This window comes from Cryptomeria japonica, chromosome 1 (genome assembly GCF_030272615.1).
Source record: "Cryptomeria japonica chromosome 1, Sugi_1.0, whole genome shotgun sequence".
Classification (NCBI taxonomy): domain Eukaryota; kingdom Viridiplantae; phylum Streptophyta; class Pinopsida; order Cupressales; family Cupressaceae; genus Cryptomeria; species Cryptomeria japonica.
This window is the reverse complement of record NC_081405.1, coordinates 702815436-702959614: the sequence shown is the minus strand read 5'-3', so window position 1 is coordinate 702959614 and position 144179 is coordinate 702815436. Positions and strand designations below refer to the sequence as shown.

The window sequence follows — 144179 nt, the reverse complement described above, 5'->3', positions numbered from 1 at the left end:
TGTTTTATTCAATGCAGTATGATTAACGGTCAGGATTGAACCAATTGAATTGCTAAACCTAAATGTTTAGGGTTTAGGGTTTATGCTATCGACCTATCTATTTCCTATAAGGTCGATGATTTTTTTCATTATGAGGTGGTTGGCAAATGCTACGTGTGTATCCAAGTGAAGAGATACTTGATTCTTGCCAGACCGGAGAAGTGTATTGATACCTACAGAGTGTGATTGCAGAAGCAAAGGAGCTAAAGTGGATCTGCCTTGGCATTGAGTGTTGTTATCAGATCAGTGTATTACCTGTTGACTTCTAACCATTTCAGCAATTGGAAAATCCCTTAACCAGGTAGCTTTAACAGGATTTTGTGTAAATCCTTTAACAGGGTGTCTCAATTCAATGAGCTCTTCAAATCCTCTTGCGAAGTAACTTCTAATAGGGTTCTAACCTTTAACCAAGTATTTAGCCATCCCTTAACTAGGTGATCCCTAGCAGGATCGATTCCTAGTAGAACCTATTGTAAAAGTCTTTAACCAGACTAGGCTCCTAACAAAATGGACTTCAAAAGAGTTCAAAGAACAGCTTGTGGGTATTCATCCCCACCATGGTTTTTTCCAATTGGGTTTCCACATGAAAAATCAGTGTGTCATGTGTGATGCTTTTCATGTGATGCTTTAATATTTTTTGTCAAGTGTTGAAGCATGTTAAACCGACAGTCATTATATTTCTAATGATATATTACTTGTTTATGCATACAGGTGAAGTGGAAATAAGATATTAGATTGTGTAGAGATCTAAATGTTTACCAATTTATGTCATTCATACTCTCACTGTGTGTAACCGGTAGTGCCCTGATTTAGACTGGTGTTACAGTTTACTAGTTATGTGTAGTCTTTGCAGTCAAACTGCTTAAGGGAAAGTTTTTGTCTGTACTGATTCACCCCCCTCTCAGTACCGGTTTGGTACTAACTGTTCATCATTATTCATCATACCCCGCTCACCGTCGTGATCCCTGTGAACTTCCAGTGCCTCCCATTTCTCTGCGTTATCTCTGATTTCTTCTATTCTTTCACCATTATTGCTAAATTCTTCTCTTCTACCTCCTCGCCAATTCTCGTTCTTTTTCGAGAGATCGCCCGATTTTTCAAAAAAAAACTACCCATCTCTCGAGAGGGCATCACACCCATTAAATTAACATTTATGGGGCATATTTCTTCATGCCCATTTTTTTTTCTTTGAAACAACGCGATAAACCGCACCATCTCAAAGAGGGGCAATGTAGTCACATAAATTTGTCCATTTTAATTAAATGAATATATACTATTTATTTAATTAATAAATCCACTAGCCAACAGTTAATTAAATTAACATTTAATTAATTCTTCTTCAATCATTCTCCTATTAATTAAATAAATTATTCAATTTATTTTAATTCATTCATTACACCAAATTCACAATCAATTAAATGAACAAATCCTATTTATTTAATTTAACCCCCTTTCCTCTTTTAAATAAATAAATAAAACATTTATTTAAATCATTAAATCCCCCCACTTGCATTCTCCAACAAATGCAAGTTGCAACCACAAGTTGAAATAAATTAATTTTATTTTAATTTAAATCCTATTTTCTTTCACCCACCAAATCCACTTGCAATCCTAAATCCCCTTCTAGACCCTTCTAACCACTTTCTAATCATTCATAATTAGCCTAATCCATCTCCTAAATATTGTCACATTCCTAAGCAACTTGAAGTCACTTCTCAAAGCCTCCAAAGTCTTTCAAAAACATTTAATGTTTTATGTGTTCAACAAGCTAACCCCTAAAAGTCTTCCAAACCACTAATGGCTCTTACATGACCACTAATGGCTCTTACATAACCATTTATGGTTAAATCCACTTGCTCTCATGGTTAGAGACTTTACCTCTAACTCAACCCTCATTTAACCCATGGGTCTCTTCAAGCATTTATTGCTTTGACCATGGTTATCCTCACTAACTCTTGCACAAGAGTTTATCCATTGAATAAAGACATTACTTATTGGATAATGGCTTTATTCTTTCAACTCAACATTAACCTTGCCTCCCAAGTTAACCCTCAAGTCATGTCAAGCATTTAATGCTTATTCCTTCTCCTCTCAACCCATCTCTTGTTGACATTTGTCATCCTGGGATTGGGTTGAAGGCCCTCACATGGATCTTAAGCCCTTCAATCCTGACCCTTGTTGAGAATACTCAATCTCAACCCTCCATTGCTCCATTTTACCTATAAATAGAGCTCATTTCAATCCAGATCCTGAAAACTTGTATGCATTTAACCTATAGTGATATTTAGAGAGCATTTAGCATAAGCATTTATATTTACTCTTTTGGACTAAAATCAACACTAGATTAGATAATATCTCATTTTAGCTTGTTCATGTTTGCATTTTCATGAGCTTTTATTCACAATCTTGAACCTCCATAAGACATCCAAAAAACATAGTGCAAAAAGCTACTAAGAGCTACACTCATTCGGGAACTTAGAGAGGAGAGGAATAAGGGAGGAGCCACTATGAATGTTTTGGTCAGCATTTGGAGGAGTTTAGTTTACCTATTTTGTCTTTGCATGATTTCCATTTCTTATTTAGTATCTCTCTTGATATGCTTGATTAGGCTATTGTTTAAATTGTGATTTCTAACACTAACAATTGGTTTCTTGCTTGTTGCTTGTGTTTGTCATCCTAACAATCTCCTTTTTGTAGAGCATCACATGCTATGGATGATTTGCTTTCTATATGTACATTTATGATGATATTATTTCTATATGCATGCTATGGATGACTTTGCGAATCATGTGGATGTAGGTAGAAGATGGATGATGCTTGTGTGATGATATAAATGTGATGCAATGATGATGATGTATGCTAAATGATGAGATGAGATAAAATGATATTTGTGATAGATAATACTTGCTTATGTTGATGATATGATTTGATGATGATATGAGTTTTTGATGCATGTTTTTAAGATGAATCTAAGTGAATCTAAGTGGATCAAATGTTTATGCAAATGTTTATGTATGCAACTAGATGAATGCACTTAAATGGATGAACAAATGTTATGTATGAATACCCTTAAATGGGTATATCTAAATGATGTGATGTTGTTGAGATGAATCTAAAATGAATCTAAATGACTAAAAATGATTTAAAATATAACTAAGTGATAAATGAGATTGAAATGATAATGCAAACAAATGCAACTAAGTGATAATGAATAATTGCACCTTAATGCAATTAGAGGATAATGAATAACTGCACCTTAATGCAATTTAAAGGATGATGAATAACTGCACCTTATAAATCTTGAGGAAACTAAAAATACACTACTAAATGAATTCTAAATGACATTAAAGGATAATGGAAGGAATGCATATTTAATGTTTTAAATTAAAGTACTAAATGGATGAATGAATGTTCGTGATAATGGAGAAACAAATGTACTTAAATGAAATGCAAGTAAATGATAATAAATGTCCATGATGTGTTAAATGCCCTAATGCCCTTTAATGAATATCTAAATGAATCGAAGTGTAACTAAACAATAATGAACTGAATGTAGTTTATGCAACTAACATGAGAATTCCATGCCTCCATGATATATGAATGCAAGTTGGTGAGAATTTATAGATGTGGAATGCAGATGTGAGATGATGTATCTGAGAACTTCGTCATGAGTTTGTACCCAAGACAAATTATATTAGGTGCTTTCTCATATAAGCCTGAATGACTTGCATGCAAACAATAGATATGAATAATGAATGAGAAAATGAATGGGTGATACGCAACGGAATGCAATATATATAGATGAGATGAAATGATGATCCATAGAGTATTCATAGTGCCTTATTTTCCTCATCGAGCATGGTAGTATCATTCTTGGTCGAGGTAGCAGGACCAAGTTTGAGCATTTCAACTGTAAGCAAGCATTTATAGACAAGGAAAAGTTACCCTCCATTATGGTTCATGCGCAAATGGTCAAGGTATACGTTGTAGTCGGTAATTCATAGTGATCCATGACTGTATTTTTGCATATGATCATGTATCTTAGTGAACTTCCCACGTAGACACCATTAGTACATGCCCCAAAACTTCATTGGAACAATCCGTAGACAACAAACAAAGAAAAAGATATCAAGATCTACCTTGAATACTCTAATCACTTGTGGATATCTTGGAGTAGCATAGGAACCTAATATGAATAAATAAATAAATAACAAACCGACCAAGTACTTATAAGCTTAAATAGAATTTTCTTGTCAAAAAAAATGTTACCATGTCTTGTCTGTAAGGAAAGATGCGTCCTTGTGAAGACAATTGTGTGTAGATGGTTTGATTGGTTAGTTGATTTGATAAGTGATCATTGATAGAGTAGCTCAAAATGTTTGTTTGGTGTCTAGTGTGATGTGTATGTACAAGGAATAATATGCGTTGCCATGTTTTTGATTGATTTTTTATGTTTTATCATGTTTTTGGATTTTGTGAGTGTTTTTTAATGTTTTTGGTATTATTTCCAGCCAATTTTGAATAAGGAACTCAATGAATCACAAGTAATGTATAATCCACTTCCATCAGTAAGTTAAGAGCATTTCCCCCAGTTTAGACATCGCTATGAAAGCGGTATGTAGGACACATGAAGTACTAACCCTGATTGCATATCAATGACAAGACATGGTTTGAATAACAGATGAATGGATGTAATGGATGTGATCTCAACAAGTCTAAAAGATAATGGAGCCATAGCCTTTACGAATGGTGCTTGTTTGCCAGGTTTTCACCATTGTACTTACCCAAGGTGCCACCATAGTGGTTTTCACCATTTGGATGAATGATTTTTCTTTACTGTTTTCTTGATTTTTTTGTATTTTCTTCAAGACATTTTCAGAATGTTTCTGGTATTTTCTGATATAGTGGAGGAGTCTGATGCTTTGTATAGCTTATCTATGAAATCATTTGAGGTGCATGTTGTTGATCGGATCTACTAGCAGTTCTCCTTCTGAAGTGGCCAACTGATATGCCCCAGACCCAAAGATAGCAGTGATAACATATGGACCCAGCTAGTTGGATTCAAACTTGCCCTGATGTTCCCTATTTGGTTGGTTTCAAGGATTATCCCTAAGAACAAGATCACCTACCTCAAATGTACGAGGTTTAACCTAATGATTGTAGCTTCTGCTCATGCACTGCTGATAGGATTTGAGGTGGTTGTATGCAGCTTGTCATCTTTCATCAAGCAGTTCCAAGTCCTGAAGATGGGAGACCCAGTATGATTCATCATCTATCAGATTATGCAAAGAAACCTAGAGAGATGGTATTTCAACCTCGATAGGTAGGATGGCTTCTGATCCATAGACCAGTGAGTAGTGAGTTGCACCTGTAGGGGTTCGAATGCTAGTTCGATATGCCCATAGTGCTGGATTTAATCGAATGTGCCAATCACGACCAACATCATTGACTGTCTTTTTAAGGATCCTCAATATGTTTTTGTTTAATGCTTCGGCCTGGCCATTTCCTTGTGGGTAATAGGGAGTGGAAAAATAGTGTTGGATGTGAAACTTCTCACAAAGTTCACAGACATCCTGATTTTTAAAAGGAAGCTCGTTATCTGTGATGATGGATATGGGTACACCATACTAGAAGATGATGTAATTAAGGATGAATGAGGCGATCTTCTTGTCGGTGACTTGGGTAACTGGAACGACTTCGATCCACTTTGTGAAGTATTCAGTGGTGGTAATGATAAATTTATGGTCATTGGATAAAGATGGATGAATTTTGCCCACAAGGTCAAGTCCCCATTGACAAAAGGGCCATGGTGTTGTGATTGGTTGTAATTCCTATGCCGGTGCATGTATCAAGTCTCCGTGAACTTGGCACTTCTTGCATTTTCTAACAAAATAGTAGGAGTATTTTTCCATGGATAGCCAATAGTATCTAGTGTGCATGATCTTCTTTGCTAGCGAAGGACCACTTGAGTGAGCCCCACAAATTCCTTCATGTACCTCTTCCAAGGCCTTTGTTATCTCATCTTGTTCCAGACATCGAAGGAGAGTACCATCAAGACTTTGCCTGTATAGGGTTTCGACAATGATGGTGTATCGAGCAGTTTAACGGATGAAGGTTTTTCATTGGTTATTGGATTGGTTAGGAGGATGTGTGTGATCGCGGAGGTAAGTCAAGAACTCACCGTACGATGGGGATTTGGAACCGACTAGGCGACATATCATTTTAGTTTCGAGGATATCATACGTGGGGATCCAAAGGTGTTCTACCAAGAACTCGTAGCATGTTGAATTTTGTGGAAGATCCAGGAGAGATGCATTTATAGCCATTGTGTCGGTAGCTCGATTATAATCTCTAGGTACTTGCTCAAATGTGATAGTTGTAAATGATTCTTTGTGACTATCCACCATCCTTTTATATGGCATGAGCTTAATGTCCTTAGTTTGATACTCATCGGTGACTTGTCGGATGACTAGCTGAGAATCTCCATATACCTATAGCTCTTTTAGATGCCATTGTTTAACCAATCTGAGCCCTGTGATCAATGCCTCATATTCTTCTATATTATTGGTGCATGGGAAAGTGAGCATGTATGACTTCAGGATGTTGTCACCTTGAGGTGTAATGAAAAGAATACCTACCTCAGAGCCATGTCTGTTATATGAGCCATCAAAATAGAGCTTCCAAGGTTGTGTAGCTATGATCATGAAGATCTCTTCATCTGTAAAGTTGGAAACAAGAGGATGGTCACCTGCGAGGGGTGCATTGGCCAACTGATCTGCAATAGATTGCCCCTTGATAGCCTTTCGGTCCACATACTCTATATCAAACTCACTCAAGATCATAACCCATTTGGCCAAGAAGCCTATTAATGCTACCCTACTGAGTAGGTATTTGACTGGATCGAATTTGGCGATGAGTTGTACCTTGTGTGTTAACATGTAGTGCCTCAATTTGGTGGGTGCTAAGATAACTACTAGGCAAGCTTGCTCAATATGTGTGCAATTGAGTTCATAGCTTACCAATTTGTGAGAGATATAGTATATGGTACATTCTTTTTCTTTTGCATTGTGTTGTGCCAGCAGTACTCCTAATGTCATATTTGTAGCTGAAATATATAGCAATAGAGGTTTACTTGGATCTGGTGGGATTAGAAATGATGTATTCATGAGGTAGTCTTTAAGCATTTGGAATGCTTGCTAGCACTTTGTATCCCATTGAAAGTGGATATTTTTGTGTAATAGATGTGTGAAGGGATGACACTTATTAGCCAATTGCGCAATGAATCTCCGAATTGATTGTAGTCACCCTTGTAGTGTCCTTAACTAACTGATGTTCTTAGGAGGTGGCATGTCCATGATTGATTTGACTTTCGTTGGATCTACTTCAATGTCTTTGCTTGAGATAATATATCATAAGAGCTTCCCTGAGGTTACTCCAAAGACACACTTCTTTGGATTAAGACATACATGATATTGCTCTACTATGTCAAAGATTTGACCCAGCATTTTCCAAATGTCCCTCTCTTGTTAATGATTTAGCTAGTAAATCATCGACATATGTTCCATTATGGTGTGCATCATATCATGAAAGATGGCAGTCACAACTCTTTTATAGGTCGCCCCTGCATTCTTCAGACCAAATGGCATCACACTCCAACAGTAGGTTCCCCATGGGCATGTGAAGGTAGTTTTATGTTGATTGTCTGGAGCAATCTTGATATGGTTGTACCCTGAAAAGCCATCCATAAGAGAAAGCATTGCATGACCCGTTGTTAAATCAACAATCATGTTGATGTTTGGTAAGGGGAATCCATCTTTAGGGCATGCTTTGTTCAAATCTCTAGAGTCTTTACAGATACAGATGCCCCCATTAGGCTTGCCAACAAGTACAATATTGGAGATCCAATCTGCATAATCGATTGGTCGGATGAAACCAACATCTAAGAGCTTTTGAGTTCTACCTTGACAAGAACAACAATCTATGGGTGCGTCTTTCTGAGCTTTTGTTTTACCGGTTTAGCTCCTTCTACCACGGTGAGGTGATGCATGACCAAATTAGGATCTAAGTCAGGCTTGTCTACATAAGACCATGCAAAGTTGATTTGATGCTTTTGGAACAATTCCACAAATTTTGGATGTTCCTCTGGAGTTAACAGAGATGCCAAATGTATTTGGTGAGGAGTCTCAGGGGTTCCCACATTGAATTCTTGTGTTTCTTCGATTAGGATCATTGATCTCTGTTGATTTGTATTAGAGGGGAGGATGTCAAACCTTTCATCCACAAGTACCTCAGAGAGGTTTTCACCTTTGGATATGCTCTTTATTTTTACTTTTTTGGGATCAAACAGTGCCACAGTGTGGTTTTCATTGGAAGATCCATGTTTTATTGTGATGTTTTTGTAGCTGAAAGGTTTGGCATCTGCCCCAAAGTACGTTGTGCTATTGAGTTCGATGGAAAATCCAACTTTATGATCCTCACTTGGTATGCTATCCTATATTTCTAAAAAGTCTACGAGCGCCTCATCATTTTGGAAGTGATCAAGACATGGGGGATTTGGTTGGTTCCAGTTGATGAGTTCGGGGTGGGAGTTTAGAGGAGGTGTCAATGAGGGTTAATATAGAGGGGTGAAGTTCATCGATGGTACTCTCCTTTTCAGGTTCTTGTGTCAGATTGGATGTAGGGTCTGTGGGAGTTGCTTCTTGCGCACGAACCCAAAAGGTTTTGATCCATGCCTCTCCATAAACTGGGATATCTTTACAAGGTGGTGGAGGCAATGTGTCTTCCTCGTCTGAAGTATTTATATTTACTTAATCAAATTCCCACTCATACGAGTCGGTCTCTAAATCACTCTCTAACATCCCATTACTATACCAGGTTGGGATGTCTTTTGAATTGAAGAGTGTATTGGTTGCGGGTTTGTGCTCTTTTGGAGTTGGGATTGTCGGCAGGATTATCGATGATGTTGATGTTGCTATTGGGAGTATCGGTGTTGTTGGTACAGTCGGTGCTACTGCTGCTATTGATGGGATTAGTGGTGTTGTTGATGTTGTTGCTGGGATTATTGGTGTTGTTGGTATAGTTGGTGCTATTGTTGCTATTGATGGGATTATCAGTGTTGTTGATGTTGCAAATGACTTTGATGCTACTGATGGGATTATCAATTTTGTTGGTGTAGTGGGTTTTGTTGTTGTTGCAAAGATAATCAAGGATGGCCTCCTTGGAGCAACTGTTTGATACATGGGTTTGTTGGGTTTACCTTTGAATATGAGCTTAGGAAGACATTATTTTTGAAAACCTACTCCAGTTTTATCTTTGGGTTTCAACTCAGGTTGTAAGGGCTCGTGTCGTCCTTGTGTTGCAATGTCCCAAAGTACTCTAGCCATCATAGCCCATTCTTTTCATGATAGTGAGGCCTTTGCCATATTTATCAGTGGGAAGCTTAGCTTGTAGGATTTTTGTGTTGATAGGGTCTTTGTAGATCCATTCTTTCAAGTCCTCATCTCTGGTTTCCTCTTCCTGACTTTTACCAGGGATGAACTGTGCCAAAGTGCATGCTTGCTTAGCCAATGGTGGTTGAAGCAACTTTTGTGGCTTGCCATGAGTTCTAGGGGAGATGGGTAATTGCCCAACACAAAAGTGTTGGCTAAGATTATATTCCCCGGGACCTTCCTCGGTCATTTTCATTTTCAAATTTTCTTGCTTTGGTAGAGGGGTGATTGAACTGGAAAGAGAGGATGGATTAACATATGATGTGGAAGGGATAACTTCTATGTTGTTAGGTATGGTAATCTCTGGCTGATGGTTAATATTGTTACAATATGCAAATAGATTTGCATCACCAAGGATTGTGATTTCTACACCGTTATGGAGAAACTTGATACATTGATGATAGGTAGATGGAACGATTTACATGTCGTGTATCCGAGGTCTTCCTAACAAAAGATCATATGGCAAAGGAAGGTCTAGAACTTGGCAGACAATATGCTTCACCACTAGCCCCACTCTCATAGGTAATATAATAGCTCCTTTGGAAGAACGCTCTGCATCATCATAGGCCTTAATGGTTTTATTGGGATCCACTGATTCTACCACATATCTCAATGTTGTGACCAACTGCAAGGTGCATATGTTCAAGTCAGCTTCGTTGTCAATCAAGGCTCACTTGATTATGTGTTGGTTTACAAATCCTTCAATGTGAAGGGATGCGTTATGTGGTTGTTGGAATGAAGCGTTATCACTTTCAAAAAAAGTGAGGCATGGTGATGACCTGAGGCTGCCAACCATGGCTTGAAATTGATATGTGTTGAGGTTGGCAGGGACTGACACTTCTTGGAGAGCTTGATCCAAGATTTTTTGTGTGAAGGGGATAAGCGCAAAAGCTCTAATATGGATATGAGTGTGGTTGTTTTATCCAATTGTTCCACAAGATTATATTGCTTGGGCAGGGGTGTCGTTCCTTGTGGTGTTGCTTGAATGGTAATTTTTCTACAACGCGTAACAACATTGCATGCAGGATTTGGATCTTTGATGGTGAGGGTTGCAACTTGTTCATCAACATCATAGAGGTGATTCATAGTATAATTATAGGCAGCTTGTGTATAATTAGTTGTAGTATCTGTGTTTCACCTAGAGGTGGAAGGACCCCTTTGATCATGTGATGGAAGTGGATTTTTTAACATTAGATGACCGTCATTGGATGTTTTAGGGTCATGTCCTTCGATTTCAATTTCTCCTCTATCAATAAGATCTTAAACAAGATCTTTCAATCAATGGCAATTGCTCATCTTATGTCCTTTTCCCTAGTGGAATTTACAATGTTCATTATCTCTCCACCATGGAGGTTTGACCTAAGGTTCATAGTTAGATGTTTTCGGTAAGGTCACAAGATTAGAAGAGACCAATTGATGCAATATTGTTTTGATGGGTTCACCTAAGGGTGTGTATGTGCGTTTTGGTTTATAGTTATGTTGTTGTTGTCTTGGTTCCTCTTGTGGCGCATTGCGACCTTGGTTTTGTGGATGAGTGATGGTGTTATTTTTAGGAGGGAGATTTTGTCTTGCAAACCTGACCACAGGTTGTGCAATTTTTACAGTCCTTGCATCTATTATCCCATCATTGACAATGTTCTTGTTCTTGTTCCAGAAATTGGGTTTATCACTATTATAATGTGAACGAGGACCATCTTTGGGTTTATTGTATATTTTGATGTCCCTTTTTGATAATGGCCCGTTCACATTTTAATCCTTGAGTGATCATCTCTTCAAAGGATTATGTACTCTTCATGTCCAAATGGAATTCCATCTCGTCATTCAAGTTGGAAATGAATATTTCCACTAGTTCTTGTTCAAGCAAATAAAGAGAATGTCTACTAGACAGTTGCCTCCACCGTTGTAGGAAAGCTAAGAACAAATCCCCTGGTTTTTGTTTGGTGTTGCATAGATCTTCCATGGTAACATCTTGTTCTATGTTATGTGCATAATGAGTGATGAATTTTTGAACTAGTTCCTCAAATGTCTAATTCCACTAGGTAATCAGGAAAACCATTGCGTGGTTGTGCCTCCCAAACTCTGAGGAAAATGGTGCATTAGATAGCTATCCTCATAGGCCACCTCTAAACAAGTTGAGTGAAATTCTCATACACGATCTCTAGGGTCTCCTTTGCCTTTGTAATTTTCAAATAGGTATTTCAAACCCTCGCAGAAAAGGTGGCATATGCATGTTCCTATCAAAAGGATAGGGATAAATATCATTAATTAAAAACTGAGTAGTCTTCACACTGCTATTGATTTATGGAGCGAGATTTTCTACACGTTGTCTTAACATGTCTATTTCTATAGGAGGAGGAGATGGGCGATTCCCTTGATGGTTAAGGTCGTATCAGAAGTAATCTCTACCTCTTCCACCATCATTACGACTATGTTGTTCTAATGTCTTCCGTATCTATGCAGTATCAAAGTTAGAGGGTAGTTTGGCACCCTCTTGAGGAAGTCTCATTAAATGAGTGTCTACGTTGTTTCTAAGGATTTTATCAAAGAGTCTATTGAACTTGGGATTGTGTTGTGCTCTTTCTATATCTTCGGGAGTTGGAGTGCTAGGATCTTCATCATTTGTGCCTCCTCCAAGGGCTTCTTGGAAATCATTGAGGTTTTCTTCTTCCTCGTCTTCGATCTTTGGTTGTCGGTTTCTCATTGATCTTGTTTGAGCCATTTTGTTTGAAAGTTTTGAGGTTGGTGAAAGTGATTATGAGTTCGTGATGAAATGTTTGATGGAAGATAAGTGTTTTGTGAAATGTTTTAGAAGATGGATCTCTAACACTGAAGGTTGGATGTTTACCAAAGTTCTTTGTGAATTGCTCTTTGTGTTTTCAACAATTTTGATGTGATAAGGTATAGCAAGGTTTGAGATGTGTTACAAACCAAACTACCTAGCAATGAGAGGATGCACTCATAAACTAGTTTTAACCTATGTAGAAATACCTCTTAAGATGATGGATCCTAGATGTAGAAACACTCTAAAAGTGATTTGTTGGTCCGATTTAAGTAATATTTAAAAGAACTTAGGACAAGACCTTTTTGTGTTTTGAGAGTTGATTGGTTTTGTGATGTGTGAAGGTGAAGGCGGATAGAATATGAACCTCAATAAAAAATTTATGTCACGAAGGGGGTTTCTACTTCTTCCTCTCCCTCTCTCTCAGGGGTTGGTGGTTCCCCTCGAGCTACGTTGTAGGTGATACAGATTTTTGGAAAGAAAGAAGGGTTGATCTTGCCCCCTTTGTTTTTGTGATAATTCAAGGTTCTATACTGAGTAAAGGCTCTATTTTTCAAAGGCTCTTTGTTGAATTCGTTAGATTTTCTTTGAAGATACAAGTGCATATGGAACAAGAAGGCTCTATGTGAGAGAAAAATTTGTCTATTGATATAGAAAAAATTCCTTCTTTTGATAAGAGCTTTTGAACTCAATTGACTCTTTTTCAATGTGGTTTTTGATGAAGACTCCTTTTTCTCAAGATGTGAGTGATGGTCATACAATCTTGATACTTGTTCCACTTATTTGAGGTTTGTTTTCTTTATCAATGTTGATGTCAAATTGTGTTGGATGAATACTTGGTTTAAACTTTGTTTGGAATTTATTTGACAAGAAAAAGCAACAAACACACAAGCACAATAACCTTGCCCCTTTTCAACAAAAGGCAAAAATAGGTGTGGGTCTAAATCAACCCAATCATGAACTTTTTGACCCTTTTCAAATGTTTTGTATGTTTTTTTCCAAAAGCCTGAAGTCGGCTCACATTGTTATTGGTCTAACATGTTGGTCTCAAAAAAGACACCCAAGTTCACCTGCAATCTATCTATGAAATAACCAATCTCAATCAATGAAAAGCTTCAGGGCTTGGACAACATAACATAGGATCCCAATGATCCTCCTACACTTCAGGTTCTGCAAGACCTAGGGGGGACACTCTTTGATGCATAGAATACAACTAGTTAGAGACATATGGGATCAACAAAAGCAGATAAATCTCACAGGGCTCAACAACAAGGAGGTTACTGCAGATGGGCTAGATCTACATTGACATCTCAACAAGATTGGAGCATGAGATAGATGGAACATATAAAACTACAAACATAAAAGTAAATGTATATTTGATATATTAAAATATCTGAGAATCCCCAGAATCTGCAAGACCAGTGCCTTATCCAAGGGCATGGCATCATACATCAAACTGAAAACTGAAAACCTCTATTGCAAATCCAATTTATTAAGAAAGATATCCCTATATCAATGGCTGACATTAATACATTCTAAAATCAAATGAAGGATCATACATATCCACACATTATCTTGAGTCCAAAATGATTATTCATAGAATTTAAACTCTTCCTTGAAGAGTACCTAAGAACACTCATTACACTCCCACTTTGAGAGGACAAACCCAAACTCCCTTGAAGACTAAATTCATTGAAAACAAGAGAAGGCCTAGAGACAATCCAATAAACTGTATATATGCCTTACATATATGTGACCTGCAATAGAAAACATCTACAATAAGAAGGTACTCTATTACTTGAAAAGGGACGTTGTATTACAAATTTGGAAAAAGGCTTAGAATTCGAAATCGAGATTATGGAGCCTTGCTCACAAAAATCTGGAACCTCTACAAAATGAGAAGACTCTCGAATAAGAAGGAAGGGAGGACAAAATCAGATTTCATTCTCTGACAATGGCAACTACCCTATCTTTCAGCATTAACTATTTCGCACAACTTGGCCTGCAGAAAACCTTTCTGACAAACTGAAAAAATCCAATCTGAGATCTTGAGGTAATTGCCCCAAAAATATTTTTCGTGGGCTGCACTTGACTACAAGAATGGATTCCTCGAATCGAGAGCTTTCTAATGATATATAACACATATATCGGGCAAAAAATGAATCCCTCAACCATTTCACTCGGATGCACAATAGTCATTTAAATTTTTGAATTTTTCACTATAGCCTGAACTATATTAATTAACTTTGATTTTTTACTCCATTTTTCATCTATATTCCACCACATGGCACCTTGTGATTGACTCCAGGGTCCCTGTCCTACCACCTTAGCATGGCCTGGACTCACCGCCGGAATGGAGCTCTTCTTTGTCGCGGGGTCGCGAGGGATATGCCAGCTAGTAGTTTCTCATAGCGAACACCATTGGATCACTTTAGATCTGCCCGCTCGCGAGGTCTCTGGTCTTTTGGGTGTTAGCATTTTATGCTAGCAAGCTAGAGACTGGGTTTAAGTCATGAGGTCTCGAATTGGTCTTTGTCGCTCACCCGTTCTACCGAGCTTGCCATGCATCATCCTCTGGTTCGTCACCTGACCCACCACGTGGCACACTTTGATTGGCTCCAGAGTTCACAACTGGGTGCCACTTGTCATGAGGGTATTCATTCCAGACTCTCCACTCTGACACCTTAGCATGACCTCCACTAACCGCAGGAATGAACCACTTGCCTTAACCGCTTGCATTAACTGTCGGCTATGGTTCATTGCTAGTGGTTTGTCGCCAAGTCGCAAGCGATAATAGTCGACCATCTTCATGTTGCGATAAAGCGATGGTCGTCAGATCTGTTGCACCATTGTATGATCTTCTTAGACTTGCACATTGGTTAATCTCCCCCTTTTGCTGCAAAATTAGGCCACTATGAGATGCACGCGCACAAGGGGGGCCCACTGGACTGAGCTTCCACCTTGCCAAAAGCCCATAAGCTTTGACACTTAATATGTATGGGGATTTGCCTTTAAATACTGAAATGCTCCTCCTCGTGGCCAATGTGGGATAAATGGTCTATGCTTGGCCCTTTGCTTGAAAACCCTCTGGGTCCTTTCCTCTATGATGGGATGGGGTTAGGGATAGACTAGCCTAGTCTATGCTCTTGGATCCTTTCCTTGGATCCCTTGGTGTTCTCCACACACCCTAGGGTCTCTAGGACTTCCTTTTCTTGAGGAGTCCCCTGACCTTGCCCAATTCCACCCACCAATGAGTTGCAATGCTTCTCCTAAGGTCTCACCTACTCATGAGACTCAAAACCCCTTACTATGGCTAATAAGGGCTAGGCTTGTTCTACACCTTCCAAGGTCTTAGCAAGGTTATATCAGGTCTAATTCATGGTCTTTCCACCCATTCATGTTCCCCCGAGAGGTTTCAAGCCTTCAACCCCTTACCGATTTCACTATTTTGTGTTTTGACTACAAAATAGGGCTACAAGGATTAGGACCAATTAGGCCTCCTACCCGGTCCTTTAGGGCTTCCTCTCACAAACGATGCACAAACTACCCAAACTCCCAAAATGGACTACCATTCATTTGGCAAGGGCTCAAGGATTTCTCTATTTTTGGGCCTCCAAGTGGTCGTACAGTGCCTCAGGGGAATTTTGGGGTTTTTAAGGGTTTTGTGAGGGTTTTTTTATGGTCTGCCTGGGTCACAATGGATGTTTTGTGTTTTAGCCACCTTTTTTGGATTGGTGGGGGCTCCTCCTTCACACTAGTGTTGCTTCACACACTCCTCTACACCTCCTCCAAAGGGTGCACTCTCCTCTGACCAACCTTGCTCTCCAAGACCTCTGCACCAACAACCATTCCTAACCGAGCACTGTCTAGTCTCGCCTAGGAATGGGTCTCCAAATGGCTACCTTGCATTTTCAAGGGCCTTGCTTGCATATAACTATGGTACAAGGTCTCTACTCTCATTCCCCATGGTTTCATGGTGATTCCACAATGGGGAATGGAGTTATGATTCCATTTGCACAAATCAGTCCTAAACTGGACAGTGAAAAGACAGTTTTCAAAATATTTACAATCACACACAACCTGCAAATAAAAACCTAATATAATTGATCACAATGAAATTATTTACACCATATAAGACACTCCACACAACTTTACCTACAAATCAATCCATTAACCTGCTCGGTTGCTTCATTCAAACTGACTAATAACCAAAAAAATAGTCACAGTCAAGCTTTTCTTCCTTGGGCCATACAATGTCTAACATCCAACCCATTAACTTAGGGTTTGCAAATACTTATACTACCCTCTCCTTGATCGATGTGCCAAAATTAGGGCTCTCCATGCTCAATAAGAATCTTTGACCTTTTGGGTGGAAAAGTTGCTTGACAACTTTTAAAAGTTGTCATGCAACTTTTGCATCTTTTGAGCAACTTTGCCATTTTTGCTTTTCATGACTCCTAGGCCTATTTTGGGCTATCCTGAGGACATCAACCTACCATTAAGGCCTAACACACATCCAAGGCACACTCAACCTCTCCTACACAAGAAATCACAACAAAAACACTAAGGACCTAAAACTAGGACCTAGTCAAACACAAATGAGCTCATGGCTCTTATTACATATACAACGGCTTCAAGAGAAGCACAACCCCAACAAAACAAAGAAGGAGGAAGAGCTTGGAAGGGTGCTCCTACACCATACTCCCCCTTTGCACACAACTAAGAAATAGAAGAAGAGATGAGAGCCGGGTCTATGCCAAGTGTCTTGAACTTGCTCTCTTCAACCTAGGTAGCTTCAGACTCAGGCTGACCTGCCCACTTCACCAAGTGTTCCATGTAGACCTGGTGTCTGGTGGACTTCTTTACTCTAGATTCCAAGATCTCCTCTACTATTGGCTTCTTCACCTGTGGTAAGACATTAGCATCTAGGTCCTGCAACACCTTGGCTTGGTTCTCCTCTTGCCTTGCTATTTCACCCTTGTACATGATCAGGTCAGCTACATTAAAGACTGGTGATATAGCCAAATCTGAAGGTAGGTCAACCTTGTAAGCATTCTCCCCATACTTTGACAGAACTCTACAAGGTCCTACCCTCTTCATTTTCAGTTTGGTAGGCTTACCACTTTGCATCCTAGCTTTGCTCAAATGGACCATCACAAAGTCACCCACCTTGAACTAAACCTCTCTTCTTTTCTCATCCATTTTGGCCTTCAGTTTTTGAGTGGATTCAAGGATGGATTTCTTAACTTGCTCTTGGACTTCCTTGGTAGTTTGAGTGAACTCCTCTGCTTGCCCACTCTTCATTTCCAAGGTACCAAGGTCTCTCAACTCGCATACTCCTCTTGGATGTCTACCATAGACAACCTCAAAAGGACTTCTACTAGTGGTCCTATTCACACTATCATTATATGCATACTCTTCTTGAGGAATGATCAGGTCCCATGTCTACCCATACTCCTTAGTTAAACAACTCAACAAGTTGCCTAACACCCTATTGATGACTTCAGTCTGACCATCTATTTGTGGATGGTAAGCTGAGCTAAATGAGAGATTAGTTCCAAGTCTCCTCCATAATGTCTACCAAAAATGACCCATGAACTTGTTGTCCCTGTCTAAAACAATGCTTAAAGGGAGTCCATGAATCCTAACAATCTCCTTAAAGAAAAGATGTGCAACATAGCTAGCATCATGTGTAGTTTTGCATGGAACGAAATGGCTCATCTTGGAAAATCTATCTTCTACCACATAGATGTTGTCCATACCTATCTTTGTCTTGGGAAGTCCTACTACAAAGTCCATGCTTATACATTCCCAAGGCCTATTAGGGACCGGCAATGGTTGATAGAGACCAGCATTGCTTGATCCCCCTTTTGCTCTTTGGCACACACCACATTGTTCTACATATCTTTTCACATCCCTTGGCAACTTTGGCCAATAGTAGTACCTCTGTACTAAATCCAAGGTTTTGTTGACCCCAAAGTGTCCACTTAAACTGCCATTGTGTTTCTCTTGGATGAGGTTCTCCCTCATGGATCCTCTTGGTACACACAACTAATTACCCTTGAACAAGAGACCATTTTGGAGAGTGTGATCTGCATACTCACCATGGAAACGGTTCTCAAACTCCTTGCAAACCCTGTAAGCTGATGAGAAGCCTTCATCTCCTTCATAGAGGTCCTTGAAACCTTCCATTCCTATGCTCTGCAATTGCAGTTCTTGAACTGTCAACAACTTCCTGCTTAATGCATATGCCACCTTGTTAAGTTGCCCCTTCTTATGCTTGATGGTGAAGGTGAAGGATTGGAGGTATTCCATCCATTTCAAATGCCTATTGCTAAGCTTCTCTTGAGTGTTAATGTAACTCAATGCCTGGTTGTCTCTGAACACCACAAATTCTTTTGGAAGTAAGTAATGCCTCCATTTTTTAAGAGACTGCACTAATGCATACAACTCTAGGTCATAGGCCGAGTACTTCTTCTTTGCTTCATTAAGCTTCTCACTGAAAAATGCAACAGGTCTTCCCTCTTGACTCAATACACCACCTACTGCAATTCCACTTGCATCATAGTCCAATGTGAACAGCTTATCAAAGGTAGGTAGGAGAAGGATAGGTTTTGTGGCTACTTCTTGCTTCAACAATTGAAATGCTTTGTCAGCCTGCTCAGTCCATTTAAACTTAGTTTTAAGGCCTCCCTTAATGGTGTCAAGGACTAGTGCACATATGCCACTGAAGTTCCTCACAAACTTCCTATAAAATTGAGCTAATCCATGGAAACTCCTAACTTCACTCCCTGTTCTAGGTGCAGGCCAATTCAAGATTGCCTCCACTTTGCTTGGATCCATCTTCAAGGTTCCTTTAGACACCACAAATCCTAAGTAGACCAGCTCTTGCTTTAAGAAGTCACACTTCTCTAGGTTGATGGATAACTTCTCCTCATGCAACCTTTCTAGGACTAACCTCAAATGCTCAAGGTGCTCCCCTTTGGTTCTGCTATAGATGAGAATGTCATCTAGGTACACCACCACAAACCTACCTGTGAAGTCTTTTAACACCTCATTCATCAACCTCATGAAGGTTCTTGGGGCATTGGTGAGTCCAAATGGCATCACAAGCCATTCATACAATCCTTCTGTGGTCTTGAAAGCAGTCTTCCACTCATCACCCTCCTTGATTCTAATATGGTGATAACCACTTTTAAGGTCCAATTTGGTGAAATACATAGCACCTCCTAGACAGTCCATCAAATCCTCTATTCTAGGAATAGGAAACCTATACCTTATGGTGATCCTATTTATCGCCCTTGAGTCAGTGCATAGTCTCCACTTACCTCCCTTCTTTGATGCTAGCACTACCGGGACTGCACATGGGCTGATGCTCTTCTTAATCAATCCTTGTTCCAATAACTCCTGCACTTGCATGCATCTTGTTTAGGTAGGGATGCTCTAGGAACAAAGTCTATTTGATGGCTTATAGACCTTCTAGGTAGGAGTGTTGCAGGTGCTCCATCACTCACTATGTCTTTATACTCTTGTAGCATTTGCTTCACCTCCTTGGGTACTTCTGCCTGTAGCTTGTCTTCTTCCTCCTTTGGTTTTACAAAGATGGCACACTTCACTATCTCCTCCTCATGAAGCAAGTTTAAGAACTCTTTACCAGTAGCCAATAAGACACTAGGGGTTCTTGAAGTTCCTTCTTCATCCTCTATCAAGGACTGAATCTTGAAGGTCTTGCTATCCTTCTTGAATGATATGGAGTTCTCCTCTCCATCATAGATCACCTTCCTATCAAATTGCCAGGGTCTTCCTAGCAGCAGATGACAAGCATCCATAGGCAACACATCACAAAGGATCTTATCCTTATATCCTCCTATAGAAAACTCTACCCAAGTTTGTTCATTGACAAGCACACTTTGTCCTTTGTTCAACCAAGTCACCTTGTAAGGGTTTGTGTGGGGTATTCTTGTGAGTTTCAACTTCCTAACTACCTCTTCTGATATGATGTTGTTAGTTGAGCCTGAATCAACTATCACCTTGCACACCTTACCAAGAACTTTGCATCTCACCCTAAACAATGCTCTCCTATGTTTGGGTTCCTCCTTAACCAGCTGTCTGATCAAAATCCTATTGAACATCAGATTTTCTCCAATTTCTGATTCAATCTGGTCCACATCCGGTGTCTTGCTGCTTGAAGAGTCTTCATGAGCATAAGCAACCCTCTTTCCACTATTTGATGAGGTAGGCTTGTCAAGGCATCTATATGTCGAGTGTCCCAATTGTCCATAGTTGTAACACTTCATAGTTGCAAAGTAGGAGTTACCTCTGTTGGTACCTCTACCCCTACTTGGACCACCTTGTGCACCTCTTCCTCTAGAATGGCCTCCTCTAAGATTGGTTTCACTGCCATGTTCAGTCAACTTGGCTTCTCCTTGGTTTCTCTGCTCATTTGACTTGCTTTGGTAACCACCTCGGTGGTTCATCTGGTCTCTACCTCTGCCTCTACCCCTGTTATTGGAGTCTCCTTTCCTTTTGTTCCTCTCTTCCACTTTGACAACAAGTTGATGACATTTTTGAACAGTAGTAGGAGTCCATAGGCTTATCTCCTCTTGAATGTTCCACTTTAGGCCGCTTAGATACCTAGCCACCTTAATAGATTAATCTTCTTGGACTTTGGATCTAAGACAAAGTTTTTGAAATTCTTTAGTGTAGGAGGTCACATCAAGGTCTTTTTGTTTCAAACCCTGTCTCTTCTTATGAAGTTGGACTTCATAATCCTTTGGTAAGTAGTTCTCTTTGATCTTGCTCACCATGGCCTCCCAATTGGCAATAGGTAGCTTCCCCATGCTAACTCTCTCTTCTTGCAAGGACTTCCACCATGTTAAAGTTGCTCCCCTTAATCTTGATTTGGCAACCTTAACCTTTTGAGCCTCTATCACTCCCTCACACTCAAAGTGGTTTTCCATGCCCTCAATCCATTCCATGATAGTGTCAATGTCCATCCTTCCACTGAAATGTGGCAATCCTTCAAAAGCTTTGGTATTCAAAGCCTTAATAGCCTTCACAAAAGGTTCTTCATTAAACAAGGGATTTGGTTCAGGAATAATGTCATCTAAGTCATTGGTTTTCTTGCCTCTATATTTGGTGTCTTCACCCCAAGGTTCATGTGTCCTCTGATCCACCACTTCCTGCAGCTTATCCCTTATCTCACTCATAGCTACTTCAAGGAGTTTGTTCTTCTCCTTCTGCTCTTCTACCTCTCTAGCCAACTCTGCATTAGTAACCATTTTTCTCTCCCCTACTGATTCACCAGTATATAGAGACATACACAGTCCAACAAATCTTTAACTTGCTCTGATACCAATCTGATGGGATGGGGTTAGGGATAGACTAGCCTAGTCTATGCTCTTGGATCCTTTCCTTGGATCCCCTGGTGTTCTCCACACACCCTAGGGTCTCTAGGAATTCCTTTTCTTGAGGAGTCCCCTAATCTTGCCCAATTCCACCCACCAATGAGTTGCAATGCTTCTCCTAAGGTCTCACCTACTCATGAGACTCAAAACCCCTTACTATGGCTAATAAGGGCTAGGCTTGTTCTACACCTTCCAAGGTCTTAGCAAGGTTATATCAGGTCTAATTCATGGTCTTTCCACCCATTCATGTGCCCCCAAGAGGTTTCAAGCCTTCAACCCCTTATCGATTTCACTATTTTGTGTTTTGACTACAAAATAGGGCTACAAGGATTAGGACCAATTAGGCCTCCTACCCGGTCCTTTAGGGCTTCCTCTCACAAACGATGCACAAACCACCCAAACTCCCAAAATGGACTACCATTCATTTGGAAAGGGCTCAAGGATTTCTCTAGTTTTGGGCCTCCAAGTGGCCGTACAATGCCTAGGGTGAATTTTGGGGTTTTTAAGGGTTTTGTGAGGGTTTTTTTATGGTCTGCCTGGGTCACAATGGATGTTTTGTGTTTTAGCCACCTTGTTTGGATTGGTGGGGGATCCTCCTTCACACTAGTGGTACTTCATACACTCCTCTACACCTCCTCCAAAGGGTGCACTCTCCTCTGACCAACCTTGCTCTCCAAGACCTCTGCACCAACAACCATTCCTAACCGGGCACTGTCTAGTCTCGCCTAGGAATGGGTCTCCAAATGGCTGCCTTGCATTTTCAAGGGCCCTGCTTGCATATAACTATGGTACAAGGTCTCTACTCTCATTCCCCATGGTTTCATGGTGATTCCACAATGGGGAATGGAGTTATGATTCCATTTGCACAAATCAGTCCTAAACTAGACAGTGAAAAGACAATTTTCAAAATATTTACAATCACACACAACCTGCAAATAAAAACCTAATCTAATTGCTCACAATGAAAGAATTTACACCATAGAAGACACTCCACATAGTTTTACATGCAAATCAATCCATTAACCTGCTCGTTTGCTTCATTCAAACTGATTGATAACCAAAAAAACAGTCACAGTCAAGCTTTTCTTCCTTGGGCCGTACAATGTCTGACATCCAACCCATTAACTTAGGGTTTGGAAATACTTATACTACCCTCTCCTTGATCAATGTGCCAAAATTAGGGCTCTCCATGCTCAATAAGAGTCTTTGACCTTTTGGGTGGAAAAGTTGCTTGACAACTTTTAAAAGTTGTCATGCAACTTTTGCATCTTTTGAGCAACTTTGCCATTGTTGCTTTTCATGACTCCTAGGCCTATTTTGGGCTATCCTAAGGACATCAAATACCATTAAGGCCTAACACACATCCAAGGCACACTCAACCTCTCTTGCACAAGAAATCACAACAAAAACACTAAGGACCTAAAACTAGGACCTAGTCAAACACAAATGAGCTCATGGCTCTTATTACATATACAATGGCTTCAAGAGAAGCACAACCCCAACAAAACAAAGAAGGAGGAAGAGCTGGAAGGGTGCTCCTGCACCACTCTGTCATGTGATTCCTGCCATTTTCTTTTTCCTGAAGGTTTCTGAACCTCTTCAAGAATCACGCAGGGGCACTGGCATTACACCAACCAATTGTATTTACTTGGAATTTTTGTGTGAGGGGAGGATGCAAACTGGGTTTGTTTTGTCCTTCCTTAAAATGAATCCTTATCGATCTGACCCATTAGGTAGTCCTTTGATAGTAGATGCAAAATTAGAAATGGGCCTCCCAAATTCATCAAATTTTTATAGGTCCCAACATGACACAAGACGAATACAACTCAAACACACTTTATCCCTAAGGTCAATGGCCAGTTGCAATATTTTCAGCCCACATCTTGATATTTCTTCAACTTTGGTACTACATACCTTATGAATCCTGTCGTGGGAGGTAAGGATGTGATATATTAAGTCTTGTGTGAGCATAACAAATAGATGATCCCTATGATGGGGGAGTCAACACTTTTATCAAGCTACAAGTAGCCTTTCAAAAATCCCTACTTCTACTCAAGGAAATATGTATGGTGAGTATCTTGGGAGAAAAACCATCTATGCTCTTGCACTAAACTTTTCACAAATATCCCCAATCAATAGAATGGGTGGGATTCTATAATAAAAGGTGTCTAGTAATGTTCGATGTTTTTGGACATAAGTTCATTCTGCAGTGACTCACTTAAGAGCCTTGTAACTTGTGGTGGGGCCCATATGTCATTTCGGCAAGTTACACTATAGGAACAACTATACCCAAGGCTACAACTTTCACTCTCACCTGATTTCTATAGTGGCTTGAAGGATTTACCACGCAAGTTCGTTCCCAAGAGTGATGTGTCTCTTGGTAGGCCTCTCTTAAAAATAAAAATTTCGAGCATTACTAAAACTTTTCTCTTGCACCTAGGACCACGAGAGCCAAGGGAGAGGATAGTGTGTGTTAGATGTAGGACCACTCTACAGATTTTTGCACAAGTGTGTCAAACACTAAAAGCACTTGTTCTTTTTAACTAGTTTATTGCAATGTGATTTAAATGCTATTTGGAGATGTTGGTCCAACAAAGATGGTGTTGTTTTTAATCCCTCAAAGCAATATGTTGTCTAACTAGGAAAGTGAAAATCCTGATCAACCAAATTGAAGCACGTTTTTGCTTGAAGTAAAATCATTTTTTGTAAACAAAAATTGACAAGTTGTTTGTTCTTTTTAACTTGCAAAATAAAATGTTGATTGTGATTTTTAGACTTGCAAGAAATGAAATTTGTTTGTTCGTTTTAAGCCCAAAATGATAATTTGTTCCTAACTTGCAATAAAACAAAGTTGTTTGTTTGATTTTGTGGTTCTTTTTATCTTTGCAAAATGAAGTTCTTTTTAAGCCTTAAACTAAAAAATTGTGTTGATTTTGTAACCCAAGATGAAAAGTGAAGTTTGTTTTTAGTCCAAAAGGGAAAGTGAATTCTTTTTAATCCAACTTTAAAAATAAGTTAGAAAGCAAAAGAAAATAAAAATCCCTAATTTTTAACTCCTTGAATCCTGCAAAACAAGAAGTTAGCAAAAACTTGCACAAAAAGAGAACAAGTTAGTGAAATGAAAGTTTTTGGTGGACTTCTACAAGCCTAAAATTTTAATTTTTCGGTTACATATTTTTTTTCAACTCTCAGTTACAAAAGCGCTACTCTGTGTAAACACAAAAGCGCTACTTAATACAGATGCACTAAAAGATCACCAAAAGCGCTACTATAGGAACAAACGTGCTAATTAAAACTATTAAACCAAATGAATTTTCTGTCAAACAAAGAGCACAAAAGCGCTAAAATGGTGACAAAGGTGCTATTTAAACAACAATAGTGCTAGAGCGTAGACAAAAGCGCTACTTCTCTGACAAAAGCGCCATAACTCAGACAAGAGTGCTAACTCCTCAGTTGTCGAAAGCGCTAAAAGGTGTACAATAGCGCTAAAGCGCAACCTATGTGTCAATTTTAATAATTTTTAAAAAGGTTAGTAGTTTCAATCAAAAGGTTATGTGTTCGATTCACGTCGGGTTCACCAAATGATGTCATGCAAAAAGGATGGTAGGAACACACAAGACAAACAAGTCAAAATGTTAGTGTTAGTAGTATCAATCATAAACGAAATACAAAAGAAGCTACAATCCTAAGCATGCATATCAAGAGAGATATCAAACATATTAAAGAAAGCATACAAAAATGGAGAAAAGACATAAAACATTCCCAAATGCTCTCAAACATGCTCATAGCTACTCCCCCCTTGTTCCTATCCTCTCCAAGTTCCACATGAGTGTAGCCTCAGCTTTTTGATCTACTATGGAAGTCTTATGGAGATTCAAGATTATGAAAATGATTGTAAGAGACTATGCAAATGCACACAAACTAGATATGAGAAAATACCTAATTAATCTATATTAATTTTAGCTAAAATAATAATTTAGATATGATTTGCTCCTAAAATGCTCTCTCAATTTTAGCATAGGTTAGATGCATACAAGATTTCTGGATCTAGATATGAAGAAAATGGTCTCTATTTATAGAGAAAATAGAGAAATGGATGGTTGAGATTGAGTAATCTCAATAAGGGTTAAGATTGATGGGTTTATGATCCATGTGAGGGTTTTCAACCCAATTGGGATGACAAATGTCATCATGAGATGGCTTGAGAGGAAAGGGAAGAAGCATTAAATGCTTGAGATGACATGAAGGTTGGCTTGGGAGGTAATGTTAGGCTTGAGTTGAATGAATAAAACCTTTATCCAATGAATAATGCCTTATCCAATGGACAAACTCTTGTGCAAGAGTTAGTGGGGATAACCATGGTCAAAGCAATAAATGCTTGAAGAGACCCAAGAGTTAACTGTAGGTTGAGTCAGAGGGAAAGTCTCTATTGGCATATGTGCAGAATATGTTGACATGATGATATTGTGTTGTCAGTAATGTCAATATGCTGAAAGAATGAACCGGTAATATGCTGAAGAGTGAACCGGTATATGTACAAAAGGTGAAGCGGTACATTTGTCCAAGTGAACCGGTATATGGAATGTTTTCTATCAATTTTTAATATGGTATGACTACCGATTGGTAGTCTCAGCTTCACGGTTTCTGGTTGAAGTGTTTCGAGCCTGTGTGATTCAACCGATGGAATTGTGTGATGAGTTAGCATTGTAATGGAGATCAGATCATGTTGCCACGTCAGTCTTGTGCACATGAAGGAGATTGATCCTATCTACCTCGGGAATGAGCGAAGTCTCTACAAACGGTGGAGAACGCATAATGGGTTATCACCTCCAAGAAGCGGTGAAGAACGAACGATGGAGAATGTCTTGAGATCTATTCAAGACCGTTGTATTCAAATGCAAATTGTTCAATGGTCAGGATTGAACCAACTGAATTGCTCAACCAAAATGTTTAGGGTTTAGGGTTTATGTTACCAACCTATATGTTTCCTATAAGGTCGATGTTGTGTTTCATGTTGAAGTTGTTGGCAAATGTTGTGTGTGTATCTAAGTGCAAAGATACGTGATTCTTGCCAGACTAGATAAGAGGGTTGATACCTGCAGAGTGTGTATGTAGAAGAAAGGAACTAAAGCGGGTCTGCATTGGCATTGAGTGCTATTACTAGATCATTGTAATACCTGTTGATCTCTAATCACTTCAACAATTGGAAAATCCCTTAACATGGTAGCTTTAACCAGCTTGTTGTAAATCCTTTAACATGGTGACTCAAAGCCATTGAGTTCATAAAATCCTCTAACAAGGTAACCCTTAACAGGGTTTAACCCTTAACCGGGTATTCTAGCCATCCCTTAACCGGGTGATCCCTAGCAGGATTGGTTCCTAACAGAACTTGTTGTAACAGTCTTTAACCGGACTAGGCTCCTAACAGAGCGGACTTCTAAAGAGTTCAAAAACAACTTGTGGGTAGTCATCCCCACAGTGGTTTTTCCCAGTTGGGTTTCCAAGTGAAAAATATGTGTGTCACATGTGATGTCTTTTTCATGTGATTCTATGTTGTTTTCTGTCAAGCGGTGAATCATGATGATCTAGCAAGTTATTATATTTCTGATGATAGATTACCTGTTTATGCACAAGGATAAAGTGGAAATGAGGGTGTAGGTTGTGAGGTAAGATAAGTGTTTCCAGTTTATATCTTTCACAGTCTCATTGTGCTTAACTGATAGTATTTTGGTTTATGATCAGTGTTAGTGATTGCCAGTCAAGTTCATTGTTTGTAGCCAAACCAGTCAAGGAAAAGTTTTTGTACTTGTACTGATTCACCCCCCCCTCTCAGTACCGGTTTGGTACTCACTGTTCATCATTGTGTTATCAGTTGGTATCAGAGCGTCCTCCAGGTCCTCTATGTTGTAAGCTTAACCACTTGAGGGAAATATCCTATTGTAATGATGAAGAGGGAAGGTACAAAGTTCAACAGAGATAACTTTAAAATATGGAAGGACATAATGAAGATTTACATCATAAGCATGGGTGTTCAACATTGGAGCTATGTTGAGAATGTTTATGTTATCCCTACTAGTACTCTCATTGATGACCAAAAGAGAGAGATTCAGGAGAATGGGCAAGTCATGGAAGCCCTAATTAGTAGTTTATCTGACATTGAGTTTATTGATGTCTAGGATAAAGAAAATCCCAAAGAAATATGGGATACTCTTGAGAATATCTATGGCGGTGATGAACATGTGAAACAAGCTAAGGAAGAAAGCCTTAGAGGAAAGTTTGAAGACATGCAGATGGTTGAAGGAGAGACCATTCAACAATATGGAATAAGAATCAAAATTGTTGTTGGAGATATCAAGAGTGCATGTGGTAAAATGGAAGATTCCACTATTGTTAGCAAAGTTTTGAGATCCTTATTACCAGTCTATGCAATAAGGGTTGCTGCTATTTAGGAGTTGAGGTCAATAGACAAGACTAAGGTGTCCCTAGACTCCATCATCACAAAGTTGACAGCCTATGAACTAAATAGCTTTGATGGCAGTGTTCAGAAGACTGAATCAACCTTTAGAGCATCTGCTACACCATCTAGAAAAGACAAAGAAGCTAGTACCAGTGGTGAACCAAGACAGAGCAGAGAAATGGATGATGAGGAGATCCTGATGGAATTTGAAGCTCTTCTTACCAAAAGACTTCCTAAGGGAACTAGTAAATATAGAGGTAAGCTTCCTTTGAAATGCTTCTCTTGTAACCGGATAAGACACATTTCTATAAAATGTCCTAATGGTGATATCAAGGACAAACTAGAAAAGTTCAAGAAGTTCAAAGGAGGAAACTAGAGAAACTGTTTTGTAGCAGTTGATGAAGGTGTCACTGATGAGGAATCAGAAGATGAAGAAAATGAGGATATTGTGTTTGTAGCAGTCAAGGAAGATGTGTCAAACAAGAAGGCCCTTGTCTCCTGCTTTGATAATTCGAATGAGTGGATTATTGATAGTGGTTGTTCTCACCATATGATTGGTGACCAGAGTAAGTTTCTTTCTCTGGAAGAGTATGATGGTGGTGTGGTTCATTTTGGTAATGATGCACCATGTATGGTCAAAGGCAGATGGTCCATCTCTCTGAATGGAAAGAGCAGTGCTGACAATGTCTATTGGGTAGAAGGTCTAAGGCACAACCTTTTGAGTGTTGCTCAACTGAATAATAATGGACTCACTCTAGAATTCAAAAATGGAGTGTGCAAAATCAAAGGAAAGAGTGGTGAACTGATGGCTACCGGTATGCAGACCAAAGGTAACCTATTTCAGTTGAATGCTAATGTTAGTACATGTCTTATGGCTAAGTTTGAAGACAACTGGATATGGCATAGGAGACTCTGCCATGTAAACTTTGACAATATTATGAAGGCCAGCAAGATCAAGGTAGTTAGAGGATTGTCGGTGCTGAGAAAATCAGAAAATCCTTTGTGCAGAGATTGTCAACTGGGAAAATGTCTTCCTCAACCTTCAAAGGTAAATCTTTCACTGCAGACAATTTACTCGATCTTGTGCATACTGATTTGTGTGGTCCTATGAAAACTAGGAGTGTGCAGGGAGATAGGTATTTTATGATTCTTACATATAATTGCTCAAGAATGATGTGGGTCACATTCCTAAAGGACAAGCCTGAAGCCTTTGGAAATTTCAAAGCTTTTAGAGCACTAGTAGAGAAGGAAAGTGGTAGAAGAATCAAATGTCTTAGAACTGATCAAGGAGGAGAATTCACTTCCGGTGAATTCAACAAATATTGTGAAGAGAATGGCATCAAAAGGCAACTGCCTGCCCCCCGGACTCCAAAATAGAATGGCTTAGCTGAGAGGAACAACCAGACTGTGGTTCAAGCGGCTAGAACTATGTTGATCCAAGGAAAGGTTGCTCACACATTTTGGAGAGAAGCGGTGAGCACTACAGTCTACACAATGAACCGGGTACTCATCAAGAAAGGAAAGGATAAGACTCCTTATGAGTACTGGACTGGTAAGACACTAGTGGTAAGCTACTTTAGAGTGTTCGGTAGCAAATGTTATATCAAGAGGAATGAACATCAGAGCAAGTTTGATGCTAAATGTGATGAGGGAATATTCCTAAGGTATTCCACAAAGAGCAAAGCTCTTAAATGTTTCAACAATAAGACTTAGAGAATTGTTGAAAGCATCAATGTTAGGGTTGATAAAAACTCTAAGAAACCTGAGGAAACTGGCAGAGAGCATGTAGGAGATGAACCGGTAGTAACCTTTTGAGAACTGGTTGCAAATCAGCCAAGTACCAGTAATTGTGCTCCTACAATGGTGGATGTTGATGCTGATGAAGATGAGGATGAAGAAGAAAAGCAAGAGGAATCTATTAAGAATATACCTAGGTATGTAAAAATCAATCATGATCCAAAGCAGATCATAGGAGACAAAGATGCAGGAATTCTTACAAGAAGAAAGGTCAGAGAAAATTAATGTATGATCTTTGAATTTGAGCCTAATCATTCAAAGAGGCACATAAAGATGAAGACTGGATCAAGGTAATAGAAGAGGAACTTGATCAGATAGAGAAGAATGGTACATGGTCTTTGGTACCCAGACCGAAGCATAAAAATGTCATTGGAACCAAATGGGTCTTCAGAAATAAACTGAATGAGGATGGAACAGTGGTAAGGAACAAAGCCAGACTAGTATGTAAATGATATGCCCAAGAAGAAGGAGAAGACTATGGAGAAACCTTTGCTCCAGTGGAAAGATTGGAAGGAGTTTGTATGCTTCTTGCATATGCAGCTTTTAAAGGATTCAAGGTATACCAAATGGATGTAAAATATGCATTTCTAAATGGAATACTTGAAGAGGAGGTGTATATAGAGCAACCAGATGGGTTTGCCCTATCAAAAGATAGTGACATGGTGTGTAGGCTACATAAAGCCTTGTATGGTCTAAAGCAGGTACCTAGATCATGGTATGAATGCTTGCACTCCCATCTTGTGAAGATTGGATTTGAAAGAACAAGTGAAGATAGCAATATCTACTTGAAATCAGAAGGAGATCATATTCTAATCTATGAAGTATTTGTTGATGACATAATCTTTGGTGGAGATGACAAGATGAGTCATGACTTTGCAGATGAGATGAAAAAGGAGTTTGAGATGTCACTCATAGGGGAGATTAAGTTCTTTATTGGCCTACAAATTCAGCAAATGAAAATGGAATCTTTATTACTCAGTCCAAGTATGTCAAAGAGGTGTTGACGACCTTTGGTATGGAAGACAACAAACCAGTTGGTACACCAATGGTGACTGGCTGTAAACTATCAAAAGAGGACAACTCGGCATTGGTAAATGAGAAGGAATACCGATCAATGATTGGTAAGTTGCATTATGTAGTGCATAGCAGACTGGACATTGCACATGCAGTGGGTATTACCGCTCGGTTTTAGCAAAGCCCAAGAGAATCCCACTTGGTAGCAGTCAAGCGCATTCTTAGATATCTAAAGGGAACTATTGACTATAGATTATGGTATCCATACAATGATGATTTCAATCTGAAAGTGTTCACAGATGCTGATTGGGCTGGTAATGTGGATGACCGAAAGAGCACAACTAGTGGTGCATTCTTTCTCGGTGGTAGACTGGTCTCATGGATGAGTAAAAATAAGAGTTGTATCTCTCTGTCTACAGCAGAAGTGGAGTATGTTGCAGCTTTTATGAACTGCACCCAGACTATTTGGATGAAGCATGTATTGAATGGCTTCAAAGTTCCTGTATCTGAACTGGTAAGTATATTTTGTGACAATACAAGTGCGATTAACATTTCCAAGAATCCAGTTTTACATGCTAGAACCAAGCACTTTGAACTCAAGTATCATTTCTTGAGGGAAAAGGTTCAGAACAAAGAGGTGGTATTGGAACACGTTTCCAGTAAGGAGCAGTTAACAAACATATTCACCAAGCCTCTACCAAAGGCTACTTTTACCTATCTGAGAAGTGAATTAGGGGTGCTCCACATTAGTCAGATCTTACTTTGCTATATGTTTTCAGGATTGATGTGTTGAAGGATGCTACTCCTCAGGGGGAGCAGCATAGTAGAACAGGGAAGCTTGTGCCTCCACTTTGGCATTGTTGTCAAAGGGGGAGAAGATGTGAAGTGGAAAAGATATCTGCAGTATTAAGGGGAAGATGTGATGTGGAAAGAGAGATATCTTTGTATATTGCCATCAATGCCAAAGGGGGATATTGTTGGCATATGTGCAGAATATGTTGACATGATGATATTGTGTTGTCATTGATGTCAATATGCTGAAAGAATGAACCGGTAATATGCTCAAGAGAGAACCGGTAATATGCTAAAAGAGAACCAGTAATATGCTGAAGAGTGAACCGGTATATGTGCAAAAGGTGAAGCGGTACGTTTGTCCAAGTGAACTGGTATGTGGAATGTTTTCTATCAAGGTTTAATATGGTATGACTACCAGTTGGTAGTCTTAGCTTTAGGGTTTTCGGTTCAAGTGTTTGGAGCCTATGTGATTCAACCGATGGCATTGTGTGATGAGTTAGCATTGTAATGGGATCAGATTGTGTTGCCACATCAGCCTTGTGCACATGAAGGATCTTGCATGAAGGAGATTGATCCTATCTACCTTAGGAATGAGTGATTTCTCTGCAAACGGTGGAGAACGCATGATGGGTTATCACCCCAAGAAGCAGTGAAGAACGAATGATGGAGAATGTCTTGAGATCTGTTCAAGACCGTTGTATTCAAATGCAAAGTGTTTAATGGCCAGGATTGAACCGATTGAATTGCTCAACCTAAATATTTAGGGTTTAGGGTTTATGTTACCGACCTATCTGTTTCCTATAAGGTCGATGTTGTGTTTCATGTTGAAGTTGTTGGCAAATGTTGTGTGTGTATTTAAGTGCAAATATATGTGATTCTTGCCACACTAGATATGAGGGTTGATACCTGGAGAGTCTGTATGCAGAAGAAAGGAACTAAAGTGGGTCTGCATTAGCATTGAGTGCTATTACCAGATCATTGTAATACCTGTTGATCTCTAATCACTTCAACAGTTGGAAAATCCCTTAACAGGGTAGCTTTAACCAACTTGTTGTAAATCCTTTAACAGGGTGACTCAAAGCCATTGAGTTCATAAAATCCTCTAACAAGGTAACCCTTACCAGGGTTTAACCCTTAACCAGGTATTCTAGCCATCCCTTAACCAGGTGATCCCTAGCAGGATCGGTTCCTAACAAAACTTGTTGTAACAGTCTTTAACCAGACTAGGCTCCTAACAGAGCGAACTTCTAAAGAGTTCAAAAATAGCTTGTGGGTAGTCATCCCCACTGTAGTTTTTCCCAGTTGGGTTTCCACGTGAAAAATATGTGTGTCATACGTGATGTCTTTTTTATGTGATGTTATGTTGTTTTCTATCAACCAATGAATCATGATGATCTAGCAAGTTATTATATTTTTGATGATAGATTACCTGTTTATGCACAAGGATAATGTGGAAATGAGGGTGTAGGTTGTGTGGTAAGATAAGTGTTTCTGGTTTATATCTTTCACAATCTCATTGTGCTTAACTGGTAGTATTTTGGTATATGACCGGTGTTAGTGATTGCCAGTCAAGTTCATTGTTTGGAGTCAAACCGGTTGAGGAAAAGTTTTTGTACCTGTACTGATTCAACCCCCCCCCTCCCCCCCTCTCAGTACCAATTTGGTACTCACTGTTCATCATTGTGTTATCAGTTTCTAACCATGTGGGTGAGTCAAGTTAACCATTAATGGTCATGTAAGAGCCATAAATGGTCATGTAAGAACCATTAATGGTTTGGAAGACTTTAGGGGTTAACTTGTTAGAGACATTAAACATTAAATGCTTTTCAAAAACTTTGGAGGCTTTGAGAAGTGCCTTCAAGTTTCTTAGGAATGTGACAATAATTATGAGGGTGATTAGGCTAATTAGGGAATGGTTTAGAAGAATCTAGAATGGGTTTATGATGCAAGTGGGTTTGGTGGTTGAGGGAAAATATGATTTTAATTAAAATAAAATTACTTTATTTCAACAAAATAGGTGCAACTTGCATTTGTAGGAGAATGCAAGTGGGGGGGAGTTTAGGGATTTAAATAAATGTTTTATTATTTATTTAAAAGAGGAAAGGGGGTTAAATTAACTAAATGTGTTTTGTTCATTTAATTGATTTTGAGTGTGGCTTAATGAATTAATTTAAATAAATTGAATAATTTATTTAATTAATAGGAGAAGAGTTTGAGGATGAATTAATTAAATATTAATTTAATTAACTAATGACTAATGGTTAAATAATCAAATAAATAGTAAATATTCATTTAATTAAGTGGACAGATTTAAGTGACTACAAGACCTATTCCTTGTTTGAAACGGTACGCCTTTTATGAATGATCTCTCCTTAGAGAATTTTTGTGATCTTACTTTCTTTCTCTCTCTTTCTCGATGGAAATTATCTCTTCTTTTGCATTGCATTATTCATAACGTGATGTCCTTTCTTGCATAGAGTTATCCTTCATGCACGTACATGTGTGTCCCTTGTTAGGACCCATTCTTTGTTTGAAATGGCATGCCTCTTATCAATAATCTCTCTTTGGAGGTTGTGTAATTCTTCTCATTGTCCTCACATTTGGGGGGCAATGATTACTTTCTCTTTCTCTCTCCTTTCTAAGGATCCACCTTTCTTTTGTTGAGTGGTGTTTGTTTCATTAATTTGTGTCATTCCTTGTGTGAAGTTGTTGTTTTCTCAAGGATTCTCTCTTATACAAGAGGTGTAAGTCCTTGGCTACAACCTCTTCTTCACTTGGAAATGTACATCTACCATAAACTTACCCCTCAAATTGGGTCAAAAGTGTGTCATCCTTCATCAAGAATCCCTTTCACCTAACAATAGGAGGAAGGTAGGAATTCTTGTTCTCTAGCCTTTCTTTTGGTAGAAGATGTTATGTTTGTTCAAGATAGCTCCTCTTGGAGGTAGATGTCATTTGAGAAAATATATCTTCTCCTCCAAGGATCCCCTTTACACTTGTTGCAAGATATCTTCTTTTCAACCATCTTATCCTTGTTTGAAGAATATTCCCTCTTTAGCTTGGATTTATAACATTTTTGCCTAAAGGATATCTCCTTGGTGTTGAAGGTAAGGTATCCTTGTCTCTAGTTTCCTTAAGACATCAACATATTGTTATGTCAACATCTTAAGCGAGGGGGGCACCCATATCACTCCCTTTGTACTATATTGTACTCTTGCATATCATTTTTGCATATCTTAAACATGGTGTTCATTCTCGAAACCAGAGTATAAACTCTTAGAGTGAGATGCTTCACACTTGAAACCAAATGCAACATTTGATATGTGTCTTAAAGGGGATGGCCTTGAAACCAAACATTCTGTCATTCGCCACTTGGCATTCACATTTATATTATATGTCTAAAACAGGTCTAAGCACACTAAAAAATAGAGCAAAGACTCTTACACAAAGTGCTATACACTTGAAACCAGACATCATTTGCACACATGCACAAGGATGGGTGGAACTAGCTAGAAATAGCTAGACTATTCTTTCTCTCCTCACCACATGGATCACCTAGATAAAAACATCTAGGGGTGAGTTGTCCATGTCCTTTCCCACCATGGATCACCTAGATAAAAACATCTAGGGGGCGAGTATTCCATGCCCTCTCTCATCATTCTTCTCATGGATCACTTGGATAAACACCTCAAGAGTGTATTCATGTTCTCTCTTCTTCCTCTCACAGACTCATAGTTTTTCTATTGATAGTGTAGTCACATAAATATGTCCAATTTAATTATATAAATATTTTCTATTTATTTGATTAAAAACCCACTAACCAACAGTTAATTAAATTAACATTTAATTAATTCATCCTCAAACATTCTCCTATTAATTAAATCAATTATTCAATTTATTTTAATTAATTCATTAAACCAAATTCACAATCAATTAAATGAATAAATCCTATTTGTTTAATTTAATCTCCTTTCCTCTTTTAAATTAAATAAATAAAACATTTATTTAAATCATTAAATCCCCCCCCCCCCCCCACTTGCATTCTCCTAAAAATGCAACTTGCACCTATTTGTTGAAATAAATGAATTTTATTTTAATAAAAAACTTATTTTTCCTCACCCACCAAACCCACTTGCAATCCTAATCCCCTTCTAGATTCTTCTAAACCCCTTCCTAATTAGCTAATCCATCCCCTAATTATTGTCATATTCCTAGACAACTTGGAGTCACTTCTCAAAGACTTTGGAGTCTTTGAAAAGCATTTAATGCTTTATGTGTCCAACAAGCTAACCTCTAAAGTCTTCCAAACCACTAATGGCTCTTACATGACCATTAATGGCTCTTACATGACCATTTATGATTAAATCCACTTGCACCCATGGTTAGGGACTTTGACCCCTAACTCAACCCTCACGTAACCCATGCGTCTCCTCAAGCATTTATTGCTTTGACCATGGTTATCCTCACTAACTCTTGCACAAGAGTTTATCCATTGGATAAAAGCATTATTCTTTGAATAAGGAATTTATTCACTCAACTCAACATTAACCTTACCTCTCAAGTTAACCCTTAGGTCATGTTAAGCATTTAATGCTTATTCCCTCTCCTCTTAACCCATCTCATGTTGACATTTGTCATCCTAGGATTGGATTGAAGGTCCTCACATAGATCATAAACCATTCAATCATGACCCTTGTTGAGTTTACTTAATCTCAACCATCTGTTGCTCCATTTTTCCTATAAATAGAGCTCATTTCTTCATAATTCAGATCCTGAAAACTTGTATGCATTTACCGTATATTCATTTTCAGAGAGCATTTAGCATAAATCATTCATATTCACTCTTTTGGCTTAAAATCAACACTAGCTAATTAGATAATCTCTCGTTTTAGCTTTTGTTCACACTTGCATAGCATAGATTAATCATTTTTCAATCTTGAACCTCCATAAGGCATCCATAGTGCAAAAAGATGTTGAGAGCTACACTTATTTGGAACTTGGAGAGGAGAGGAACAAGGGAGGAGGAGCTACAAGTATGGTGGAATGCATTTGGAGATGTCTTCTTGCATTTATTTTCATAGTTAAATGTTTCAATATGTTTTTAGTGTCTCTCTTGGTATGCCTGCTTAGATTAGTCTTTGGTTGATTAACACCAACATTTCTCTTTGTTTCGTGTGCTTCTTATGTGTTATACGACCACAGGTTTTGTCTAACAATCTCCCATTTTGTAGAGCATCAGATAGTTCATGGATGATGCTTTCTTTTCTCTTTTATGTGATCATTTGTGTTCGTGAGATGGCATTTTTTTCAAGAATGATATTAGTTGTTAAGACATTTTGATATCGAGGTCTCTTCGGCTAGTTGACTTAAGGTCTTGTTTGTTTTTGGTTTTTAGCTTTTGTTGTGTGTCTTTTTGTATCCTTTGCCTTTGTTTTGTTTTTGTCTTGTTTTGTGTGCCCTTGCATATGTTTTGAGCAAGTTGGGGGCTTAGTTCCTCTAAATTAGTGATATCCTATACTCCTTGTGATTTTGCTCCACATTCCTCATCTTCTTCATCTCTCTTTCTTCTACTTTATTGTGAGTATTTGCGTAAGCTCATACTCCTGTTAAAGTGGGGGCTAAATGTAGCGTCCTAAAATTGCACCCCTTGCAATTTTGACCGTATTTGGGGTCCTTACCTTAGTGATCTCATCTCCATGCTTGATTAGGACCTATTTGTGCCTCCCCCATGCAACCAAGATTCATTTTTTCATCTTGCACCTTGCATAGCCCCTTTTTCCTAACCTAATTTTGGGTAGGACCATGGTGGCACCCTGGTCCTCCCTAATTGGGGCCCATTTTGGCCCCTAGGCCCTATCTTAAATTTGAGCGGGAAAATAATTCCTCATGTTGATCCATGTCAAAAAATTAGAATGTTTGATGACAGGCAAGTATATAAGGAGGTCTTCCCCTCTCATTTTGATATAGCAAGATAACATCATAACAAGCATAAGGAGCATATAGGCGAGCAAGGTGGAGAAGGCAAGGGGAATACATCAAGCATTCAAGCATTCTTCAAGGCTGCGTATTCTCCATTGGAGCAACATTACATCATTCATTTGATGTGTGTGTTAGGGTTTTGTCATGTTCATGCCATTTCAAACAACATACGTGATTACATTCAAGAAGCAAATCATCATTGTCAATCATTGCAGATCTAAGGTATACCTTTCCATTATTTACTTTAGTATTTGCAACATTTCATTCAAGGTTGATTCCTCAATCGGGTTTGACTTAGACAAACCCCTATTCCCAACACATTTCCCTTTCCTTTTGTGTGTAGAAAACATGTGTGTGGCTGTACTTTTGAAATAAGCTTCATACACAGAGACGTAAAAACCCTTTTCGATGATCGAAAATTTTGGAGGACCAAGAGGGGACATTTTGGTCCCTCCACTCGATCCCTGCTATTTTTGGCAATTTTCGTAGGGCAGTTCTGAATCGACTCATATTACTTAGATCCAGGTGCACGACGAAATCTCGAAGTTGTAGCTCACTGTTTCCGCATATTTTGTCTCTAATTTCAACATTCTACTTACAAAAGAGGAGAACTCAAATCAATCCAATCCACTTAGTATTCAATCCTTGCCTCATTTAGGATTGGATCTAGTGGATTCCCTTCCCTCTTTTGAATGTAAAGGTTTTCCAAGCGAAATTGATTTGGTGATTTCTCTCTCCTATGTTGCAAATTACCAAATCAAATTTTCCCCTTTACAGTTTCATACCATTATATTGTTGTCTCAATGTAAAACACCTCTCACATAAAAACAAATTAAAAGTAAATACTAACCATAAATCAACTACTATTTTTAAATAATTTAAATTAATTAACCACCACAATATTGTACCTTTTATATTTTTCTATTCTAACTACTATTTAAAAGAAAAACCTCTCTCTCTCTCTCTCTCTCTCTCTCTCTCTCTCTCTCTCTCTCTCTATATATATATATATATATATATATATATATATATATAGATACTTTAAAAGAAACATTTTTTAAAGAAAAACTTCGCAAAAAATATTATTGTTTTTTTTATATTTTTCCGTTCTTAAAAAAAATTACTATTTTAAAACTCATTAAACTATCTAAAAGTAATGCATAACACCTCTCAACAAAATAATAAATTAATAATAACAATTATAATTATGAAATAATACTTATTTTAAAATAATTTGCATTATTATTTTTATTCATAGAGGTGTTTTTGATATTTATTGATAAAAAGCAAGTACTCCAAGCACACCCTTGATCCAAGGGTTGCAATAGAAAAACAACACAAAATTGAGGTGTCAACATATCCTTCTACAATAGTTACATCAATCATTAAATTACTTGTTCTCATTATGCCCCTTCTTTGAGAGGCTTCCACTTTGCCTGCATATTCCCCTTTTCATCGCAAATCTAAGCAACATCTAGTACTTACCAAGAGGAGATTTATTCCTCTTGACCTTTGTCCATCCATGTTTAGTGTGAGAAGAGAACAAAGTGTTTTAGTCTACTTCTATAAGGGGATTCTTTCCCTCTAACAAGACTCTAGAAATTTGTTTTGTTGCACCCAAGGGGGATTCACTAGCTAGGCAATATTATATCACGTGCATTCATATTGGGGGGTTTAATATCTCAAAAAATGAGCTCAATATATTGCCTATCTGGTGAAAATAGGGATTTTTTAAATTCAGGCTATGAAAAAATATAATATTTGGTGATAGTAGGGGGGTTTTAATTCGAGCTATGTATTGGGAGGGGGTGACAAAATAGGAGTTTAGGGCAATATTTTTTGAAAAGAGGGGATTCTTTAGTATGTCATGAACACATGCGATATAACCTAGGTTCACTAAGTGAAGCCCCTGTGGTTGCACCACATTTGATAGCAACAACAACCCTTGTGCAAGCATTCACAAGAGGAGTTAGGGGACTAGCAGAATCAGATATGTTGTCAAACTTTCTAGAATGGGTGCCAATATGTGGAGATTTTGAAGATGTTGAAATCTTTGAAGGAAAAACCTTTGATAATGAATGCATATTGCACTCATCTTGTGTTAGGGTTTAGGCAGATCCAGAGCAAATACAAATTAACAATTATATGCAGATACAATCACAAAAGATGAAGAAAAATGAATAACACAGATAACATAAAGATTTAACGTGGTTCACCCAAGATGGGCTACATCCATATAACACAATCGTCCAATCTTTTCTTATTATCTAGTAAATTAGTACAACACCATTACATTGCTTTTTTACATTCCAGCTGCTTATAACAAGCAATTTTTAGGGCAACACTCAAAGTCGGTTTAGGGTTTTTTTCAATAAAAAATGATAATTTTTTTTTCCTCGAGGGACTGCACCCCCAAACCCCGACAAGGATACATAACGAGTGTACAGTACTTGCATGATTAGTCACCACTTGGAGATCTCTTGCGATATCCATGTCCACAAGGATGTGGGCAAATGTAGTGCGAGTGAAAATAGAGGTGTCTATGCCAATAGCCAAGAAATTGCCCAAAAAATTAGGTGCCAATAGTTTCGAAGCAATCGTCAAACCAAAATTGTAGTGGGAGGTTTGAGAGGCTAACCCAAATAGGTTTCACTAAAAAAGATCCGTAAGAGGGTTGAAATTTGTGTACCAAGGTTTAAAAAGGAGAAGATTTTGCCCCTAGCACGATCGTTCTTGGAGGATGGCATCTCGATCCTGTTTAGAACAAATAACCGCAATAAAAAAACTTGACACATAGAGGTATACTTCCACCTTACCTCTAAGTAGAGATTGCCATACCCCATTATCCATTTCTGCAAATCTGCAAGCTTTGGCCATAACTGATTGAACTAGCCAATCAAACCATTGGAGATGTATAATTGCCCTCCTTTGAAGACATCCCTTTTTAGATCCCCAAAGAAGATAAAAATGGAAATGTAGAGGCTCTATTGAGGGTTTTTTTGAGCAGATCCTAGAGGCCCTCGACATATCCGAGGCCATCTTACCCTTCGCAGGCCAAGTATCCTAGGCTAACAATTTACCCCCATTGCTCCCCACTCTGTGAGCAACAACATCATTGAATGAAAATCCCTATGAAGTTGTGGGAGCTGATGGGCATTGTTGAAGGGTTAGAAGAGGCATTCTTCCCACCAAAAATAACTCTTAGAGGTGAAGAAGAGACTTGCATAGGCACACAAGGGTCTAAGGGCTTCCAATAGAACTAGGGCACAATGCCATCAATGCATGATGTCCAAACACACATAGGCTTTTGCTTGAAACAATCTTTCCCTCGCTAAATCTTGAAGATCCTATAGAAAAAATGTTTGAAGCCATTGAGGGGCGAGCAAAGATTGTGCCAAAGGCTTGCGAAGGTAGAGAAACATTTGACAATGTAGAAGATTTCAAGCAAAAATAACTAATAGAAATAACAAATAATTTACGTTAATCATCACTATTTATTTAAAAGAAACTTGTCATCTTTTTATATTTTTCTATTCTTAAAAAAAAATTATAATTCTTTCTTTTTATATATTTCTATAAAAAATATTTTTTTGTTCTTTAAAAAAATTACTATTTAAAACCAATTAATATCTCTTTAAAAAAACCCCGAATTACTTTTTATATATTTCTATAAAAAAATATTTTAGTTTTTTTTTATATAATTTTTTTTTGTCCTTTAAAAAAATTACTATTTAAAGCTAATTAATCTCTCTTAAAAAACAACCACGAATGAGATCTATAAAAACAAGCATCTAAAGTTAAAAGAGATTAAATTGAATTCTTCCCAATCACCGGTAAGAAACCGTTGATACTTTTTAAGAAAATTTGCCCGTAGACTCCTTTTCACCACTGGGTTGCCTTGCAAATGAAGATATAGGTCCACTGTATATACCCATTGAAAATATACATATCAGTTCATTCAATTTCTTCATTCTCTTTTTGGAAATAGGTCCCGCGAGGCAGTCGTAGCACACGATGAAGATCACTGTTATGACAGCAGACGAACGGATCATTTCATTGGATGTCGATCCTCAAGAAATTGTAAGCTCTGATTTTCATTCTGTGTCATTTCATAACTATGGGCTTTTTATTTTGTTTGGTTTGTATATAGGATGTAGAGTAAATCCACGGACTGCGTTCGCTTTCCCTCTTTTTTCGGAAGTTTGCTGATATGTGGAATTGGTGTTCAGTTATTTTTATTTTTAAGTTAAAAAAACAGTTCCGGTGTTGCCAGTTTCTTAATTCAAAGTTGTGATTTCCTATTTATAGTTACAGGTATTTCGTGACAAATAGGATATACACAATGCGTGTATTGTTTTTTGTGTAGGATTTCCGATTTGTGGAAGTAGTTTTCAATTCAATGGGCAGTAGTACTTTCGGTGCATATGGCTCATCGATAACATACACATATTCTTCATTATTTTTGGGGGTTGCCAATATGCGGAATTAGTGCTCAGCTTAATCAGATTGTTTATTCTCCAAACAAAAAAAATTGTGTTACAATTTTATTTTCTTGTAGTGCATGAGAATGTCTGTGACAGAGGATATGCATATCTCTCTTAGCTCTCTTTTATTCTGATGATGGATCACGGAATGTGATCTGAAATATTGATAATGCAAATTTCACAGTCTAATCTAAAAAAACAACATTATGAAATATTTATATTCTTCCTCTTTTTGCTGGTTCTTGAGAAACTGTTGAATGAGTATTCATCTCTACTGAGTACTTTTAATATGGATTGGACAAATTTAATGTGTATTATCTTTCTTCCTTTTTCTTTCCTTTTCCTATTTCTAGATAACTATTCTAATTTGCAGAATTAGCACTCAATTTAGTTAGTACTGCAAGTTTATAATATTTTTATCTAAAAATTTATACTATTTATTTATTTTTGTGTGATGTATTCATTGAAAAGAGGATATTCACAATGTTAATGTTGTTCTTCCTTTATTGGAGGTTTTCTAATTTGAGGAATTAATATTGAGCTCAATTTGTCAGACATCATAGATGACATGTGTATTCTTCATTCTTTTTTGAGGTTTACCAATTTATGTGAGCTAGGTGGTGCAAGTGTGTAGAAATTCGACGTTGAATTTGTTTTGGTGTACATATAAAATATTGGGTACTTCATGTTTATTTGGATGTGATTTTGTCTGGATATGTAGCAAGGTGATACAATGCTAGTTTTTGGAAATTGTGACTTCGGTATTGTTTTAGATATGTAAAAAACGATTCCTAGACTGCCATGGTTTGACAGCCTAGGTGCTGAAGTTTTTGCATCCATTAAGATTTTTTTTGATTAATATTCTGTGCTGCCATGGTGTAACAGCTGTAGAAGCGTCATATTTTGCATCCATTGGAAACATTTTGGTTGCCCGACGTGCCTTGTTTTAAAAATTAAAAGCATAGGATAACCAATTTATACTAATTGTATAGTCACTATGCATGTTATTGGATATATACCTCTGCTTTAACTAACGTTGCAACTTTCAAGGATGGCATGCAATTTTTGAGCTTTATGTTGTATGCTTTATTTGTTTTAATGTTTAGGTTCGGACTTATTAAATTAATAATCTACAATCGATTTAAATCTTCCTCATTATTACAATGTGACTATGAGCAGGTTGAAAATGTGAAGGCTCTTCTTGAGGTTGAGGTAAGTTGTTTTTGATGTCCAAACTCTAGACAATTGATTTGAATTTTTGTTAATTAGTTTCATTGTAATGGTAGGCAATAAGTTTTAATTGTACTCGTGCATCCTAATGATTCCAAAGCAGTTATTGTTGGTTTTTATGGATAAAAGCTAACATTCATGTTCCAGTTGTTTACTCTGTTTTAACTTTTTTTTCCAAATTTAAACAGAAATTATATTTTCCTAAATGTGTATGCAAATTTAAAATGATTCTTACACAAGTCTCCAGATTTTTCAATATTACCATTGCATGAGAAAACCTTTGGACTGTTTGTGAAGTTTTAATTTATTATTAGGTTTTGCATTGAATGTCACATTTTTTCACAGTATCCTTTGTCTAAGGGTCAGGGGAGTCCTTGAAAACGTCCCTGACTATTCCTAAGACACAAGAAACACAGAGAGGACGGCTCAAGGTCACCGTTCCTTGCTTGGGGACATCTGAAAGTGAAAAAATAATCAAATCTTCATGAGCAGTCCAAGTAACAAATGCAGAAATAGTGCTATTTTTACCAAGCTCCCAAGAGAATGAAACACCTTTAAGTTGATAGAAGATGTGAGGACATAGATGGTCCTGGAACTTTAGGTTTAGGATTATGTAACTCAATATCACATCTTCAGATAGCTAAGTTAAGAAAATTTGCAAATTTTGATTAGCATGCATTCTCTTTGGTATACTGGATTCACAAGGACTAATTAGACATCCAAATCGTTCAGACGCAAGTTCCACTGCAGCAGCAACAATTGCTTTACCATGGGAGGGAGGCTAGAAATAATGAGCGTTTGAGTTCACTTGGAGTTGTAGAAGGTGACTTAATTATGATGACTTCTACAGATATAAGGTACATCTTTTTTCTTTCTAAAATCTGTAGACATCTTTAAGGTGATTCTCTTGAATGCATTTGTGATGATGCTATCTGAAATCCAAGCAAGTAAATTTGAAAATGTTTTTTTCTTGGCCACAATTTGGAGTGTAGAAATTGAATTGTTATAGACCAGGAAATTGAATTATGTAGGGATGTATATTTGTATAAGGAAGACCTATGCTGCTATATGTGATATATGTATTAATGATGAATTGGATGTTAATTAAAATTAGGCATGATGAGGTATTAGTAACCCTAATCAGATGATGTTATCCTATCGTGGGATAGGATTTGAAAGGGAGGCAGTCTCATCATATAGATGTAATCCAAGCATTTACAGTACGGACTTGGATTATACAAGGAGGTCTTTCTAAATAATAGCTGCTAATTATAGTTAGAAGGATTGCAAAAGTGGATCACAAGATGGGATGCATTTTGCCCTTGCTTCTTGGTTATGAATGATCAAGGTACAAGGTTATTGCAAATAAATGGAGTGAAGAACACATTCCTTAATTTTTCAGAAATGATATTTTCTAGTTTGATTTAATTTGGTTCTTGTGCTTCTCCTTTAAAATTATCGTAATGAATACAACATAGTAAGGGTACCATTTTTAACTTAAAGTAAGTATGATTTGTCCTTATCTTCCTGTATGCATTTGTTTTTTGGGTCGAATCATTACAAATAAGTTTTGAATTCTTAATATGTGTACAGTGTCTATCTGGATCCAGGTTTCCATGCTATTATTTCTTATCTTTAATGTGCAATGCTGTTAACTTTTCATTCTTTGCTGTAATAATGCCTATTAGATTTTGTTGTCTGAGTTTTCTGTAATTTTGTGGTTTCTGTTGTCACTTTATGTTTTATTTTTCTTTCCAATATCAATTTTGAATCACATTTGTTTGCTAGTTATTTTCCTTTTTATTTTTTAATACATTGTTTGAGCAGTGTTAGAATTCTCCATTTTGTTGGCTGATAGTATTCCTGATGCTGTTGTTTGACAGTCATTGGAAACGATAAGTTTCAATATATATGGTTTTAGTCAATAAAGACTTTGTTAGAAAGTTAGGAGAACAGGGTTTAAGACATTATAGCTATTAAAGATTTATCCATTTCAAGTTTTGAGCACTAAATTTAATATGATAAAGCGGAGATTGTATATTACGTGATGTCAGACTCTCTAGCTATTATTTTGAGACGTTACATTATTGATTCCTTTGATGTAACAAGTATTAGGTCAACTTGTAATATTACTTGTAACATATGTGGAGTACATCTTGTGTTAAAAGTAGTTGTCAATGGGACCTTATTTTAAATAGTGTAAGTTCTTGCAATTGTGTTTAGCTTATCATCTGCATATAGATGGAATACATTAACAACAACAATCATTATTTATGCACCCCCCGAGTCTTATAGATTTTTGAACATAAGCTTGCAGTGTAGCAGCACCACAAGATTTCTTAGAACATTTCTAACAGATTATTATTATGTTACTATAACAAAATATAAAATTACTAAACTGTAGGTTGTCATATTATTAATAATCAAGAAAGGTGGCAGTTCAATGGTAGAATTGGCAAATAATAAAAACACATAACTCTGACTCTAGTCAGACTCAGATCATGTTTTGAATTATCAACTATGTAATGTTTTGCTGAATTTTAAATTTTAATGCTGATAATGTGAAGAATACTAGTTTTATGGTTAAGATTCATATTGTTTTACATATGTTTTATGTACGGATGTGTCTAAGATGAATTGAACCTGTGGTCATAGAAAAATCGGTGATTCCTTGTCAACAAAAATTCCTTTCTAGGCAATGTAACCCTGGAATGATCCTGGAGTTCTGGATCAGTGATAAATAGTATGAATTACTCCAACTATGAAAGCTTTTTTACTTTAACCTGGGAGTAGGAAATCGAGACATAGTTTATATATGAAAGTGACAAGACGTTTTATGCCCAATCTATTTTAGAATTACAATTTCTTTTGCAGCGTGCAATTGAGGGGATGTTTATACCCATTCCTTCCAAATTAGTGAGAGGAGTCTGGATCTTGCCTCATTTCCATGAACAAGAATTACAATTTCTTTTGCAGCGTGCAATTGAGAGGATGTTTATACCCATTCCTTCCAAATTAGTGAGAGGAGTCTGGATCTTGCCTCATTTCCATGAACAATAATAGTATTATAAATTTTTCCATTAAACTTATTGACTTATTGAAATAACAAGATCTGCCCTTATGCCTACGATTTGGAGGGCAGTGGTGTCGAAGTTGAACAGAATTTGTTGGATAAGCAGAATTTAGTGTGGCCTATTAATTGGATTCTGTTGATATGTGTAATGTGACATAATCATCTAAATTTCATTGGATATGGTTGTATTCAAGTTTCTTTTTGATGCCTTGTGTCTTATCGAAATTGAATTTTATATTCAAGACAGGAATAGATAACTTGTGGAATGTCCCCTACTAGGGTCTGCCTGTTTCCCAATAATTAAACATACATCATTATATTTCTTATGCCTTAAATCAGATTATTAAAACTAGAGAACAATTGGTATTCATAATACAATTGATAATTACTATATCTAAGCCCCAACCCTTCATCTTTCCTAATCATCAATTCTAACGGAGGATGGGGAATGACTATGTTAGGGCGCTAGAAAACCATTCTCCACAAGTAGGCCAAGGGTTTTAGGAACACTTATCCATACCACTTCGTGGGGCTCACCTACCTTGTGAGATATTAATACCGCCTTTCACTAACAAATCCAACTAATCCTCATGAGGGGCTATAGAGAATGATAAAGGATTAGGTTATTAGTATACTATTTTTTCATGTATTATGAATGTATATGTATATATACGAAATTAAGCATAGCTATCATATAAATCTTACTTCCCTGTTATAACAAATGTAAATCTTGTGGACATTGTTATGTATGTATGGATACAGCATACCAATCTGCTGTTACAAATAATGATTGTAAATAATCGAATCTCCTGTAACGGATGATCCTTGTTATCAGACTAAGTCTCTAGTTGATATTTGATATCAATCTGGTCTTCTTCAATTATACCCTCCTTGAATGCTGACGTGTTCCTCTTTATACCCCTCCATCGGATTTGTAAGGTGGTGACTCTTATTCAAGGTGTGACAGTTTGAAATAGAGTGTGTCATTTGTAGCAAATCGTACCCCTTCAGGAACTCACCGTTTCCCTTAACTCATGATTATTAAATCTAACTAATCCCCCATCGTTTTAGGGAAGATTGCTGTTAGGAGAGAAGGCTGTGATTTATTAGGGAATTATTATTTGCTGTGTGCACAGTAGTAATCACAGTCTGCTGTAATCAAGGAGGTTAGGGTTAAGAAATTGTGAAGTCTCACGACATATTAGGTTTCACTGATAATGTGCATCAGATCAGGCCATGACGGTGAGACTGTTTCTTATTAGGTTTCACTGATAATGTGCGTCAGATCGGGGGCATGACCATCCGTCCTTCCTGAATTTGCTTGTGCTCAAGGAACTCGTACTAATATGCTTTTGGGTTATAATGATTTCAATCAATCATGGTTAGTAACTTAGTATACTTGCCTCAATCCAACTGGTATTGTAGTTCTTTAGAATCATAAGGTTGATCACATCATCTAAGGTATGAGGGCCATTTATTGTTTAATGTTCTTAACAACAAACTCAGATTTGGTAATGGGCAAGGAACATGATTTAAGACAAGTTTTCTCTCATCCTTAGAGAGACAAAGACATTTAGCATCAGTCTAAAAATCAACATCATTTTGACGTCCTTTACAGCTGCAAAGAATATTCCTGGGATTCAATGTAGGGTATTTTAACATTAAGTGTTTTGGAATAACTATGACTCATAATCTTACCCTTCAATTATGTCACTTGACTCCTACGTATGTTCGAGGAATTGTGAGTATTGATCCTTTCAATGGGATTAGAATGCTCCACGAACCTCATGAGATTCTGTTTAACTTTAATCTTCCTTTCAAAGAAATGCAAAAGAGGAGAATTTAAATGGTAACATCAATTGCCTACTCCATTGTTATCCCCAAGTTGAACTTTATGAGTTGAAAATAGTTTGGAGCATGAAACCAAGAATCTACATGTCCTATGGCTGTGAACAGGATGTTCATTTTCGTGTGCGAATTTGATATGAAATTCTGAATTCATATGCCTGGTCGTCAATAAATTGATAAGTGTATATATGTGTGCTGCAAATGATTGATTCAATTTTTGTTTGTTTGGTAATTGGTTTTATGATTTTGGTCAAGAGTTTATTGTGAATGGTTCAATACATTTAATTTCATATTTTATGGGCAAACTTATCATACTCGTCAATTCTTACACGAGCATCTGTATTCTCACACATTCTTTCTTCCCATCCCCTGGTATGCAGCTTATAGATTTTTATGGCATTGTTGTGTTCAACAATCCCTATTTGTTTTTACTAGTGCATTTTTAATTTATTTGCGAACAGAAGTGTCTTAAAACATGCATCCCTGTCTAATTTGAATGTAAGGATATGGTTCTTGAAACCTGTGTTACCCGGGGACGCGTCCCCGGTATTTTTTTCAGCCGTCCCCGTCCCGGGGACAAGGGACTGCTAGGGGACGTCCCCATAAATTCTGCATATAGACAATGAATTCTATAAGCAATTTGACATTGACTCTCAATTTAACACAAATTTGCCATAAGAACTCTACTAGTTCTTATATGTTAAGGTTCTATAATGGATATGTGCATGTTTTGTCCATGTTTTCATATGAATATTTTAAATTTCCCTATTTATTTTAATTTTCCCTACCTTAATATAACCGTCCCCTAGCCGTCCCTAAAATTGGCAAAAAAAATCGCCGTCCTGGAAATGCGTACCCCCGTCCCCTGCCGTCCCCTGCCGTCCCCGTCCCGGAAACTTGGGGTAACATAGCAGTTGAAACATTTGTAAGTACTCATAGAATAGATTTATTTGGAGACACATCAAACATGTATTCATTAAGAAGGCACAAACACTCATGAAGTCACCATGCTGAAAACACATGGACACGAATGAAGTATTCACTTGAATACACGTAAGGCATGAATCATACAAATCAATACACGTAGAGCATTATTTCACTTAAAGCATGAAGTATACAAATGAATTCGCCTAAGTCAGGTAGCATGCACGTGAATATACGTAACGCATAAAGTATGAAATATACACATGAATTCACTTAAGAAGCATACACGTAACACATGAAGTATGAAATATCCACATGAATTCACTTAAATGAAGAAGCATACACATGAATATATGTAACACAAAGTATGAAATATACACGTGAGTTCACTTAAGTCAAGAAGCGTACATGTGAATACACAATGTATAAGCATGAGGTATACACATAAATTCACTTAATTAAGTCAGTCAGGAAGTATACATGTGAAACTGAATACACTTAATGTATAAGCATGAAGTATTATACACGTTGAACTGAATACACTTAACGCATAAGCATGAAGTATTATACACAGATTCACTTAAGTCAGGAAGCATACATGTGAATATGCATAACGCATAAGCATGAAGTTTACACATAAATTCACTTAAGTCAGGAAGCATACATGTGAATGCATGTAATGCACAAAGCATGAAGTATACGCAATGAATTTACTTAAGTCATGATGAAGTATATACGTGAATACATGTAGCGCATGAAGCATACATATAACTTTACTCAAGTCATGAGGCATACACATGAATACACACAGCACATAAAGCATGAAGCATACACATAAATTCACCCAAGTCAGAAGCATATATGTGAATACACACAGCTCATAGAGCATGAAGCATACATATGAATATACTTAAGGCATGAAGCATACATGTGAAGACATGGAGCAATACGCAAGGCATAAAACATAAATACATGAAAGCCTGAAGCATAAATACACATCGGACCTGAAGCCATATAAATACACGCCAAGCATGAAGCATACATTTGAAAGGCATACACATATAGGAGTATAATGTTGGCCCATTTGATTTCACTCCCCTTAAAGAGTAGTTAACCCTAATTGTATGGCAGTTAAGTAGGTTTGTCTTGCAGGTTGGCAGGAATGGTGCTTTGATACCAATTGTAATGCCCCCCCTAGGGTCTGCCTGTTTCCCAATAATTAAACATACATCATTATACTTATTATACCTTAAGTCAGATTATTAAAATTAGAAGACAATTATTATTTCGTAATACAAATGATAATTACTATATTTAAGCCCCAATCCTTCTTTTTTAATCATCAACCCTAACAGAGGATGGGGAATAACTATGTTAGGGTGCTAGAAAACGTTTCTTCACAAGTATGCCCAAGGATTTCAGGAACTCCCGTCCATACCATGGCTTGATCTCCCTAAGGGTTTTAGGAACACCTGTCCATACCACCTCTTGAGGCTCACCTACCTTGTGAGATATTAATACCGCCTTTCCCAAACAAATCCAACTAATCCTCATGAGGGGCAATAGGGAATTATTAAGGATTAAGTCATTAATATACTAATTTCTCATGTGTTATGAATGTATATGTAATATGTATACATATGAAATTAAGCATAGCTATCATATAAATCTTACTTCCCTATTGGAACATTATTCTAACTTGTAACATTATTCTTACTTCCCTATTGTAAGTTAGAATTCAAGTAGGACATTATTGAAAATGAGCATATAGTTCAGAAGGTAAGATACAGCATACCAGTCTGCTGTTACAAATAATGATTGTAAATAATCCAATCTGCTGTAACGGATGGTCCTTGTTGTTATCGGACTAAATCTCCCGTTGATAATTAATATTAATCTGATCTTCTTTGATTATGCCCTCCTTGAATGCTGGCATGTTCCTCTTTATACCCCTCCATTGGATTTGTAAGGTGGTGACTCTTATTCAAGGTGTGACCTTTTGAAATGGAGTGTGTCTATTGTAGCAAATTGCATCTCTTCAGGAACTCACCATTTCCCTCAACTCATGATTATTAAATCTAATTAATCCCCCATCTTTTTTGGGAATATCGCTGTTAGGAGAGGAGAAGGCGAATTATTAGGAGGCAATTATTATTTGCTGTGTGCACAGTAGTAATCACGATCTGCTGTAATCAAGGTTAGGGTTAAGAAATTGTGAAGTCTCACTGTCATGAGACAATTTCTTATTAGGTTTCGCTGATAATGTGCATCAGATCAGGCCATTTTGGTGAGACTTTTTTTTATTAAGCAGATCGGGGTCATGACAACTTGGGACTAAACCCAGACAGAATAAGCAAAATTTATTGTGGCCTATTTATTGGATCCTTTTTTATGTGTAATGTGACATAACCATGTAAATTTTATTGGATATGGGTGTATTCGTTTCTTCTTGATGCCTTGTGTCTTATCAAAATTGAATTTTATATTCTGGAGAGGAACAGATAACTTGAGACTAAACTCAGACGGGATAAGCAAAACTCAGTGTGGCCTATTTATTGGATTCTGTTTTATGTGTAATGTGACATAATCATGTAAATTTAATTAGATATGGGTGTTTTCTTCTTGATGCCTTGTGTCTTATCGAAATTGAATTTTATATTCAGGACAGGAACAGATAACTTGGGACTAAATCCAGACGGCTCAGCTGTGAATCCTAGAGCCCTGCAGCAGCACATTCGAAATGATTCTCATCTCTTGAGTCAGTTGCGTCAGGTAAAATATAAGATTATGTTATGTAATTTCTGCACATCAATTATTCTTGAAGCAACTTCATGGGTGAGTTTTCCAATTCATTGTAAAGTTTGGTGTGTATTTGGCCTGTCTTCAATGCTTCTTTGATTGAATATGCCAAAGTGTGGACACTTACATACATGAATTTATCTTCTTGTCCATTTTTGCAAATTTCATATTGGCGATTGCAGAATATCTTTTTTTCCCTTGTACTATATTTTTAGTGTAATTCAATATATACTGATTAGGATCAGATGTTTCAATCTATGCCTGTTTTTCTTGGTGCAAGTGTGACATTGTTATATCCATTGGCAAACTAGTGCTTGAGTACAAGTCTGGCATTGTTAAATTCATTCTCAAGCTAGTGCTTGCAAATATTACCTTATTCTAACTTGTAATACTTTTTGCAATTTTTTTCCAGCTCTATAAAAATTTAAGAGCAGTTAATCGCCAAGAACCAAACAAATAGAATCTTGAAAGTACCAATTCTGGTCAACAAATTAAATAGCTTCCACTCAATAAAAACAATTCATAAAATTCAAGTTCTATAAAAAAATACTAAACATTCATTATAAGCAAGCACACACTCATAGGTGTTTAATCTATTTTCCTTTTCCTTAATGGGTTAAAACAATCTGTAGCTTCTTTTAGGCTACATAACAATTCCTTTGGTTAAGTTGCCACGATCAATGTACTAACCTATTCCACAAGATTCTAAAACGTTGAATCATAAGTAAACTTATGTAACAAAACCATAAATTATTAACTCAGGACATGCAGGTTATGTGTAAAGTGATATATATAAAAGAAATGTTTTATTACAAATTACAAATTTAGAAAACGTTTTCTATATAAAATATGATAAAAATGATGAATTATAATAAATCTTTTAAATTAATAATTTATAAAATAAAATAAAATAATTTTATTATTTAATTATGATTAAAGAATATAAAGATAGAAGATAAATGCCACTTTAAAAGAACAGTCACTTCCAACACAAATTCTTAACTGTTCAAAAATTAAAGTAAGGTGAAAGTATAAAGAAATTAATTGATAGAAGCTGATGTAAACTTACAGGAGCACTGGATACTTCTTCAAATAAAGTTTGAGTATTAGAGCAAATGCTAATGGCTCAGCAACTAGGGAGAGCTTTTATAAATTCTCACCAAATAAGCAATCAATGATCCAAAGCTAGCATCAGATACACCAACTTCAAACAAAGTCAACTATTAAAGAAGTCATTAATCACTCAGCAATTGGGGAGAGCATTCTATATGATAAGTTGTCTATTATTGAAAGCTACGGACTGTTTAAATTTTATCTTTCCCAATATGTCACATGCCTAAACCAAAAAATGTTGAACAAAATCATGGCGGTGCTATAAGTTGTCAATGATTGAAAGCTGTGGACTGTTTAAATTTTATCTTTCCCAATATGTCACTCGCCTAAAGCAAAAAATGTTGAACAAAATCATAGGGGTGCTGTGGGTAGATTTAAACCATTTACACCAATATGACTATAACTGATGACAGAGACGGCGATCCTGTTAGAATTAAATATCTTCCTCAACTTTATGAATGATAAAAATTTACAGGGATCTGATTGCAAATAAAAATGTTGAGTTTAAAGAAAAAGCAAAGTCACTTCTTCTAAATAATTTTCAAAGTTCAAAGATCTTTGAAGATTACAGCAGATCATATTCCTGGTTGTTAAATGCATGACTTACCTGTGACTCTTTTTACCGAGGGAAGGCAATAATGCCATTATCAATAGTAAAACTTGGACATTTACAGTCATCTTGCCTATAAATATGTGGGTGCGTTTGAGGCTTTTGTGAAAGCCAAACAGATTTTCTACAACTCTTCCTTTCCCAATCTTTCCAGAGGAACAATGTCTCTTCTTTTGCTTTTCTGATGATTGTCCCTTAAGTTCTATGTGATAATAGATCGTCTATTTGCAACAATCCTTCAACATAAGCAGAGGGGAGTACGTATTCCACAGACTCAAATCAAGTTCTCCATGATCGGCCTTTCATGCACCCAAAAGTCTGGGGTTTAACACCTCTTTCCATGGCCAATATCCTGATGAAGTCTATGTCCTACTCCAGTGTATGAGGAATATATCACCAGTGAAATGCTTAAATTATTCAATGCAGGCAATTAACAGTAGTCAATAATTCTGTCCAAAGAACATGGGCATGTGAGTGTGGATGGATGATGGCTTCTTGCTCTATGACAACTTTAGTTTCACTTTGACACTTGATACCATTCTTTCTGTTCTGTCAAGCACAGACAATGTGACAGGCAATATGGAGCATTTGAAGATCACGACCTCTAGTTTTCTTTCCTTTTTGTCTGATACAGCTTACACCCCTACAAATAAGTTCATTGCTGCTAGAAAATGCTGGTTGTGAATTAAAATTTGTATTCAGGCGGGTGGTGAGGAATGTTTCAGCAATGTTGCATTTATTTAAATAACTCGTCAACTCATAAAGAAAATGGCAACACTAATGGTTAGTCGCAGTCATTATAGAGTGGGATAACCTTACATTTTCCCTTCCTTTTTCTTTGCATAACCACCATGGACAATGAAATGGACATCAATTTTATTCACGAGGAGTTTTTGTTTACATGGAATCTTTCCACCGTGCTGTGGCTGTAAGAATGTTTCTCGGCATAAATACTATGTTCCACGGGGATGCGCCCCCCCCCTTTTTGGCCGCAACCCCCCCTAAGAAACGTCTCGGGGACGGGGATGCGACGTCCCCCGCCATCCCACCACTGCCATCCAAGCGCCGCCGGGATGCCGAGACGTCTGCGGCACGCGTCTCCCAGGGAGACGTGGAGATGTGGAGACGTCTCCCAAGAGACATCTGGGCGTCTCCCTATCTCTCGAGAGACGTGCAGACGTGGAGATGTGGAGACGTCTCCCAAGAGACATCTGGGCGTCTCCCTATCTCTCGAGAGACGTGCAGACGTCTCTCGAGGGACAGGGGGACGGGAATGCGCAAGGGGCGCTGCCCCTTGACCCCAACTTGGGGGCGCTGCCCCCAAACCCCCGTTGAAAAATATAGGGGGAAACCGTGCCGATAGAAGTAGGGAAAATTTAACCACCGAGTCTGATTAGGCTCCATATAACAAGTACAACACAATCAGACGTCTCTCAAGGGACGGGGGGACAGGAATGCGCAAGGGGCGCTGCCCCTTGACCCCAACTTGGGGGCGCTGCCCCCAAACCCCCGTTGAAAAATATAGGAGGAAACCGTGCCGATAGAAGTAGGGAAAATTTAACCGCCGAGTCTGATTAGGCTCCATATAACAAGCACAACACAATTAGCATTGAAGAAATCTTGGTATTTAGATTTAGTATTTCAAATTTCCTATAGTCTCATTTGAAATGTAATTCTTATACTCTAATACTGTCATACATCTTTTCAAAACTATTTTTTCAAGTACCATATGTATACGTATAACTATATCAGCACCACCACCCCGCCACCCCCCCGCCGTCCCCAAACTTAGGCCCTTGGTCCCCCTGTCCCGTCCCTGCGTCCCCCCGTCCCCAAAGCCGGTGGAACACTGATTAATGGCATGCCAGGGAACTCAGAAGTTTGATTTCTTTCCATGTGGTTTTTGTTATTTTTCTTTCATGAAAATCCCTGTGGTATTCTTAGTATTTAGCGATATTAGTAGATTTGGTCTAGGTTTGAATTAGAGACCAAGAATACGGGAGTGTCCAATGGATAGGAGGCAATGGTCCGGCTCTCTCCAGTGACATACAGATGTCAAAACAGTGTTCATAATAGTTATCCAGAGACAATTTATTGAGAATTTTGTAGAGCATGTAAGAAGATAGTGACACAGCTTATCGTGCTAAGTTAGTGAGTGGCTATTTCAGATGACCACATCAGTTCCAAAATTCTAATATCCTTTGCAGAAAATGGAACCAAGACTTTGGCCTTTGAAGGTAAAACACTGATAAGATGTCATATTTTTCCCGCTTCAGAATACAAGAATATAGGGAATACAGAAGTGCCTCAGAATTAACTTCTCTAAAAATGGTCAAGTTATGAGGAATCCTGCTGACGTAGATCTAAAAAAGTTAATTTCCCATAGAGTTCATCTGGAATTAGCTAGGATGACACGGGGATGGCCAATATATTACTATTACAAAGACTGTCTTTCAAGTGCAGAAATTGACATCAATATGGACATCCGGTCAAAGTATGCCCTTCGCTGCAGCCAAAAAGAAGTGGAGTGCAATAAAGCCACCAAGAATAGAACAAAGGTTACCTCCGAAATAATTCTTCAAAAAAGGGTATAAGTTATATGAGAATGTGTGCTGACATTGATCTAAAAGAGCTAATGCTAGATAGAATATGTATGCAATTACCTAGGATGACATGGGAAAAAAATGCAAATGCAAAGATAGAGTACATATGAAATCACCTAGAATGACTTAAGGACATCCAACTGATTATGAAAGCTACTATCAAGGTGCAGAAATCATCAACAACATGGACACCTGGTAAAAGATGAAGTGAAGTGGAAGAAAGCCAGCAAGAAAAAAGCATAGGTTAAACACAACAAACAGAATATGACATGATGAAGGAAAATCAACATCATAGCTTGAAGAAAGAACTATAATAACTGTCTGAAAGCGTATGATAGATAAATGAAGGGCCTATCAGCCAAAATAGTGCATTTTGAAGCTGCACATTTCTTTTCTGTTTTCAAACAAATTAGCACAGATGGCCAATAAGCAAGTAAAAAATGTCAAAATCACATACAAAGTTTGCTAGGGAAGACCGAGGAAGTGAGTGAAGTAAGGTTAGTCATTTATCGGAAATAGAAAGAATGACACTATGCTCATAGACTTATATTGGAAAGCACATGCATTGATACAAAAAGAAAAGATGGATGGCAGGACAAGTGTCAAATAACAAAATACTGAGTGGAACAGGGAGAAATCAAAAATATCTGGCAAAAATATATTATTCATTCTTCCAAAATAGCTGGCAATAATATATTATTCATTGTGGCCCTATCAGAAGCAATAAGTATAAGAGTTTCCAATTCATGAGGAAGACATTCAAAGCAGGAGAGATAACATTACAGCAGGTGCTAGACATTATAAAAGAACTAGGAACTTGGTAATCTTAGAATTTTGAAAAGCGAGCCTTAGACACAAAAAAACAGTATATAGAAAACATACTAAATCAAGGTAAAAGGGATCTGTTGCTACTTCTAGATTTAAGAGTTACCTCTCCGGGAGCTGGAAGAAACAAGAAGGAAAATATATTACAAAAATATATACATTGAACATAGAATCTAACCAACAGAGTAAGAGAAACCAGAATCCTTTTAAAAGCAAACATATCAGATGACCAAACATGTTAATGGGATTGTAAAAGTACAGCTAGTTGAGAGTAGACAAAAGGAACATTGCAAAAGTCTACAACAGAGCAGATATACTACAAGAACAGATACTTCATATGTAGATCTGACATAGGGGGAACTGGATAGAAAGAAGAATTTGTTAGATGATCAAATAGGTCAATGGGACTGTAACAGTATAGCTACCCTAGAGTAGATTTAGACAAAAGAAAAAATAAAATAAAAAACAGAAAATTGTTTGACTGACAATAAGTGAACACTGCAAAATTGCCAGCTTGAAGATTGCCACACAGTGTTCATTCATAAGTAGAATTGGAACTCATCAAATCAGCAGTAAGTTAGAGAATTCTATTGTAATGAATTTGATATGAACCTGATCTTTTTATCAGTCTACATATCTCCATTCTGGCCAATCGAGGTCAAAGTATTGAATAAGATTTTGCTTCCAATAAAAAGGAATGTTATTACTTTTAGAAAACAACATTATGATAAGGATAATGATAAAAAGAGAAATATTTGAACATTGTGAAATAAACAGCCAGAAGATAACAGAATGGTCATTATTGACAATTAGAACTAAAACTCAACAAAATCAACACTTAGCCAGAGAATTTTAATCTTCTAAATTTGATATGAAGCTGATCTTTGTATCAGCTTGGTATACCTCCATTCTGGGCAATCAAGGTTAAAGCATTGAATAAAATATTGCTAGCAATGCAAGGGATGCTATTACCATTAGAAGAATGACATAATAATTGCTATTGATATGAAGAAAGGAGACCCCATAATGAACATGTGTCAAATTAGTTGCTGAAAACACAAGGAAGCATATACTTACATGTATGGAGTTGTTTCAATGGAAGTATGCAATGATGCAACAAGAGAAATGGTAAGCATTTCTTGTTGGGGAAGTGTTGATGTGTTTTTCATGCACATGCGAACACAGAATAAAATACCTAAAAGGTACCTTATCCTCTCTTGAACAAAGTTCCTGATTGCTGAAGATCTCGCCGAAGGATCAGTCGGGGCAACTCCAAGGTTCTTGTATGTAGGTTCTCTACTCGTGGATAAGCTCTCCGTGGTATGATGTGATTTTGCTGGAATCACAAGGGGACTTACACTTGACGACCCAAACGTCTGATTTGCTGGAATCACAGGTCCTATTAACTAACTGGAAGACAAACAAATGGCAAAAGATGCAGGGTTCAAGAAGTCTACTCTACTACCTAGAATGCGAGAAGATGGATGAACGACTAGGTGGAGTCCTACTGGGTTGGGTCTCACCATCAAGTTGAACAATTCAACACCAACTCAGTGCGATCTTTTGGGGGATGCTTCAAATATATTCATATCGGACATCATTAGATACTGATCATCATTCAAGTTAATGCATGAACAATAGACGTGTAACGACTTGAGATTAAGCTCATTTTATGCCAGTTGACCACGCAGGGTGCACTTACAATTAGTAAGAGGCTAGTGGTATGGATTAGACGGATTCCACATAGGTGCATTCAACAACTTCTTTCATTCAATTTAATTATCTATCATCTAAAATGAAGATTCAACAAGAGACCATGCATATTGCAACGAAACGACATAATTCACCACATCTTCAATGAAAAAGAAGTCTTTACAATTGAGGCAACAATGTCTTGTCTTCTCTTCCTAGTCTACTCTAATTGCTATTCTATTTGCTATTCAACTACCTATTCACATACAATCAACTATTTTCTCACTCTTGTCTATTAGCTAACCATTAGCCTTTACAAATGAGGAGCCAGGGCTTATATAGTGCCCTCAATACAATTCAATGGCTTAGATCAATTTGAGATCAATGGCCAAGATTTTACAATGAAAACCCTAATTAGGGTTTGTTACAACCAACTCAATTCTAGCCAATGAAATAATTGCATTATTTGGACACATGTCTTCTCTAAAATATTCGACCGATGGATAACCGGGGTAGGTACATCGAAGTTTGTGTCTTTTTTGATGAGTCAGGTACATTGAACCTGGACACGCTGAGGTGGACCAATCCAACTGGAGGGATGATGACTGGGACGCCACCTTGTTTGACACTTGCAACTTGGTAGATATTCAATTTGATGATGTTGAGAAGCTGACTTTAATTAACTTTTCTGACACCGTCTGCTTCTTCAACGAACCCTTGCTTTAACCTTCTTTGTCTTTGATGTGCAGGATGGGTGGTGTACCTTTCCTTCAAATGCTGGTCTGGAAGAGGTCGTCCCTGATGATGCTGGAGAAGGTCGTCCTTGATCTGGCCTGGAGAAGGTCGTCCTTGATCTGACCTGGTCTTCTTTCATCTGCAAGACAAACCAAAAGATGATTAAGGACTCATAATATATTTATTCCAACATAGCATTTTATACCTTAAATCAACAACAAGAAGACATCAAAATGAAGCTCGCTCAAGATTTTCCCCAGGGACAGGCCCTATAAGAATTTCGCCCTGGACCCTCTGGAAGGGTCAGGAGTGAATTTTGCGTTCCTGGCCAACTTGGACCTCTTTTCAACGTTACCTTACAACCAGCTCCTCGCCTGGCCCAAACAAGGTGAAAAATAGTAGTTTCAAAATATTTCGCTCTGGATTTCCTCACATTGAATTCATTTCCCAGCTTGGCAACATTGGTTTGATCTTCACAAGGCCTAAAAGGTCAAATTTGCTCAAAAAACCTAGCCAGGGACAGGACCTATCCAAAATTTCGCTCTGGACCCTTTGGAAGGGTCAGGAGCGAAATTCTCATTTTAGCTCAAAATTCACACTTTTGATGGTCAAACATCTTTCCAAGGCATTCCAAATAGTTTTTCTCACCCTAGTGACTTAGCACAAAATTTGGAGAAAAAGATGGTTTTAGTGTTTTTCGCTCTGGACCCTTTGGAAGGGTCAGGAGCGATTTTCAAGTTTTGAGCATGTTTCTCCATCCTTTCAACTTTAATTCACCTCCAAGACTAAGGACACATTGCCTCACTCCTGGCTAGGCTATAGAAATCAAAATTTTAACTTGTCTTGCAAAGAAAGTAGGTGATCTTAGGATTTTCGCTTTGGACCCTTTGGAAGGTTCAGGAGCGAAATCCTTGGTTTGGGCTAATTTCCATCATTTTTCAACATCAATTAACTTCAAAAGGCAAGAACATGTCTCCTGAGTTGATTTTGCAAGGGAAAATAGGTGATTGAAGAATTTTCGCCCTGGACCCTTTGCAAGGGTCAGGAGCGAATTTCTTCATTTGGCTCAATTCCTTCAATCTTGATAATCATTGGCAATTTGGAGTCACTCCTAAGGACATCTCCTTCTTGATTTTACCTTAGCCCACACTTGATCTAGCACAAAGTTAATAGCAAAGAGAGGTTTTGAGAAAATTCGCTCTGGACCCTTTAGAAGGGTCAGGAGCGAAAATCTCATTCTTGACCAAAAATCATCATTCTTTCAACTTGAAACTTCATTGCAAGGTAAAATCTCATCTCTCTTTGCCCTAGGAACAAGGTTTTGAGCCTAAGAAAGGTCAAAAAAGTAGGCTTGTAAGGAATTTCGCCTTGGACCCTTTGGAAGGGTTAGGAGCGAATTTCCTTTCTTGGCTAAAACCCTCATTCCTCAATGCTATCAAACACTCTCAAAGGCAAGATCATGTCCATTTCCCCTTTCAACATGCTTTGGACATCACAATTTGGTCAAATAGGGAAGGAAATGAGGTCTAGGAGGATTTTTGCTCTGGACCCTTTGGAAGGGTCAGGAGCGAAAATCATGATTTGGGCTTGATTCTTCATTTCTCCAACTCAAAATCACCTCAAGAGGCAACTAAACATCATCCTTCACCCAAGGGATAAGGTCTTAAGCCAAAACAAGGTCAAAAGAATAGGCTTGCAAGGAATTTCGCTCTGGATCCTTTGGAAGGTTCAGGAGCGAAATTCACCTTCTTGGCTAGAATCCTTCATTTTTTCAAGGCTTTCAAACATTTCCAGAGTCCAAACATGTCCACACTTCCCTTCAAGATGCCTTGCAACTCAAAATTTGGTCAAACTAGGGAGGAAATGAGCCTTAGGAGGATTTTCGCTCTGGACCCTTTGGAATGGTCAGGAGCAAAAATCTCATTCTAGGCTAGATTACTCACTTTTCAAACTTCAAACCACTTCAAGAAGCAAACTTAGATCATTTTCCACCTGAGGAAGAAGGTTTCAAAGTCAAACAAGGTAGCAAATGAAGTTTATGATGAATTTCGCTTTGGACCCTTTGGAAGGGTCAGGAGCGAAATTCTCCTTTAGGCCAAAATCTTGTTCTTCAAAATCAATCAACTCCATCTCCAGGCAAAAACATATCAATTCATCCTCAAACATGCCTTAGAAACCAACACTTAGCCAAAATTGGGAAGGAAATGTGGGCTACAAAGATTTTCGCTTTGGACCCTTTGGAAGGGTCAGGAGCAAAAATCAAGATTTGAGCTTGATTCTTGACCTTTTGAACTCCAATTTTCTTTGAGAGGCAAACAAAGACCCTTCTTCACGCATCCCCATCAAGATCCTGACTTTAGCCAAGGAGAAATGAGAGCTTTCAAGAATTTCGCTCTGGACCCTTTGGAAGGGTCAAGAGCAAAATTCATCCTCTTGACTAAAATCTTTCATCTTACCCATCATCAATCACTTCCTAGGGCTAGAACATATCAATCTGTCTTTACTATGCCTAAGGAAGCTATAATCCTGGCCTTGACAAGTGAAAATTTGATGCTAAAGGGGATTTTTGCTCTGGACCCTTTAGAAGGGTCAGGAGCGAAATTTGACATTTTGGTCTCTCCGTCAGGATCATTTTATGGAATATAATATTTAAGTATAAGAAAGAAGAAAGATACACTTATACTTTAAGGTATATTCCATATATACTGTCAGGATGTTTGAGAGTGGTTTCGAACCTCCAGGAGTTATATTGCAAAATCTAGTTTTTGGAGGATTCTTTAGTTTTTCAGACTTAGTCAACTTTCAGGATCAGGACATTCCAGACTTAGCCAAATTTCAGGATCAGGACATTCTAGACTTAGCCAAATTTCAGGATCAGGACATTCCAAACTTCATCACTCAGGATGACATTCCAGACTTCATCACTCACCAACTTGACCTAGCTCGGACCTTCAAGAATGACACTCGCTCACCAAGCAAGACACAATTAGCAACAAGAGCAAAACCAGGCCCTAAGGAAGACTCTCAAAGAAACCCTAATTTTGGGGCCCCAAAGACTCACCTCGGCTCAAGTAGAGCCTGCCATCCTAGTGATCCCCTTGGCGACACTCAAAAAGCAAAGGCTAACAGACAAACCTCTAAAAACCCTAGAAAAACAAATCCCAGAAAGCAAAAAGTAGGGGTCCCCATTTGCAATGGGGCGATGTGTGAATACGTCACAACAGGAAGATGGATAGGTTATAAGGTAAAGGTAATATTTTTGGTCAATGCAAAACGAGATATCAGTTTGGTGCATAGTTGAACTACTCGCGACTCGGCTCGACTCGCCAAGCCCCTGGGAAAAAAACTCGGGAAAAATTCGGGAAAAACTCGGAAAAACTCGGCGAAAAACTCGGCAACTTAAAACCACGCTTAAACTTAGTAAAAAATGCATTTTTTTTGCAATTTTTAATGAGAAGATGCATCCAATGAGTCAATAAATGATAACACAAAAGAAACAAGCTGATTCTAGATATATTTAAATGCAAAGTGTCAACAAAATTGCATCCTCATGAGGAATGCTGATGGCTGGAACCCTGGAGCAAAATAGTAAATTACTAAATAGTTTTTGTAAAACCAAAAGTAAATACATCATTACAAATTACAATTACAACTTCCTCTTCCCAACTCTAGCAAAAACATGGGGAGAGGTAGAACTAGAGGGTCTAGACTGTCTAGTTGTATAAGTCTGCTGTGGGACTGGGTGTGACTGTGCCTCCTCGCTCGGTATGGTTGATTGAGACTCATCCTCCATCCTGGATGAAGCTATGTCTCCACCTGCCTTTGGCACTGGCAATGAATCCTCATCCTCATCCTCCTCAATGTCATCCAGCCTGAAACCAAATCCACCCCCCTCCTCCATAGCCTGCCTCTCCAAATCAGTGATGTCAGTGTCGGAAAACAATGGAGGCTGCTCCTGTGATGTTCAATCACTGTAAGGATCTATATCATCCAAGTCAATTGGACCACCTTCTAGTTCCTCTACCTTCTTTACGTGCAATCGAAGATTATATTGCACGTAGACAAGGTCATTGAGCCGTTTCTGTGCTAACTTGCTCCTCTTCTTCGTGTGGATTGCTTCAAACAAGCTCCAATTGCGCTCACAATTGGATGAATTGCAAGGTTGACATAAGACTCTGAGGGCAAATTTTTTGAGATGTGGGGTGTTTCCACCCCAATTTTGCCACCAAGCATCTGCAAAATAAATAAAATGGAAAAGTTAGAAAGCAAAGAGAAAAGAGAAAACATAATTTATCAATCATTTTAGTCTTTAGATCCCAAAATCCATATGGCAAATGTTATACCTGGGGTTTGAGTGGTTCTTCCTCTCCTAGCCAGCTCTGAAGAGAATAGCTAACCCCTTCCTCCCTCATAATTTTGGAGCTCACTCACAATGAGGTCTCTCTCCTCAACATCAGGTACCATCCTCTCAATGCATGTACTGAGGCCCTCCATGACTTCTCCATTCGAATCTGAGTAAGAACCCCCGAACCTAAAACAAGGGTTGAGGAAGTACCTTGCTGCATGAATGGGTTGGTGGAGCTGATTGTTCCACCTCCTATCAACAATTTCCCAAATGGGATCAAATTTGAGCCTATCCCGCTTGTAGTAATTTTTGATAGACTCTTTGGCCCTATCCATGGCCTCATAAAGATATCCCATTGGGGTTTTATCCCCATCCACCAAGCGAAGAACTCGAACCAAGGGCTCTGACACCTACAATTGAAAAATACAAATTACAAAAAGATCAAAATTTAAATAATGAAGTTACAAATTAGTAATGAGAGACTTGAATCAAGAATAACTAAAATTTAAAAATTAAAGTTTTGAAGTAACAACCTTCACAATCTCTGCAGCCCTTTGTGCAAATTGGTTGTCGAAGACTATGCATGCGATAGCCTCTCCTTCAGGCTTCTTTGAATAAGGTGAGTTAAGCCATTCTCCACTCACAAACATTTGTTTCAAAGAAGTCAATGCAACAAGAATGCTTTGCAACGTCAAGAAAATCGTTGCAAACCTTGTGACACCATCTCTCACCAAATCTTTCCCTTGCGTGTGTTGTCTCATCAAATTTAGGACCCAAGGGTGATTGTAGATATATTTGGTGATCCTCCTTGCATCTTCCACAACTGGAGTCACCCACTCAAGTTTTCCTATGTCCTCCAAAAGAAGGTCAAGGACATGTGCTGCACAAGGTGTCCAAAAAAGAGTGGGGTGCCTCTCTTGGAGGATTCTTCCTGCAAAAGAAGAATTTATTCTTAAGAAATATGCAACCAAGTAAAACAAAGCCTACAACAAATGAGAATATTGCTAATGCCTAAAGGTGATAATTCAAAAGGATTCTACCTACTGACACATATGCTGCTGCATTATCTGTGATGATTTGCACCACATTCTCTACCCCCACCTCCATGATGACACGCTCCAACATTCTAGTCAATGTTTCTGCATTTTTCACCTTGTTGGAGGCATCAATAGATTTCAAGAACACTACATTGTCCTTGCAAGCGACCAAAAAATTGATGATGGTGCGGTTCTTGCCATCTGTCCACCCATCAGAAAGAATGGTGCAGCCATAATTTGCCCAATCAATTTTTTGATCCTCCATCACTTCTCTTGCCCTAGCAACTGCATTTGTGAGCAACCTGTAAGTGCAAAGTGAAATTAGGTATTAGTACACAATTTTGATTTAATAAACAAGAAATCTAAAAAATAATTAAAAATGAAATCAAGTGGACTATGTAGTAATTTACTAACCTCCCACTCAAATCCCTGCGAGAAGGGGCCTTGTACCCCTTTCCTGAAACTGTCATAGCAGTCACCAAATTCAGCCAATAAGCATTCTCCGCCACATTGAATGCAATGTTGTTGAAGTACCAAAAATCAGCAACTGCAATGTCAGTTTTCTCATGTACCTCGTTATTCCATCCACTAGCCTCTAATGATGGTTGTGCTCCAGGTGTGTTTCTGGGCACAAAATAATCACCTATCGACCTTGATCGTTGTGATGGAAGTGGAACAGGGCCAGGTACTCTACTAGAGGAAGCAGAAGCAATGGGCGAGCTGATGGTGGGTTTGCGGATACGTGGGCCACGCCGAGAGCCCACTATGCCCTCAAGTGCTTCTTCTTCCTCTTCAAGGTCAATAGAAACACCTTGAGATTCAGCTATGGCTGATCTCATGGCTAGCTTTGCCCTCTCCCTTTGCAATTTCTTCTCTTCCCCAGCTGCAAGTAGGGCATTCATTTGTCTTTTTATTTCTTCATTGGTCCCACGGCATGCTCTAGCATCATGCCTATCTATTCCTGCAAGGTGGTATTTGAGGCGGTTGATGCCTCCATGAAGTATTCTCTCACACTTTATGCATATAATTGACCCAGGATCGGGTCCCTCATAGGCATACCTCCATGCCCCATCTCTAGCACCTCTAGGATGGGTGCCTATAAATCTAGATGGGCATGGATCTAGTGGCCATTGCTCCCTTGCCATGATTAATGCTTACTTAACCTACACATACAAAGTGCAAAAAAAAATTAACATTTTAGTTAAACAATTTAGCACTAAGCAAACTATCTACATTAGTTTAAATAAATTTAGACATCATTCGAAGTTTTTTTTAAAAAAAAGTAGGGTTTGAATTTTTTTTGAAAACTAGATTCTTCAAAAAAATTGTGAAAATTCAACAAGACTTGTGTTAAATCTTGTGTAAATAACTTAGAAATGATTTAGACTACCTAGGAATCATTTGTAATCAATCTAAATGCAACAAAAAATAAACAAATTGTTTTAAAAAAGCATAGAAAAAAAAATTAAAAAACTTACTTGGAATCTGATTTTCCCTTCAAATCCCCTTCAAATCCACTTGGAATCACTCAATAACCACCCCAAATCACCTTCCAAGCCTTCCAAATGAGTTTCCCCCTTCTTAGCCCAAAACATAATTGGAAAACAAAAAATAAATGAATTTTTAAGCCGTTTTCGGCTGTAAAGGATATGCGAGCGAGTTTTTTTCAAAAACTTGCCGAGTTTTTGGCAAAAACTCGCCAAAAACTCGGCGAGTTTTCCTGGCGAGTAGAAGTCGTTACTACTGGCCAGGCCCAAAAACTCGACGAGTTTTTGTCACTCGCCTAGTTTTCAGCGAGTGTGTCATCTTTGGTTTGGTGTATGAGGCTTGTTGTGACCTAATCACACATCACCCCATCCCAAATGAGGACCCCCTAATTTTTAGGTTCTCTTGGTCTTTTGGTCTTGGTTTGTTGGTTCTTTTCACGATAGTCTCGTCAGTCTCCTCATTTTGTAGGTGTTTGGGGGTCAATTTGATTAAGTTTGCAAGTCGTTTGAAGAAATTTGGCCAAGTTTGGAGTTTGTTTTGTTCGTTTTAGGGTTTCATCCTTCGGACTTGGATTTGAGGCCTTTCCTTTAGGGTATTTGAAAAAATGAGCATTGCATTAGAATCAAAACCCTTTAAGGAACCTACACGTGAAATTTGAGTGAATTCGGGGCAACTTTCTATTTTTATAAAGTTTCTATATTTTAGGGATTTCACTACCTCCCAGATTGTGGTCTAATTTTACCAAAAAATCAAACTTACTATTTATAACAGTTTCTATTTTAGTAAGTTTCTATTTTTAGTGTCTCTGCATCTTGTTTTGCACCGATTCTAACATTTTGAAGTACTTACTATTTATAGTAAGTCTACTCCTAGTAGGTTCATCAACAGGCAAGGCTCTTGACATTGAAGATTGAACATTCCTGAACATTTCTAAATCCAGAAAGTTTGAAAAAGCAAGCTTCTGAGCGAAAAAATGGCTAAGTGTGGACTCCCATTCCAGGGGTGGAAAGCATTGAATCACTTCAATTCCAAACATGGCATCCTAATCTGAGAGTGAGCACAAAATTGACTGAGTCTGGAAGATAGCCAAGCAAAATCCTTCACCCCAGTAGAATGCATAAAAAGGAAGTGGGTGCCAAATTGAGGCCATGGCAAATTTTCCAGAGCAAGGTGATTTTGGCGCTCTAGTTTGGAGTTGGGCGCCAAATGCAAAGGAGAGCGCTAGAAAGGGTACACAAAATTCCTCCTACATGCTAAATTTCCACCCAGTCTAGGACTTAGGTGCCAAATGGGGGGTGTCAAGGAAAGTTATCAAGTGGTCCAATTCCTCTAGGACACCAAATTCACGCCCATGACAAGGAAAGAAGATTGAATCACAAGGCATCAAGGAAATGCAAGAAAGGACAAAATTCCTCTAAGGCATGGAATTAGTGCCCAAGAGCCAGGATGGGTGCTAAATTGAGGAGGTGATGGAAATTCTTCGAAGACACAAAATTCCTCGTCCATGCTAAATTTTCACCCAAGCGCCCTAAAACCAAGGTGCCATGGAAAAATCAAGACAAGGATGAAATTCCTCCATGATGGTGTTTTAGTGCCCAAGGCAAGTATGAAGCACTAGGTGAAGGGGGGCATGGAAAAAGTCAAGGAAAGAAGAATTCCTCCACACTAGCAATTTGGCGACCAAGGACAAGAATGGGCGCTAATCCCAAGGTGTCAAGGAAAGGTCAAACAAGTCAAATTCCTCCATGACATGAGTTTCACGCCTAAGGATGAATTGAAGGTAGAAATTCCAAGGTAAGGAAGGATCAAGGATGATCTGGAAAAGAAAATTCCCCTTTGGAAAAATTTTGAAATATCCCATTTCAGGAATCAAAATTCATCCGAATTTCAAAATTCGTCCGAATTTCAAAATTCGTCCGAATTTCAATATTTTTAGAATTGGCCAAGTTAGAGAATTTTCTCTCTCCTAGACCTTGGAACTCAAATTTCAAAAAATTCCTAAAAAATAGGAGTTGTGGAAAATTAATGAAAAAGCTTCCCTGGAACAAGGCAAATTCAAAAAACTTCAAGAAACTTCTTCTTGGATAAAGTTTTCTCTCTCAAAGGGTTTCTCACCAAGTGGCAGTCGGGTCAACGCATGTTGAATTAATGGAGCATCTTTTTGCATGTGGCCGTCACATTTAAGGCATTATGGATGATTCTTTTTGCTTGCAGCCGTCGTGTGTAGAGATGATGGTGCATTTATGACATAAGGGCGATTTTTGCATGGAGGAATATTCAGTGCATGTTGGGCAAATTTAGTAGAGAATGGTGCATTTAATGCATGTGGATACCAATTGTAATGGGCTAGAATTAATTGTATATGGGCATAGTGGGCATTTATTGTTGATTCCCACCTTGTTGCATCATGTGTGGGGAATCTTTTAGGGAAAACCCTAATTAGGGCTTGCATGTAGCCAAGGCATGAAGCCTATACAAAGGGGCGACCCCCTTCATTTGTAGGAGGGAGATTTGTATGAAATTGTTGCGATAAGTTTTTGAGATAATAACAGCGAAACATTGTTCTTTGATGGTGTCCACTTAGGTTATTTTTCAAAACTTGCATGGTTTCACCTTCCTCACTTAGAGTAGAAGTAGTATAGTGCTTTGATTTCAAAGGAGAATGTAATGGTGTTTGATGAATTTCCATGGGTCATACTTTTTGCATCTTGTTGATTATAAGTTGCAGTGTAAAGTTAGCCTGAGCCACCAAATTTGTGCTAAGTTCGATTGTGAATAGTCATTTGGATTGCAGCGTGTTGGGTATTCAAATGCACTTTCTCAATGTGAAAATCCTTCAACATCCTCAGAAGATTGCACTGGTTCTTGCGTTGTTGTAGTTAAACTTGTTGAAGTAGAGCTTGGTTTATTTGGAATTTGTCCACTAAAGCATTATCTATTGATATCACTGCCCTTAGGAGTAGATTTAGATCCTTCTAACCCTTTCCCCGTTATTTTTGAGTTCATTTTAGTTTAGTTTATCCGAAGCAGAAGCATCCCAGAATTGCCATATCCGATGATGAAGTTCCAGCCGCAGCAAAGAGGTGAAAGAATGATTTGAACATAAGTCCCCTTGGATTACCGGCATATCACATCAGCCAACTGAGTCACGTCCGTTGCGAATAGGAACCTTGGAGTCGATTGTTTGAACTTACAACAATCTTAGCATACAATCGTACTTTGATCAAGAGAGAGTAAAGTGACCATTGGGCAACTTTATTTTGTGCTAGGCGTAGTCATAAAAAACACGTCAACAAGGCTCTCCTTATTGAAGCCCACAAAGGGATTATTTTCCATTAAATATCGTTCAACAATGTTTACAAGCCTACTCTCCTCTGTATTTGAAACTGTAACCTCATTTATGGAGCACACATGGCTTATATCAGATTGGATCAAGAGATGGATTGGCAATTAGCGGTCCATGCCCATGACTTAACAATCTTTGACCAATTCAAGTGGGATTTTTCCCCTCCCTCTTGAATGCAAAATAGTGTTCTTTACACTAGCAATTGTAATCCTATGCCGTTTCCATCATGGATGATTCTGTTTATGAGAAGAAGCCAGGGATATATTGAAAATGTAATAAAGTCTGGAAACCTTTCTTCTTAATTCATATAGAGGATGAAGGTAGATGAAGCTGGTCGGCATTGGAATCCTTTTCTGGTTAGGGGCTTCTAAATAGCTTGTGTATGTTGCAGACTAGCCTGTCTATAATTGACACTTACAGTTTTTCTCTAGTACTGCTAACAGTTATTATGCTTGGACTGTATTGATTTTGATTACTTTTTTAAGTGCATTATTGTAGATATGAATAAATCTTAATTATAATTTTCACCATTTTTCCTTGCAGTTTTGAATTTAGTAGCTTTCTAGGCTATCTTACTGGTCCCACATTTGGTAATTGTTTTTTGCCTTCATGTAATTGTCTAATCAACATTTATGTCAAGATAATCTTCCCATTAAATTAATGACTATGTTTATCTGATTGAAAGGAATAATCTCCTACAAATAATGTAAGGTCTTTGAATAATGCAAAGTGTCTCATTAAATGTGTTCATCACCAATTTGCTATGACACTTGGTTTGAATTCAGCACTTTTTAGTATTGACTTCAAAAACTTGTTTTCTGTATTGTTCACAGAGAATTATACTTTTCTGGGTCAGTTTGGGTGCATTTTCAGTCAGCCTATAATGTCAATTCTAAATCATATCACTTAAAAGTTAAATCTTAGGAGACTATGCACATACTGCACAGAGATTTTGTATCCTTAGGTTTGTGTATGGTATTCTGTTAAGGAAAATGTTATCTATATTTTAATTTTTAGTCTGAAGTAATTAAAAGTGGGCTGTTAAGTCCTAGAGCCATCCTTGGATTTGCATTTGGAAAGAGATTTGATCTTTTGAGTTAATTTCTGTTCCCCTTTTTACATAAAAATCTTGCAGAGCGATCAAGAATTCGCACAGGCTATTCTCGGGGATAACTTAGATGCTTTTCAAAACATTCTTAGAAGGCGTCATCAAGAAAGGCTGCAGCAACAACGTATACAACAGGAACAATTAGTAAGTCAATATTTTTTCTTTATTGACCTTTGTGGGTTCTACTTATTATTTATTAGTCTTTGAACATCTATGCTGTGCTAGTCTGAATGAAGGTTTTCCAGGTGGATAGACAAATACTTTCCTTTATTTGGCAGTTAGATTTTTCATGGTAGTGCTTATTGTGCTTGATGGATGCTTTTCATGTTTTCTTGTAGATGAATTAAATAAGTGATATTGTTGCTTAAACTGAAGACTAAATGCTTGGTTTCTTTGTTTGTAAAAGAATTTGTTTATCATGGAGAATCCTCTTTTAATTTTAATTTTTGCATATAGTGTATTGCAATTTCTAATTATTACTTCTATTTTTGCTAAATATTTGCTCAGTATGCTTCTTATCTTGGTCAAAGCTATAGGGACGTACAAAGTTTTGCTTCTATAGGGTACCACCTCTTTTTTCTTCCCAATTATAAATGGGCTTTGTATGTGGCAGGCACTTCTTAATGCAGATCCTTTTGATATTGATGCACAGCGGAAGATTGAAGAAATGATTCGACAGGTATGAATAATTTAATGATAGGGAAGCTTATAGAAGAGAGTAATCAAAGCATAAACTATCTATTTTGTTATATATGGCTAATAATATATATCATGTTGAAAACATTAGATATACCAGTGTGAGTTAAGTGGCTGATTTATCTAATTTACCCTAGTGGAATGTATATGCATTTATTTCTAGAAGCTTCTGGATCTGCCTGTGTCTAATATATGAAATCAGGGCATTTCTGCTGGACCCATAAAGACTTAAGAAATGGGTCTAGAAGAGAGGCCTGAAATGTTTAATTTCAAATTATACCCAGGCATATCAAGAAACTCCTGGGAAGGAAATTGGCTGTAGACAGATAATTCTTAAAAGCAAAGTATTACAGATTATATGCATATTTGTTCAGAGTTTTTTCAAAAGACCTTTGATAAGTTTTTCTACATAATCGAACCATTTCAATGATTATCTTGTTACATTTGCTATGGAATCTATTTTCTGTAGATGAAAATTTAAAAATTTAAAATTGTATTAATACATAATGGATCTTTGTTGTATTATTGAATTGATTGTCTTTTTTCATAGACTGCACTGAAAATATAACACTGAAACTTCTACTCGTTACTAAAGCATTGTGAAATTTTGCATAGGATATTGTTCAAGACAGTATGAGAATATATCATAAAAAGACTACAATCAAAGAAATGTTGCATCTTTAAAATAATTTTGCTTCTGAAGTGCAATATATTTCATATCTTTGATGATTTGTCAAAATCAATGTCAATGAGTTATTGTGAAAACAACAATTTGTGTCTCTGTTCCTGTCATTGATCTTTCTTCAGCATTAATTTGCTTTCAAGAAATCCCCCAAATGAAGACACGATGTGAATAGAAATTTCTAACAGAATTAGTAATCCATTTCAGAGGAATGTGGATGAAAACTGGGAGAATGCATTGGAGCATAATCCAGAATCGTTTGCACGGGTGGTATGTGGAATTCCTTGTTTCCATTTCCATTGGAGGAGAGAATATTATTAATTATCTAATGGTCTTGATTATATGTGCTTCAGGTTATGTTGTATGTTGACATGGAGGTCAATGGTGTTCCTTTGAAGGTAAATTGAACTTATATTTTCTTTAATTTTAAATTGATGAGTTAATTTTTGTTTCTAATGCTGAGAGGCATTCTACAGTGGAAGCAAGGGGTGGTGTGTAATGGCATGAGCACCTTTACCAAAACTCGTACCTTTGACCTAAAATTGACAACTATTTAGTTTTACATATTAAAATATTAATATTTAATTATAAACATGACATGTAAAAACCAATATATATGTGAAAGGAAAGGCCTATAATTTTTAAGTTTAAATTAAAAATGTTAATCATCTTTTAAAACAGTTTACGAGTCAAGAAAGAAAATATTTTGATTAGTTAATTTGGTTTTTTTAAAATTTGTTAATTATAGTTGAAAATTTGATGGACACAAGTTGAGTGAAGATATAAACTTTATTAAATTAAATAATTAATCAAACTAAAATTATAGAAGAAAATACAAAGAAAATTTTAAACAATGTAGATACAATAAGATTTATATCTCCACTATATAGTAAATAAAATTATTACAACAAAAACTAAAATAACTCTTCAGTAAATAAAATAGCTTCAAATTGATATCTCTTGGAATTTTTTTAGATAGGTGTAACTCTCAACTCTGTTAGCATGCATTGATATAAGTGCATGCAATTAGCTATAAAAAATTAAATGTGATGGATTTAACAAATGTGCGGTCAAGCTTTAATATTGTAGAAGTCAATGGAATTCAAAGTTCCAAGTTTAGTTGCCTTTCTATTTCTTCTTATTGATACTTAGTCCAAACTCAAAGGATTCCATGGGTAAAACTCACAGAATTCAAGTCTCATGTTAGTTTGTCTCTGGGCATACACCCTTACAGTGATGCTGAGTAGGTATACAGCTAGGTGATGATTATTGTCATGGTGATAGTGGAGGGCTGTTTGTTTTTTCTTTTGGCATGTAATTTGCCCCCTGTTTAACCAAGTGGGAGTATACCTTCATCTTTGATGCCCCAGCTAGAGTTTCTACTCTGTCAATTTCATCTGTAACTTGTACTTGATCTTGTTTGTTGAGGCATGACGCACACTGAATTGGATGTGGTTTATAACTCAATTTTAGATTCCATAATGAGAGCCCAATTGATTTACCAATTGAGCCCATTCCGGATTATAGACTTACTAAATTATTAGAATGGCATAGATATCAGTTAAATTTTGAGCTTGCTTATATATGCATAACTGGCAAATTTTGTTTTATTTCATAGCTTGTACACTAACATAAGGTTAATCTCTTGAAGCATGACTACCTTTCTCGTATATTTGTAGGCATTTGTAGACAGTGGCGCTCAGATGACCATAATATCTAGGAGTTGTGCTGAGCGATGTGGGTATGCCTCATAATACCAAGTGCTGTAGTTCCTTAGGATGAACAAATTATTTAATAGAAGCTGCTTTGCTATTCATAGAATGTTAGCGGCTGCATTATGTCCTTTGTATGATTCTGAGTGTGATCTTTATTATTTGATCATGTGAAAAAGGTTAGTTTTATTTGTAAGGGTAAAGTATTCATTTGTAAAGAATATTTTTGTCTTCTTATGGAAGACTTCTTTGTGGACCATTCTTGCACATATAGTCCCTTCTCAAATAGTTACTAGTTAATTTGTAGCTCAAACGTTTCTTGAAATGTTGTTAAATGTCTTTCATCTAGGTTCTCAATAGGGACATAGAAATGCTTTCATTACTGGCCAATGAGTAAATGACAAAATATCACTACTTTCTCATCATCTAAATAATAAATATGCTTTATGCATCTAGCACAACAGTAAAATGGATTATATAGATCTTATAAGTATTTTCAGTTAGTTGCATTATTTCTTCCGTCTGCATTGTTCAAATAGTTTCCTGTTATGGTAAATTTTCAAATGCTTGATGACAGTTTTCAATCCATTTGAGAATAATAATGCATCCTTCCTAGTTGGTTCTCTCATCACCAGTTATTCTTATGCATGTGTCATCTTTGTGCTCTTCAGAGACATCTGAGTTTGAGTCTTTGTGGTCTTTTACCTCATGGAACTTATTGGCTGCTGAAGTTTGTATTCCTAAGATTTGACAATTGGTAATAGAATTATGGGTTAAACATGTGTACCAAAAGTGCTAAGTTTGTAATGTTGGTGTAGGCAAATCTTATGCCTTACTGCCTGGAATTCTGGATTCTTTAATTCCTCTTAATATACTTGTGTTCTATACATATTGAGTGAGTTCGAATTCGCTCTCTTATACAAAGATATTTTGCAGAACAGGTAAATGTTTAGAACTTGAATTATCTACGTAGTAATAGATTCTCATTATTGATGCCTTTTAATGTTCAAACAGATTGTTACGGCTTTTGGATAAGCGGTATACTGGAATCGCTCGTGGCGTTGGTCAATCGGCAATTGTGGGGAGAATACATGTTGCACCAATCAAGGTAAATGCTTACATTTACATTAATTGTTAAATCTCAAATTGGAAAATTAAAGGATTTACCAAAAGATATTTCCATATCTATCTTCATTTGCTCTGTTTCCATTATAAAGTTTTTCATATTTAAGAAGTCTTCAGTTTCTTGTATTTTTCCTATTTTAGATTACTTCTTTTTATCCCAATTGCAGACCTAGGCTAGAGACATGCTACATACTTCCAACTTCACTTTCATTAATGATATAAATTATGTTCCACGGGGATTCTTACCTGGCCCTCAAACCCTTGTCCCCATCCATATTCTGTCCCCGTTCCCATCCCCATCCCCATGGTGTTTTGGGTACAACAGGATGGCAGGGTATGTCCCCTGGTCATCTTCCAAATCTTGAAATCTTCAAAAGACTTCCAAAATGTGTTGCAGAAAAAGCAATGCCACAGGGACGTTTCACCATCCACAAGACAGCTGGGCACAGCCAGACATTCCTCAACCATTACAGGGATGGCTAGATGTCCCCAACAGGAAGGTGAATTTTATTTATGTTTAAAATTCATCACATTAAAAAAAGGCTATTAAATATATCATGACAGCATTCTACAGCAGTGTAACATGACAGTTTTATATCAGCAACAATAAATATATCATGACAGCAGTATAGCAACAGAAAAATTTCTCATGACAGCAGTGACAGAAACAACAGTATTGCAACATCAATAAATATATCATGATTCAGATTCTCAGCTAATGATATAAGCTATATAACATTTATCAGGAACAGGAATAATTTGGATTTCTGATTTCATTGTTTGGAAAAGACTCAAACTCTTAACATTTTTCAATATGGTCTTAGTTATATTGTCAGTTGCAAAGGAGATTACAGGTGCATTGTTCATGGTCTGGTACAGTGTGGTGTTGTGTGAGATGTGCAGACATCATCCAGCATCATTTTAATAGTGTCATGATGTATTGCTGCTGTCTATTAACTTGTAGAAATTTTAGTATCTCCCTCTTTTGTTCTCCCTCTCTCTCTGTATATACATATTTTCTAAATTTTTTATATATATTGAAGTCCCCTCGGCATCTCCCAAAAGTGGCTCTGTAACTGCAAATGTGTTCCCTGCTGTCTTGCCATCCTCGTCCCATAAACACCGGTTAACAGAGGATATAAACAATCTCGTTGCTGACTATGCTGAAATATCCCAAACTAGGATATTGTTTCAAATCTGATTTGGGTTTTCAATTTTTGCCATGTTTTGCTTCATTTCATTGCAAAGTAACGACATGCAAACATGCAAAGGAAACAATATAGATTTCCAAGCAAATTAGCATGTTACAAAGACAAATCTATTAATAATGATTTTGATATAAAACATGCATGATCATTTGAAACATACAGTAGTAGATTGAATAGCATGCAAGGAGAGAGACCTATGCAATGTGTAGCTGCTCCTGTAGAGATGTGACAATACCAGCATGCAAGGAGGAATCAATATCAACCAAGCCTACAAATAATTGCTGCAATATGACGAATGATTACTGTCCAAAATTGGAGAAGCTGCTACTACACAATCACCCTAGCCAGAAAATCTCCTCCAAAACCTGATTGAAATGATGCCAATCTGCTCAATGATGAACCCTAAGTGAGCCCAGCTCTCAAGTAGTGTTGGGTTTCCGTCCAACCTACGAATATCCAAGGGTTTCTGTCCTCAGATATGGCTGCTACTGTCAAACTAGCAACAACGGAGAAATTTTCAAGTATCAAATCAACATATCATAATGCTTGGAGAAGGAAGGAAACCCCTTAAATAGATTTTCTGAACTGCCTTTGGGCCTCAAAATCACAATCTGTGATTTTTAATAAACTTTTCTCTCCTCCAAGAAGTTCGTCTCACTTCTAGAAGGCTTAATAAATGTTATAAATTCATTTTATAACTTTGCCTTAATGATAAAGTCACTTTATATTTTATTACCTTCTTAATAAAGTTTCTTTATGAACTTAAGTCACTTTATTTTTATAATTTAATTTTATAACCAAAAGTGACTTTTCCCTTATAATATTACTTCATGGGCTCAAAATAATATTATCTATTTCTCCATCAATAAATAATTGACAATGCCAGCCTCTCATACCTTATATCTCTTAATTAGCCTACCAGAATGACAGCAGAATAGGCTAATCTACACCTGAATGATCACAGAGGAGAAGGGGACATTACAGCTCATTGATCAACATGATTACAATTTCATTAAGTGATTTAGCTTCTCTTAGGTAGGTGTTCATCAAATCTTACTCTTTCTTTAATTTATGTTCAGAAATTCAAAAAACAGATTAATTATTGGAATCATCAATTTTATTATAATAGAAGCCTACAATGAAGGGAGGCAAATGTGTTTATATTGATAGTTGTTATCTGGGGTGTTCTTCTGGCTAGATCCATCAAATTATTGGTCAAATCAAGTGTAGTATCCCTTGGCTAATCTGACCCTGTTTCGCTTATTGAACCCCAAGGAATATTGTCAAACAGTTGGCATACAATGTTTGAAGCCACTGTAGTGGATTCTTTATTTGTCTTCTTTGGGTTTGTAGGCTGCAAATGAAGTTATGGAAAGCTTCTAACAATGCAAAGTTGTTATAGAAATGATATGCTAGCTGTTTTAGAGCTTACACACACATGAAATGACTGAAATTAACTAGTACAGCTAGTAGACATTAAGACAAACACTTGTCATGCATCCCAAAGTACACCTACAACCATTAGGCATTTAAGCAAACAGTTGGCATGAAAGCTAAGTGGCTGATCAATGTTGAATGTCACCCGGAATATCAATCGACCCCAATTTGTAGGTGATGAAGGCGGCTACAGGGGTTTGCAGAATGTAGAAGAAGCAGCCAAAGACTCCTTATTCAATCTTCATCATAAATCTGAACAAACATCTCCAATTTGGTCTCCACAAAGACCACAAAATTGGCAAGGTACTGTAGCGTTTAACGACACTGTAGCAGCAAATAAACCCTCTGTTTGATGTTCTCAGTCTGCCATATGCATATGCCCTCAGCTATGCCAATAAATCTGAAAATAAATCTCCAATCAGCATAATGTCAACTTCTGGATGAAGCCAACCCTAGGAGCAACTTCAGATGAATATCTCACACCTTCAGATTGCTGATGCAATGAAGTCTTCACGTTCTCCAATGCCGATACTCTGGACAAGCTGCAGAAACCCTAGCTTCTTCTCCAAAGCCAAGAGACAAGTCTTCTCATAAAAAATAACAATGATCAATCCCCCTTCTCTTCTTTTCAAAAGCCTTATATATATTTCCCATGAAGGTTCGATTTTCTCCAATAAGGCATTAAATCAATTAATGATATTAAATGACATTTAATAATATAATATTTTCACTTTGTCATTGAATATTTCACCTTCGCAAAAGAGCCACAATTAATTAATTAAATGTTCCCCTTTAATGATACTTGGACCCTTACTTAAGTTATAATATAAAATTATATTATAACTTAATAATATAAGCTCAAAACATTAATGTTTATTTAAACTAAATAAACATTAATATCTCCATTAATACTCAACATTTTTGAACGTCGTCTGAACTGGAGCTGACATGATGAAGCTGCATATGATCATACCCTTTTACTAAAAATAGAAGGGGTCCGTCTCTAGCATCTCAAACTTACTATAAATAGTAAGTATAGCAAATGAAGTCCAAATGATACCAAATGAAAGCCAGATTGAAACACACTGAACTCTGGAGACGATACAAGCCTCGGAAGACCCTCTATCCATACTCATTAGCCTACGAGGGTTAGAATGATAGGCTAATCACCCAAAAAAAAATGTCTGCTAAAATGGGGACATTACAGTCCGCCCCTCCTGAAATTGCTTGTCCCCAAGCAATATCGACTGCAAATAAACTCCTCCACCTGGATCCCAAATGAAGACCTGTGTAATGTCCTTGGTATTACCAACCAACTCCTGTAATGCACACACCAAAGGGCACAACTAACAAGACCTGCCAAACTAAATCAACCTCAACTGCAGGTGTCATAAGAACATGAACATCAAGGGGAAGCAACTCTGAAAACTGACAATGTTTGCTTCCCAAAACTGCACAAGATAAGCTGCCAAACATATTATTTAACACATGCGCAACTGAACTATGCATCTGAGACAAATCATGTACATGAGAACCTGAAATGAGACTACCAAAGATGCACACCATGTACATGCAATGAAACCTACCAGGGAACACCAACCAGAACTCGGATGCACACAAAGGATCCCTCAACATACTCGCTAGTGTCCCACATAGTATACCTGGATTCCAAATCCAGTGTAGAAATCTGCCATGTAAACCTCCCTCAGACTTCATTTGCAGCCTACAAACCCAAAGAAGACAAATAAAGAATCCACTACAGCGGCTTCAAACATTGTATGCCAATAAGCGAAACAGGGTCAGATTAGCCAAGGGATACTACATCAAGCCTCATATGTTTGTTATTGTCATATTAGGATTTTGCAAGTTAATTACATGTTAGGAACTACTTCTAGGTCTATAAAAAGGATGTGGATTTTGATGTGGAAGCTTAAAGAGCCTATTTTTCCAATAAAAGTGGGTTTAATGTTAGGGAGTTGCTAGGGTTAAAGTGGTATGTAAATCTCCGAGGTCATACATCTGACTCTCAGCAGAAGTAAGGGATTAGATCAAAATCCAATAATAAAGTTAGGTTGAATAGTCCATTGTTTAATACAATCCGAGGTCAATACATTTCGTCCTTTGGGGTGTGCTGATATTGTACATGTGCTCATCTTCCTTTATTTGTACTCATCTATATCAGAATTCTGTGATTACACCCTAATCAGAGCCAAATCTTCAATGTCACAATATGATTTAGAAAAGATTTTTTTTGAACTTTTACCACGTATATTTCATTTGCGATGCTCTAGTATTATGCATATTCTACTCCCAAGTTATATACATAAATAAGAGAGACCACTCATAATTTTTGGTTTGGAGGATAAATATCCAAAACATTTTTTGCATCTGTTGGTATCAGGTGCACAAATCATTGACCTCCTTCCATTGGTATATATTGCTTTTGTGGACTCGAGGAATGTAAGAACCTATGTCTCATAGTCTTGGGATGAGGGGACTGAGTGCTTAGATATAGGGGTGGACCCCGAGCAGGTTTGAGGGGCAGTGCCCCTCACCAGGAGAGGAGGTTGTGGGGGAGTTTGGAGGCAGACCCCGACACCAATTGCAAATTAAGGCCTTCAACACCAAACAAACCTTCATGGTGCATGCCATTTTCACAATTTTCACAATTTGTTTTTTCCTTACTTTTTAAAAATCTAGTAATGATTTGGGATGAGGCTTAGATACCTATTTATAAGTTTTTTGTGTGTTTAGACTTTAGAGTTTGGGTGGTGCCCATAGACCATTATGGTTAGGGTTTGTGGGACATAGATTGAAAGAACTTTTTGTGATTTTTTTAAAAATAAACTTTTTCATTTTCTTGCAATGGGGGATGCTTGGAAGTTCTGGAATGGTCGAGAGACTCCTGGGAGTCCCTTGGGTGGCTCAAGGACATCTTGGAAATGCCCCCTTTTTGAGGGTGATGTCTCAGAAACTTTCCCAGGTTGGCAGCAGAGGTGATGGGATGATGGGGGGACATTTTCCCCCGAGTTACCACAAATTGGAAACATGGGGAGTTGTTTTTGGTGGGGAATGCATCCTCGTGGAACATTGGTTAGAACTGTGAATAACTGAGGAATGTGATGACTTTAGATAATTGTTTGCATTATCCTAGTAGCTTTTATCAGCATGAGACCTCATCAATCCTCCTTTTGTCTGTAGTATATATTTTTGTGCAAATACACAAGATGGGATCCAAAAAGAAGCTTGTAGCATCCCAAATCGATAACCTGGCTTACATTTTCTATAGCTACCTGTAATGTGTCCTCTTTACCACTGTGAATTGGTGGTGTATATTGGAAAGGAAATTTTCATTTTTGGACAACAATCAAAAGATGTAACAGTAATGTTGTTCAGTGAATGACATTCAATAACAGTCAACGCATCTATGACAATAGAGCAGCTGGTAACATAGTTTTATTGTTTTATTTATTTGTTGAGTTGTAAGAGATCCAACAAAGAATGCTGGGAAGTGTCCCCAGGATGTTAATAAAGAAACCTTCAACCAGGAGCAAATGTCTCCAAGCCCTTCCTATCATTCAAGGATGTCATGGAACATGTCCTATGAGCGCTCTGCATTCCTGAAATTTGAGGGAAGTCACCTGGGAACCTTCCTCCCCTATTCCTGATTTTTCAGGGACAAGCAGCATGCATCTAAGACTTACCAGACAGAACACTTTTTTTGATAAAATAATATGGCTTCATCAGCATAATTATTCTTTCTAAATTGACATTCACAGGAACAAAGAAATGTAATTCAGCTCACAAACCATTTGATATTTGATGCAATACTGACAAGTAATTTTGTTTTCTTTTATCGAACATATCTTATTATCGAAGACATTATTTACTACAGATTTTCTGTCATAGGATGATGCTTTACTATCTCACTTATTACTGTGCCATAATGTGTTTATGTCTTCAGTCACATGGACCGTTTTCATCCTGACAATTATATCTATTTCAACTTCAGTTTTAATATGAATAAGCCTACATATATTAACATTTAAAAGCTTTTCATATAACAATTATAAATCTTTATTTTACTTCTGAGCACAGATAGGGACAATATATTACCCCTGTACATTCACGGTGCTCGATTCTCCTGATTTGGAATTTTTATTTGGACTTGATATGCTTCGAAAGCATCAGGTATTTGAGTTTCCATTATTTGGTCACTTTTAGCTTTTTATGTTAATGCTTTCCTTTCATTTGTAGATTCTGACCATTTATTTTTGCTTTTCTAGTGCGAAATTGACTTGAAGCAAAATGTTCTGCGTGTCGGTGGAGGGGAAGTATCTGTACCCTTTTTGCAAGGTAAAAGCCTGCATCCTTTTTGTGCTTCTTGAGTAATTGGACTCCAATTTGTGGTTTCAAACAAGTATCGTGTTTAAGGGAAGTTTAATGAGAAGCACTAATTTTGGTACGATGGATTGCTTATATCTTTTACTTTTTAAACTGGAATACATAAAAAGATGTCTTTATGTTCCCAGATTAAGATCTTATAATTTGAATATTAACTTAAAATCTGTGTTGCAGAGAAGGATATTCCAACCCAGTTTCTTGTTGAAGAAAAATTTGCAAATCAGGGAGCATCTGCTTCAGCTGTGAGTTTAAATGAATTATTAGTATAATGTTCCCACGTAAATGCTTTCTTTTATACTTATTTTTCTAGAATTGAAAATTGAATTAAACAAGAAGTTACAGATTTCCTAAATTGAGACCTCAATCATTCTGTTCTTGTGTTTCCTGGAGTAAATGGCACATAATATTTTTTTGAAGTTACTAATATTGTTTTAAAAAGGGCTGCTTTGCTTTGCTGACTATCAGAAAATGGTGGTTATATATTTGTAAATAAGTTATTAAAAAATCAAAAGCATAAATGAATCATAGATGCATATATTAAATTGAATGTCCATTAGAACGACTTAGTTGATTCTCAAGGTAATTGATTAATGATTAGCAATAAGATTGGATAGTTTTCTAAAGGAGCCATATTGATCACAATAGACTATAATTATTTGAATAGCTTGAAACTTAGACTTTTGTGTGTACTAATTAATTGAGAGCTTAAAAGTATTTTTGAGGGTACGCATTGTGCCTGAACTTTTCTATATTCCAAAGGCACTCACTTATATATAAAACAAATGAAATATTAAATAATCAATATGTTAAATTAATAATAAATGTTAATTTTTAATAAATTTTATATCTCTTGGGTCTACTTGACCCAACTGCCCCTATGGCAGTTTTATCCTTAGTAGCCAACATGTTTTGAATTGCTATTAGTAAGTGATCGCGGGAAGAAGACATCATCAAAGAATTTAGTCATTAACCGCATTATACAAATGCAATCTTCTTTCCAGACAAAAATTTGGCAGGGAGCTCATGGATAGGACAAAATCCCTATCTGTAGTCTTTCCAGTTATCATTACCATTGCATTTCTCTTCCGCCTATTATGACAGGAGTTCTGACTGTCTGCAGATCTGTGGCAACACTTGAAGAAGGGTCGACAGGCTTACCCTTGTTGCATGTCTTTAACGGCAACAAGTCTAAGAGGATTGAAGTCACACTCAAGCGAATGTGTGGGTTCCAAATAGAGCGACTTGGGCTCCATCAAAGCCTGAACACAGAGGCAATCATTTCTTGCTTAAGGCATTGGAAGGAAGAGACGACTAAGTGTGAAGTGCAGAGATACCTCATGCAGCAGCTGCTTGGGTGTGGGACTCAGATTGGGTTGAAATCTCAGTGGTTTTCCAGAATTGTAGCGCATTAGAGCCCACAAACCTGCGAGTTCTTTCACCTTATAACGCAAGCCTACAATCAACAATCAATCCAATACCTAGCACTAAACAACACTGGGTGAATGTGTTGGTAATACGAAGGAATTGATTATGTGTTTGTCATTGATGTCAACACTAGCTTATTTGGTTGTCTACCGGGCTCTGGTAGAATGGTTGGATTGTGATGATGATCAGGAGATTTGTCTCCGGTATGTGGATATGGTTTGGTTCGGTTCGGTCGTTCATGTGGTTCAAATGCGTGTCACATTCAGTTGTTTCAGGATTTGGTGATCCGGAAGCTATCGTATGTTCTAGTAAGCCTTTTGGTTACCGGTAAGGGTTTTACCGGTAGAGCTTTGTTGAAGATCTTTTGATGGATTTGATAAGTTGTGTTGGTGCGGCTTCTAGAAGGTTCTCAGGATGTTGATGGTTATCTTGTTCATGTTCCAGTTGATCTGTGGTGTTGCATTTGACTTATGACGACCTATTTTAGGTCCGATGCTATTCTGTGTTATTGACACTTAGGTTATGGACCGGTTTGTGTAACGTGTTAGTGGATGCTCCTGATGCGTTACCGGTTGGATTTATTGATTGGATAATGTTGTTTCGACCTCAGGCCGACTTGGGTTATCATTGGAATGGGGATTTATGTAATGGATTTATTGTATTATCTTTTATGTGGCCGACCTAATTGTTTAGGTCCAGGGTTTGTATAAATATGATGTAAGATCTCTTTGTAGATCATGTCAAGGTTATGGTTATGGGATTATTTGCGTGCGAATAAAGTTGTAATCATATGCAGAGGTTTTGGTCGATCATAGGTGATCGAATTGGGTTTGTGTAAGAGGTTTAAGACCTCTGGTATTGAGCTTAACCGGAACTATACTCAAGCATAAGAGATGCTATTCTTGTAGTTCAATCTTCTTTTTGGATTGTAGTTCGAAGATTTCTTGTAGTCAATGAGGCTCCTTAGTGATGAGCAGTGTGCTCTAGGCAGTGTGCCTTCCTGCATGTGCAGGCCACTATCATGTAATATTTATTCAACTGGCCAATGGATAGATATTGTGGGTCACAAATCCCACTGCGGTTTTTCCTCTTTGAGGTTTTCCATGTATAAATCTCTGTCTAATGGTGTTGATCTTTGTGGTTGCATTATTTGTTACTTGTTATTTGCTTTTATGCATACCCGTTACTAAGTTTTTGTGCTAATAAGGTTAAAATTAATCATACCTGGAGAACACCGATTCACCCCCCCCTCTCAGTGCTCTTGGATTCCAACAATTGGTATCAGAGCTTGGTGCCTCGTAATAAGTATAACAGCTTGAGGAAGATCCTGAATTCGGAATCCATGGAGATGAGTTTGAGGAAAGAACTTGAAGTAGCACTTGAAGACTTTGATGCTGAAAGATTGAAGAACATGAATATGCAAGATGAGCTGAGATCTGCAAAGGAATTCATCTTTACTTTGCAAGAGAAGTTGTCATCTGCACAAGCCAAAAGGAAAGAACTCTGTGATCAGTTACAAAATCAAGATGATGAAGAAAAGAACTTTCCAAAAGTAGAAAGTCGTCTAAATTAGCTCAAATCAATTGCAATCTTCGTCCTTTGGGCTGCTTTCTAGACACAAGGATGACGTCTAGACTGTTCTAACCATGGCTTGCACACATTGACTCATAACGTTCAAAACTCAAGTCGCTTAAAACTGACAAACTAGGCAATACTGACGCAAGAAGGTCAGAAGGCTCTAACAAAACCCTAGAAAGTAGGAAAAAGGGAGGGTCCCCTTTTGCAATGGGGTGATGTGTCAAAAAGGTCACAACAAAACCTTTAAATGGTGAAGAGTACAAAAGCACAAGAAGAGGTCAAGGATGAGGTGATGATAGTGGAGGAAAAACAAAGATTGGAGCCTCGAGATGTCAAACAGGAGTGTTGTGACGTTTTCACACATCGCCTCATTGCAAATGGGTACCCCCTACTTTTTAGGTCCTCTTGGTCTTTTGGTTTTGGTCCTTTGGGTTTTTTTCGCAGCAGTCTATTCGATCTCCTTGGTTTGCAAGTGTTTTGGGTGAATTTGATTAAGTCTACAAGTCATTTGAGTAAATTTGGCCAAGTCTGGATCTCGTTTGGTTTATTTTAGGGTTTTGCTCTTCAGACTTAGGTTAAGTCTGGAGCTCGTTTGGTTTATTTTAGGGTTTTTCCCTTTAGACTTAGGTTTGAGGTCTTTACCTTAGGGTTTTGGAAAAATTGAGTGTTTCAATGAAATCGAGACCCTTCAAGGAAGCCACTAGTGAAATTTGAGCGAATTTTGAGCAAATTTCTATTTTTAGAAAGTTTCACTGCCCTCTCGGATTGTCTTTATTTTGCCAAAAATCAAACTTACTATTTTTAGCAATTTCTATTTTTCAGTCAGTTTCTATTCTTAGGAAGTGTCACCTTGTCCTGGTTTGCCCTAATATAATGATTTGAAGTACTTACTATTTTTAGTAAGTCTATTTATGGCAGGTCCATCTCAGGCAGTTGGCAGGACATTGAAGGTAGAGCACTCCTAAAAATCCATGTCTAAATCCGGAAAGTTGAAAAGCAGATAGTTGATCAAAAAACAACTTAAGTTTGGAATTCCTTCTTGAAGTGGAAAAGCATTGAAAATTTTCTAAGGCAGAGAAAATTCACTTCAAATCCAAAATTGGCACCCCAATTTGGAAAAATGAATAAATTGCTAAGTTTGGAGGAAAATCAAGTAAGAATCCTTCACCCCATGGAAAATGCATTCCAAAAGTCGATGGGCGTCAAGATGGGGTCAGGGAGGAAAATGTCTTCAACTCCATAAATCCTCCACAACATGGTTTTAGCGCCCAAGCAAGGTGGATGGGCACCAAATAGGGGTTGTGGAGGAATTTTCCTCCCAAACCCAAATTCCTGCACTATATGGATTTAGTGCCTAGGACAAGGTGTAGAGCACCAAAATTGCCTTGTGGAGGAATTTTCCTCCAAGGTAAGGATTCTTCCTCAACATGAAAACAATGCCCAAACTAGAGATATAGTGCCAAAATGGCCTAAGGGAGTAATTTTTGGGAAATTCTTGCATGGGTGGTTTTAGCGCCCAAGGTTAGATGGATAGCACCAAACAGAGGTTGTGGAGGAATTCCATCCTCCAAACCATTTTCTTCCACAACATGGATTCAGCGCCCAAGTGAGGGTCAGAGCGCTAAACTAGGTGAAGGAGGAATTTTCCTCCCAAACCCAAATTCCTGCCCAACATAGAATTAGCGCCCAAGCAAGGGGTTAGAGTGCCAGTTAGAGGTTATGGAGGAATTTCGTCCTCCAAGACAAATTCCTCCATGATATGAAAATTCTGCCAAGTCAGAGTAGAGGGTGCCAAATAAAGGCAAGGAGGGAATTTCTTCTCTAAGACAAAATTCCTGCGAGGCATGAAATCCACACCCAAGTTGGAGATTGGGCGCTAAAGAGGGGTGAAGGAGGAATTTTCCTCCTTAGTGGAAAATTCTCACAGCATGTGATTAGCGCCCAGGTCAAGGAAGGGAGTGCCAAACAAAGGTAGTGAAGGAAAAACAAGGAAATCATTAATCCCTCCTTCAAGATGGAAATTTCTTCCCAACGATAGTATTGAAGAGGAAATTCATAACAAGGAAGAAAATCAAAATTCCTCCACAACATGGATTCAACGCCCAAGGATGAACTGGAATTCTTGGCAAGGAAGAAAACCGAAATTCCTCTCTTAGGAATAGAAAAATTCGCCTAGGATGAAGAAGTTTCAAGATGAAGGAAAAAATTGGCCAAGGAAGAGAATTTTCTCTCCTAAATTTCAGAGCTCAAAATGGAAAAAATTCCTAAAAAATAGGGAAAGTGACAAATTGATCAAAAATCTCCCTTTAGGATGAGATGAACTTAAAAACATGAAAAAAATTCCTTCAAGATGAAAAATTCTTTCTCCAAGGATTCTCTCTCCAAGAATTCCAGACGTACAAGAATCTTTCAAAAGTGGAAAAGATTGTTAAAATTCTTCCAAGGCAAGAAAATCTTCCAAAATGTCTCTTGTGAGCTCGGAATGGAAAGATTCTTGTAAAGGATGATTTGGCGACATGCAAAGAGAATATTCAGTATTAATGAAGCACAATTCGGAAAATTATAAAAGTTCCTATGACAACGAGGTCCATTTGCATGGCGAGAATTTACTGAGTGAATGGCAGCATGATGGCATATTTATTGCTAGTGGACATCTTGACCGAGTAGTGGCATACTTAATGCATGGCGGCTACCATATTCCTGGAAGTGATGGTGCATTCAATGCACATTGGGCGAATTTGGAAGTGATGGTGCATTTATTGCACAATGGCGGTTCTAGCTTGATGGGCCATTTATTACACATTGGGCGAATTTGATGGGGCATTTTGTAATGACGATTTGTAGTATATGAAAATGATTGGTTCATGCAGTACCATGCAACATATTAGATGTGATGCTGTGATGATTGGTTTGTTTGAGTATGAGTGCCATGAAGAAGAATTGTAGGGTTATCTAGAAAGTCCTATGATTATGCACTGAGTATTTGGAGGTGGGCCAAGAAACATCCACACTTCTTTGTTCCAAGATTGATGAGAATGCTGTTGGAGTTTGGGTGAGAAATGTTTATCTCAAAATATTGCAGCATAATGGTGGAGCAATGATTTTGAGGCAGATATGGGATCTTGGCACTCAATTTTGGCATGTAGTTGTGGATTGCTAGAGGACAAGCAATCTCTAGGATGGAAGGACTGTAGTGTTCCTGATTTCTATTTGGTAGGCCAGCCCAATGATTAAATAAATAAATGAAAAATTAAATAATCAATAAACTAAATTTATAATAAATGTTAATTATTAATAAATTTTACATCTCTTGGGCTGACCTTACCCAACCGCACCTATGGTGGTTTTATCCTTTGTAGTCAACCTGTTTTGAATAGCTATAAATAAGGGATTGCAGGAAGAAGATATCATCAAAGAATTAGTCATTAACCGCATTAAGCAAATGCAATCTTCTTACCAGAGGAAAACCTGGAAGGGTGCCCATGGATAGGATGAAATCCCTATCTGCAATCTTTCCGGTTATCATCACCATTGCCATTCTATTCTGCCTATTATTATAGGGGTTCTAACCGGTTTCAAATATGTGGCAGCATTTGAAGAAGGGTCAGATAGGCTTACTCTTGTTGCGTGTCTCTGACCATAGCAAGTCTAAGAGGATCGAAGTTACACTCAAACAAATGTGTGGGTTCTGTTGACGGGTATTTTGTACACTATCAAACACAGAATAAAATACCTAAAGGTACCTTATCCTCTCTTGAATAAAGTCTCCGAATGCTGAAGATATCGCGAAAAGGATCAATCGGGATGACTTCAAGGTTCTTGTATGTAGGATCTCTACGTGTGGATAAGCTCTCTGTGGTATGATGTGATTTGCTGGAATCACAAGGGGACTTACATTTGATGATTGAACGTCTGATCTGCTTTGAATATTGCTGGAACACAGGATCTTACTAGCTTGGACTTGAAAAAAGGAAAAAAGACGAGGGCGAGGAGAGGATCTAATCCTAACACTAAGAATGTAAGAGCAATGAATGATCTTTGATGAAATTATAACTAAGTCTTGTTTTGACATCACAGGAACATCTCCACAAGGTTAGTGCGATCTTCGAAGGAAAGCTTTATGATGTTCAAATCATCACTGCAGGCATAGACACCATCGGGCTGATGCATATCAATGAAGAAGCGACAACTGAAGTTAAGCTTAAGCTGAACGATTCCAGTTGACTACGCAAGGCAAGTCTGCAATCAACAAACTGCTAGTAGTATGGATATACGAATTTCACCATCAATCAAGCACATTTCTTCCACTCATCTAATAACATGAAATCAAATATGAGAAGTATAAAGACCATGCAAATTGTCGAATCAACCCATAAATTTCACCATTTCTTCAATGAAGTTTTACAAGTCTCTTACAACAACATCTTGGCAACAATCTTTGCCTTCTCTCTCTACTCTACTCTAATTGCTATTCTATCAACTAGCTAACTACTCTCTATCTGTCTTCTAACCGCTTTCTAACTCCTAACTCTCTTTACAAAATGAAATGCCAGGGCTTATATAGTGCCCTCAATACAATTCGATGGCTTAGATCAATTCGAGATCAATGGCCAAGATTCAACAATGAAAACCCTAATTAGGGTTTGTTACAACCATTACATAACATTTAATGCTTGACCAATGATAAAATTGTATTGCTTGGACACATGTCCTCTCTAGAAAAATCGACCAATGGATAGCCGGGGTAGGTACATCGGAGTTTGTGCCACCTTCCATGAGTTAGGTACATTGAATCTGGACATGCTAAGGTGGACCACACTGACTGGAGAAGTGATGACTAGGATGCCACCTCGTCTGACACTTGTAACTTGGTAAATATTCAACTTGATGTTGTTGAGAAGCTAGCTTTAATTAATTCTTCTGGAACTATCTGCTTCTTCAACGAACCCTTGCTCTGACTTCTTGTGTCCTTGATTTGTAGGATGATTGATGTACCTCGCCTTGGAATACTGGATTGGAGAAGTCGCCCTTGATGATGTTAGTCCAAAGAAGGTCGTCCTTGTCGATGCTAGGCTGGAGCGAAGAAGGTCGTCCTTGTCCTTGCTTGATCGTTCTTGATCTGGCTTGATTTTCCTTGAGGAGAGTCTTCCGACTTGTAGATCTTTCGAGCTTGGAGTCGCCATCTTGATACCTACACAACATTTCAAAATTAGTAATATATCTTGAAATCTAAAAAATTAAACTTTAAAAGGAAGATTCAAGATTTTAATTAGGAAATTTCATGATAAATCTTGAGTTATCATTTCCTAATTTAGGACTTTCAAAGCAAAATTTAAATCTTCAAAAATGGTGCCAAGGTGATTACGCCATACCTCCACTTGGGAATTAATTCTAAAAAATGATGCAAAAAAAGGAGAATTCGCTAGGCAAAATGTAGATCAAGACTCCCTTTAGCAAAATGCGCCCCCTTTAGCTTGGAAAAGAACTCCATCTTCCACTAGCTTCTTCAAGATCTGGAAATTTGCCTTCAAATGTCTTCAAAAATCTGGAAATTATCCTCCAATCTAGCAAGAAATTCTCCTCTCCAATAGCCTTCAAGATGAATTTCGCCTTCCTTAGTCTCCACACTTGGTAGAAATCCGCTCCACACAAGCTAGATCTTGCACCTCCTTCCTTGCTTCTCCAAATCACACTTGAAACAATGAGTGAATGATTTGAATAAAAAAAAAAAACACACCCCAAATATATAGAGCGCTCACCTTCCACTTACCCATGAGGCCGACCTTGCAAGTAAAGGCAAAAAATAAATAAAATTAAAAAAGGAAGAGGCCGACTTGATAAAATGAATAAAAATAATACCTCAAGCGCTTCATCATTTAATTTTAATTTAATAAAAATTAATTTTAAATGCCTTTATAATTAAAAATTTCGATTTTAAGGCTCAAAATTAATTATTAAATGCCATGCGCCATCATTAAATGTCAATTTAATTTCAAAATATTTCAAGGTTTTATCGAATTTGCAATTTGAAGGATATTGGCGCCCAAGCATGGGAAAATAATAGATATCAACAAGATCGCTCTGGTCCCTTGGAGAGGGATAGGAGCGCCTATACCTTTTGGACCTCACACTTCTTTTTTTTTTACGTCCAAGACCTCATTTTTGACGTCCAAGATGGCATTTTTACTTAGAATTTCGAGTTCAATTTATTCGATCTTTGAAATGAGTGCACTTTAAAGCATTTTCGCCCTGGTCCCTTGGTGAGGGACAGGAGCGATTTCATCTTTTGTCCTTGGTCTTTGTCCTTTAGATCGCCAAATCAAGTTTGGAGGTAAGCAATGACCTTCGTTCATCTCTTCTATGTATGTTCAACCCGCTTCTTCAAGGCAAAAACGTGCTTTCCCAAGATTTTCGCCCTGGTCCTTGAGTGAAGGACAGGAGCGCCCTTTGCCAATTGTCATCAAAATTCGTGGTCCTTGTAACTCCTTTCCACCTCGAGGCATTTTAAACATCATTTCAAATTTGCGCCTTGGCTTAGATTTGTCCAAACTTGGCGAGAAGGACTGGATATTAGGTTTTTCGCCCTGGTCCCTTGGAGAGGGACAGGAGCTATTTTGCAAATCCAAGCTTATCTGTCCTTTGTTAGCCTTCCAAATTATATTAAATGGATAAATCATGTTTTCCTTGGTCTCTTCAAATCATAAAATTGTCTTGATCCTGCAAGAACAGTGCAAATTTGAAATTCAAGCTCCGGTCCTTCAATGAGGGACGGGAGCACTTTTGCAATTACAAGCCAATTCGTCCTTTGCTAGCTTCGAAAATTATCTTCAACGGATCGATTGTGTCTTCCTCCACCCACCTCAAACGCGAAACTTGCTTTCCTTTTGCCAAAAACTTGCCTTGAGGGAAAATCGCTCTGGTCCCTTGGAGAGGGACAGGAGCGCCCTTTGAATATAGCCCTGGTCCCTGGGTGAGGGACAGGAGCGAACTTGTCATTTAGGTTGGTTTTCTCCTTTGTGGCCCACTTAAATTATATTCAACGGACAGAGCACACTCCCCTTGGCCTCTTCCAATCGCAAAATTATTTAAGTCTTGTGAGGATAATGCAAATTTGGGATTCAAGCTCCGGTCCTTCAGTGAGGGACAGGAGCGAATTTTGCTTTCTAGGCCAAATCGTTACAATTTTCATCAAAAAATGTCTTGGCTAAGGAAGATATCATCTTACTTCATGCTATGAATAAAAGTTAATGTCCAAAAAAGGTCTAAAATTGTGCATATAAAGAAAAGCGCTCTGGTCCTTCAGTGAGGGACAGGAGCGAATTTGACCTTCTAGGCAAAAAATTCATCATTTCATTGTTTTTGATCAAGTTTGGATGCTCTATCATGCTCATTTCGTCCTTCACCATGCTTTTGATGTCTCAATTTAACCAAACAAGGCCAGGAATGGCTCAAATAAGTATTTTCGCCCTGGTCCCTTGGTGAGGGACATGAGCGCTTTGCCTTGGTCCCTTGGTGAGGGACAGGAGCGAAATTCGCTCTGGATCCTCAATGAAGGACAGGAGCGAAATTTGACTTTTTGAACTCTCTATCAGGATAATTTTTATGGAATATAACATTTAAGTATAAGAGACATTACTTTAAGTTATATTCCATATATACTTTCAGGATGTTTGAGAGTGGTTTCAGACCTCCAGGAGTTATATTGCAAAATCTAGTTTTTTGAGGTTTTTCAGTTTCCAGACTTAGTCAAATTTCAGGATCAGGACAATCCAGACTTAGCCAAATTCCAGGACATTCCAAACTTAGCCAAATTTCAGGATCAGGACCTCACTCAAGTCGGACTTGCTTATCCATGTGATCCCCCGGGCAACACTCAAAATGCAAAGGCTAGCTAACAAAACCCTAAAAGACCAAAAAAAAAAACAAACCCTAAAAAGCAAAAAAGCAAGGGTCCCCATTTGCAATGGGGTGATGTGTGAAAACGTCACAACAGGTTCCAAACAGAGTGACCTGGGTTCATCGAAGTCTGAAGACGGAGGCAATCATTTCTCTCTTAAGGCATTGCAAGGAAGATGTGATGAACTTGACATGTTGAGGCCAGTCGGCCTACCTAGTGGTGTTTTATAACACCCGATTCTTTGTTTTTGATTTTAATACCTTCAATAAATGAAATTATTGTAAATTTCACATTACCAGACCTATCCTGGGCCGACTTTTCTATGTAGTTAGTATTATATTTTTATTTTGCTGGGCTGACTTGAGGTCGGCTATCGTAATAGAACGACACAAAAGCCTATTTAAGGTGTTTGATCAGAGGACGGGCATGCTTGGATAATCTAATTTCGCCTCGGTGCACAATTTGAGACTGGGATGTAACCCCCAATTCTTAGGCAAGGTGGGACACCAAACCCTATACTTGCCAATCATTTTTCCGAGCTCCAATCCATAGTAATTGATCAAGATTGCCATTGTCATTGCAGAAGGATTGTGATGGACTGCTTTGGGAGGAAATGTAGAAGGACAACACAGTAACTGAACGAGCCTAGGGGACAGGTTGGCACTGCTTTATCTTGCAGTGTGTCTGCAACACCTGCAAGCTAAAGGTAATCAACAATTTCTCTCTACCAGATCTCAGTGGACAAATCCTACAAAGTCTGGTACATCATTCAGTATAGAATGGTCAGATATTCAAGGCTACTCGAAATTTTGTATAGCATTGATATTAAATTTCAGTGTCTAGCTGTAAACTGATCTGGGCAGTAATATAACTTGGGAATTCATCTTTTTTGCTAGTTTGTGTGTTGTAAGACTCTTGATTTTAATAAATATATACAAAGATTGTGCCTCAATCCATATTGTTTCTATATGTTTAAGTCTGGCCTGAGTTTGGAGTCTTACAATGGTATTAGAACAAAAATCCTGCCAGCCTGTGGGGTGCAGAGGTTGTTTACACTGGTATCAGAGCCTTTGATTCTGCTAGCCTGTAGGGTTATTGATGAGTGAGAGGGAGTAGAGGTATGAACAAAGAGAGAAAAAGAAGAGTATAAATATGGGGGATCGTGAAGAGGACCCTGTTCAATCTTTTTTTAAAAGATCCGAAAAGTTTCATCTTAACATGTCTGAAACTATAAAGGAGATGATTTAGTTGTTAAGAGGTCTTAATCAATACCAGAATGGAGATAAACCTGTAAATGATAAGAGTGAAGGAAGCAACACTAACGGAGAGAAGTTGGCTGCAGATGAGGGAAAATTTCAGTCAACACCAAATCTTTTAGAGCGAAGTTTTTGACAAATGAGGAAGTCCTTGAAGAGCAACCTGATCAAGCCAATGAAATGGGGCGACTCCATGTTGAGTATCATTCTTTAAGTGATGCAGTTAAAATGACATGACCTTTGCAGAGTATTGTAGTCTGAAAACTAGAGGACATAGAAAAAAAGGGTATGATGAAAGGAAGGACATCCGGTACTGATTAGGGAAAATTACCATCCCAAACTTTGATGGGACAAGCAGTATATCTGCAAGATCATGGTTGCAGAAACTGGAAACTTACTACTCAAAAACCCCCATGCTCGAGGAGGAAGCTCTCAAGTTTGTGACCCTACATTTGGAAGGAGTAGCTCATGGTTGGTGGTATCATGGGATCGTGACCTAAGGACATGATACAATAACGTCCATAGAAAAATTTAGTTGAAGACTGATTGAAAGATTTGACAAAACAGACCCAGAAGTTCATTTTTGAGATCTAGCTCAGTTGAAGAAAGAAGGTAAAGTGGAGGATTATGTTGCAGCATTCCAAAAACTTGCTGTCATGGTGCTTGATGTGTCAGATAGAAGACTAATAGTACTTTTTGCTGAAGGTTTGGTTGAACCTCTCAAAGGATTACTTAAAGCATTAAATCCTACAACCTTTCAAGAGGCCATCACAATTGCTCTTAACTTGGAAGACTCAGTATCAAGAGACAGTTTCAATCACAAGAAGATTCCACCTATGCAGCCCAGGAAGCCTTTCCAAAGAAACACAACACCACATCTGCAACAAAGACTAGGCATAATGATGTTACAAGGAATGAATTAAGGAGGAAGTTATGTTTTACATGTAAGGAACCTTGGCAACCCGGACATCGCTGTTTAGGGAAAGGGCAAATTCATTACATCGAAGTATTCTCAGATTCTGAAGGTGAAGAAACTGAACCTGAAAAGGAAGCTGAAATTGTAGGACCTTCTGGAGGTACCTTGGCAGCTCTCTCTGGGGAACCACGTTACAATGCGTTCTGCCTTAAAGGACTTTCGAAAGGGCAAAAGGTAATCATTCTTATTGATAGTGGAGCTACATATAATTATATTAATACAAAGGTAGTCTTACATGGTTTGTCAAGCATAGGGACAATGGAAATATCTGCTAAAAGGATGGAAAAAGTCTTCTGTAAGGGACAAGTAGCATGTGCAGTAAAATGCCTCATCACCAATACAAGTGCTATTAAGAAAGGTGATGTTGCCAATATGCAGATCCAATCTATTTTGGATAAGCATAACAAGGTCTTCAAAGACATTCCTCCTGAACTACCCCCCAATAGAGGTTTCCAGCACATTATTGAGCTTGAAGGAGCTAAACCAGTGATGATCACTCCTTACCGCCACCCAAAGGTTTACAAAGAGGAAATTGAAAAGGCAATCAAAGAGCTATTGGATATGGGACATATAAGGCCTGGTTCCAATCCTTTTGCTTCATTTGTAGTGCTGGTCAAGAAGAAAGATGGGACCATGAGGATGTGTATTGATTACCAGGCCTTCAACAAGGGGACCATCAAGAATCGCTATCCAATTCCATGCTTTGATGAATTAATTGATGAGCTACATGGAGCCAAGTACTTTTCTAAGATCGATTTGTGTTTTGGATACCATCAAATTAAAGTTAAGGATGAAGATGTACACAAGACAGCTTTTCGATGCCATTATGGACACTGAATTTTTAGTGATGCCCTTTGAACTAACAAATGCTCCGGCCACATTCTTGTATGAACCAGGTATTTGTCCTCCAATTGAGGAAGTTTGCGTTGGTCTTCTTTGATGACATTTTAGTTTATAGCAAGACTTGGGAAGATCATTTGAGACATGTGGATGAGGTATTGCGTATTCTAGAGAATCAATCTTTTTATGCCAAAGTATCTAATTGTGAGTTTGGGTTGTGTTGCTTAACAAATTTTGTTTCCTTAAAAAATATAACAATATGACTTTATGCCCACACTGGAGAACAAACTGGCAATCAACAGTTGGAGAAGTCGCTTGTTTTCTGCAACTTTCCTTTGAATTTTAGAGGTACAACTCCCTCTTATGATATGAATTTGGGGTTTTTTAGGTGTTCTTTTAACCAGAAAGCAGGAAAGGCAAAACTACAAAGTAAGAAAGATTGAATAATCAATTATACATGATTTCCACAACAAAGTATAAAGATCAATTACTACAACTTTAGATTCAAATCATCCACTAACCATTGCCATACAATACTCACACAAAGATGAACGCCATATAACAACAAATGGATTTGGGGAAACAAGCCTTAAGATAACTCATCGTATGAAAACTTAGAACAAGACGCATTCACAATTTCCATATTCAGAGATAACAACATAATCTACTTGTCATTCAAAAAACAACACAAAGTTTGCTTTCCAAAACTTTTCCCCCCTTTTCTATCTACTAATTATCCCTTTTTATATCTAAATCCCCTTTTCCGTTTTCAGGGAACGGTTTGTTTTAGAGTAACGGTCTTGAAAACGACCCTTTAAACATGATTTCAGATAAAAACAAAAATTACCAGAACTAACACTAAACTTGTATTATAAACAGCTGTCAACTTCACATTCCTTCTTCCTCGGGCATTGGATTCCTACTAGTAATCTGATTATCGATCATCTCTGCCTTCGTCTCCTCTTCTATAAGTACCTAGAGGATTGCTGAAAATTCGTCTTCATCTTCTATAAGCTCCCGATCAAGGTCGGTTAGGTCGAAAAGGATGTCATGCTACAGTTCAACATCCGGCTGCACCATGGGACCTTTCCCCTTAAGCACCATCCTCTCAGACTAATCACCACGATTTCTTCTAGCAGCTATTTCTTCTTGCAGATGCCGTTCGTGATTTTCGGCTTGCTCAAATTTTTTTCTTAATAAGGCAACAATCTTCCTAAATCCGGCAAAATCGGTTTGCTGTTTTCATGCAAGAGCATGCAACCCTTGGATGATATTTCCTTGCTGGCTCTTTGGCCAATTCAGATCTGGATTATCAAATGGCAATTGGTTATCATGAGGCAAAACCATTTCGACAGGGGGAGCTCATGATGGCGTTCGTTACTTAAGTCAATCTTCAAGGGTGGTGCATTTAATTCCGTTCGCAAAAAAGTAATAATATCAAGAATTACAACTTATGCCGCCACCTTTGCATGTCCTCAACCGTTTAACCTATCATAAATGATGGTACTAGCAAATCTCCTTTTGATTCATTCCTTGGGAATCGTGCAGTAAGTGTAGCAAATCTCCTTTTGAAAATAACTGGGGGCTAGTAGGTTGCAAGAATTATTGTATCTAGGATTTAGTGAACATGGAGTAAGTGTAGATGAGGAGAAAATCAAAGCTATCCAAGATTGGCCTACACCAAGCAACCTAACGCAGTTGAGAGATTTTGTGGGGTTACGCAGCTACTATAGAAGGTTTGTCAAGGGATTGTCACAACTTGCTGCCCCCTTAACAAATTTAACTTAAAAATGAGCATTTACATGGACTCCATCAGCTCAACAAACCTTTGATAAGGTCAAAGAGGTAATGTGTTCGTGCCCCATCTTGGCGATTCTAGATTTCTCACTTCCTTTCATTTGGAATGCGATGCTTTCGGTGAAGGGTTTGGGGCTGTTTTGATGCAAAACAAGCATCCCATAGCATATGAGAGTAGGAAGCTAAAAGCAGTTGAGCGAAAGTTTGCAATCTATGACAAAGAGATGTTAGCTATTATGCTTGCTTTGGCCAAGTTTAGGCAATATTTGGTCTGCAACAAGTTTTTGGTTAAAACTGATCACAACAACTTGAAATACTTTCCGAATCAGAGGGATTTGAAATTTTGAATGAAAGACAACAAAAATGGATAAGCAAAATCTAGGCCTACGACTTTGACATTGAATACGTCAAGGGAAATAATAACGTAGTGGCTGATGCATTGTCTAGAAAACCTCATTTGTACTCTATCTCTGATATATCTGCTGATTGAAGAGCATTAATTACTGCTCAGTATATCAAGAATCCATTTGCTACTGATGTTGTAGAAAGCAAGGTGCAAGATGATAGGTTCAAAACAGCAGAGGAGTTAATTCTTTACAAAGGACAAGTATATGCCACACCTAAATCTAAAATGAATGAAAGGATTTTAAGAGATTGCCATAACAATCCTCTTGCTGGTCATCCACATTTCTATAAAACATATAAACAAGTAAGGGAACTGTTGTGACGTTTTCACACATTGCCCCATTGCAAATGGGGACCCCTACTTTTTTCTGCTTTCTAGGTTAGTGGTGGAGTCTTTTAGCTATTAGCCTTTCATTTGGAAGAGGTGTAGTATCTCAGGTGGCTAAGATGTAATCAAGAGAAGTCTCTCTCTTTAGGATGAGGCGAGGTCAGTCAGTTTTCAAGGCTTTGGAAGTGAATGATTCATGATAATCATCATCTTTTGCTGGCAAAATCAGAATTGAAATGCAAATTTTGCTAAGGCAGATTTGTTTGGAGAGTCAATATTCTAAGGAAGGAGCTGAAGTTCAAATTCTCATGAAGGGATCAAGGAAATGATTAAGTTATCAAGGTTCACATTTTGTAATCACTTCCTTTAACCAACCAAGGCATTGACAACACTTCCTTTGCCCTCCTAAGCCCCTGACCTGCCTCTCTCAACACAGCTAGTGGGTGCCCAAACTCCAATCATTCCCACTTCTTTCTCCTAAACCCCTCCTTCCATTCACCCTCACTTCCTTCCATCTTCTCTTCACCTTCTTTCCTCACATCCATCCTTCCCTTAGACATTCATCCCTTCCACTTCACAACCTCCCATCCTCCATCTACCCTACCTCTCACTTCCCTCTTTCTTCCCTTAGCACGTGCTTCCATCCCCCTTTCATCTTCCTATCTTTCCTTCCTATCTTTCCACTTCACCTTTCTCCTCCATCTTCCATTTCCTTTCTTACCCTTCACCTACCATTACTACCTCACTTATATCTTCCATTCCTTATCCCTCCATCTTCCTTCCTTTACCACCCCTCAACCATTCCATTCACCCTCCTACTTCCTAACATTCCATCCTTTCTTTCCTTTATCTCTCACCTACCTTCCTTCCATCACCCCACTTCCCACCCTTTCTTCCATTCCTTATACCTCCCAGCTTCCCTTTCTTTCATCCTCTAACCTACAACTCACATCCCTTACCTCTTATTTCCCCTTAGCATACCCCCCGATCCCATCCTAGCGTACCATTCTACTACCCATTGTCAACTCCTTTACTACCTCCTACACCTAATCCTATCTTAGCCTACCCCCGCAACTCTTATCCTACCCTCTTACCACCTACCTTACCCCCGCAGTGTCTCCCATCTCTTTACCACATCGTCTCATCCTTTCTTGCCACGACATCCCTTCCACCTCATTTCTTTTGAATCCCCCCACTACTGTGAAGAGCACACAGTTATATTGAGAGGGGGGGTGAATTAGTATAATGAAACTTTTCAATTCAATATTTTATATGATAGAATCAATCACTAAAAATAATTTTGCATATGAATACAATAACACAAAGATTTAAGTGGAAACCCAATGCGGGAGAAAACCACTGAAAATGAATGCTATATATTTATGTTCTTTTACAATTTTGTGAGCACCAACCCACTGGAAGCACCAACTCCCTAACTCTGTTTTGTGAGCACCAACCCATTGGAAGCACCAACCCTCGAACTCTGTTTTGTGAGCACCAACCCACTGGAAGCACCAACCCCCGAACTCTGTTTTATGAGCACCAATCCACTGGAAGCACCAACCCCCGAACTCTGTTTTGTGAGCACCAACCCATTGGAAGCACCAACTCTCTCTGCTGAAATTGTGAGCACCAACTCACTCTTCACAAATCTAATTTTCCATCTTGAACATGTTGCTGTAACAATGGATGATGGACAATGGTAACACTCTTTAAATCTGCATACACATCTTTATACAAATATGTCACAATTTCTTTCTTAAATCTGCTGTAAGCTGATCATAAATCTGCCTTACTCTTCATTTCAAATCTGCATGTGCTAAGTTTATATATCTGCTATTATATTCTAAACTTAGGCTCTTTTAGGACTGATTGTTCATGTTTCTCTTTGCACACCTCTTACTTCACCTACGTGAGGTATACTTTCAAAAATCCACAGTTTTATACAAAGTATATATATCCAGCATATCAACATCCTTCTCAAAGCATTTTTAAAAATTCATATATATATGTGCTAGTTCCATCGGTTGCAAACCAACATGACTTTTAGTTTGAAAAGTCATATCCTTCAATATTTCAATAACTTCTTTTTGTTAAATTCTATTAATAAACTTTTTACGTGAGTATTTGTTTGCCAAACACTTTTGTTTATATTAATAAACTCTTATGCCACTATACCTTAGACAATACTTTTCATAATAAACAAACCACCGAACTTAATGAAGCTCGATAATATGTATTGTAAAAATAAGGTATGTAATTTATTTACGATATTATTTTCTCCCAGCCGGTATTAAGTAAGTTCCGCAAAACACAAAGTTTAATAATTTTTGCTGTTGAGATTTATTTTTCACTTTTAATTTTGCCGCTCCATATCTATCTCCGCTTTAATTAATTTAAAGTGTGCCACCGATAATATTGTTCAATATATTAACGTTGATGAGGTGCCGTAAAAAATACTTGGTTAATACATCCGCCATCAAAACATTTTTTCGCTTTAATAAACTTGCCGCTATATTAATATATTTGCCGATAATTATAAAGTCTTTCCATATTATATATCGGGTAATAAATATATCGGATTATTTATAAAGTCTTTCCATTAATAGTTTTCATTTGATTTCTATTTTTGCCTTCAGATAATGATATAGATACGAACCATGCTCACTGTAATCTTCTGCTTCATCGTGCTGATTTTCCAGGAAACTTCCAACCAACACCCGACTCTAGGATATATTTTAGATACTTTCATTCTTTCTGTGATGTCATTTTAGACGCTTCCTGCTTTCAATTAATTTGACATCAATGACAATACTTGCATCAATCTCCCCCTTTGTCATTGATGGCAACTTTACAATCTAGATTGCTCCCCCTCAAACCAACACTCCCCCTGTCTCCAATTTCTCCCCCTTTGACATCAATGGCAAGGGATTTTCTGTTGTTTGTAACTGTTGTGACCATTTCACACATCGCCCCATTGCAAATGGGGACCCCTGCTTTTTGCTTTCTAGGGTTTGTTTTCTAGGTCTTTTAGGGTTTTGTCTGTTAGCCTTTGCATTTTGAGTGTCGCCAAGGGGATCACCTGGATAGCAGGTTTTGCTTGAGTGAGGTCAAGTTGATGAGTGATGAAGTCTGGAATGTCCTGATCTTGAAATTTGTCTAAGTTTGGAATGTCTTGATCCTGAAATTTGTCTAAGTTTGGAATGTCCTGATCCTAAAATTTGACTAAGTCTGGAAAACTGAAGAATCCTCCAAAAACTAGATTTTGCAATATAGCTCCTGGAGGTCTGAAACCACTCTCAAACATCCTGAAAGTATATATGGAATATAACTTAAAGTATAAGTTTTCTTATACTTAATGTTATATTCCATAAGATTATCCTGACGGAGAGTTCAAAAAGTCAAATTTCGCTCCTGACCCTTCCAGAGGGTCCAAAGCGAATTTCGCTCCTGACCCTTCCAGAGGGTCCAAGGCGAAAATCAATCTAGGACTCATTTCTTGCCTTATTTGACCAAATTTTGACTTGCAAGGCATTTTGAAGGGAAAGTTGGAAATGTTTGAAAACCTTGAAAAAATGATGGATTTTGGCCAAGATTAGGAATTTCGCTCTTGACCCTTGCTGAGGGTCCAGAGCGAAATTCATTATAAACTTCATTTGCCACCTTGTTTGAGCTTGAAACCTTGTTCCTGGCCTTGAAAATGATCTTACCTCGCCTTGTGAAGTGGTTTGAAACTAAGAAATTGAATAGTTTAGCCTGGAATGAAGATTTTGCTCCTGACCCTTGTTGAGGGTCCAGGGCGAAAATTTTGTATGAGCCTATTTTTCACTAATTTTGGCTAACTTGTTTTGTGCAGGGTCTCCCGGAAGGAAGATTGGACGTCACTTGATGCAATTGAGGGTTTGAAAGCATGAAAATTGATGAATTTTGGGCAACAAAGGTAAAATCGCTCCTGACCCTTGTTGAAGGTTCAGAGCGAAATTTTGAATAGCTCTCATCTTGCAATAAAAAAAGTCAAGTTTTGGATATAGATGAAACGAAGACATCTCCCTTTACCCACCTGAGAAAGTGTCAATTTGAAAAAGTGAAGGATTTTGTTGAAAACTTAAAATTCGCTCCTGACCCTTGCTGAGGGTCCAGGGCGAAAATCTTGTGGGAAATGTTTTTTGCTTAGTCTTGGTTCAATTGGAATGTCAAAGAGGTTTCAAGGTGAAAAACGAAACATTTTGAGTCTAGATTGCAAAATTCGCTCCTGACCCTTGCTGAGGGTCCAGGGCAAAAATCATAAAACCAACAATTTCCTTTCAAGTTTGTGCTAAGGCAAGGTTATACCAAGGTAGAAATGGCCTTCAAAAACATGATGAATGAGGATTTGCTTCCAAAACTTGATGATTCTAAGCCAGGGAAGAAAAATTGCTCTTGACCCTTGTTGAGGATCTAGGGCGAAAATTTGAAAATCCCCTATTTTGCCTTGCAGGAACGAACCAAGCTTGGATGGAGTGGAAGAAGAAGACCTTTGCCTAGCCTTGAAGGGTGGATTCAAGAAAAGTTGATGAAGGAGTAAGCACAAATTTGAAAAATCGCTCCTGACCCTTGCTGAGGGTCCAAGGCGAAAAAATCCTAAATGCACTTTTCTTCCAAAATTCAAGTGAAATCAAACCCAAATTCCAGTAAAAGATGCCATTTGGAGTGCCTTGGTGATATTTTGGATTTGCAAAAATAGGATATTCAAGGCCTAATTTGGAAAATCGCTCCTGACCCTTGCGCAGGGTCCAGGGCGAAATTATTGTCAATCTTCATTGAGGCCTTGATCAATCATTGATGTTCCTCAAATCCCCCAAAATTGCTAACTTCGAAGCCTTTGGAAAGGATAAATTAAATTCGCATTTATTAAGGCATTGACAATTTAATAAATTAATTTTTAGGCCTTGAAATAAATAAAAATTTCCCCTTGGAGGCATTGAAATTAATTTTGAAAATGAAAAAATTAAGTTGGGCACTCAATATTTGTTATTTGCCTTTATTTGTCAAGTCGGCCTTCTTCTTAGTGGTTTTTATTTTATTTTAAGGCTTATTTGCTAGGTCGGCCTCATGGTTGATTAGGGTGAGCGCTCTATATAATGGGGGAGTATTGCTTTAAGTTTCAAATCATTCATTCATCCTTCTAAATGCGAAATTGAGGAGCAAATTGGAGAGGCGAATTTCTTGCTAGATTGAAGGATAATTTCCAGATTTTGGAAGATATTTGAAGGCGAATTTCCTGATTTTGAAGAAGCTAGTGGAAGGTAGAGCTCTTTTGAAGACTAATGGAGGCGTAATTCATCCAAGGGAAGACTACAATCTAAACCTTGTCTAGCAAAATCCAGTCTTCTTTCATCATTTTCGAAGGTCTTAGAATTAAGTACTCAAGAGAAGGTATGGAAATCATTTTGATATTCTTCGTCAAGGCTTGTTTCAATTTCATAGCAATTTTTGAAAAGAAGTCTAAGACTTGAGAGTTTGATTTTGTTGATTAATTAATTAGGAAATGAAGAATTCTAGATTTATCATGAAATTTCCTAATCAATATCTTGAATTTTCCCTTTAGAGAGTCTTAATTTCTACATTTTAAGATATAATGCTTAAAGACTAATTTTGGAATTTTTGTGTAGGCATCAAATGGCGGCCCGGAGTCGAAAGATCTATTACTTGGCAGACTCTCATCAAAGAAAATCAAGCCAGATCAAGGACGGTCTCCTCCAAGAAGATCGAGCAAGGATAAGGGCGACCTCTTCCAATCCAGCATTCCAAGGCGAGGTACATCATCATCCTGCACATCAAGGACAAAATAAGTCAGAGCAAGGGTTCGTTGAAGAAGCAGATAGTTTTAGAAAAGTTAATTAAAGCTAGCTTCTCAGCATCACCAAATTGGATATCTACCAAGTTCCAAGTGTTAGATAAGGTGGCATCCCAATCATCACTCCTCTAGTCAGATTGGTCCACCTCAGCGTGTCCAGATTCAATTTACCTAACTCATGGGAGATGGCACAAACTTCTATGTACCTACCCCAGCTATCCATTGGTCAAATTTTCCAGAGAAGACATGTGTCCAATTAATACAATTATTTCATTGGTCAGAATAAAGTTTGTTGTAACAAACCCTAATTAGGGTTTTCATTGTAGAATCTTGGCCATTGATCTCAAATTGATCTTAGCCATTGAATTGTATTAAGGGCACTATATAAACCCCGGCTCTTCATTTGTAAAGGCTAATAGAAGATAGATAGTTAGTAGTTAGAAGGTGAATAGTCAGTTGATAGAATAGCAATTAGAGTAGAATAGGAGGACAAGGCAAGAAATTGTTGCCATTGATTGCAAATAAACTCCATTTTCATTGAAGTAATGGTGAAGTGTGTCGTTTCTTGCAATATGCATGGTTTCTTGTTGAATCTTCAATTCTAGATGGTAGATGATTAGATCGAATGAAGGAAATTGTTGAATGCACCTGTGTGGAATCCGTCTAATCCAAACCACTAGCCTCTTGCTGATGGTAAGTGTGCCTTGCGTGGTCAACTGGAATAAAATGAGCTTAATCTTAAGTCATTACACGTCTATTGTTTCATGCATTATCTTGAATGGTGATTAGTGTCTGATGGTGTAAGATTTGAACATATTGGAAGCACCCCTTAGAAGATCGCATTGAGTTGGTGTCGAATTGTTCAAGCCTGATGGTGAGACCCAGCCTAGTAGGACTCCACCTAGTCATTCATCCATCTTCTCGCATTCTAGGTAGTAGAGTAGACTTTCTTAACCTTGCATCTTTTGCCATTTGTTTGTCTTCCAGTTAGTAAATAGAACTCGTGATTCCAGTAAATCAGACGTTTAGTCGACAAGTGTAAGTCCCCTTTTGATTCCAGCAAATCACATCATACCACAGAGAGCTTATCCACACGTAGAGATCCTACAACAAAGAACCTTGAAGTCATCCCGATTGATCCTTTTCGCGACATCTTCAGCATTCGGAGACTTTATTCAAGAGAGGATAAGGTACCTTTAGGTATTTTATTCTGTGTTCGCATGTGCATAAAAAACACATCAACAGTAACCTGCCCCTTTTTAATGTATGCTTCATACGAAGTGCTTAGTGAGAGGATGAGAGTGATATTACTCCCAATTTATCCCTTAGGTACTCAAAAGTCTCTTTTGGAAGAGGCTTTGTAAAGATATCTGCTAACTGTTCTATTGTTGGAACATATTCCAACTTTACTTGCTGCTCAAGAACCTGGTCTCTTAAGAAATGAATTTTGATAGGGATGTGTTTTGTCCTGGAGTGCATCACTGGATTCTTTGACATACTGATTGCACTTGTATTATCACAATAGATAGAGATAGGATGATCATACTCAATCTTAACATCTTGAAAGGTTTGTTTCATCCACAATACTTGCGTAGAACATGCTGCTGCTGCAATGTACTCTGCCTCTGTGGTAGATAGAGATATTGAAGCCTGATTTTTGCTCAACTAGGATACAAGGTTGTTGCCAAGGAAAAAGACTCCTCCACTGGTGCTTTTGCTATCATCCTTGTCACTTGCCCAATCAGCATCTGTGTATGCTTTGAGAGTGAAATCATCACATTTTGGGTACCACAATCCTAAATTCATTGTACCCTTCAAATACTTGAAGATTCTTTTAACTGCCTGTACATGTGTTTCCTTTGGTGATGCTTGATACTGTGCTGCTACACCAACAACTTGCATTATATCTGGCCTGGTAGCTGTTACATATAAGAGACTTCCAATCATGGATCTATATTGAGTCTGACTCGCATCAGGGGATTCATCATTTTTACTAAGTTTGTAACTAGTGACCATAGGAGTATTGATAGGATGGCAATCCTCCATTCTAAATTTCTTCAACATCTCCCTAACATAGTCTGTGAGAGAAATATCCCTTCATTTGATTGTGAAATCTGCAATTCCAAGAAGAAAGAAAGTTCTCCAAGCATAGACATCTCGAATTCTTTTTGCATGTTAGAAGCAAATTCTTCACACATTTGATTCTTACTACCACCAAAAATGATATCATCTACATAAACAACTACAATCAGCAAATGATTACCTTCACATCTGAAGTACAAATTACTGTCTGCTGCTCGTCTTTTAAACCCTTGTGTTTGAAGGTAGTTGTCTAATCTGGAGTACCATGCTCTAGGGCCTTGTTTGAGACCATAGAGTGCCTTCTTTAATCTGCATACATAATCTTCCTCTTCTGATAGGATAAATCCTTCGGGCTGTTCAATATACACTTCCTCTTCTAAATCGCCATTTAGAAAGGCTGATTTCACGTCCATTTGATAAACTTTGAAACCCTTATGACTTGCAAGAGCTAGAAACATTCTGATAGCTTCCAATTTGGCAACTGGGGCAAATGTTTCTTCAAAATTGACTCCCTCCACTTGTGCATAACCCTTACACACAAGCCTTGCCTTATTTCTTGTAATTTCGCCATCCTCATTCATTTTATTGCGAAAAACCCACTTGGTCCCAATGACATTTTTATTTGAGGGTCTTGGAACAAGCTCCCATGTGTGATTTCTTTCAATTTGGTCCAACTCCTCATTCATAGCATTTACCCAATACTTGTCTTCACTAGCTTCATCAAAATTCTTTGGTTCTATCTTAGAAAGTAGACAGAAATGAGCATGTTCTGTGGTGGTAGCTAGTCTCCTCCTTGTCTGAATGTTTGTATCCAACTCTCCAATAACCAAGCTTTCTGGATGATTTTTTTGAACAAACTTTGATGGAGTTTTTGATGGTGTTTTTAAAGGTGTCTTTGATGGTGTTTTTGATGGAGTTTCAAAACTTTCTTGTTCCTCATTTTCACTTTCTTCTTTTAATTCTTCTTCATCACTTTGTTCCTTAGGATGATCTTCTATAGCTTTCTCAAATTGCTTTCCTTCATCTATCTTCACATTAGCACTTTCAACTATCTTGTGAAGTCTTTTATTGTAGCATTTATAAGCTTTGCTTCTGGTGGAATATCCAAGAAAGATTCCTTCATCTGACCGGGCATCAAACTTTCCCAAGCCCTCTTCATCTCTTCTAATGTAGCAAGTGCTGCCAAAAATTCTGAAATAATCAACAGTTGCAGCCCTTTCGTTTCCATAGTTTGTATGGTGTCTTGTCGTTGTTTACCCTTATTTGCGCTCTATTCAATATGTACACTGCTGTGTGAACTGCTTCTTTCCAAAAAGTGTCTACAATCTTTGATTCATTCAACATAGCTCTTGCCATTTCCTGAACTGTCCTATTCTTCCTTTCGACAACTCCATTTTGTTGTGGAGTTCTTGCTGTTGAAAGTTGTCTTCTTATTCCATGTTTTGTGCAAAAATCTTCAAACTCATTTGAAGTGAATTCCCCTCCTTGGTCTGATCTAAGACACTTAATTTTGACATCCATCTCATTTTCAACTAACTCTTTGAAGGTTTTAAATTTTGCAAGAGCTTCAGATTTTTCTTTTAGAAAGGCGACCCAAGTCATCCTAGAGTAATCGTCTATGAGTAGCATAAAATACCTTTCCCCTTGCAAACTTTTTGTTCTGGTTGGTCCGCATAAGTCTATATGTATCAGCTCTAGAGGCTTTGAAGATGAGTATTCTTTGGATTTAAAACTTACTCGAGTTTGTTTCCCAAATTGACATTGTTTGCAAATGACATTAGATGGTTTTGTAATTCTAGGCATATCCCTCTCTGCTTCCTTTTTGCTGATCTTGACAAGATTGTCAAAGTTAAGGTGGCCTAGCCTTTTGTGCCATAGCTAGTTTTCATCCTCTTGAACAAAATTACACGTTTCTTCATTTATTTCATTTAGAATATATAAATTATTTGCAGTTCTATGGGCATTTGCAATGATTCTTCCATTCTTTTTAATCTCACATCCCTTTGACAAAAATGTCACACTATGTCCTTGATCACAAAGCTGGCTAACACTTAATAAATTTTCTTTTAAGCCTTTGACGTATAGCACATTCTCAGTTTTAGTCTTTCCATAATCTAAACTAAGTGTTCCTTTACCTTTTATTTCTCTTTTTGTGTTATCACCAAACCTTACTGATCCTTTATCTGCTGGTTCAAAAGAGATGAGTTTGTTTCCGTCCCCTGTCATGTGCCTTGAGCATCCGCTGTCTACATACCATATATCCTTCTTGTTCTTTGCATGAAGAGCTATTTGAACAAATAAGGATTCTTTCTCTTCTTCTTGTTTTTTCTTCCAAGTCATTCTAGATGTTTCCTCCCTTTTGATAGGTACATCTCCCTTTCTTGGTAAACTAGGGAAGATAGTTCGGTAGAATCTGGCTATGTGTCTAAAATTGTGACACTTATAACATATTACATCATAATTCATTAGAGGAGAAAATGAATTATATTTCTTTGGAGTGAAGTTAGAAATATTTCTAGTATGACTTCTACAATCATTTGCTTTATGACCAAACTTATAGCATGAAAAACAATGTCCTTTGAATGGATAATAATTATTAGTTACATGTGATTTCTTTATGTGAGATGTTTTCAACATATTTGTGGGAGGATGAGATTTTTGAGCGTCATTCTTCCTTCTTTTGTTTTCTACTGTCTTCCATGAATCATCCAAAGTTTTTGACTTAGTAGCATTTGCTATTTGATCCTCTTCATGTCCTAGACCTGATTTAATGAACGTAGGTCTTTGTGCCTTAAGAAGTCGATCCATTTTCTTGGTGCTGTCTTCAAATTTTTGAAGTTTCCCCAAGTCTTATTTTAAGGAGACAATTTCTAATTCTAATTTGTTGCATCCTTCCTCTTTTCTTTTAAGCTGATCCCTTATTTCCTTCTCATTCTTCTTTGCTTCCTCCAATTGTATTTTTAAGTCTTCAATGAGCTTGCTTGATTCTTGTAATTTTGTCTTATATTTTGAGACCCTTCCTTTTAGCTTTTCATTTTGTTTATATGCATAATGTAACTCTTCTTCAAGATCTACATCTTCTTCATCACATATAGCCTCTTGTCCTTCTTCCTTCTCATCTTCATCATCTTCGACTTTCATTGCCATAAAAAGAATCTCTTTTCCATCACTACTGGACATATCTTCAGAACTTTCCTCCGATGAACTGGAACTTTGCTTAGAGTAGAAGCTTTTCTTATGTTTTGAGTAGTTCTTCTTGAAGTATTTCTTTCCTTTCTTCTTTGAATAGCTTTTCTTCTCCTCTTCACTGCTATCACTTTCATTTTGAGGACACTTTGAAGCATAATGCCCAACCTTGCCACAATTGAAACATTTGAAAGGGAATTTGCCTTTGTATTTGCCTTTGCCCTTTTTGAACTTTCTCATGAAGTAAGCTTCAGCCTCATCTGATTCACTGCTTGTACTCTCGTTTGGTGTATGATTTTTGTTCTTGCCCTTTGATGCTTTGAAAGATACCTCCTTTTGTGATGGTTTGTCTTCTCTCCTCATTTCATAGGCTGTGACGATTCCAAACAATTCATCTTTTGTTAATGTTTTCAAATCCTTCATTTCTTCTATTGCTGATATCTTAGGATCAGATTTCATTGTCAATGTTCTCAACAACTTTTGAACGAGAGGTGTGTCTTCAACTTCTTCTCCTAATGCTGTGATTGCATTTCGATTTCATCCACACGCAAAAAGTAGGTGGCGATATCTTCATCTTCCTTCATTTTGAGGCTTTCAAATTTCATTCTAAGTGATTGAAGCTTGGCCTCTCTTACCTTTTCATCCCCTTCATAGATACTTTTCAGTTTGTTCCATTTCTCTTTTGCTGATTTGCAATGCATGACTTTTGTAAATTCAGAATCAGCCAGGCTGCATAGGAGAGCATGTTCTGCTTTGGCATTATTCTCACTTTTCCTCTTTCTTGCTGCATCGGTCGGAGGAGTTGATGGAGGTGTTTATCCATCTACCACGGATTGCCAAACATCATAGCCAAGTGCGTTCAGATAGGCTTTCTTCTTGATACTCCAAAATGCTTAATTTGTCCCATCGAAAATTGGATTTCTAACTGCATAGTTATCTACCATTGTGCTCTTTTGAGGATCTACCTTCAAGCTGTAAGGCTATCTTCGAAGGAACCGGATTTGATACCAATTGAAGAGCACACAGTTATACTGAGAGGGGGGGGTGAATCAGTATAATGAAACTTTTCAATTCAATATTTTATATGATAGAATCAATCACTAAAAATAATTTTGCATATGAACACAATAACACAAAGATTTAAGTGGAAACCCAATGTGGGAGAAAATCACTTAAAATGAATGCTATATATTTATGTTCTTTTACAATTTTGCAAGCACCAACCCACTGGAAGCACCAACTCCCTAACTCTGTTTTGTGAGCACCAACCCACTGGAAGCACCAACCCCCGAACTCTGTTTTGTGAGCACCAACCCACTGGAAGCACCAACTCTCTCTGCTGAAATTGTGAGCACCAACTCACTCTTCACAAATCTAATTTTCCATCTTGAACATGTTGCTGTAACAATGGATGATGGACAATGGTAACACTCTTTAAATCTGCATACTCATCTTCATACAAATATGTCACAATTTCTTTCTTAAATCTGCTGTAAGCTGATCATAAATCTGCCTTACTCTTCATTTCAAATCTGCATGTGCTAAGTTTATATATCTGCTATTATATTCTAAACTTATGCTCTTTTAAGACTGATTGTTCATGTTTCTCTTTGCACAACTCTTACTTTACCTACGTGAGGTATACTTTCAAAAATCCACAGTTTTATACAAAGAATATATATCCAGCATATCAACATCCTTCTCAAAGCATTTTTAAAAATTCATATATATATGTGCTAGTTCCACCGGTTGCAAACCAACATGACTTTTAGTTTGAAAAGTCATATCCTTCAATATTTCAATAATTTCTTTTTGTTAAATTCTATTAATAAACTTTTTACATGAGTATTTGTTTGCCAAACACTTTTGTTTATATTAAAAAACTCTTATGCCACTATACCTTAGACAATACTTTTCATAATAAACAAACCACTGAACTTAATGAAGCTCGATAATATGTATTGTAAAAATAAGGTATGTAATTTATTTAGGATATTATTTTCTCCCAGCCGGTATTAAGTAAGTTCCGCAAAACACAAAGTTTAATAATTTTTGCTGTCGAGATTTATTTTTCACTTTTAATTTTGCCGCTCCATATCTATCTCCGCTTTAATTGATTTAAAGTGTGCCGCCGATAATATTGTTCAATATATTAACGTTGATGAGGTGCTATAAAAAATACTTGGTTAATACATCCACCATCAAAACATTTTTTCGCTTTAATAAACTTGTCGCTATATTAATATATTTGCCGATAATTATAAAGTCTTTCCATATTATATATCGGGTAATAAATATATCGGATTATTTATAAAGTCTTTCCCTTAATAGTTTTCATTTGATTTCTATTTTTGCCTTCAGAAAATGATATAGATACGAACCATGCTCACTGTAATCTTCTGCTTCATCGTGCTGATTTGCCAGGAAACTTCCAAACCAACACCCGACTCTAGGATATATTTTAGATACTTTCATTCTTTCTGTGATGTCATTTTAGATGCTTCCTGCTTTCAATTAATTTGACATCAATGACAATACTTGCATCATACTGTGCCTTTTCTCGGCCCCACCAATCTTACGGTGGAAAATAAAAATGCTTGTAAGGCATTAACAATGCCATTTCAACCACCGACTTTAGCATTTTCTTTGACCAATCAAAACATGGGCTGAGGGTAATTTCCTTTGATGCTTCTAAGGCATGAATTAAGGATTTTGTTTTTTCCTTTGCCTAGCCAAAAGTGCGACATAAGAAATAAATCCTTCCTTAGGCTAAGGAAATGAGCGATCAAGCATTGGAAATACTTCCTTAGACTAAGTAAATCAGCAATAAGGATGAGGATTACTTCCTTAGGCTAAGGAAATGACTTCCTTAAGCTAAGGTAATCAGCGACAAAGACATGAAGGACTTCCTTAAGCAAAGGAAGTAGGTGATTTAAAGAAATAAGCAATTGTCATCGCCCGCAAAGATGTGTGACTTAAGGAAAATCGTTTTGAGATACATTGAATGGGCCCCATGATATCAAAGGAGACGTAATTATCTAAATTTCAAATTGAAGATTCAGGTCGGCCTCTTGTTTTAATTGCAAATCATTTTATTTTGGATCACAAGTGAGCCTTGTGATGAGGTATTGCACCCTATGAAGCAACTATAAAGTTGTGTTTGATCAAACACACACAATTGATATTGCTAGCTCATGAGGCAGTGATTCAAATCATACATATCAGTCAAGATTATCATTGCTAGAAGGCGAATTCATTCTTTTTGGGTGGTGATTTTCATTTGGACTAAGGTGAAGTCATTGGAGGCATCAAACTTGATCAGTTTGCATAGCGAATTGACTTCCCACATCAGCAAATTGATCAAATTAGGCATATAAAGTGAAAAATCAGACCTGGTTACAAGAAACTCAGACTTAGTCAGACCTCCCAAAAGATCTAAAATCAGGCCACTTAAAGTATCAGATGAAAGAGAGTTGTAAAATCAGCATATATCAAGTGTGTTTGATAGTCTTTTGTTTGTTTTGCAGGCAACAAAAGAAGAGGATGAAAGAGTAGGTTGTGGATAGCACCAAGGAAATCATCACAAATTCAAGGCCAGCAACACGGGGAGTTCAACATGTCCAAGGCAAAGAATCAAGTTCTATAGGCAACATCAAGGCAAAGAGTGGTGATCAACATCAAGCATTCAAGGAGGGACTTTTACACAATCTTGAATTTCCTCCGGAAATCCAAGAAGCATTGCTAGTACAAAGGAGTAGTCAAGAAAGGGAAAGAAGATCAAAGACAATCAAGATGAAGGAGTTTCTACACAAGACAAGGTAAATGCAAGTTCAAGATAGAAGTTAGTTTTAGAAGAGTTAATCAAAGTTAGAGGATCGATTTGAGCAAAGTCATCATCACATCAAGAGCTTGGAAATGTTGAGTATCAAGAGATATGCATCATCCATTCAGACACTTGTGATGAGTTACAAAGATCAAGCTAGCTGAGGTGGCGCCAAATCATCACTTATCCAATCACATCATTTCAAGCTAAGGCATCTAGATTCAATGCACCTAGCTTATCCATCAAATAGGATAACTACCACACATGGGCACAAAAGTTGATGCACCTACTGTCATCATCTATTGGTCGATTTTTCAAAGGACGTGTCCCATCAATTGTAAATTTATCATTGGTCAAGCATTAAATGCTTTGTAATGGGTGTAACAAACCCTAATTAGGGTTTCTATCTTTCAATCTTCGCCATTGATTGTGAATCAATCTGAGCCACTCAATTGTGATGAGAGCACTATATAAGGCTCCACTTCTTCATTTGTAAAGGTTAATAGTGAATAGTTAGTAGCTCAAGAATAGATAGCAAGTAGTTAGAGTAGAGTAGGAAGAAAGGCAAAGATTGTTGCCAAGACATTGTTGTTTAGAAACATGTAAACTTCATTGAAGATATGGTGAACTCTATGTGTTGATTCAACAATTTGCATGGTCTCTACTTCTAATTTGATTTTCATGTTGTTTAGATGAATGGAAGAGCTTTGTGTATGATCAGTGGTGAAATTTGTACATCCATACTACTAACACCTTGCTGATTGTAAAGTGCCTTGCATAGTCAATTAGATTCATCTTAGCCAAAGCTTAACTTCAATTATCATTCCTACATTGATATGCATCAACTTGGTAGTATCTATGCTTGTAGTGGTGATTTGAAAATCATCAAGCTATCCCTAGAAGATCGCACTAGCCTTGTGGAGATGTTCTCTGCATGTCAAAGCAAAGCTAACTAAGTTTCATCAATGATTTTCCATTGCTCTTATATTCCTAGGATTAGCTTTAGCTCTCTCAATCCTATCCTTTTTCCCTTTTTTTTAATCAAGTGAAATTCCCACGTTCCGGCAACTTGCAAGCATTTCAAGCTTTCAAATGTAAGTCCACCTTGTGATTCCAACAATATCACATCAAATACAACTGAGTCTATCCAAGAACACGTCAAGACTTGACATTCGAGAACCTTGGAGTCGTCCCATTTGATTACGCAGCTTAGCATTTGGGGAGTCTTTGTTCAAGAGAGGATAGAATACTTGGTATTTTATTTTGTGTTGCTTAGTGCATAAAAACACCATCAATAGAATTGGCGCTAGGAGGGCTCGACCAAGAATGAGCACTTGAAGGAATACATGAATAGTTGATGCCGGAGCTTATCAAGACAATCTGGAAGCAGTCACTAACAAAATTTGCACAAGAAAGGAAGGTGATCGCTAGACTATCAATTGGACTTGTAAAATAAACGAAGCAATTCATGCAGCTGGAACCAATTGAAGACACCAATTTTTTATAATTTTTTTTAATAATTTATAGAAAATCTGAAAATAGGTGTATATTTGTAAAACTAATTATGAATATAGACTGTGTATAAGGAAATTGAAGGCAACAGCCCAAACCAACAAGTTGAATATTTCAACACTGCAAATCCTTTTGCTATTATATGTGATTATATATATGATAATATGAATATAGATTATATATATAAGAATATGAATATAGATATATTCACAAGAATGAAAAAAGAAAATGTATATCATACGAAAATTCTCGACTCTCAAGGATCTAATAGAATTCATCCCCATTGTGCATATTGCAAAGTCTACATAAAGGAATTAAAAGAACAACAACAAGAATATAGAAAATATGAGTATCTTTTGAGTTTTTGCATCGAATTGCAAATAGTTGAATGGCAAATACTTGTCGTCTTTTTAGCTCACGGTGACTGCTGCCTTGCGTTGGCTTATCTTTTCTCTTCTATGGTGTGTTTATTTTCCATCTTTCTGGTGTATTTAACTTTTAATTTTTAGGGGCTTTTTTTTAATTTGTGTGGGAGTTAACACCTTTTGCATGGGAGACAGCAAGAGTCTTCCAGAGACTGCAGTTGAAAGTCTCCTGCAATTGGAGACATTTGAGGCAAGGTCTCCGGTACTGGGACACATCTCAAAGACGTCTGGGTCTCCGAGATGCATCCTAGAGGGTTGGAGATGGGTCTCCGTGGAACTATGTATAAACCATAAAATTCCAAAAAATCAGAAAATTCAAAAAAGAAAGATTTCTCAATGGAGCAGCAGCATCACCAAGATGAGCAGGAAGTTGATATCTTTCATCTTTGGTGGAGATTGAATGCACAACTACATCCAAATAACTTGTCAGACTTTCCATCGCTAGGACAACGTAGAATCCGTGAGACAAATGAACACGATGAAATGCATTGCATGACATTCTTGTCAAGGATAGAATCAGCAGTACAAGGAAAGATCTTCTTTTGGGATGTTCCCAAGACAGAGGCAGAAGAAGGCAATTTCAATGCCCCAATGAGCAATGATCCTCTTTCAAGATTCATGGGAATGATCAAAAGTCAGCTTGCTTTGAAAGGTAGATTGTGCTTAGAGAAGATATTGCTACTATTATGGTGTAGAATTCACAATGCACCCCATTCCGAATTCACTTGCCTCTTATGACAAGAGGTTATCAACGGAATCAGATGCCAATTTGGATTGCCGATCCTATCTTGGGACGAGTATATTAGAGAAAGGGCTTGGAATGCATTCCTTGTAGCTGTTGATTGTAGATCAGTACAAGAACAAGGTGTTGTGACATCATTTGATAGTGAACGAAGCTAGTTGCAAGTCGATGACACAAGTCCACATGATGATAAATGTATTGCAATGGATAGCCTTTCACACCTTGCACCTAAAAAGGAATATGCTACAAATTCATCCGAAGAAGAAAAATCACAAGAAGATAGTGTAAGTGAGCCGGTTGAAATAAAAGCAGTGACAAGCAATGATCAAAGTGTCAATCTGACAGTCGGGGAAGACAATGATTAACATCCATTGCAAGAGGAAGAAGTCCTTGAAGAATTTTCACTCGAGCTACAAAAGGAGATTATTGAGAATGAATTACAAGAAGTTTCAAGTAGCAGCCTTGAAGGAGGTGATGATCAAATGGAGATGTTGAATGTAGAACTTCATTATCACGAGCAAGCCCAAATATGAAGAACAATTTGAGGGGGCGCTGAAAGACCTCATGGAAGAAGTGCAAGAGGAGTCATTGCCGACATTATTCCAAGACAAGCGAGTCGCTGCGAGTGGCATGATTCGTCATCAACTCCGACCTCCCGAAGCATTATTTGAAGAGTGGCCAGCTGATAGCACGATTCCACTCAATGGTCAAATTGTTACAGTGAGTGACAGTCTTGCATACCTTGCATCCAAGGAAGATGAAGAAATAGTTGAAGATGTTCAAGCCACCAAGATGATAGCAAGCGAAGACCCATGCGTGGAGACATGAAGACATGAAGTTCTACAAACTGTGGATACTTGTGAGGATCATCAAGCAATTGAGAGCAAAAATATAGCTGGAAGCATAAGTGACTTGGAGGACTATCATAATTCACTACCACTTGATCCTTCACCATTCAAAGAACTTGGCCTTGATTCTGATCACATTTTCATCCAAGTTGTGCATTCTTTAAGAGGTGGAAATTCAATTTATTATTTGTAATTGTAGGAATACATTTTTATAGGTACATTAGTCTTGTGGAATTCATAAACATCATTTGTTTTGAATTAAGGTAAACAGGGATTTTGAAAGGGCCAGACCCTTGAACAATCAGAAAGAAAAGTATTAAGCACAACAAAGAACCCACAAAAAGCAAAGCTTACTCTTACAAATAACCAACCCAAATCAGGGTGGTCTGAAGCCAAACTGTTCCAGTGATTTTTGTATTATTTTTTGGAACAAGAAGCTGATCCATCCTTCAACCTCGAATCTATGAGAGAGGTATCCAATACCAAATTTTCAACTAAAGCATCCTCTCCAATTTCTTCTTCCTGTGCTTCATCAGTGGTTATCATGTACTGTTCAGCAGCAACGCGTTTTTCTAAACATCACTTGTTTCGATTGAATGAAGTTACTATATCTATATTATGTGAAGAAAAATCTTGTTCGGAGTTAATGCTTGATTCTTAGCATGCTATTGTCTGAAGATGTGAAGCTGTCTCAGCTTTTCTGGATAAACTGTATAGAAGATTTTGTTGAACATTTCAAGTGAGGACTCGTCTTCAGGGAAACAAATATGAGTAAGGTAGCTCACTCAAGGACAAAAGTTTCTACCCAATTGATCCAGAAAAAGAATAGGCAATGTTTCCTCTAGAAATATTCTCTCTAAAGTTTCTAATTGTTGTTTCATATTTTTGATGAAGATAACTCTGCCTTGAAATGATTTATGTTTGATTGTTTTTACCTTTTTTCATTCGTACACATTATATGTCTCTCACATTATATTGTGTGTGTGAGTGAGTGATTGGCTTTGTTTCAAGGACATATCAAGATCGAGAAGAACAGACAAATAAACTGAAGATTTCTGAATACTATTTCTTCCATTTACAGGAGTTAAGCTCTGCTAAAAAAGCTGGAAGTTCAAGTACACCTGCACCTTCTACTGGTGAGAATAAATAATTTAAAAAATAAATTACAAATTGTTCATCAATTCAAAAAAATGTATCCTTATTTGTTGTCTTTATGCTGTAATGAGTGACATTTGACTTTTGATTTTCAGTTCTGAGACCTTGTATAGAGTTATCGTTTTGTTTTGCTTGTCCCTGATGTTTTCTTTTCTGAGCTTCCATCTTAAATTTTGGCAGGTCTTTCACAAGTGAACTCTACACAGGTAAGAAAGCAACGTCTTTTATTGTTATATATCTTTAAGGTTCTATTAGCACATACAGTATTTTGTTGCAGGTTTCAGTAGCATGTGCAGTATTTAGTTGCTTCTTTTGTTTCTGTTTTGGTAGTGAGTACTTTATGGGATGGATTATTACAAATGATTTTATTAAAATGTATGATCAATAATTTCAGGGATCCAATCAAGAATCAAAGATCATTAGGCTCATGGAGCTTGGGTTTGACCGTGCAACAGTGATTCAAGCACTAACTCTTTTTAATGGAAATGAAGAACAAGCTGCTGGTTACTTGTTTGGGGGCTGATGAGAAACTCATGTCCTTTGTGGTTATTAAGAATATTATTCAGACTTAAAAAAATTCCACAGTTTCATGATTAAGTGGCGATTTCTGTGAGGAGATCACATTTTATGATGGTGGTCTTATTGCACACTCTATACATTTATTTATTTATTCCAAGTGCTGTTATCTTGACTGCCAAATGCATTTTTTTTGCAGCTCCATTAATTTAGAAAATTAATTTTTTTCATCATCTGGCATTGTGATATTTTGGCTAATATTAAAATGGTATTTCAATAAAATATATCTCCGATTTAGGGGATAGCAAGTAAATATAAAATATACACGGTGAAAAATTGTTTTCAAAATTTTGTTTATTTTATTTGCTGCAGTAAATTTGAATTAGTAACAAGAGTAAATAGTTATTGAAATTTTAAATCATTTTCACACCCTTAGTTCTACAAAAAAATATTTTCATAAAATCATTCCTGCTACCCAAGAGTGAGCAGACTGAAACTAAAAAACTTCATTGCTGCTGCTGTTTTATTGAAATTAACCAAAGAAGGGATGAATTTTATCTTCCTTTACTAGTTATTAGGTGTGGAAATATTTTACATATAATTTCAGTGTTACCTATGAATTAACACAGAATTCTCTCTCTCTCTCTCTCTCTCTCTCTCTCTCTCTCTCTCTCTCTCTCCCTGCCCACCCCTCCTTTGTTCTTTACTTCTGAGTGATTAGATAGGGGTTTCATATCATCACTGTCATTTCACTCTCAATATATATCACTCAGCATTCAGGACAGAACTAAAGTGAGGAGGATTTTTAAAAAAATACGATCAGTCTCCAAGGGAGTCATAGATATCTGCCCATTTCTGATTTGTTCAAGAAGATCAAAGAGAGCAAACAATAAAGATCAGGCAACACACCATTAATAATTGCAAGGTCTCAGTGATTCCTCAATTTTTTATGTTATTTCTGATGTCTCCTCCACATTTCTTCTGGAGTGTTCCTGAGGATGTTCCCATGTCACACGGATGAAAATGAGGAGATATTTTGTTTCCCTCCCTCCATTACGGGGATGTCCAAGACCATGGGAATCGTGGTTCACTATATGAATCAATTCCTCAGCAATGCAACTAAATTCAGAACGTATTTCAACAAAGTTGGTTATTACCCACATAAACGGCTTTTACATATAGCGAAACTTGCACGCAATGATAACTAAAGCCTAACAGTTGAACTAATATCAAAAGCATGATAGGTGAACTGGTATCAAAATCAATTGATTATTGATTTGAAAGAGGACTGCATGACTGGTTGGTTGTCATAGCCGAGTGTGAGCAAAGCCAGCTGGGATCACTACGGTGGTTAAATTTTGTGAAAAATTTAGCTAGCGAAATTGAAAACTAGCAGAGCATCCCCATAATGATATCCACTTTCTGTTTGTGACTATTAAATGCAATATGGTTTGCACACTTTTGTGTTCTATTCTATAAGAGGACACATGTTGGTAAATTAAGGTTTACATTTGATAAATTAAGTTAGGTTGGTTGGGAAGCTATTCCTGTAAAATTTTGGCTTTATAAAGTCAACATATTGAATGTAATTTGAGAAGAATGACTAAAAAATTCCTTTTTATTTTTGCTATTATTTGCAATGTGAAATTTTCAATATCACTCTACATTGGTATTAGAGCATTGATAAAGTTCCGTGTCTATGAAAGAATGGAAGGGAGACGAGAATAGCGAAATGAGGGCCTTGCTGTGTGTGGGATGAAGGCAGTCTTATACCAAGTGTAGCAGAAGGCAGTCTGTATAAGGAGAAAGCTGCTGCGTGTGACAAGACCGCGTGTGGAGAAATTTGCAGCATGTGTTAATGTTTGAGGTTATGTGAAAAGATAGAGGAGAATTAACACTGCAGCATGGAGGCATGGAAAAGAACAGCATAGGGTTATTTGGTGAAGGAATCTTAAAATTGCAATTGATTTCATTTATTTATTTCATCAAAATCAAGGTATGTGCTAGTGACCTCTTTGTTGTCATGAAACATGGTATTAGTTTTTGTAGTGGCCTCTTTTTGTCATGAAACATAGTATTAGTTTTTTGTTAAATAAAAATAGTGACAAGTGATTATATTGTTTTTATTTTAAATGGAGAAAATCATATGTTATTCCAAAGTTTGAAGGTCATGAATATTATACATGACAAGTTAAAGTCCAATTGGTTTTGATAGAAAAAGATATTTGAGATATTATTAATGAAACCATTAAAAATCACAAGATGCAGATGAAGCATAAAAATGGGCAGCAAGATTTTGCAGAGTTACAATAGTGATTGGTCTTGGGCTATCTGATGCGTATTTACATCATACTGATTTGACAAAAACCTTAAATCAAATATGGGAAGGCTTTAAGTCTTTATTTGGTTCATGGGCTTCAAGTGCTAAAATAGGAATGAAGCAAAGACTTTTTGGTTTGAAAATGAAAGAGGGTGATAGTATTGTTCAACATAGTACATTTCATTCTCTTCTTAATCAACTTGTTAGATTAAAATGTATAGTTGATGATGATTATGCCGAAACCATTTTATTAAATAGTATTCCTTCAAATTTCGACAATATTGTATTTATTTTAAACAAATTGAATCCGAGTCCAAGTTTAGAAAATGTGATACCTTACTTAATTGATGAAGAAAAAAGAGTCATTAAAACTCACCTAGTTATTGAGGAAAGTACTTTGTTTGCCAAAAGGAAGACTAATGTTTCAACAGGGAAGACTAATTTCAAATGCTTCTATTATAATAAAAAAAGGACACATTTTAGTGTATTGCATTCAACACGCTAGCGATCTTAGTGATGGCAAGTTAAAAACAGGTAATGCTTTGATTGCTACTAAAATTGAGGGAGAAAGATGTAATTTTGCAATCTATAATCAAGAATCTCCCCACAATGAATATGAAGATGCATATCTTCTCTAATAATTAAATAGGTATACTCGGAGGTTGGAGGAAATGGAGGTAGGAGGCTATCTATAATCGCAAGCTAACTTCTTGCTTAGGGATGATTTATTGCATGAGAAGCACTTTTCCATTTGTCCATGAAGAAAAGAGGGGGCTTGGTGTGGTTTGTGTCCCTTCAAGGAGAAGGGGGGCTAAGTTTTCTTATGGTTGCACTTGTATTCAAGTTTTGATTGGTGTTTTGTACAATAGATGAGGGATTGTTTCCACAACACTAAAGGAGACATTAGACACACTTGGAGGAGATGTGGAGTTTAGGAGGAAAGTTGTCTCATTGTGCAATGAGGTTGGGAACAATTTATGTTCTCATGTGTAGATTTTTGCAGTATGTTTTTGGTTTGTGGATCATAGTTGAATTTAGAAACTTGGTGAGTTATTATTGGTATGTGAATAGTTGAATCCATAGATTAGATATGGATAATTGAATGTTCGGTTGGACAATTAGAACATTTGCCCAGACAAAACGAGTTTGGATTAATGCTTATGCAAAGTTGGTAATCAAAACATTTGCTTAGACGAGGAGTTTGAGTTAATGCTGATGTAGAGTTGGATAATCAAACCATTTCTCTAGACAAAGAAGTTTATGTTAGTAAATTAAGATTTACATATAATAAATTAAGTTAGGTTGGTTGGGATGTTATTTGGAAAATAACGACTTTATAAAAGCAACATGTTGAATAATCCTTTTTTATTTTTGCTATTATTTGCAATGTAAATTTTCAATATTACTCTACAACGCAAATGATGAATGAAAATGATGTTTTTAACCAAAAAAAAACACATGAAGTTAAATCATAGCCTCTTTTATGTAGCATTAGTAGATGGAGAATAAACATATAACTTAGAGTAGGCTAAATCGCAATCTGTAACAAAATAAACTTTCAACCAATTACCAATCACTTACAAGATTCCTCTAATGAAACTTTTTATTGAATTAATCTTAATTAGGGATAACAGTCAGCCCTCCGCGTGATGCTTGAATGTTCTGCAAAATCGCATTTCCTTCTTTGGAGCCTTCTTGACATTGAAGTTTGGGTTGAGATTCAATTATAAGTTCTATTGAAACATCTAGGATCTTGATTACCAATGGCGAAGTATCAAACTATCACTATGAAATTGACATAAGCTACACTTATGAATCAAATTCTATAGGTGCATACATACTGCTACTTACAAATATGTTATGTGGCTAGCAGGGATGATTTTCTAAACGAAATGTCTCTATTGACCAAGATTTACCTGTCATTCCTGTTCTTTCAATGAATAGTTACTGTGCATCCAATATAAATGAAGAAGATGACTAGTCTCTTGCAAGGAACACGCATGCTAGCCTCCCATTAGTTTGTATTTCATGGTTCTGTAATTTTTATTGTATTTCAGTAGTACACATTATTAGAGTCGTGTCATATCGAAATGAGTTTGGGCTTTGCGATTTGACTGTGTACGGGATAAAACTTAAGCGAGTGATGAAGGTGGCATGTGATTTAGAGTAATCTAAGGTAATTAACATTTAGACACTTTAATAGCTTGTTGCTTCGTGAGGAACATTGATTCTCATTGAGTCAAGTTGATAAAGCACATTTAAACAGTGTTCTGCAACTATAGTTTATCATTTCTCAATCCCTTGTAGAAGTGTTTTGTATCTCGAGTCCTATCATTTTTCTTATTGAGAAATTGGATCTATATTGACAATTTGGTAGATAGGAAACCTCATTTTGTTGGGTTTTTTTAATTTTTTAATTTTTTAATTTTTTAATTTTTTAATTTTTTAATTTTTTAATTTTTTAATTTTTTAATTTTTTAATATTGTCTTTTACAGTTGTGAGACAACTGATGTTCAAGATAATCAATAGTTCTTCATTGATAATACAAGGAGTTTAAATTATTTTAAGGCATTATTTCCAATCTTCTAAATGATGGTGATGTAGTAATAATATCAAACACACTATAAAATAGTACCAACTATATCTCGAGAAATCTTTAGCTAGGGAAAAACAATGACTTATTATATACATTAACACAACTTGGAAACACCACTTCCAGTCTTGTCACATGGGTTACAAAATAACAACATAGGGTCCTCATATGATTGCACTCCATCATACTCCTTGTTACCTTACCTCTGCATCCTAACTTCCTTGCTATTGTACTTGCCATTTACTCTTCTATTCTTCTCGATCTTCTTTGCTTGCTTGTAGATGACTTGAAACTACATATTTATACTTTTTATTAGTTTTAGAAATAATTTTCATCGATCTCAAGATGGCACAATTATCAAAACCACATGAAAGATGTTGTTGGCTTGAAATAATGAACTTATGAATTCCAACGGTTCATTTGTGGAGTCTCCAAGTGATACAACTCATATCTCTCCAAGGATCATCACAACCTCTCAAAATATCTATCCCTTGGTGCAAATCCAAAATAATCTTTTGCAAACCAAAATTGTTAATGCATGATAGCTTCGGTAAGATAAATGATTGAATGAGAGATAAATGAAGTCTCTCATTCAATCATTTATCATATCGATAACTATGATAAAACCTTCAAGCAATTAATTCCTCTTTGATAGCCATTCTACATTTGCATATAAATAACCTATTCATTGATAATCATATTATATATTTTGTTTATGTTCATCGATTACTAAATCTTGTATTTCAATTTATATCGATTAACATAATTAATGATAAATATATAATTAATCAAAACACCGATTAATATCGGGTTGCATATGATATATCGGGTGGCATAATAATAAAGGTTACCGATAGTTATCGGGTGTTAAGCCTACACCGATAGTTATCGGTTGTTAAGGCTAACATGCCGATAATTATCGATTGTTAGCATTGTGCGAACACCGATAGACATCGGTTGTTATAATACTTCTGCACCGATTGATATTAACGATGAATATGCATTTGTTTAGTATAAACAAAGAGGCACGATCGAGTAATGTCTTGATCGGTCATGACCAATCAAGGCATTGCTTGATCGTACCCCATTTGTTATTTACTTATATTGAGTGGCATTCGTGAGATAGGACATAGAAAATATTAAATGCTCCTCTCACCTGCCACAAACAAGAAGATAGTCAGATTCATACATTAAGGCAATAATATATACAACAAGATTATTTTAATAGAATACAACTTGCATATTGAATGTAAATTGAACATCATTTACATGGTATCAAAGCCAGGTTAAATCGAACATGAGGCTATTCAATTTCACGTAAAATTCAAATCAAGTATATATTCAACATCACAATCCTATCAATGGCTAGCGCTATCAGATTTGAAGAAAGACTTGCAGGGTTTGACGACTTCTCCGCATGGAAATTCAAAATTCAAATGATTCTAAAAGAAAATAAAGTTGAATCATTTGTAAAGACTAAAACTAAAGAACCTGAGACTGAACCTGGCAGAGCAATTTGGAGAGAAGGAAATTATAAGGCTATCAAAATCATAGTTGATGGGGTAAGGAACAATATTATGCCCATTATAAAGAAACATGAAACAACCTTCAACATGTTCAAAGCACTTGAAGACGCTTTTGAGATATCCAATGCCGGTAGAACCTTGGCTCTAAAAAGAGAGATAAATCATATAGCCATGATAAAAGGGGAATCAATCAATGCCTACTTCATACGAATATCTACCTTAAGGGATGAACTGGCAACCCTAGGATATGAGATCCAAAGCAAATAATTAACCCTCATTTCTTTAGATGGGTTGCCTAGTATCTGGGAAATGTTCGTCCAAGGCATGAGTGCAAGGGATAACTTTCCAAAATTCGATAGGCTAAAGGCTGACTGTCTCCAAGAGGAATCAAGGGAAAATAAGAAAGGGATCAAACAAAAGAATATAGATGAAGATCTTCAAGTTCTAAGTACGAATTCAATCAAAAAGGGCAAGCAGAAGCAATTCAGGAAGAGAAAAAGTCGTCACGGCAAGAACTCCTTCAAGAAGGACCTTTCTCAAATTTAGTGTTACAGACGTGACAAATTTGGGCACTATGTTGCCAAATGTCCAGAAAGAGCTAAACAAGCCACATTTGCCAAAACAGGAAAATCAAAAAGGGAAGAAGACTTCGAGAAGTATGTGCTCTATTCAGCACTCACAAATCAAGCATCAAACAAAGTGAACTCCTGGGTGATTGACAATGGCTCATCCAGACACATCACAGGATTCAGAGAAGTACTAGACTCCATGAAAGAGGAGAATGATGAGGAGGTAACCATCGGAGATGACTCTACACACCCTGTCAAAGGAGTTGGAAACTGCACCATCAAACTAAAGTTAGGTGTATCACTACAACTTAGAGGAGTGCTATATGTTCCAGGCATTAAGAGGAATCTTGTCTCAATATCAGCACTGGAGGACAATGGATACAGAGTGACCTTCATGGACAACAAAGTGTTGGCTTGGCCAAAGAATTCATCCATCAATAAAGCTAAAACAATTGGTCAAAGACAAGGCTACTTGTATGAGCTATGCATAGAGCCCAACTTAGCCCTAATTCATGAAACTACAGATGCCAATGAAACCTGGCATAGAAGACTAGGCCACCTAAATTTTAGAGCTTTATCATCAATGGGAGACCTTGTCACAGGTCTACCTAAGCTAAAGCAATATCATTCAGGGGCATGCACAGGATGTGCCCTAGGTAAAAATACTAAGGGTGCTTTTCAGAGTAGTACTAGGAAAACAAGTACAATTTTAGAGTTAGTTCATTCTGATATATGTGGACCTATGTCTGTAAATTCATTGGGGGGAATTCAATATTATGTAATATTTATTGATGACCACTCTAGGAAAATCTAGATCTACTTTCTGAAATGTAAAGAATCAGAAGAGATCCTTAACAGGTTTAAAGAATTCAAATCACTAACATAAAATTACTCAGGAAACAAAATTAAAACCCTAAGAATTGATAATGGGGGGGAATACACATCAGAATTATTTAAAGAGTTTTGTAAAAATTCAGGGATTAAAAGGGAGTTAACAATACCTTACAACCCTCAACAAAATGGGATAGTAGAAAGGAAAAATAGGACAATCATTGAAGCTGCCAAAGCTATGATTCTTGATCAGAATCTAAATATTAATCTTTGGCCAGAAGCAACTAGCACTGTTGTATATATTCAAAACAGATGTCCTCACTCTCATCTTGAAGATAATACCCTTGAGGAAGTCTTTACTAAATCAAAACTGGATATAAGCCACCTTAGGATTTTTGGATGCCTTGTCTATATTCATGTACCTAAGGAAAAAAGATTAAAATTAGAGCCTTCTGGAAAAAGGCGAATCTTTGTAGGATATAGTGAAACCTCGAAAGCCTATATGATATATATACCTGGTCAAAAGAATATTGAACTAAGTAGGGATGTGATCTTTGAAGAAAACTTAGCCTTCAAAAGATCCCAAAGCTCTCTAGATCCTGAAGTCTATATTCCCAACCCTAGCTTAGATAGAGATCCTACTCCAGAGCTTCAGAGGGAGAATCCTGAGGAAACTATGAGTGAAACTCAAAGTCCACCTAGAGAAAACCTCAAGAAAAGATCACTATGGGCCACCAAAACTATAGAAGAAGCTCAAAAAGTTTGTTGCTCCATTAGGAACCTTCAGAGAAAGCAAAAGGCCTAATAAATTCACTAGCTATGTTGCCCTTATGAATGATCTCTCTAAAACTGAACCAAACAATGTATCAGAGGCACTTGAACATCAAGTATGGAAGGATGCCATGTCTGAAGAGTATCAATCCATTATGAAAAATGATGTTTGGGAGATTGTTCCTAGGCCAACCAAGAAATCTGTGGTTTCATCTAAATAGCTTTTCAAAATCAAACATGCTGCAGACGACAATATTGAAAAGCACAAGGCCAGATTTGTAGCCAGAGGCTTCTTACAAAGGAAGGGAATAGATTATGAAGAAAATTTTGCACTTGTTGTCAGGTATACATCAGTAAGAGCTGTATTAGCCATTGCAACAGCAAAGGGGTGGAAGGTACACCAAATGGATGTTAAGACAACTTTTCTAAATGGTGAGATCTCAGAAGAAGTCTACGTAGAGCAACCTGAAGGTTTTGAAATTCATGATGCAGAGTCTCATGTGTGTAGACTCAAGAAAGCTCTCTATGAGCTCAAACATGCTCCCAGGGCCTGGTATGAAAGAATTGACACCTATCTCTCAGGACTAGGCTTCTCCAAAAATGATGCAGATCCTAATCTCTACTACAAAAGAAATAAAGGTGATATGCTAATATTGATTTTATATGTTGATGACTTATTAATCATAGGAAATGATCACCTTATAGATCAATGCAAGAATGATCTATCCAAAGAATTTGATATGAATGACTTAGGACTCCTTCATTACTTCCTAGGATTGGAAGTATGGCATAATTCTAACAACATTATACTAAACCAAGGAAAGTACACCTTGGATATTTTGAAGAGATTCAGAATGCTAAACTGTAGACCCATGACCTCTCCTATGGAAACCAACTTACATAAACTTAAAGAAGCAACAACAGAGTCACAACCCACTGATCCTACTCAATACAGACAAATGATTGGGTCCTTGATGTACCTGGTAAATACAAGATCAGATATTTGTTATGCAGTTAATGCTCTAAGTCATTGTATGTGTGAACCAAAGGAGATACACTTGGTTGCAGCAAAACACATTATGAGATACCTACAAGGTACCCTAAACCTTGGTCTCAAATATGAGAAAGTTGATATAGACCTACATGGATTTACAAATTCAGATTGGGCTGGAAGTGTGACAGACAGGAAAAGCACTTCAGGGTGTTGCTTCAGTCTAGGTTCAGCTATGATATCTTGGATCAGCAAGAACCAGTCTTCTACAGCTCAAAGCTCCACCGAGGTAGAATACATTGCAGCTTCTATGGCTACTCGAGAGGCAGTATGGCTTAGGAAGATGCTTGTGGGGTTGTTTGGAGAACCTATGAAACCCACTGTTATACACTATGACAACCAAAGTTGCATAAAACTTTCAATAAACCCAGTGTTTCATGACAAATCCAAGCATATTGAGATTCCATACCACTATGTGTGAGATATGGTAGATAGGAATGCAATCCAACTGGAATATGTTTGTACAGGAGATCAAACTGCAGACATTCTGACCAAACCTCTTTCCAGAGTGAAGGTTGATTACTTTAGAAAAGGTTTAGGTATGATAGAAAGGTAATTTGCTTTGTAATCTATAATTGCATACCTATAAGATGTTTAATGTGTAAACCTCTTTGTCATGATAGGACAATTTTTGGATTCTATCCCCTGGGTTCATATCTAAGATGTGACGATCTCTCAAGATAGTGAACACTTGTATGGGGACATTATAAGGTGACGATCTTATAATGTCCAAACTAGTTATCATATTGGATCTCTTGTGTGTCATGGATGTGCCATGATTGTGTTGTGATAAAATATTTGTATAAAGTGTTAGTGCACATATCACAACTTGGATAAGATGAGAAATTAATCCTTCTCATATGATTATCCTTAAATATTGCGTGTGTAGGCAATACTGATATCACATGCTTAGGTGATATCTTGTCAATCACAAGATTGATGTGATGGACTTCAGCATCACGTGTTTAGGTGATACTTCATATCATATGATTAGGTGGTATGATTTCCTAAAAATGTCTAAAATGCTAACTATCAATTGAATTGTGATGCTTGAATATATTGTCTACATTCATCTTACCTAGCTAAGAGGGAGTGTTAATGCATGATAGCTTCGGTAAGATAAATGATTGAATGAGAGATAAATGAAGTCTCTCATTCAATCATTTATCATATCGATAACTATGATAAAACCTTCGAGCAATTAATTGCTCTTTGATAGCCATTCTACATTTGCATATAAATAACCTATTCATTGATAATCATACTATATATTTTGTTTATGTTCATCGATTACTAAATCTTGTATTTCAATTTATATCGATTAACATAATTAATGATAAATATATGATTAATCAAAACACCGATTAATATTGGGTTGCATATGATATATCGGGTGGCATAATAATAAAGGTTACTGATAGTTATCGGGTGTTAAGCCTACACCGATAGTTATCGGTTGTTAAGGCTAACATGCCGATAACTATTGGCTGTTAGCATTGTGCGAACACCGATAGACATCGGTTGTTATAATACTTCCACACTGATTGATATTAACGATGAACATGCATTTGTTTAGTATAAACAAAAAGGCACGATCAAGTAATGTCTTGATCAGTCATGACAGATCAAGGCATTGCTTGATCGTACCCCATTTGTTATATACTTATATTGAGTGGCATTCGTGATATAGGACATAGAAAATATTAAATGCTCCTCTCACCTGCCACAAACAAGAAGATAGTCAGATTCATACATTAAGGCAATAATATATACAACAAGATTATTTTAATAGAATATAATTTGCATATTGAATGTAAATTGAACATCATTTACAAAAATAACCCCCAATTGAACGTCACAATCAACTTGTATATATCTATTCACTCAATTAAAAATTTAGATCAATCCAAATCACCTTGAACTTTGATACCAATCACATAAAGCACAAACAAATCTATTTCTAAAATTGCAACATCCAATTACACAATGTGGTGAGTGTGTTAACTTTTCCTTTTCAAAGACTATCAACTAAATGTCAAACACACTTAACCATAGATTTCCCATTTCCTTGAGAGCAAATCCCTTTTGATGCACTAAGGGCTTCTTGCATTAGATAGTGTGTAGTAGTGATTTTTTTAGTGGCTTATATTTACCAATTAGCTAATAGTTGAAATTGGGGATTCAAAATTTAGCTAATAATACAAGCTATAAAGTGACCTAAATTGCCACTTTTTTTATAATTTTGTTTTTAAGTCCTAGTTAAATAGCTAGTTAATTATTTTATTGAACTTTTATACTCAAAAAATTGTGACACATTTTGATACCTAATTAGATCAAATTCACCTAAATTTTATAACTTATAGTAGAAAATAAAATTAAGTTGACAATAATATAATATATGTATTAGTTACTTTAGGGTCATATCACAAATCTTTAATCAACACCATTGATTTTATATATAATCTAATGGCTAGGGTTGTACTCCATGGTTTAAAATGTACTCGTAGAGCTCCAATGCCAAAGGAGCCCAAAATAGAACCCAACCCATTATATTATAAATAAATTAGTGATGATAAAATTGAATACTCAATGTTTGATTTGAAATATTAGGGAATTATAAATGTTAGCAAGAAATTTGGGGAACATAGACCAAAGTTTGAAGGCCCAAGTACTTTTTGAGTGTTGTAGTTTATACCCCAGACCCAGTCATACAAAGGGAACATTGATTAGATTTGGGTAGGAGACTAATTACTTAATAGAACATAAAGAATATCATATAACATGTCATATATAGAACTCCAAAAAAAAAAGATTAATCATACCAGTTTAGTACATCATATGCATCCTTATATCTCTTATATCTTATATGTCTTTCTTTACGATCTTCTATATCTTCTTATCTACAAACATTCATATCTATAGTCATCTACATACATCTTCTATCATTTACACCTTTCAATATACTTATATCTATGGGATGGGATATGACCCATCTATACTATCCCTATCCTAGATGCTATCTTTCCAATCTCATGCTCCATGGATTCCTTGTAGTAAGATGCAGTAGGATCTGCGTAACTGTGTTTGAACTAAGCTTGAACTAAGCTCCTATCCTGCCAACACCATCCCCTTTCAAAACCTTGACTTGTCCTCAAATCGATTTTGTGGGAATGGAAGAATATCCTTGTATATCTTTTTTAGGTTGGTAAATTATTGTCCTAGAGAGTTTTTGCCAATGGAAGTTGTTGGACTTGTACTTGGATCTGGAAAAGTAGGGTGTCTGCCTCTGAGAGTGTAATATTTATTTGGATTTTTTTGGATTTGTTGGTGAAAATAGTGTTGGCTCTTATTCCTTTGATATTGGAGTTGCTAAAACTACATGTAATGCTTCAATTTCTACCTAGACACGGCCATCCAAATATTTACCCACTAGTAAAGCAATTGTATATGAGTTTATTTTCATATTGATCACCTCATAGGGCAATTGTGAGATCTAGGGGGTCTGGGGTGAATCAATAAATTCCAATTTAAACTCAATTTAAATATTAATAATCACAAATTACTTCTCCAATCATAGATCATAAAACATTAATGCAACGTAATCCAATCTTCACAACAAGCAACGAATAAACAACATGAAAGAGCACACATCCACACAATGAGCACGATATATATATGTGGAAACCAAAGATGGGAAAGCCACAATGAGAATAGTTTCTCGGATATGTTTCCCAAATATAGCCTCACAAAGAAAAATGAATCACTTACAATATGAAGTAGGCACCAATGTACTAGAGACAACAATCCCCTATTGAGTTCGTAGGCACCAACCCACTTGAGATACCAATCCCCTACACAAAGATTGAGCATCAACTCAGTAATAAGACACCAATCCTACCAGATTACAAAGATATAACTTGTGGAATGTCAAGACTATTAATTCAACTTGTGCTCAATCTAATCAACCTCCATACATGCTATCCTACACATCATATGATCTTCTAATTATTGCACACATGATTGGAATGCAACTCATATTAATCACATTGATATTTACATTGAAGCCCTAATTACAAAACATTCTAGTACCACTCACTAGGACAAATCCTAGACATTTATATACATGAATTAAATTTAAAATTACATTCATGTGTCGACCCAAGAATAAGAAATAATATCTACAATTTGGCCACACAAACACTCCTTAACCAAATGTGTCCAAATGTGTAATAGGATAGGTCCAATAGTCCACATGCCACTCCAAAAGATTGAACACACCACACAATTCCCAATGTAGTCCTATCTGGTTCCAATGGTCATCCACATGCTGCCTTCGGTGAGTGCACACCACAAGCCTCTACTGCATCAAGTTGAAACAACAACTTGGATAATTAACCAACATAGTGGCCCTTCTATCACTTCCAAATTTCTATCCGATGAACATAAATTCGAGAAACTTTGGAATATGATAAACCATTTGTAGACATACTCTCCTTTCAAACTATAGGGCATAACTTTGAAGCATGAAGAAATGTGGATCACAACAAGTTACTAGAGCAAGCTCACTGTTTGGGTAACTTACCTCAAACATTTCAGATCAAACTTCGAGATCACTTCTATTAGCACAAATAGATACAACATCATACTACAAACATTCCTCAACTGAGGATACATAGAACCCCCCTTGTCCTCTATCGCATAATCCAGTTGGTATGGGGTTAGCATGCCCTATTGGTGGCTATTGGGTTGTTGACAACATTGTCAGGCCGATAAAGGTATAGCCGCCAGTCTTAGGCGTTGGTGCAACTGAGTGAAAGTGCTAGTCCCCCACTTGTGAGGTTAAAATAATAAAATTTAAAATTTATTTTATAACCTTCCAAAATTGAAATTAAATCCAATTTAAGAATGCTACCAAGTCTACCTACTCTTTGCACCACCATTTGTGGGTGGTACTTTCGGTGCACCACTCTTGGCGTGCTACCACTGTTGGAGGGCTACTAGTGGCTTAGCTCGAGGGCCACTCCTATTTTGCACCTTAAAACCAAATTGACTGTTTTGTCAAATGAATGTAACTTTTGTCTGAAGTGCATTTTTTGACTTTCTATACTCATTGAAAAGGGGTTTTCAAGAACTTAACAATGGTGTGATTTTCTTTTTCCTAATTTGTCCATTTTTGAGAGTGAAGTTCTTTTTTTTTTGATCGGTGATCTTGAGAGTGAAGTTCTTGCAAGAAGTCAAATGTTCCTTTTTCACTTGGAGAGGTTATAACTTGTGCAAATGGAGTCATATTTTATACTGTGGTTTGACATGATTTATTTTCTTTCATTTCAATTTGTGTTGCTTATGGGTTCTTGTGGTGTTATGGTGATTCTATGAGTTTATAAAAAATAGAATCTTGGTGATTTGGTGTTTGAGTCATTGTTTACTTAGTTGTATATCTTAGATTACTCTCATTTGACATAGTTATCGACATTTGTTTGGATTTGTATGTTGCATTGTGGGGTCTACAAGTTGTAAATAAGGGAATATTTGATACTTAATGGTAAATAGAAATGGGGAGAATCGAGGCTTAAAATATTGAGATTGAGAGATGAAATAAAATGAAATAAATGGCATGGGTGGAAAGTAAATTTAGATGAGAGTTATAAGTATGATATTAAGAAAAATTTATATGGGAGGAATTATAACACTAGGTATAGTAGGGCTTGGAGGAGAAAGAGGGTCTAAGAGATAAAAAAGATGGGCTAATTTCAAAATGATGGATGAAAAATATACAAATGAATGGGACAAAAATAAGGGGTATAAAATGGTGGATTAGGTAAAGGTTGAGAGAGTTCAAAAGGAAATTGAGAAGAAAATGGGAACTAGGAAAAAGTCTAGCCTAGAAAGAGAGACAAAGGATCAGAGATGAGAAAAATGTATTAAAAGACTATCAAATTTAGTAAAATATATGAGATTGAAAGAGGGAAGTTGTGAGAATTAGAAATTTTAGGTTATACATAGATGAAAGTAAAAGAAAATAATATGAAAGAACAAGTTCACCAATTGGAAAACAAGGAAAATAGTTAGCTAGTGAAGAAAAATTCCTTGTGATAATGCTCGAGGGCCTCCAAAAAATATCATAGAGTTTAGCATGATATTTATAAAATTTCTTTAATATTTGATGATCTTTACAAAAATTTTCTTTTCAATAATAATGCTCTTAATATAATGAAAAATATAAAATTTATAATTCATATATTAAAATGAGAAGAAGACAAATCTTACTATAGATATTTGGTGATTAGTCAACTAAAAAAAAGTTTTAGTTTTTAGGAGTGAGGGTAAAAATACATTACTACAAACTTAATTGTATGATATGGGAGTTTCCTTTTGTTTTAGGAATTTGCCAAGATAATAGAACCATTTCCTTCATAAGCCTATGAGAGAAAAGCATGAATACAAGCTTACATAATAACCATAATATAAATATTAGAGATATACCACAAAATTAAAAAAAGATATAACCTAGGAAAACCCTCATAAGGGTAAAAAAAACCTCCAAAAGTATCTACACTCAATTTATTATTTAGTAACAAACATTACAATACACTTATAGAGTTTCCATGAATATTTATGCAACATTGAATTCCTCCAATGCATCCTTCATATTTACAAGCATAATGGGTAACCGTGAAACTACACATCCCATGTCATGCTTCACATATGTACTCTAAAAGGGAGCTAAAAATAAATGAAAACTAACACCAACCACTAAACATGTGGTTACTTTTACAAAATCAAGCTCCCACAAAACCATTAAATGGTATTGATAAACCACATGTCTCAAAACTATGCAATTGAAAACCATTGATGCCATTTACTTTTTGGATATAAGTTGACGAAGGGTCTTGTTGTGACTTTTTCACACAATGCCCCATTGCAAATGGGGACCCCCGCCTTTTTCTACTTTCTAGGATAGTTGTAGAGTCTTTTAGCTATTAGCCTTGCATTTTGGAAGAAGTGTGGTATCCCAAGTGACTAAGATATGATCAAGTCAAGGCTTTCTTACTTTAGGATGAAGTCAAGCACACCACTTCCTTTTCCCAACCAAACTTTCAACCTGCCTCTCCCAGCACTACCAGTGGATGCCCAAACCTGATTGCTTCCTTCCCATCTCCTTTCCATCATTCACCTTCTTCCATTTCAACTTCTCCCATTCTCCATCCATCTTACATTTCTACTTGCCCTCACTTCCCTTATATCAACACCTCCTCCATTTCCCTTTCCTACCCTTCTCTACCTTAACTTATCACTACCATCTCACCTATATATTCTATCACCTCTTAACCGTCCCATACACCTTCCCCAATATCCTAAACCTCCCTTTTTGCTTCACCTCCTCCCCCTATCCTATCCTAACACGCCTCCCTTAACACCCTCCACAACCCAGGTTTGCTTCACCTCCTCCCCCTATCCTATGCTAACACGCCTCCCTTAACACCCTCCACAACCCTCCTTGCTACCCCTTTCATAACCCCCTTAGCTTATCCCTTATATCTCCCAATCAACTACACCACCATCCTTAACTTCCCTTTTACTCCTTATAACTCCCACTGCAACTTACCTCGCAACACCCCTTTCACAACCCCCGTATCCCTTTCTTCTTACCCCGTGGCTTCTCCTTATCACACCCTCCCTCATCTCTTCCTTCCCGTGGCATCCTTTCCAAACTCTTTACTTTCAACCCTTCCACAACCATGCCATTTACTACTTGGGCCCCGCCATAGAATTTAACATGGAGAATTAGAAGTTTTTCAAGAACTCCTTTTTTCTATCGTACCTTATGCTTGGGCCCCACCAAAACCTTGGAATGGAAGTAAAAGTTTCGAGGCATTTCTTAAGAATATCCACCTCGCCATTTCCTCTTCCTCTTATAATTATGGCACATGCCTAAGCCCCTTGAATCGACGATGACACACGAGGCAAGGTGTGGTGCCAAGGCAATAGGAAGCTGGCTTTTGAAGTAAAATACATGTCATTTAAACAAAACAATGGAGATTTAAATTCAAAATTAGAAGGCACAGAGTCAAATCAGACTCAAAATGCGAATTTCCAGCAGAAAGAATGAGCTGTATGCAAAAGCAATCACTTTCTTCTGTCAATCTTAAGTAATGACAAACAGAGATAGGTGCATACTTATTACAAAGAAGAATCAAATTTAGGAAAAGACATTGAAGGAGATCAGGCTTCCAACGAATTTGTTCAGGGAGGCCTACTTGGCATAAGGCAATTCAAATCAATCCAAATAAGAAGAGTTGATAAGTATGAATCTGAACATACAAATCAGAATTTAAAGACATGTATTGAATAAGGAAGAGGCCAATTTTGTTAAAAACAAGTCAAACCTGAGTAGGAGGAGGTTCTTGGAGGAAGCATAGGACATTCATTGCCCAGATTTGAGTGCTTTGTTTCATCATTCTGACTATTTTTCAGATCTGGAGCAACATTTCTGTAACTGCCAAGGAATCATTACAAGGGAGATGAAAAGGGAAATGATGTAAGGATATATCTACAATGCAATGAAAATTAGTTCAATCACTTGGGGGTCTTCACAAGGCAAGCAATCAAAAGTTGATAAATCCAATCAACTCGTGCAAATGAGAGAAAAAATGCCGATTAAAAAAGAGAGAAATGATCAAAGAGGAGGTAGGTAATATGTTCATCAAAACTTGTTTTGTGCAAACCAAGCCCAAAAGACCGATTTGATTAGTTGCTGCAAGGAGACCAAAAGTTGATCAATTCAGTATTGTTATATGGAGCTTAATTAGACTCGGAGCTTAATTTTTCTTTACTTTTATCGGTGCAGTTTCCCTCCTAATTATTCAACGGGAGTTGGGGGCAGTGCCCCTGGCGCAGTCCTTGTTGCGGTCCAAGGCGGGGTTGAGGGGCAGCACCCCCACGAGGGTTTTTAGAGGGCAACACTCCCAAAAGTTAAAATGACTTTTATTATTTTATAAAGGCATTGGGAGTTATTTTTCTATTGGATGAGTGTTCTAACCGTAATTTTTGTAATCGACATAAGTCTTGATAAAATGACTAAGGGTGAGGGTTTTTCGATTGAGTTTTTCTAGCATTTTTGTAGCGGTACTGAGTTGCAAGGGATTGCTGGTTGTAATCGGTTTGATTTGTTGGATAATAATATTGGACTTTATGTTTGGTGGATGTAGCCCAAGTTTGGATTAGCCACGTTAAAAATTGTCTCTTCACTGTTATTATTTCTATGTTTTTCATTCCTCTGTTTAATCTTCATTAGCATCTAATTGATATTTTTTGCATGCAATTCCTAACAAGTGGTATCAGAGCGAGTTGTGTTCGATTATTGTTTGCAGGAAGGTCTCATAGTTGAGTGGGAGTCTCACGGTTAAGTGGGAGCAATGACAGACAAGGATTAATTGAAGGTAGATAAATTCAATGAGCATAACTATCAGTTATGGAAGATGCAGATGGAGGATTATCTCTATCAGAAAGATTTATGGAGGCCGTTGGAAGTAATGGCCAAGAAACTGACAACAATGAGTGATGAGGATTGAAATATTTTGGATAGAAAGGCACAGGGAACCATTCAGTTGTGTTGGCACCATCCGTGACATTCAATATAACAGAAGCAAAGACAACCGATCAATTGATGAAAGCTTTGGCTAAACTTTATGAAAAACCCTCAACCTCAAATAAGGTATTTCTCATGAAGCATTTGATTAATCCGAAAATGATTGAAGGTGGATCTGTGACAGATCATTTTAATGAGTTTAATACGAATACCAATCAATTGACTTCTGTAAAGGTAAATTTCGATGAAGTTAGAGCTCTCTTGATATTATGTTCTTTTCCTTAAAGCTGGAATAGTTTGGTAATGACGACTAGTAACTCTGATTTGGATTCAAATACCTTAAAATTTGATGATGATGTTGGTGTTATTTTGAGTGAGGAAATTCATAGGAAAAGATCAGGTGGATCCACATCAGGTAGTGTTTTGAATGCAAAAAACAGGGGCAGATCAAAGGAGAGAGGAAAAGGTTTTGGAGGTCGTGGGAAGTCATGAAGAAAATCAAAGGACAAAAGGTCCCAATCTAGAGGACAAAAAGATTGCTAGTACTATGGGAAACCAGGTCATCTAAAGAAATATTGTTGGTCTCAGAAGAATAAAGGAGACACACAAGAAGGTAATAAGGAGGCAAACGTGGTAAGTAATAAATCTGAAGAGGCCCAATACTTAAAATAGTACGAATAGAAGTCATATTAACAACCAAAGATTTTTTTTTAGCATAATCAATGCCTTTTTCCTATGCAAATCTTTTGACAACTAACCTGGCTTTAAATATGTTCTTACCTCCATCTTCTGCTTTCAGCATATAAACCCATTTGTTTTGTAAAACTTTTTTACCTGCAGACAACTTACATAATTCCCAAGTCTGATTTGTTCGCAAGGACTCCATTTCTTCTTTCATCGCAAGCTCCCACTGAACCTTTGTATCCTATTATGATTCTATGATGTGTGTAGGGTCATGTAAGAAAGGAGTTACAATGTCAACTATGATTTTTAATAAACTTATGATTCATATCAATGGCATACCATATAGTATCTTGTAAGTGGGATTTTTTTTTGAAGTGGAGTACCTAGATATTATGGGAGATTATGGCATGTTATGAGACATAAGAGACATCTTCTATTTTTATCCCATCGACCCATTATGGAGGGGGATTTATACCATTGATTTTGGGTGGCAAATTTGGGAGCTTGGTTTATTATATAGTTTCTAAAAATCATTGATGATTTATGGTTTTAGGTTCTCCTATTTATATATTGTTTGGGGTGGAGGTTATATATGCTATTTTGTAGCTATAACTATGTTGCCATGATTTCACTAGAATTTTATGATATAATTTTATGTGAAGGTTCATGCCTATCTGAATTGTAATTGACTTTACTTCGAATGTGCTGGTTTGAAATTTTGACGAAAGTTTTATTTTTCAAATGTTTTTCCCCAAGGTATACACTATGCCATTTATTACGTGGTAATTTTTTGTTTGATACACTAATCTTCTCTCAAATCAATTATGGAAGTTTTATCCACCTTCCCCTCTAGTTTTATATTATTGAATTAGATTTATTTTAATGTTTTATAAACAACACATTATTTTTTGAATTTTTGGTCAATTTTTAGCATTTTTATACTTGTTGAGATTGCTATAGTTTTACTAAATATTTTAAAATAAAAGACCCAATACAAATTTAGGTTGTTTTTGTATGATGGGAGTATATGATGGGAGTAGGGAGTTGATTAGACAATGATAATCGCCTATCATATATTTCTTTTCATTTAGATATTTATCAAACAATGATACATGATTGCCATTTATTTCTTTTAATTTTGATATGTCCATGAGTTGCCCCTATACAATTTGGAGGAAATTTTTTAAATTTATTTTGTTGATGTTCTGATATCCATAATTTTCTTTATGAAACTTGATATGGAACCTCTTGATTTTTTAATTTATGTGGATTAATTATTAATATTATTTTTTTTCTTTTCAATTTTGGTAGCTCTTTGTTATTCCTCTTTATGGGAAGAGTTTTTCCTATAAGATTGTGATAATGAATTTAATAGAGAGTTATTTTATCGACGATTCACAATATTTATGTGATTAATATTTGGGTTCATGTAAATTGAGCATATTTCTTTATGTTTTATTTTTTGTTTCCATAAAAAAGATACAAGAATGTGAATAGTTTAATATATTTAGACGTGTGTGGATGGTATTCTATATATTGTAGGATGATTAATTTTTTTTTCATAACTATGATAAGTATTTGTTTCACATTGGTTTCATATTAACAAGATATATTACATTATGACTAGAATGTGTATCTTTATTGCAATTATTACTATTCTTTTCTTTAGGAGTTATTTGTTCAAGCCCACAAGTTCATGAATCATCTATAAGAAAAACACGTATTACATCTGAAGAGAAGAAGCCATGATTAATTGGTGCAGGAGCACTCAAAGGCCTATCATGCTTCCAAGGGTCAAAATTTGAAGTTTTGTCTTTTTTGTAAGTTTTGATGTGAATAAGGTCATTTTGGACCATTTATAGTCATTTTGGGTCATTTGTGAAGTTTTTGTGTCATTAGGACAAAAGTTGCAAAAGTTGCTTATTAGTTGTCAATGTTGTCAATGACAACTTGTTGAAAAGTTATTAAAAGTTAGGTTATGGTTGGTTGAATGGTTGGAGAAATTGTGGAATGATGTAAAATGTAGAAATATGTCCTCCAACTCGAATTCCAAGGTTGAAGAAGGATTGAATGGGAAAAAAGCCTTCTTTTGCACATTTTTACCTTGTATTTCTCAGTGTAAAAGTCCAATTTTTCAATTGGTGCGGCCTTGTACAAATTGATATGGGTCTGAAACTTATATGGATGGAAATATAATTTAATTTTAGATGTTTTTAATTCTTACTAGTCCTAAAGAAAAGGTTGTTTGATTGGTCTAATAATCCAATCTTCCTAGGACCCTTGTTCAGAAACTAGGGTTTCTAGTTTTTGAAAAAACTCCATAAATTTCATTTCCATTGTTGGATCTTGATGAAAAATTGAGAAAATGTCTTTATCTATGTTATCTTCAATCTAACTGAAGCGATTTACTTATTTGTTTGTTTTGCAAAATATATACATGACTATTCTCACGTTGTAGGTTGTCCTAAAAAAAGAAACCCTTAATTTGCATTGTATCAAACAAAAGAGGTTTGTGGTTGTTGTGAGATGTTTAAGGAAGTGCAGGGACCCTATTTGGGACAATAAAAATATTTCACACCCTTTTGGAATCATTTGGAAACCAAAGCCAAGTTGCCTATGAGCCTACTAGCCCAATTAGGCCTAATTCCAACAAGGACAGTCAAAATTTGACCCAATCCGTACAAAGTAACCCTACCTTGTTCTGAGATATGTGTTGTAAGATCTAAATGGGTATCTAAAACTATTCTTATATTATGAATATCATGTCTGCGTCAAAAGTTATGGACAAACAAACCTGTTAGGAGGGCTACAAAGCCTAATGAAGGTTTGTAAAGAAAGTGTCTAGTGTGATGCCCTTCCAAGTTGCTTATTGAGAGATTTACATCATTACCACCCCTGATATGCATCATTAATGCTATGGAACCTTGAAAGAGAATTGATCCAAAAGTAATCTAATATTAGATTAACCTGTAATGAAATTGGACATATTAAAATGAATGCTTATAAAAGCATAATTGTAAAACACAAGATGCAAACCCTAAAGAAAGATTAAATTAGTTAGTTCCAAGTGTCACAACCATAATGAATGAGACAAATTAAACTATTATTAGCCGAATTAAATTAAAAAATACCAAAGTTTAGCTTAAGTGAATAAAGTAATTAAAAGACCCAATTAATTAAGTAATTAGATAATGTCCTAATTACTCCAACAATTTTCTACTTTAGAAACTATTTTATTTTTCTTTTCTTAATACTATTACTCATGAAATGATAATATTGATTATATTAAAGAAAATTAGTATGGTTTTTCTAGTTGGGTTTGCAAATATCACTGTAAGATTAGTTTTTGATCATTTAATTTCCTTTAATATTTTTCCAAATATTTATTGCACAACATTAAAATTAAGGACCTTTATAGGTGGATATGATATGTAGACATATTTCTCTTTTATTTTTTATATTAGAAATTATAAATATATAATATGAATAGTTTATTTTTATATTAGAAATTGTAAACGTATTATATGAATAGTTTATATTAAGGATTTTGAAGGTCACTAAGTAAATAATTATGCTTCGTAGACTCCAACAACTCTTTAAAAGAAAATGACCAAAAACAATAAATCATATATAAAACTTTAAAGTAATTGCACTTATTGTTTTGCATAAACTTAGAGGATCTTGAAACCTTAAATCTATCAAGGAATAAATTTAATGTCACCCATAAAAACATGATGTGTCACCCATAAAAACATGATGTTGTTGACCATCAAACAAAATATTGAGTAAATAATGCTAAAGCAACATAAAAACCATGATCATGAATTACTTGTATCCCAATATCAAACAAAATATTGAGTAATTGATGTAAAGCAACATGAAAACCATGATCATAAAAGAATAGAAACAATATTGAAAATCATAACTGAGATAATAAGAATAAAAAAGAATTTGTAGTTATATCAAAATACATCAAATTTTTTTTTAGGTTTATTGGCAAAAAAAAAATAGCGATGGCTTTGCGTGCGAAAAGCAAAATCAAGTCTTTTTCTCTCTACGAACAACCCTTTCCACTGCGAGGTGTTTATCAAGGCTATGCAAATTGTTTTACGGTTCTGGCTAGTCATGCTAGGGCAGACGAATTGAGTAGGGTAAAATCTCGAATCATCAAGCAAGAAGCTTTCTTTGCAAAAACAAAGTACTCATTGGTTGATTCGACTAGGGCTCCCCTTCCTTCACTCCAAGGTAGGGATCGAAATTGGCAGCCGGTAAGGTGCAGAAATAACAAGGCAGAAGGGCAATCGAATCGTCTTATACAAAATCCCAACCTTGGTTGGAAGGAAGGTTCTGTAAAACCTAACCGGACAAACAGGCCCTCCGCTTCCGTTACTAAAAAGTCCGTTGGCAAATTACCTAAAGCTAGCCCTAGTGGGATAATCATTGATATTGATTCCCAAACAGTGGATATGTATCAAATGCATTGCAACGACAGAATATTTTTTGCACGATGGAAAGGTTGGGGGATCCCGACTGAACAAATTGCTAACTGGGTGGTGTCTTCTCTCAATAACTAGGTAAAAATTGACATCCTTCCTGATCAGTTCTTAGCTATTGAATGCGGTAATCAAAATTTAAGAAATTCATTGCTAAACAAGGGTTTATCAGAGTTCATGGGCTTAGGGTTTGACTGCTGGGGATGGCAAACCCTCTTCCATCCTTCTCAATTAAATTCATGCATGGTCAATAGAGCTATATCACTTGAAAAAATTCCGATTGAATTATGAAATAATGATTTTTTAAGAATTTTAGGGAACAAAATAGGTAAATTTGTAGAAGTTAAAAAATCAGCCTTAAGCTTCTTTAACCATCTTCTGATTGTTAATATGAATATGAACATTAAAACCATCGAACCAGTAACACTATGTTACGATAATCTATGTTTATCCCTTGAATTGCCCTTCTACAATGGTCCTTTCGAAATTGAAAGACCAAGGAAGATTCCCTTTAAAAACACTTTCCCTAAATCAATCTCCGAGTCGAGAATCGCTCCAATTAGATTTGTGGATGGAGGGGGTTTCTCCATTAAGGGTTTTAATTATTCTAGCACTAATCACCCTTCCACGGTTCTATGCCATCAGAGATCCCCAGTTAAGACCCTATGTTCTTCGCCCCAACCACTTCCCTCTGTTATCCCCCCTAGAGGTGACCCTTCTTTCAGGGATAGAAACTTGGAAGAGGGGGAAATTTGTGAGTGGCTCCCCCAGAAAGAACAACCCAGTATGACAAATATGTTACCATCGTGCTCTCTTACCCCACTAGAGAGAGGGAACTCCTCAAA

At 37.0% G+C, this 144179-nt stretch overlaps 1 protein-coding gene across 2 annotated transcripts; it reads left to right on the top strand.

The window, feature by feature from the left end:
* Positions 1-41569: 41569 nt before the first annotated feature.
* Positions 41570-119139, top strand: LOC131044635 (protein DNA-DAMAGE INDUCIBLE 1). 2 transcript variants are annotated; one of them, XM_057977997.2, is made up of 16 exons: positions 41570-41835; positions 43419-43451; positions 44202-44326; positions 51978-52086; positions 71043-71159; positions 71629-71694; positions 72601-72663; positions 72747-72791; positions 74073-74134; positions 75120-75213; positions 81974-82066; positions 82162-82231; positions 82454-82521; positions 118317-118371; positions 118571-118596; positions 118785-119139. In XM_057977997.2, the coding sequence occupies exons 1-16, from the start codon at positions 41770-41772 to the stop codon at positions 118911-118913; spliced, it is 1221 nt and encodes a 406-aa protein (XP_057833980.2). In that variant the 5' UTR covers positions 41570-41769; the 3' UTR covers positions 118914-119139. The 2 variants fall into 2 exon arrangements, with proteins under 2 accessions (XP_057833980.2, XP_057833979.2); XM_057977996.2 differs by having other exon boundaries at positions 51972-52086.
* The last annotated feature ends 25040 nt before the right edge of the window (positions 119140-144179 follow it).

Excerpts from the sequence above, each read along its gene's own strand:
- LOC131044635 (XM_057977996.2), top strand. The coding sequence starts at position 41,770 with ATGAAGATCACTGTTATGACAGCAGACGAACGGATCATTTCATTGGAT. Across the intron at positions 41,836-43,418 it reads ATGTCGATCCTCAAGAAATT|GTTGAAAATGTGAAGGCTCT; the intron begins GTAAGCTCTGAT and ends GACTATGAGCAG. Across the intron at positions 74,135-75,119 it reads AGTTGTGCTGAGCGATGTGG|ATTGTTACGGCTTTTGGATA; the intron begins GTATGCCTCATA and ends ATGTTCAAACAG.